Source organism: Penicillium roqueforti (assembly GCF_015533775.1).
Source record: "Penicillium roqueforti strain LCP96 04111 chromosome Unknown scaffold_23, whole genome shotgun sequence".
NCBI classification, from domain to species: Eukaryota; Fungi; Ascomycota; class Eurotiomycetes; order Eurotiales; family Aspergillaceae; genus Penicillium; species Penicillium roqueforti.
In genome coordinates this window covers 1-106,093 of record NW_024067587.1, presented here as the reverse complement: position 1 = coordinate 106,093, position 106,093 = coordinate 1, and the positions used below count along the sequence as shown (strand labels likewise).

Here is a 106,093-nt window from a genome sequence, read left to right as displayed (position 1 = left end):
AAATTCCCAATAGGTATTTTGCGGTGGGGAGTACCGGGCTCGCTGGCCCCCCCCCCCCCCCCCGGTGTCTCTTTCAAAAGCAAAAAAAAAATGCATGATGCTCCGCGCTAATAGCTGAAGACTTAGGGGAATTAAGGGAAAGAGAAATCGATATCATAGAGAGTAGCATTCCCAATGAACGACGTCCTCTCCGACCATCTCTGTCCATATTAAATATTTAGTACCACCTGAGAAGTATAAAAATGTAGTTGATTGTTTGATCTTCCTCTTCTTACTATTGGGCTTATTAGGCCAACTCGCATTCGATCAAGCTCTCGACACTGTCCAGCGGCGTCCAGATTTTAGCAATTCTGAGCCCAACCGGCTCAATAATTTGTGCCACTGCTGTTCAGTCCGCTCCTTAGCAGCAAGATCCACCATCATTATTAGGTCCAGAGAAGTAGCCTGCCAGTGGGCCCCAGTATTGGGAACAACGTTCTCATTGATCAGCAACTTGCTGTATCCGGGTGTCATGGCGGCGACCAATTGTGACAAGATTTTCTGGCATATCTCGTCGTTCCAGTCGTGCAGGACGGAGTGCAAGAAATATACTCGCGCGCCTTTGGATATGTCAGCTACTAGCTAACGCTCTATGTGTGTCAATCCACTCACCCTTGATGGGCTGTTCTTGGTAGAAGTCGTGGGCCATGGGCTTAATTGCCGGGTTCAGCGACTTGATATCATTCAAAACATGCGGTTGGTCTTGCAGGATCAATCTGCCCGGTGTGTTTGGCCACTTCGATACGAACTCGTCTAGATCGTGCCCTTTGTTTCCCCCAACGTCCACAATGAATACGTCTTCCTCGCCGGTCTTTGCTCCCTCAATGAGAGTTTGTACTGGGTAGAAATTTCCATCCATCCAGCTAGGTCTACCTTGGTGGTAGGCCGACATGAGATTGTTGAACTGAGCGCCGAGTTCAGGATAGTCGGGGTTCTTGCCGTTGAGGAATTCGAAGAAGGGATACTCGGTTTTGAACCCTAGAGTAAACGGACAGTCTGTACCATTGGTGGGACTTCGATAATTGTTTTTCTTGAGCCAGGTGGGCAGCACATTGATTGCTGGAAGGGTGCATCCATTACTGCCAGCGGAAATCAAATCAGTACACCAATATGGACGGGAGAACGCCTAGAGGTGGAACTACTTACATGCACGGCCAAGCATCATTGTACCGCTTAATAGCCAACGTGGTAGTTAGCCCGTTGCGGCCATACTCATCCATACCAGTTTCGACAAAGACACCCATTGTGGCGAGATGCTTCATGATACGACCTTTGAAATTATAAGCGTCATAATTATTTGACTTGGAAGTTATCACTGACCGAGAAGTTCGGGTTCCGCACCTGTTATTGCTGCGAGCTCTGCTACCGTTTTAGGCTTGTCAGTCTGCGCTAATATGCAGAAGATCCCCAGATCGATGCAGGTTTCAATGCCGGCAAACGCTGTGGGCTATTACGCATAAACAATCGAATAAGCATCCTTGGTTCCTGAACTAAGATCTCCGTTCTGACGTACCTGGGCCCAGCAGTATCGTAGCATGGTTTCCTGTGGCGTTTCCATTGCCTGTACGAGAGACCGGGCTGTCTCTAGCAGCTTCAGGCGCGCATCGGCGTTGCCCTTTCTGTAAGCCTGGGAATGAGATTCAATTTCCTTTTGCAAATGCACCAGTTTCTCGGGAGCGCTGGGTGTAGTGGCAACTTGGGGATGAATAGCAGGTCTGTTTGATAAACCGATGACTGTCATTTTGAACGTTGTCCGTGAACTTGGAACAAACACCTTGCACCGAGAGCAAATGGCAACATTAGAACGGAAGTATGAACTATCCCCAGCATCTGGCTAGATGAGGGGAATTGCTGTCTAAGAGCGATCATTTGTGACAAAAGTCCCGATAGCTAGGTATCTCATACTTAGATAAAAATGAGTCAACCTGCTGTGGGCCAATGCTATAAGAGGTTATCGCATTGTTATTGTTTATTGTATTCTTCATTTATTCGGCCTGAAAAATAATGGAGCCAGTCCAACTAAACCACTTATAGATGAGTGAACAGGGATTATCCCGTGTCTACTATTTAGTGTATGCGGGTCTACGATATAGGACGAAAACTTGTTCAATAGACTGGGATCCGCACACTAAACCCACTTGCAGTTACTGGATGGAGGCTTCGCAGGACCATGATGCATGTCGCTAATGCATTTTGCCCCGTAATTTACGCCAGAGCAGGCCAATTGAATCTTGTCAAGATTCTACTATAGTCACCCTCGGTTTCAATGCTGATGCAGATAGGGCAACAAAGGCCCAAGTGGCCAACTATTCTTGTACCTATATCAAAAGTGAGGGTGAATGACCGAATTTCTTGTCGGAGGTGATTTGGCTCTCCAATTGGACCACGGGAGCTATACCACTCCCTTCTATCAGTGAGTCGTCCGTGTCTACTGTCCACTTAAAGTTGGGTAGAAATATTGACGGGCCTTGTAATACATAACAAATATCATTATTCTTGTTTAGGACGGCGAGATGGCACGTAAGTTGCGTCGCGCCGAAACTGAGAACGTCGAGCTAGTCACTGGGAACCAAGGCGAGATGGTTCCAGACAATATACGCAAGAAGATTGACTATCTAGCGTCAAATGGCCACATCTTATCCGCGCTTTCCACTATCATGTCTTCACCGCGAGACTCAGCGTCTTTAGCAGTCTGTATCCATTCATCATACGCTGCGCGATGAACAGCCCTCGCAGCATCCTATGCATCGTTCAGGATCCATCCGTGAGAATCTGTATCAAGTGTGTTTTTTAGCCATAATTTTAGTTCTTAAACGGACTCAAAATCTTCGTAGTCTCGAGCATGCTGCTTTAATTCCGCTTCTACGGGAGAATACGGATATGAGCCTTCTAGGCCCAGTTTTTTCCAGCTAGTAAAAAGTTCAATCAATTCTTGGCGGACAGCAGCAGCGGAGTCGCTCTATATTATTTGGCTGTAGTGAAAGAGTCGGAAAGGAGTTGGGTCAAGTAATCTTACAGGGCGGAGTTTAGGAGTAAGGCCTGTTATGATTGTATTATATATCTGGTAGTAGATGGAATTATCTCTTAGTTCTCTTTCCTACTGCTTAGAAAGTTTAGGGTCATCTTGATCGTTCTCGGATGAATCTTTATTAGGAATAACTGGAAGTATAGCAAAATCGGGTATCTTATTGGTATAGATAAACGCGGGCTCGACGCTTATTGATTGCTAATCTATTAGGCTATTAATAATAGTTGGTTCGTTGGCTGAGACGAAGATATTCCTCTTATAGAAGTCTGGGTAGAGAAGAGCTCGTTTTCCCCTAGATTCCGGTTCTAGAAGACCGGTCTGCAATATGGCCCTATAAAGAAGACCTGTTCGAAGGGAACCTTAGATTTAGAGTCTAGAGGTATATCTGCGAAGTATAGACTCCTATAAGCTAGGAAGTCCAGAGAAGCTATCTTTCTTAATGTTAATGAAAGCGCTTTAGTATACAGTATATACTGTTCTGTATTCATTATAGGCTATACTTGGTATAGTTATATACCCGCTATATGCTCCTAGATGATATATTCAGTCCCAGTCGGATTAGAAGGATTATCGTTCTAGTCGAGAATTTTCGGGATAGGAAGTGAGATCTTAGACTATACTATAAGAGATATAATGCAGTAAGTATATCAGCTATATCCTGGTATACTAATAAGCCTTACAATAAGTTATTATTACAACTTCGGAGTTAGTTGTTAGCCCTAGCGGACTAGTAATACTCGTGGGTATCCTTACTATAATGCAAGGTCCATTGTCCATTATTAAAAGAAAAACTCGACTGAATCCACCTTCGCGCTTCTTATATTTGATAATTTTAGTTGCTCCTAGGCATATGCGAATGGCCCGCTCACATAGCGCTGAGAAGTCAAACGCAATATAGCGCGAGTCTCACTCGAGGTTATCCCGATTGAGCCATCTTCTACCAGTGTACGAATGCGGATCATCGCCTTTCAAAGTCCCTAAACAATTGCAGGGAATTCAGGTTACTACTAACGAAGAGTCGGCTGTTGCGAATCTGTTCCTGGGGATGAGCTGCGGGGCCTGGGATGGGGCACAGGGGCGTTGGTTTTGTTTCCTATGTCAGATAATGGTCGAATGGAGTAATGGAGGCAATGCCGAGTGATTGACGAGGGAAAACCGAACCGTCGCCAGACTCGGAGCATATTGGCTAGCTGGTCTTTCTTTTCTTGGGTTCAAGGTTGGATGCTATTCAAATCTACACCGCCTGGCACGCGCCTGTATGACGCGATCTTAAAGCCGATGCTATAACGTCGCTGTGACACGTTGTCTTGTTATTCTCAACCCTGGATGAGTATGATCGGATATAGAAAAACTAAAGGCAAGTTCCATTTGGATAACCTTGAGAAATCAATTGCCGCTGGTCATATCTTAGCATCATCCGCCACAAGAATTCGGATACATTTCACAAACCACTTTTAGATCTGATCTCCTTTCGTGCTCAGAGCGAGAACCTCTGTACAAAGCTTATTCAAAGCTCGTATGAATTTATGGAGGCTGGAAGATTGTCCCCCACTCGATTGGGGCACATGGAGAGGCACGAGTTTTCATTGCGGTATACTCCATACTTGAGTGGTCGTCCTCGCAGATCTAGATCTTCAAGAGCCTAGGCTCCCAAAACAAGGAACCCAAAGCCAGCTCTAACAATTCATTTTCAGTAAGTGTCCCACACAGGGACTTTAGGACCAAATAGACCGAAGGATCTTGAATTTGCACACTCCAATTACCTACGCATATCTCTCCTCAGTCCGACCTCGGGAGATCCTCGGGGCGGTTACAATGAGTCACCGTCTAGTAGACGGCGTCTACGGTACCGCGACTTATCCACCGCGCATCTACGGGCCGCCAGCCTCGGTCCTCGGCATAGTACCAAAGGGCCACGAGTGGATCATTGAGCAAATCCCTTCGGTGGATGGCGAGAATAAAAGTAAAACGGTTCAATTATATCATTGCTCTATTTTAAGAGTGAAACAGCAAAAAAGGAGTTGAACGCGCGCGAACGGAGTACGATCGTTCGGGGCATATTGAAGCCCATCGATACTCAGTATCTGATTTTCTCATGATTACAGCAAGTGTGGCCAAACCGAGGCGGCTGGCGGCGCCACCCATTGTCCGGTTTGAGACGGGATAATCACTCGTTCGACTAATAACTGTACACGTTGAAGAATATCATTGGGTAATTGTAAGATTTTGACCGCTCAACTGGCAAAACTGAGAACTCGTCGGGTCATAAAGAATCACGAGAACAGGCCAAGAGACACTGAAGAGGTATGGACTCCCAAAACGCCGAAGATTGACAAGAACGAATATAACAAAACAAGTTTGTAATTACTCGCACCAAAGTCAGCATCGTAATTTCAGCATATCATTGATGATGGGATCATGTTGACCAGACAATGTCACAATGGCACTCTCGCCACATTACAAATATCGGTAGAGTGACAGTGAGGACTCTCCACCTTGGAAATTTTCCGTCACTTATACAAACGGAATTAATTCACACCTTTTAAGAACTCCCCTGTTCATGCTTAAGGGTATACTCCGTCGTGACCCGAATAGCCATGGGGTCATGCTGTCCATCACTAACTCCCAGGCCCTGATTTCCCTCAAGAATATACTCCTCACTTTCCGCCCCGGAAGCGCGTCTCGCCTTATTTGCATTCAGGACACTGTCCAGCTCAAACCCGCCACTCTTCCGAGACCGCGACGAAACAAACGTCTTCGTCTTCCCGGAAGTTCCATTGCACGCATCACTGTTGTAGTAGTGGCTCTTAGAGTTCTTGCGGTTCGTCGAGCCCAGCCAGCGCGTGTTGCGGAAGAGCGGTTTGATGCCGGGTAGGGAGACGACGATGGCTGCGACGAAGCATTCGCGGTCTGCCCAGCCAAGTGCTGTGCCGAGGTTTGTGATCGATGAAAGTGAGTAGTAGGCGCGTAGAATCGTGCAGATCATAATGAAGACTCCCGAGGAGAACATCACAACCAGGATTATTTTGCGTTCGATTGGGATTTGAAGTTTGGCGAGGATTGGGATTGGGATGAGGAGTATGCAGGTGTCGGATCTGTTTATCATAGTGTTAGTATGGGGTTCTGGGCTCTGGGGCCTTTTGGAGGTGACTTGCACTACGTTGAAGACGGCGATGACAATGTAAAGAGGTCCGCGGAGAGTGCAGTTGTCTGTTTCGGTTAGTTGGCTGTCGGGTGAATAACTATCGAGACTTGCCTCCTGCGTAGGGTTTGATTTGCCAATTTCGCTCAACTGGCCTGCAGATACAGACATGCGTCAAGAGGCAAATCAACCAGGTAATCAGGCAAAATGCTGCAGTTGCTGTAACTAGGTGACGGTGCCAGGTTCCGTGTCTGTGAAGTCTTAGATATGCTCAATAGACCGTTGATGGGTGACAAGTTGACATACGTGAGTTTCCAGTAAAGACATAGAAGAACACCCTTTAGACACCAAATATAGCAGATGTACCATATCCAGTTCATGAAAGCCAGCTTCGATCCGAGGATCATATCAGATATTTTGCTGTCTGGGACAAGCATAGCTGTTTGCTCGTCTAGTCCGATGTTGTTTCCATACACCCCTATCTCAACGTTAGCTGTGTTGTAAGGGGTAATTATCGTTGGTATTTACCCAGCAGATAGATGATAGCAGTCATCGTGGTCCAAAATAGCTGCCATGACACTGTTAAAACAAACCTAGTGAAGCTTGGGGAAACTGAACATACCATGCCAGCAACAGCAAAAGCATCATCCAGCTGGAGCCCGCGAAGGCCTCCTATATTTAGTCGGGCAAATAGCCGGACTAAGAGGAAGAGCATGCCAATTCCATATTCAGTGAAAGTCTCGACTGTCAAGGCATCGGCGGACATGGTGAAAATTCAAAACAATGACAATGTCCGTTCGTGACAAAAGCAATCTTGGATGCCTTGACAATAAGATATAACACTATGGAGAAAGGATCTCCCGATATTAATTTCAATTGATCAGAAACGGTGCGATCAGACTGGATCTATCACCTCCAGCTTCTTACTACAACATAAGCCTCGCTAGGTATCTTCGCTCCGATCTACTTCAAGATCAGGCCAAAGGTCTATGAAACACATCCGTTGTAGGATCAGTCTCTCTGCTGTTCAGTTCACCAAACTCGAGGGATTTGTCGCTAGCATAAGGTATCGTCGGCAAGTGATAGATAATCTCGCTGCTTATAATCACTCTGATGTCGCGGTGATTAGGGACACTACTACTCTGTACAACATGCCGATATTTTCCGCAATCGTGTGGCACATTCCTAAAAAAGATTTGACAGGGATTTGTGCAAGGATTTTAGCAAGGATTTTAGATTTTTCTGACAGTAATACCCTTGTCTAAGTCTAAGATGGCACCAAATTTACTGCAGGTGTAATGGGACGGGAACTACGGAGTACGGAGTATTGCCCCGCGACAAAGGACTGAGTTGTGGATTCAAGGACTTCGATTGTCCCGATTTCAAGAATAGAGATCCAAAGGATAGCCGTGCATCTGGGGCATATCTGATTTACTCCAAGTCAAGTATTGAACAGCTTATACCTCATCTCTCAAATATGAAGAATCCAACGAGGGGAGCTGTCAAAAAACCGAATGTTACCTGACAAATAATAGGGCTGATCTTTTCAGGAGCCCGGACATTGCCCGGACTGACTCCGTGAGAGATTATTAGCTCAAGAAATAATTAGAGCTGTGGAGATTGATGGCAAAGACAATCACAACCCGGTACGGATTCATTGCTACACAGCCATCCGAAGAACCTACGAATGATATAAGAGTTCTCCCAAGTAGCTTGATTTGAAACTCATGGAAATCAAGAAATCTCTGGGAAATGACCAAAGTCGCATTAATCACAGGAGGAGGTGTGATGAGCCCCCGCATAAAACTCACGAATGCAAAAAGAGGCTAAACTTAACTAAATACACAGCCAGTGGAATGGGCCTGGCCGTGGCCAACGCTCTATCCCTACGCGAAGACTGGGAAATCCACATCCTCGACATCAACTCGGAGCGAGGAGCCCATACAGCAAAAGAACTACCCCGGACAATATTCCATCACGCCAATGTGACCAAATACAGCGACCTTGCAGCCGCGTTTCAGGACATGTTCCAGCGGCATAGCAAGCTGGACTTTGTATTCGCAAACGCAGGTGTCATTGAACGCACCAACTTCTACTCCACGTCACAAGCAGAGAACAGCAGGGATGTGTGTCCACCGCCGGAGCCGGACCTGCTCTCGATCGACGCTGATTTGAAGGGTGTCATCTTCACGGCTTACCTGGCCCAGCATTATTTCCATCACTCGTCTCACAGAGGCCGAGACTCGAGCTTGGTTATGACTGCTAGCTGTGGTGGGTTGTATCCGTCTTTCTATTCGCCGCTGTACTCTGCGGCCAAATGTGAGTTCTCCACCTAATTTGTACAGTATCCATGTACTCCGTATCCCCGCGTACTATTGTACCGTCATATGATATCGATGTGATCTGTTGGCTGCGATCTCATATCATCTACAATGTTATTTCTTATTCTGCTGAAACGACCGAAACTAACACAATACAGTCGGCGTAGTAGGATTCATGCGATCGATATCGCGACACTTCCACGCAAGCGGAATCCGCGTCAACGCCATCTGCCCAGGAATCGTACGCACTAATCTAGTCGACTCGACGGGCTGGGACAGTTTTCCGCCTGGTCGGTTCATCGATGTGGAAACGATCGCCCGGCTAGTGCTCCAGCTCGTGGATGGTGGTGAACCCGCGGGCCGGGGACTGACTGATACACCCGGCAGGCATCTGCCCCTGGAGGAGTTGTACGGAGTTGCAGTGGAGATCTCGGATAGCGGGTTTTATTTCCGGGATCAGCATGTCTTTTGTGATTATGGTATGCGTGAGGTGATGGAGGCGACGGTGGTCGAAAACCAAGTGGGTGCTGTTCTCAATTGTTAGATGGCGGAACTGGTTCCGTATGGAGATATAATATATCATGTCGTATGTTGCAAGATCATCGGTACCACTTAGGCAAAATTGGTTAGCCTTGTAAGTTGTTATTGGTGCTGGTGTTTAGATCTCTGCGATAATTACATAATTATCCCCGTTACGATGTTGGAGTCTTCGGGCTTGTCTGTCATCTTTCTTTTGAGCTTCCTATTTTGGAGATTCATTATGACAGAACAAAATAGGCCAAGTTTCAATGAAATACAGTCAGAAAAGGGGAAATTCTACAGAAATGGCCCCCAACGAGAAACACGAACAGAAAAATACACGGGAAATACTCCACTTATACTTGCAGGGGTTTAAGCGAGTCATCGATTTGGAACCTCCTTTGCGGATTTATTTCTCGATCACATGGACCAATCAAGTAGTGAACGCGAGATTGAACTCGATCGACTCTCGTCCAGTTTATGTTTTCTAACCATAAATGGCATGGACGGGCCGTCCGGGACGAGCGCCACTTCCTTGAAGGGTCACTTTTACAGGGGCCAAGTCACGAGCAGAGCGTTGAAGCGGGAAAAAACACGGGCCAGTACCGATGAGAGTGGATTTCGATTTCTCAGGGCAAGAGCGGCAGCACCATTTACGAGCTCTCACTCAGATATTACATGTGATAGATCACATTTTCCGCCGTTGGAGACCCACGCGGAAGAGAAGACCCCTGTTGCCGCGGACAAGACGAATGCGACAATACGGAGTCGAACAAAGCTATTATTGGCTCGCTTGGGCTTTGAGCTTGGGGGTGAAGATCGTCGCAGACCGTGCTAGTGGTGGAGCCTATCTGTACTTTTTTATGACGCTTGGCCCGTTAGGGCAGTAGTACTCCGTGGGTCGGGCTAGAATAGATGAAATGCACTGTATTATTTCCTACAGGTAACTCTTCCGATATGCTCACGGAATAGCATCCGGAAGCCCAGAGTCTTCCCCGTGCATGATACGAAACAGTGGCTCCCAGACCGTGACAGCCCGCTTGGTGATATGGCCATTTCCAGGTTCAGGCATCTGGTAGTAGATCAGCTTGTCGGCTGAACACTCTAACAGCTGACCCGACAGGCCGGTCGAGTCTTCTAGGAAGGTTTCGTAGCCTTTGAGAATGGTCTGCACAGAGGTGAGACTAATTTCAAAGTGATGTCAGTGTTCTGCAATGTTCAAGAGCAACACAAAATCTTACCATTCAGGCGTGACAGCGGCAATCATCTCGGGTGGCACAATAGGCGTGCTCACAATCCCCGGCATGACACAATTGATGAAAATATTCTCCTTTTGCTTCAGCAATGGGGCAACACCCCGTATAAAGTGGTTTACCGCAGCCTTGGAGCCACAATATACCGGATACGACTCGTGGGGAAAGATCGCGCCAATACTACCCGTGACAACAATACGACCACCAGGCTGCGGGTTATGGCGCATGAAATGGATTGCCAGCTGGGTCCCATACACAACGCCTTTGTAGTTGATATCCACGACAGACAGGTCCGGTGCCGGCGGGATGTTGTCGATGCTGTTGGTCTTCGCGTCGTAGATGTAGATAGAAGATGTATCGACAATACCGGCATTGGCACATAAAGCATCAATACGCCCCCAGAGGTGATACACTTTGCTGAATACACTCGCGTATTCTTCGTAGTTGGAGACATCAGCGGCGAAGAAATGCGCTCTGTCTTGCGGTAGGTCTTTTAGGAGGGCTTCACCGGCCTCCTGGCGCCGACCTACACAAGCAACCTTCCATCCTTTTGTGCAGAGGTCCTTGGCGAGATCAACTCCCATTCCAGACTGTACGGATCTTTGTCAGTGACTGATAGCGGGTCCTGTGTAGTTGGTTTCGTACTGACAGTGGCCCCTGCGACAATAGCAACCCGTGTTTCAATATGTGAACCCATCATACGAGCTGAGATGCGATAACGTTTGAGAGTTAATGAGGAAAGAATAACTTTTATCGAGGATAAAAGAAACGAAAGTCTACCGGATCATAGTGTACGACTTAATGCTCGGGGGTTTTTCCTCATACTGTAGTGGATCCTAAGCCGTTGGGAAGCCCCTCTCCTCTTCATATAACTAAAGTATGGTTGAAGTTAATTGTTAAAATTGTTTATATTTCCTTTCCCCCCTTTTCCACCCATTGCATTATTGTATTGCAGCATGGCTGTGGACTCAGAAAAGGGTTCGGTGCAGGCTGGTTCTCCAACGGAGACACCAAGCTCACCTTCGATTTCCAATGAAATAACTGAGCCAGTTGTCACTTTAAAGACATGGATTGTCTCTTCGGTATGCATATGACAAGTCTACTATGGTGTGCATGCTAATCGCGCATAGATTCTTTCTTGCGGTTATGGCCTTTCTTTCTGGCCTATTCCCGTTGTTGCGGCAATTGGCAGCATGGTCTCTGCTGACATGGGTGATCCGACTGGATATATCTGGTTTATCCCAGTGTGTAAAGATGATTCAAACGATCCAATGGAAAGTACTAATCCAATTACAGGCTTGGACTATCTCGATCACCTGCGCTTTCTTGATCTTGTATGTTTATAAGATATATCTTCAAAGTCCAAAACTAATTAGATTTCACAGTGGCCCGAATACTGATCTTTTAGGTCGGCGTTGGTTCTTGGTGTTGGGCAATCTGGTAATTCGATCATTGCAACCAAATACATGGCGCGTCTAAACATTCCTTTAGGTATGCTTCGTCGGTCATATTGTGGTAGCATCAGCAAAGAACACCAACCAAATCATTGCCGGGCTCGTTATATCTGGTTTCGGCGGTGCAAACTGTCAGGTATGAGCCCGATTATACCCATCTCTCCTCAAGTGGACCAGCTAAAAGATCATTCATCATATAGATGGCTGCATTCGCGCTGCCAGAACTCCTCCCCAATAAATGGCGACACATCGGAGTCGTGATCGCCGATTTCACAGTCTATATAGCCGTCATTGTCGCACCAGTAACAGCCCGCTACGGCTACGAGCTTGGAACCTGGGCCTGGAACTTCTGGGGCGTGGCCATCTTCCAAGGTCTATCATTCCTCGGCCTGTTATTCCTCTACCACCCGCCCAAGCACCCGTAAGCAAGCTTCCAAGCCTAAATCCAGTGAAACCAACCAAACTAACCACACACCCAGCCTCGGCATCCCGTACAAAGAAGCCTTCAAATCCCTCGACTACCTAGGCGCCTTCCTCTTCATCGGCGGCGCAGTCCCCTTCCTAATGGGCATTGTCTGGGCCGGCGTGTACGACTCAAACGACGTCCACGTCGTTGCCCCCCTCGTCGTCGGCGCGGCTGTGCTCATCTGCTTCGCGCTGTGGGAATCCTTTGGCAAGCTGAAATACCCGCTGACGCCCACCTATATCTTCGCTAGCTCGTGGGGCCGCGACTTCACTGCGCCTGTCATTGCGCTCGGCGTCGTCAATATGTTCTACTACTCGTCTAGCATCCTGTGGCCGCAGATGATCACAGTGTTCTACACGAATGGCGGCGCGGACTGGAAGTACTCTGTCATTCTGTCGTTGCCGCAGGGATTCGCTATTTTCTTCGGTGCTATCCTTCTCACCTGCTTTGGTAGTAAGCTGCGGCATTGGCACTGGCAGCTTACCGGGTCGGTGTTTGTTATGGTTGTTTTTGGCTCGTTGCTTGGTATTGTTACGCCGACTAATAAGGGGACTATGATTGCTTTCATCTTCCTCTCTCAGGCTGGGTTTGGGTGGGCTCTTTATTTGAGTATTGCGATTACGCAGATGGGTGTTGAGCATAAGAATCTCGGTGTTAGTGGTGGTATATCGGGGTGCATTCGCTTTGCTGCTGGAGCTGGTACGTTTTGACTTTATTACTCTGTCGTGTTGGATCATGCTAATCCTCGCCTTTAGTTGCGACCTCAATCTACCAAACAGTCTACAGTAACACTCTGGCGAAATATACGGCTATATATGTCCCTTCCGCTGCGATCTCCGCAGGACTGCCGGAGTCGAAGGTCGCAGACTTATTGGCTGTGGTATCTCAAGGTGCCGCGGCAATGAAATCATATAGTCCTGCCGTGGTGACAGCAGCAGAGGCGGCTCTTAGTCAGGCCTACTGTAAAGCGATGTTGTAAGCACACATACTCACATATCTCTTACCCGCACTCTTCGCAGGAAACAGTAGGAAAGAATTGTTTCTAATGGTTTCTTCCAGTGTTGTGGCTATGGTATCGATGGCGTTTGGCATCCTGGGTCTTGCTGCTTGTCTATGCTGCAAGGATGTCGATTCAAAGATGACCAACAAAGTGAGTGACGTCATTTTCTACTCGGGGATATATCACCGAGAAACTAATGGGCTTCTTTTCTTTAGATCGAGGTGTATCTTGAGAACACAGATCTTTCGGAGCGAAACAAGTATCATTAGATTCAACTGTTTGAGCGCTAATATGCTAGTGAAATAATGTGCCGTCTAGCAAAACAACTCAGCATAGCTTTTGAGACAAATGCATTCAGCCCACCATATTAAGGAGAGGTCAGAGGGCAATTTAACACCATTACTTGATAAAAGCAATCCCTTCGTTTTTTTATCTTCGTTCAAAGAGATCCAGTTACATTGATTGCTGCTAGACAAAAGACTAGAGATCATGGCTAAAAGATACACCTACGGCATAAAATTGATATTTGTGTCATCCAGTCTGATTCATTCTCTACTTCTCGGAGCCATTTGAACACCATCATCCCTAGATCGAATAGTGTACGATCTTCACAAGAGGGCAGCAAAGTGGTGATGTCTTTCGCCAGGCAATTGATGATTGGCGACCATATCGGGATTTGGGTTTCTGTATGCGGGTAACATCGAGCCCTCGACCCAGTCCAGGAACCCCAATCAGGATGGGAAAACGATTAAAGAAGGATCACGGGCAGCAAGAGGAGTGCATCCATTTCGATGGCATTCGCGACGGGGTAGATTCCATTAGCAAGAACGGATTCCTGGTCATACTCATACGGCATTGCCTACTCGCGTTGTGTGCGACGTCAACCAGAAATAAGCTCATTGGGTTGAACCAAGAGCTTTTCACACTGGGTAGTGCAGAGACGAAAGAATAGATCCACGGTGGGACGGCCGCCTTCCATGGGGGAAAGGCGCTGGCTGTTGTGTCAAGTGAAGATATGGAATATGGACCTCAGTCCAGATAGTGGCAGCATTCATTACCAGTTGACGTCGCTGAGCTGGAGCTTGCGGGAACGGAAGGCGGACCGGTTCGCGCCGGCCTTGTCCATCCGCTGGCTGGCGGGGGTGCGCTTTTCTTGGGTTGCTGCTTTGGTATGTCTCAGTTGGGGCTTATTCGGGTTAACTAGGGGATACTGCTCACTCTCGGTGGGTTCGGGTTCGGTCGACGCCTCGTAATTCAGGACCAGGTTCTTGATGCGCTGCTGTTCTTCCCGATCGGCTTGTTGCTGGCTCCGCATGGCAATAGCAAAGGTCGAGTCCGACGGGAGATCAATGGTGCGGGTCTAGATATGATTAGCAATCGGCATAATATTGCGAACGCGGATGGAAAATACTACCTGTTGCTTGTTTCCTTTCTTTGTCATCAGGGAAAAGGCCATTGTCTTAGGCGCAACTGGTTCTGCCGGTACTGGCTCAGGGCTAGACTCGCTGGGCATGTTTTCCCGGGGACGTTTCATGGGAAGAGGGATATCAAAGACAGTCTTGCGTTCAAACCGTCTCGAGTCCATGCTTTCGGCCATCATTTTTTCGAATTCTCGATCAAATTCAGCCTCGGTTACTGGGTCGCGCTCCTCTTCCTGTCTGGTGACAACGATTTGTTCGTCCTCGGACTCGCTATCGCTGTCGTCATTGGCCTCCGGGTTGGGTCCAGACACCTTCAACGGGTTAAACGGGTTAATGGGTCGTACTTCATGTAGATGAGATGGGGGACCTACTTCGGCCTCATCGCTGGATTCCTGGTCCTCGTCTATTTCGGGAATAGCATCCTCCTCAAGATCCTCGTCAGAAGAGCTGCTCTCTGCGTCTTCTTCGTCGGCTTCGACGGGTCTCTCGGAATCCTGTACGTTGTAGTTCAAGGCAACAGCTTCGCTGAAAATCCGGGTCGCTTCTTCACCCTCGGTAGCAAGCTTCCACTGCGGGCGAATAGAGTGGTATGTATCCTGGACAAGGAAGTCGACATCCATGGGCAACGGATCCTTGGTAAATAAGTAGTATTGCAAGAAGGCAAGGAAGAAATCCAATTTCTTCTTGGCAGAGCCACGGTCAAAGCAGTGGCCACACGTGTCAAGAAGGGTGCATGCCAGGCGCAAGCGGAAGTAGTCGTCTGGCAAGTCTAGCATACTGATCTTTCCACGGGCCGGAGTCCCACCCTCATGGCCAAAGGTGATAATGCGGTACAGGGTATCGAATATCACCGGGGAATCAATCATCTTGTAGTTGTAGAGCTCACCTAGATATTTGATTTCTGCAATACGCTTCTGGTTAAATTTGAAGTCATTCTGCTCGAGGCCAAGCGTGACCTGCTCCAGGACATTGTCGACGATTCCGATCACGAAATCCTGGTGGTACCGGTACAAAGCACTGACAAGAATTGCCAGAAGGTGAATGCTGCCATATTTCACTTTCACCGGTTTGCTGAACACACGTTCTAGGATCTCAACGACCTCTTGCTCCTCCCAGTGAAGTTTGCGGATGGATTTCAAGATCTTGGTGTAATTCCGCTTGTTCATATCCAGGTAGATTAGTCGGCGGATGTACTGCTCCATGGGGGTACGTTCCTTCTGCTGGATCGCTGGGCGCGGTGGGGGGTCAACATAGTAGATGGCATTTTCGATAACCATCCGCTCCTGCTGGGCCAGATGTTGCACGGTCTTCTTGCGACTCAAGGTCTCGAGGAAAGAAGCCATCCGGGGTGACGATTCGGGATTGCGCAGGAGATAACGGCCGCAATTCTCCAGCAAATGGCCGATGATTTCAATGTTCATGCGCGAAAATTCGTCAAGCGAAACCTTGAAACAATGGAAGATAATATGCTCCGGAACGACACCGAACTTGGTCAGTTCAGCTAGGTAGCGAACATTGCTCATGCGTACTTGACCGAGGAATTCCTTGGACTTTCGCCGCTGCAGACTTCGAAATTCTTCATCGAGGTACGTGGTCAGTCCCTGTGGAATATCTGGCAGGTATTGTCCAAGCGTTGCTACCAGGCGAGAATACAGTGGCAAAAGATCGATGCGACCCTTGGGGATGTCCGACACAGCTTTGATAAGCCTGTTTCGTGATGCTTTGGAGTTGACCCAGCAGAAATCCAGGGCAAACTGGTCGACTTGATCTTTGGTTTGCAATTCGGGGAGCTTGGCAAGAAGGGAGTCCACCTGAGCACCCACAGTCTTGCTGGCAATGGCAGTTGACTGGTCATCAGCCTCCGCAGCGGCCTTCTCGTCCGAAGGCTCTCCAGAATCGGCGGTTTCACCATCTGGCTTCTTTTTACCAGACTCCTCGCCTTCACTCTTCTTCTTTTTGCCATCCTCGAGTAAAACCGCAGGTACCTTGCCCTTCAGATCGACCAGATTCTCATAGAAACGTCTTTCCTCCTCGTCTTCCCAAATCCCAGCGCCTTCACCTTGGCCTCGTAAGTAATCAGTAGTCTTCACAAGGCCAATACCACCACTGGCAGAAGCATCGGTGGGTTCCTTCTCGGCTAGATCAGGCATGTCGGTTCCCAAAGCCTCACAGAGCACCTGCGTATTGGCCACGAGCTTTTCCAGGACCTTGGACTGCTTCTCAAAATTGGCCTGGCGGTCCTCGAAGATCTCACCACTCTTCACGTACGCTTCGGCATTACGGCGGTTTTGCTGTGCCAGCGCTCTCTGGTCTCGAACCACGTGAGCCTTCACATCCTCAAGGTACCGGTTCAAGATATTTCTGAACCGCTGCTGGATTTTTTCTGGAGTCAGGGGCAAATCGGTCTCCGAGGACCCATTGGTCTCCGTAGTCTGCGCCTCTGCGCCAGAGATTGTAGTAGCGCCATCCGCCTCAACGGTTTTCCTGCCATCTTCAGCAAGCTTCGAGCCGACGATATCCCAGCTAAAGCTCTTCACAAACAAGACAGCAAGGGGCAGGTTTGTATGATCACGGTCATGACCGAGCAATTCCTTCAGAACCTCCAATGGGAACGGGTCAGCCTGTTTGTCCTGGTCCTTCGCGCCCGCGGCGGGGGTCTTGGCCTTCAGCGGCGTATCGGACGGTTTGTTCCCAATCCCAACTGCTCCCTCCTTGCCCTTCGCACCCAGTTCCTCAGGTCGCTCGACGTCATCGAGAGTCTTCAGCACATTGACCAGCCAAAGCTCCGTAACCACGCGGAGAAGAACGCGGTGTCGAGACAGGCGGTCTTTCTCTTCGCGTTCACGAATCTCCTGACTGAGCGCTTTGAGCTGCGCTTTATCCGGTGTACTCAGTCCGCGGCCGAGCAGCCAGCCGATCTGTCGTGTGAATTCCCAAGGCCCAAAACGCTGGTGAAGCGCGCTCACAACCTCGACTCCAGCGGCAATTTCACCGGGGGATTTGAGCTTGCAGAGTCCTTCGTAGCAGGCGGAAATGATCTCGGAAAGGTATTTGTGGAGCGAGAGGGAACGGATGTCGGCGAGGAAAGTAGAAAGGGCGGAGGCACTGATGCCGGTGCGTAGACGTTTGATGAATGCGGTGTTCTTCTTGAGCGCGGAGTCAAGGGACTTGCTAGTGGGGAATACATCTAGTTGCAAGTGGTTAGCATCATCTCGAAGGTGGGCTGCAATGGCATTTCGTCATAAAGGGAGTCAGATGGGATTTTACCAGATTCGCCTGCCCAGGCTCGCTCGTTCAGGTCGCGAAGCTCCCCTGCAATAAAAACGCGACATGTCAGTCAATATCTCCAAGGTGAGGTGTGGTAGCCCGTACTTTTACGTTGGCGATCCATGGCTACAAGCTCAATCGTGGGGTCCTTTCTGAATGTCCGAGAGGAAAGCGCATAAGTGACGTGAATGCCACATTGGGGTAAAAGGAGATAATAAGAGAACAGCACCAAGCTCAAAGCTTTGAAGTGAAGCGAAGCCGGTCGAAGGTCTAAAAGTCCAAAGGTCTAAAGGCGGAGAGCGGAGGTGAAGGCGGACTTTTATTTGCTTATCCACCACTTGTGCGATAACTTCTTGTACCTACTTCACCTAGTTACTTTCATCTCTTAACCCCTTTCTCGTTTCTCGTGTGTGTTCTTTGAATTCAAATTTCAAGTTTGAGTCCGAGTTCAATTTCAATTTCGCCTTCAACGCCTTTTGTGATTCGCAATTTACAAGTCTATCAATTCATTGTCCCAAACCTCCCACTTCGCCAGGTCCCACCATGAGTTATAATGCATCAAAAGGACGATCATCGCAGCACTAAATGCTGTTTCGGGCTATTTTGATCCCCACTATGCGCCTCTGTGAACCCGGTTTCCCTTCCCTTTTGCGGCCCTTGCAATCGTTTCTGCAGCTGGTGTTTGCGGTCCTCGTTGCTCCAGCTATGTTGGCGAGCTAAAGCCGGCTTCCAGCACTTCTCACATAGTTCCTCTGTGGTGGGACCCGGTGACCCGGTAGTGTTTGAAGGACTATGGCTCTGAGCGAAAGGGAGAATGATGATTTGTTCTTTGCTGGCTGGGACTTTGCCGTGGTTATCATTGTGATTGTTTGATGCCATTTCGAGTGTGGATAAGAGTAATATGTAGTAGAATTGGACGTAGATGGTTGCCAGTGGCTGGTTTGAAGCTAGCTTGTGGTATAGAGGAGAATAGTGTGTGGTGGAGAAACTAGTCTTCGTCTTCAGTATATTCCCAGCTTATCTGCTTGTCCTTTTATATTTCTTCGGTGCGGGGTATTTAAAGTCTAATTGTCGTGTGGTCGGATCATACGGTATTCGGCAATGGTGATCCATACGTCCATGGGGATCAAGGACCTGTCACAACAATCAGGTATTTGATATGGGCGAAAGTGGTGACGTGCGGGTGGCGACGATATCGGGTGGGAGTGGAACTGACATGGCAGTTGTACAAAGGAACACCAATTCCCTCTCGCACAATAGCAATATACCAAGAATTGGAAGTCTTGGCAGTGATAGTATACGTACTCGTACATGAGCCTGTATTTGCCGTATTACCGGGGATCTAGGCGAGTCGAATGCTTGATGATTGCGGTGATTGATTGTAATGCTATATTCTCAACCGGACTTCATTCCAGCTGCCAAGACATAACAACTATCTACGGACAGTATCAAGGTAATTGTTCGAACAGATATATTGAAATTGACGAGCTAACATACAGTCGTGAGTACGTTCAACCATTGGAAAGCAAACGGACAAATGGCAAAACCAACAAGGCAAAAGCAAAGGTAGGATACATATAGTCGAAGAGCACGTGACTTGAACAGTTCCTTCTGGCAGGGTCAAGCTGGTGAAGCATCTCTCCAAACAGACATCTGTGACACATGAGAGCCGGTATCAGGACAACTGATATCAAGGCAAAAAAAAAAAAAAAAAGGCCAATGATGGCCAAAGGTAACATGACGCGTTGAGAAACCAACTTCGGGATATCCAAGGCCCAAAACGATATAGACGCGCTTTTGGGAGACCAGAGTATCGTACAGGTTGATGGTATAACAAGGAGATAAGTCCAAAAAACAGGGGGGGGAAATGGCATACAAGAAAAAAACAAGGCAAGAAAAACAACAAGGATGTTGATAATAATGAATTAAAATCAGGGTATGCCTCACGCCACGCTATGCGAGTCCCCCCAGCAGCCAGGGAGACCAAGAATCACTGGAAATATGTACTGAGAACATCCATCCGACGGTGGAAAGACATAGGAACTTTTTCGGTCAATGATTCATTTGGGCTTGCGCCAGAAGTATTGCTAGACACAAGTCAGCGGGGTTCGGGTACATGAATAGATGTATAGATATGGAGGTACTCACCTTGTGCTGCTTCCGACAGTTGCGCAGGCCTGGTTTCCGAAGATCATCCACCACAGCAGATCGTCGCATCGTATCATCATCCTCATCGGGAACGTAGTAATATTCACTCTCAAGTGGCTTGCCGGCGGCATCCTTGCCTTCACGGGCAACTCTGCCAATAAACTTGGTCGATTCGAGAATATTGCGGATATCAGACCGGGACAGGCCGGTGGGGTACTCGTGTCCGGACTTCCAGTACGCGGGAGGGAGATTGTTCACAATAGTGGAGAAGGGCGTGGAGGACAGTCGGGAGAACGCAAGTTGATTGGCAGCATGGTTGCGAACTCGCTCGGACCGTTCGTCGGTATACTGGGGTTTAGCCTCGGTCGACTCTACTTCCCTATCCTCTTGGACCGTAGCTGGCTGTCTAGGGGACCGGGTAGGTTGGAGAGGTTGGGCAGGAAGCAGGTTGCGAGGAGAACGAGTGGTCTGAACGGGGGAATCACCCGCCCGGAAAGAAGCCATACGAGGAAGAAGGTTCTCTCCGAATGGTCCAAAGGAGTGAATGATAGGATCATTCTCTTCGTCATTGTCGGAGAACTCTTCGGATCTACTCAGTTCACTCAACTCGCTCGCCCGCGAGGTGTGAAGCATAGCGGTAGCACGACGGGCACTCTGGGATATCACTCCAGTGACGGTGTTGTGACGCTTCAATGGAGAGGGCTCATCCTCATACACCACTACTGCAGCACGGGAACGAGAAGGTGTGAAGATTGGCGAGGATGGGGGGATGGCATGCTGGACAGCAGGCGAAGGGGAGACGGGCGATGCCAGACGCTGACGATCCAAGAGCGGACTTTCCTGCGGCTCTCGTCGGGATTGACGCCGCTGAGTTGGGGTTGCTTCATCACTGGTTTGTTCCGAGTCGGTAGAAGGGCAATCCCTTCGTTCGCTGCGAGGCCATTGCACCAGAACACGAGCCTCGTGGACATCTATCATGATATCTGCATCTTTAATGTCCGAGGTGAAGGTCTTTCCTTTGGCCAAGTCATATTTCCTCCCTTGGCAGTGAATCTTTATCCCATTCCATCCCATGCACACGATCTCAACCCTATCCCGATCGAATGGATTCGGAGCCGGCTTATATGTAGCCTTGACATGAACACGAGAGATCATACGACTAGCAGCAAGTTGGTGATGGCATGAGACACTGGACCTTCCCATCAGAATAGGCTCCCCATTCTCCAACAACATTATCGCAGGCACAGCAGACAAAGGCGAGCGTTCCAGGGCAGCGGAGAAGGACCGTGACAGAGAAGGTCGGGAGGCAGCGACGCCACGAGGAGGCGAAGAGGACATGATATGGGTCGACGAGGTCGGGACCGGAGTGGGATACGTCGAGACATCTGGTTCGCGTGCTACACGCTTTTGAGGCCTAGGAAGGGAGGGCGACGAGCTCGGCTCAAAGGCAGGCAGCAGGGCTGCAGGACGTTTCACGCCCAAGATCGAGCCAACTCGACTCTTCAATGGAGAGGACTCCATAGTAGAAAGGTGGGATGAAGTCGAACGAGCACTCCTACTCACGAAAAATAAAAAAAAACCTGAGTCGAGGTCGAGGACCCGCGTCTCCGTGTTATACAAACACAGAGAGGAACCTGGGGAATTTTAAAGGAAAGAAAGACAGCAAGGCCTCCCCTAGAGAAACAGGTGTGGTGGGAGTAAAGGAAGTAGTCAAGGAGTAAGGAGGAGAAGCATTGAAGAAAAAGGTCGAAAGGTGTGTGGTGGTGGAATGCCCTGGGGCGGAGGGTCTCGTCCACCCTGCGCGGAAATGCACGCTTACAGTCCGAGACGCGTTCGATAGGCGCCAACCACGCTCCACTGCAGGCTCGCGATTTCAATTGCTGTCTTTGTGTATTGTACAGCGAATGACTCGTAAATAGAGTGCCGAAAACGTGAAAAAGCGCGAATTAAACGTTTGTTTCCTCTTAACTTTTGCTGTCAACTCTATACACTGCAACGCGTCCGCGTCTCAAAACACGTGACCCCACGCGAGACAGTAAACCAGGTTTATTGTGTCAGGAATGGTATTCATGACCTCAAAATTGTTCTTATTTACCCTGTAGCCCCTCGGACGATTTCGAAAAAGCGAGTGCAACTTATATTCCCTCTTACATAGTACGCCTATTCAAGTATCAGGAGTCAATGGTGAAATTTAAGCAGTTTCTCTAGACTCGTACATAGCTAATACCAAGTACTAGGGTATACTCCGTACGGAGCAGAATTCATACAATTCCCAGCAGAAAATGCAAGCCCCCTAATTCCCCCTAACCCCCCACTTACTATACGGAATTGATCACTGGTTACCTCGTCGCGTCTCCCAGCCATTGCCCGACCACCTCGGTATCATTCTAGCTCGAGCTTTGGTCATTCCAACCGATTTTCCTTCCAAGGGCATATGAGCGAACGTCCAGCCTGATCAATTACGGGAAAAAATCACGAACGCCCTATTTTTTGCACTGAGTTTTTTGTTGACAAGTGCTGGTGGGGCCTCGGGTAGTTTGATTTTTTGGTATATTTTCTGGTATAGTTCACTTGACCGGTCTTGTACGAAACCGAGCATGAGGAAAGATTTTCTTGGATGATTTGCGTATCTCAATGACTACATGTCAGCTGTGGAGTTCTGCCTCTCGCGAAACCGATCCCCTTGCCTAATACATATATGGGTCTAACGCATGTGGGCTGTCTGACGGACGGTTATATCAAACGGTACAGTGGAAATCCACAACCAGAGGTATTACATAAAGACCGACATAACTAAGCTTCTACGTTGTACTCAAGTTCTATAGTGTAATATTACTTGTTGGATTGAACTTTTGGCCCGCTTACCTCCCCGAGCTGCGGAATGGTATTCTTCGCTTGGGTCCTGTATAGATATATATATCACCCTTTTATTCCAACTTGGTCATTTTTGCCTTTCTAGTGATCCCAAAGCCGGCACTCGATCACCTCAATCAGCTTTCATATGGTGTTTCTTTGGAATCACAGTGTCGCTCCCGTCCAACTAGGTCTGTTCAGGCTCTTATCATTCAAAGTTTCCAAAATCAAACCATGAACTCTAGTATATGGGTCTTTCGAAAGAATACTGCATCGATCTCAAATATCTAAAAGATACCTGCCGTAGCTCCCATATGAGCTCGAGCTCTAGCTGTGACGGTTGGTTGGGTAGCGGGAGGCAGAGTTTTCTTCTCCTCGATATAAATGGGATATAAATCACTCCAGCACAAAGCCACTTCTTAGCAAGCATCGTTGCCGAAATCAACTAGAGCCGAAGGTTGGCTGTCGGACTGCGCGCCCTCTGCAATATAAACCATATGATGTCAGTAATCGACAGAGACACCAAGTGACTCCACCTATCGCACTGGTAGCATATAGGCTATAGCTCAGAAACTCTGGAGGTTATCCATGTTAACTGACCGTTGACAAGAAGATTAGCTCATCCATTATCGAGGAAAGGTAGCGTCTATATGACGAGAGATCTTGGAATATGACTTGTCAGGGAAGTAGTCAAATAGGGAGACCATGCCTTGGTTGGGACGGTCCTAGAGAATTTTGCTAAATGCGTCGTCATGCAGGCGCGCCGCATCGCTCATCGTGAAGCATATACTAGCTAACTAGGTAGGTGCATACTTCCTGAAAGCTTTTGGTTTTGTTTGAAACTCAAAGGAACGATCGAGGTGGGGTCATAGATTTGGCGTTTCATCATGTATGCGACATGTCACATATCCTAAGCGCTTGCCGCCACATTAATAATTAGCTTGTCCCTCACATTGTGGGGAGGTATTACAAATATGAAAATACTTAAGTTCATATGTCACACATGGTTCACTGGCAGGTTATGCAACGTGAATCTTAAGAAAGGTCTACATTGACTGTCGTTGGAATATGTAGCTAGCTCTGGTGCATACTTGATTACGCATACTTGATTATGGAAGAGGAAATAAAGATGTGGAATATCATTCGAAGGATAGTTAGGTAGAGGAAGATATCTGACTCAAGACAGGCAGTGCACATCTGCTAGACTAGATCACTCAAGAGCGGCTAGCCGATGACCGACTGTTACAGAACCAGCTGTGTGCCATAATTTCCCCCGTTGAATCAACACATACACTCGAACCTTTCATTTCAAGCAAGGCACAGGATAAACCAAGTCACCAAGAGTCAAAAGAGAACATCGGGATTCGGGAAGGAAGATCCAACCTCTAGTCACCAGGACAAAGGTGAAAGGAAAGGGAACGAGGGATAGATTTGAAATCAAGAACTGATTGGTACTTGAAAATAAAGAAGGAAATCTAACCGTCAAATAAAAAGGATATCGCTCCCATGAATGTGCCTGACCTGGGGGGTAAATGTGGTCATAAGAAATAAACAAAAAAGGTGCAACGAGCATTGGATTTCGGGCCCAGTCACACGTAAAACAAAATAAAACTTAAGATACACAGAAAAAAAAATAATGATCCTTCGAATAAGAAGCCGTGAATATAGACAGATACACATAGGGAAGTGAGATGAGAGCGGTGGCTCTGCTCGCCCTAGTGCATGGGAAGCTCATCGAATTTCGCTTGGCGGGGTAAGGACTGCCGCCGACCAAAAAGCGCTTGCGACATTTAGTCGTAGAAGACGTAATAGGCCTTGCCGGAGGTGACACCGACCTGGGAGATATCGTTAGTATGGAAATTTGTACACCGGGGGGTTTCGGAAAACTTACTGTGCAGCCGCTGTTGCCGCTGATCAGACCGTTGGAGTCATAGAACTTGCCATCCTCGTAACGGCACTCATCACTGAGGTCGTCACCCTCAAGCTTAACGTTGAAGTCGAGAGCCTTGGTGGTGGTAGGGGTGTTGGGGAAGATCGACAGGAACTTTCCGGAGGAGGTGTAACCGACACCCAGGTTAATGGGAGCCCAGTTACCGATGGACTCAGTGCCGTCACCCCACTGGCAACCCTTCTCAGTAGACACACCCTTGGGGTTGACATAGTACTGGGCGGAGGTGACCTTGCCCTCCCAGAGGAAGTAGTCCTCACCGTCGGGGCAAGTCAGGTCGTGAACAACACCGGGAACGGCGGAGAGAGGAACGGTCTCAGACTCGGTACCGGGGTAGTCAGTACGGCAAACGGCAACGTTGTCGGACATCTGGTTCTTGACGTGGACACCGCCAACACCAGGGATGCAAAGCTGCTTGTAGTTGTCGTTGGTGAGGTAGAGCTTGTTGTCACTCTTACATTGGAGACCACCAACGGACTGGCCGGTGCTACCCTGGACGCTAGGCCACTGGGACTTTTGGTATCCAGGTGGGCAAGCGTACGAGCACATGGCACCGTGGTGGCATTCGTCACCAGTAACGGCAGTCACAATGTCGCTAATCACCTCGTCAAGGAAAGTGACATACTGGATACCGGAGTAACCACCAAGACCCAGGTAGTCAAGGGCGATAGCACCGTAATCCGAAGGGAAGTCACCACAGTCAATCTCTCCATCAGGGAAGTCGGCGGTGAGGCCGGTGGCACCAGAGCTGGAAGAGCTGGAAGAGCTGCTGGTAGCAGCAGCGGCTGTGGTGGAGCTAGAGGTGGCCACGGCTGAGCTTGTCGAGCTGGCGAGGATGATGACAGCCGAGGTCTCTTGGAGGATGGCAGGGGCAACAGTAGCGGTTGTTGTAGGGGCGGACGTGGAGCTCGACGCGGAAGTCGACGTAGGTGCGGCAGAGCTGCTAGATGGGCAAGCAGCAGCCACGGCAGAGTCCAGCCACTCAAACTCATGGTTTGCGAGACCAGCACAGGCTTCCTCGATACTGATCGATTGAGGGTCGCTCGAACTGGACGGGTCCATTACAACAAAATCATACACAACTGGACCGGCGGCCGAAGCCTCGGTCTCAGCAGCGCGCTTGTGGACGTGACCGTGACCATGGCCGTGAGCGGCCGCGAGGCCAGCCGTCGCCAGCGCAGCAACGGTGTTCTGGAACTTCATTGTAGTGGTAGTGCGAAACTGTTGATCATAATGTGTTAGTTGAGTCAAAATCCATGTGAAGTTCTTCGTGTTCAATGATTCCCCTTGGTGTAAAGCGGCTTGGACGTGATTCAGTCCCTGCAGCCATATATCGCGTTTGTTGTGTTTCGAATCGTCTGTATAGTTCCCAACCGACGCTCAAAAACAACAACAACAACAATCCACACCACACCACATTGCGAAAGCTATTGCACCATATAGAGATAAACGGGAAATAGCACATACATCACTTCAAAGGTAGTCGCGCGTTTGTCGGAGTCGAGTAAAGAACAGCGGTTTTCAAATGAATGTGGAGAGAACGAATCCCTCGGGTGTGAGAAAACTTCAAGAAAGGAGGGCTGTGGTTGGAAAGACTGGGGAAGAAGAAGTCAGGGAGAGACAAAAAGGAGGGGGGGCGATTCGGTTTATGTCCAAATAGCGTTAGCGTGATAGTCACGGGAAAAGGGGCAGGTACGGGATACAGCTTCAATATACAACTGTCTCACACTGCCTACCTTGGTAGTGGACCCTGGACGGAGTCTGGATGCTACTTGTTCGCTTGGCAGATACCATTTAATCTTTCTAGGGGTTCATTCTATATACGGAGCACTTCTACCGAGTCAGTCTCTCTTTCTTCATCTGGGGAGTTCTATAACGGCATGATCCATGGGCGAGGCAGTTCCTCTTTTTTGTTTACCTTTGGTCCCTGCGGCTTGGCGCCAAAGCGAGATTAAAACTGCCAGGGGCAGCCAATCAGAGGCACGTATTGCACTTTTCTGGGCCCCATAATTCAGGTACACCAATCAGTATTCAGTTGGTCTGCCGAGATTCCTTGCGTATCCATGGGTACCAGAAGCATTTGATGATGTTCTTCATTTTACTTATTATTATGTCTGCTTTGTTCAATTCTTGAAAACAACATCATTCCAACACGCTATTGAAGTTACTTCCCCCTTATAACGTTACAGCTCTTTGCTGTTGCATCCTAGGTAATCATTGCAGGGAGACGCTTGAATAAGACTTTCACCCCCTGGCAGCCGGACAACCTGACCGATCTACTTCCGCCCAGCTTTTCCAAGACTTACAGTGCGGTGTGCGTAGCCAGCAAGGGGATTTCCCCTGATGATGCTAGCGTTTGCCGGTTTTATTATTCCACTTTAACTGGACACACATTCTAGCCTAGTACCAATAATACCAAGTTTAATAACATACCAGATCTGACCTGCTCAATGCGTCGCAAATAAGATTCAAATATCAGCCCACGACCCAAGTACTATACAAATAAATACCTAGAGAGCCAGGAGGTCTAGAAAACGGATTATTCATATCGTTGGTCCGCTGTACTTCATGAGTAGACTTTCACCTATAATCATAGCCCGCAGTGATGACGACTCCGCGCATGAACTGCCTAAATTCACGCACTTCTCCATACTCCTCTAGCAGTCGAGAGTTGCTCCGCCCATCCACTTTTTCGATAATCGGCCAGCCAGTGGAACAATGATAGGCGAGTTACGGAGTAGAAGCCGACCGACTTGTCAATCCGCCGCAATCTTTATTCTACTGTTTGGACGGCACGGCCTGGTCCGCGTCATAGCACGCTCTAGCAGACCTCTAGAATTGAATCGAAATTACACTAAAGAAATTACACTAAATGTATTGCATCAATAACTACGCGGAAAACCGACAGCTTGTTCTCCATACAATAAGTTCGGCTGAGGCGGGTGAGCATCTGATTAAGATATTGCCTTTGTCTTTGACGTACTCCGTACTCGATTCACAATTGCTACATGTATCCAAGTAAGCAACCAGAGCCAACACCATCACACCTGCCTTTTCGGGTCCAAATATTCAGCTCCACCGTCCTCCGATCATTCCGATTCTTTCATCTTTGTTTTCAGCTGGTGCCTGCTCCAAAAATTGTAACCTCCGTCAACCCAACCCCTGTTTCTTTGTTTGTGCTTGAAAGCATGTTCAGGTATCATACGTTGTATAACTATGATACGAAGATGTTTACGCAGCTCTCTGGGTTATGTACGTATGGAGAATATTATAGCTATTTCGACAAATATCATACCGTTCTGCTAACATTCAAGCAATTTTATATATTAAAAACGGGGCTTTCTACAATTTGGCTTCTCGGGGACCACCGTTCGTATCAGAATTAATTTAATTTTTGTAATTATAGGCTCCATTTTCAATTCCATTATTGCGGCTTACAGAGTACTAATGTGGAGCTGCAATGGATGGACTCTCACTAGTAGTACGGAGTACCCAACATTCATTCCTAATCGTGTGGGTTTTCAATATCTGTTGTAGTTACAGCATATAATATAGCATAGAAGTACGGAGTACGAACCTCGGTAATAATCTGGCATCCCACGGTCACTCCCGACGTTTGGTCTTACAATATATGATATATTGTGGATGTGGAGTTTCGCTACGCTTACTTCTGTGTCTTCCGACGTGCGGCATGCAATTTCCCATACTCAGTCACCTCCCCATCGCTGCACATTCAAAACATCCGGCTTGTTTGGATGCTAAAATAGGGTCAAGATGCCTATCAACATATATTAAAACAACGGTTTGATCTACACAGAGATCCAACACAGTTGTCTATAAATAGTTATCCAAGCCACGATGGACTTGGCGATCGATTCTCGTGAGATCCCTTTAGTATCTGGAGAAGCGAGGGATTTTTCCAGGGTGTATAGTATTTTTAGATAATTCGGAGAAGCCTAAACCTGGGATAATCTTCGAGTTTATTCCAGCTGCACATCTGGTTACTTGAAACACGTCCATCAGCCGCTTCGTACCCTTGCATACATCAAACCCTGCTTCCAAAAGGGAATTAAGCCAATCATTCATACCCAGAGACATAGTGAACAAGATTAAGGCTCCGTAGAATCCCATGACCTCTGTATATATGTGAGCTGTGGCTGGAGAGCTACCTATATTATGTACAAGTCGCGTCATTTGATTCCACCTCGCTTTTACTCCCATAGATGATACAATATGCTCTCCGCACGGAATCCTGATGTCACTATAGTAAAGTCAGAACCGAAAATCACGCGTAAGTCCTCAAATTACTTAGGTAGGGGTGGTAAGTAGATGTTGCAAACTACTATGTCATACTCGAGTCGGCGAATAGTACATCGGCGGACTTTGGGCATAGACTATCTCGACGGTGGCCACGGTCATCCTACTCTATGTCACTTTTCTCTTTATCTCTTAGACATGGATATCATTTACGAGTCCTATGAGTCTTCGAAATATACTATCACGATTTCCGTATGGGATATCTAACGAGCGAGGTTAACCTGTCTTCGATGCACATGCCAATCGAGATTCGCACTTAGTAGATGACAGATAGGTGCAGAATTGTTCATCGAGCGTCATATTTCGCCCAATGTGCCTCCACTGAGGCTAGTGATAGATAAAAATTGGTTGCCAGACTTGATTTGAATGCTATGCGGATAACCGATAACAGCGGTGCGATAAGGCCTCAGGCGCCAACTGGGGTCTGCCAAGCACGGATGAACTGCCACCGCCTTCCGAATTTTTTTGAGTCCCGATATGATTGCGAAAAAATTGGAGATGTTCATCGAGTCTACAACTTGCTAAAATGGGCTCCTCTACTACTCAACTCACCTCTAAGGTGACCTCGGGCTCCCCTTACCAACTTGACAAGCCCCAGGTTAGTACCAATAACTCCCCAGAGTCAATTTCGCAAAGTACTTATCTTATTTCAATTAGGTCCTCAAAGCTTCCACCGCGCTGTTGAAGCACATCAAGTCTTCTCAACAGGAACAGGAGAAGACCAACACCAAGAAGACCCTGATTGGCGACGATGACTCCGATGGCGAGGACAGTGCGACCAAGAACGAAGCCATCTGGCTCGTTCTCACCACCAAGCAGCATGTAGTGGATAAGAACCGACTGAAGCCCGGAAAAATCAGCATCCCTCACTCTCTCAACACATCTCCCTCGCTCAGTATCTGTTTGATCACTGCCGACCCCCAGCGTGGCGTTAAGGATATTATTGCGGACCCATCCTTCCCCCAGGGCCTTTCCTCCCGCATCGAGAAGGTTATTGGTTTCTCTAAATTGAAGGCCCGCTACCAGAGCTTTGAGAGCCGTCGCCAATTGTTCGCCGAGCACGATGTCTTCCTGGCTGATGACCGTATCGCTATGCGCCTGGTGCAGACCCTCGGAAAGATCTTCTACAAGTCTAGCAAGCGCCCAATTCCCATTCGTATCGCTGAGATCGAGAAGGCGGATGGCAAGCGGGTCAAGAAGGACACTAAGAAGAACAACTCTTCCTCCAAGGAAGAGAAGAACGCCTCTTTCGCCTCTCCTCTTATTGTCGCCAAGGAGATCGAGCGTACCCTGAGCTGTGCCGCCGTGCAGCTCGCACCATCCACCACCGCCGCCGTTCGGGTCGGTTCGTCCAAGTTCACAGCCGAGCAACTATCTGAGAATATTGCCGCTGTTGTCAACGGTCTAACCGATAAGTTTGTCGCAAAGGGCTGGAGAAACATCAAGGCTCTTCACATCAAGGGTGCCAACACTATGGCCCTGCCTATCTGGCTCGCTGATGAGTTGTGGGTGGAGGATGCCAACGTGCTGGAAGCTGCGCCTGAGACTGAAGCTATCAAGGACTCCAAGAAGCGCAAGTCCGCTGGAGATGGCAAGCTGCTCGAGGAGAAGAAGACCAAGAAGACCAAGCCCGCAGAGGATGAGGAGGAGGCTGCATCCGTGGCTGCGCGGAAAGAGAAACTCCAGCAACTCAAGGCTCAGGCGCTCGAGGACGGTGACATAAGCAAGCCCGTCGCAACGAAGGTTGGCGGCAAGAAGAAGAAGAAGTCAACTTCATGATGGTTATAGCTCTTAATGTTCTCTGCATGTAAAGGTATTTCTGGCGTACAAAATATCACGTATCTATTGTTCCAACAATTTATCTTATACCAGTAATTGAAATCAATCTAACAGTAGGAATACTAAAGCATCGACATACAACATAACAGAGGAATAGGTCTAGCCTTTTTTTATCGCCGTCGCATGCGTCATTTCGAAGAACGATCGGGCTATATGGCCGCCGCCGCATTAACCGAGTCCGACCTCGGGGAGCCAGTCTTGGCACGCCGACGATAGCCACCCAAATTAACATTTACCGCGAATCACCGAGCTTTAATCTTGCTCTTCTTCTTATGTCTGGAAGATCAACGCAAAATCATTCTACCAAGTTGTCATTATGATTCCAATCGCTAGGCACTCTGTCCTGCGGGCTGCCCGCGCTCAGCTCCAACCCACCCGGAAGCTTAGCCTGCCCACTTCTTCGGCGCTTGCCCGCCTCCTCTCGACCCTCGCCGTCCTCGAGCAGCGCAATGGAAAGCTGGAATCTTCGTCTTTTTCCGCAGTCGCGGCTGCACTGAAGCTCGGTGGCTCAGTAACGGGCTTCGTTGCTGGCTCTGGTGTGAAGGCCACCTCCGCTGCCGAGGCTGCTAAGATCAAGGGTGTTGAGAAGGTGCTGGCCGTGGACAACGACGCATACGAGAAGGTAAATACTCTAGCAGCCTCTGAAATCAATTTCGGTAGAAGGAGCTTTGGCTAACAATTGGATTTCTTGCATCATAGGGCCTCGCCGAGAACTATGCCTCTCTTCTTGTCGAGAACATCAAGAAGGGCGAATTCACCCACGTCATTGCAGGCCACTCTGCCTTTGGAAAGAGCGTGTTGCCCCGCGTGGCTGCCCTCTTGGATGTGCAGCAAATCTCGGACATCACCGGTATCGAGAGCGAGGACAGTATGTGACAAGAGAAAGAAGTTTGACATGTGATCCGGCAACTGACCATAATCCAGCTTTCGTCCGCCCCATCTACGCCGGTAACGCGATTCTGACCGTCCAGTCAACCGACAAGATCAAGGTGATCACAGTGCGAGGCACCGCCTTCCAGGACGTCGAGGTTGAGGGCGGCTCCGCCGAGGTCGTCGACGGAGTGGACCCCAACGTTCCCGCGCTCACCGAGTGGGTGTCCGAGGAATTGGCCAAGTCAGAACGCCCGGAGCTCGCCACAGCCACACGTGTTGTGTCTGGAGGCCGTGGCTTGAAGTCCAAGGAGGAGTTTGACCGCCTCATGCTTCCGCTGGCGGATTCCCTCGGCGCTGCTGTTGGTGCTTCGCGTGCTGCTGTTGACAGTGGCTTCGCCGATAACAGTCTGCAGGTTGGCCAGACTGGTAAGAACGTTGCTCCTCAGCTCTACCTCTGTGCCGGTATCTCCGGTGCTATCCAGCACTTGGCTGGTATGAAGGACAGCAAGGTCATTGCTGCTATCAACAAAGATCCCGAGGCTCCTATCTTCCAGGTTGCTGATGTTGGCCTCGTCGGTGACTTGTTTGACAAGGTACCCGAGCTGACCGAGAAGCTCAAGAGCGCCTAAGTTGGTCGCGCGAATTTCTCTTATGTATCACGACCTATCGAGTAGGTTGGTACCTTTTTTATCTGTTAAATGATCGTACAGTATACCATTTACTAGAGGATGGAACCAAGATTGGTTGGCCAAATTTCCATCATTTTTGTTCTGATTTTAGTGAAACAATTCAATGCTTTAAACTTTACGCTGAACCTTGAAAAGAATCTAGTCACAAATAAATCATTGTTTGAGTATTGGGTACACTTGTAGATACAATATAAGTCTTGACTGTAAAAGGACTTTGCGGCCAAAACGGGACTAGCGCGTTCTGCACGCGTCGCGCGTCTATCAGAGGGGGATTACATCGGAGACCATTCAACGACATGAAATGTCCGAACGCTTGAATGCTTCCCTCCTCGCCATCGTTCCTATCCTCGTTTGACCCCGCCGTTTACCTCCACTCGGAAGGACCTGGCAACACAAACCCACCGTCTGAATCATTCTCCGACGATCTCGAGGCAATTCACCTGCACCGCCGCGATCAGACCCGCAACGGAATCGTGATTCAACATCGAGCGTGGAATCTATCTGACGTGTTTCGTAGCGAAGACGACATACAACCCGGTTCGCAATCTCAAACCCGCATTGCCTGGAGTCGTGGCACTGACAACCACATAGTAGATACGCCGACGAAGAACGTTACAACCCCGAGACCATTTTCTCGCACTCCTACTCGAAATCTGTCTTTTATGCCATCCTCGCCGCCGGTTTCGAGAATGCCGTTCATAGCGTCTCCGGGCGCGCTTACACCCACATCTGGCAATGCGACCAACGATTCGCAGAAGAGGAAAGTCACAAATTCAGAGGGAGGTGTGCAGCTGACAGAGCCGAAGCGCCAGCGCATAGTTGGAGGCTTCGTTGATGATGACGACGAGGACGAAGACGACCTCGCTGCTTTCCGGGACGAGCAGATGAAGAATCAATATGACCTGCCCGAGCACTTTATTCAAGAGCCTCCGGCGGAACTCCCTAGTATACTGGCACCGCTGCCGACATCTACTAAATTGAATGCTACAATTAGCTCTTCCAGGATACCACTACACCTGACACCCCGGCCTGCTCCAATGGCTCCCAAGAGATTCCAGATCAAGACTTGTGCCGGCAAGGCCCATACTGTCCCGCAAAGGAAGGCCCAGGCCCCCGTTTCGTATAAACAAATGATCGCCAATCGGTCCCAGACAGAACCAGGAAAGGCGACGAAGAGCTATTATGGTATCGACATCCACAAGTTGCTAGACGATGCCGCCAAGGACAAAAAGCCCGTGAACAAAGTCCCTCAACCACAAGTCCAGCAAACCATCGAAGCGAACAACATGAGCTCAAAGCAGAAGAAATTAGACTCTGCAATGTGGACAGAGAAATATCGTGCTCGTAAATTCACCGATCTCATTGGGGATGAACGCACACACCGAGCAGTCCTACGCTGGCTCAAGGGGTGGGAGTCAATTGTATTCCCTGGTCTAGCCAAGTCTCGACCGAAGAAGCCTGCCCGGGAGGATGAAGAAGAGTACATCCACAGGAAGGTTCTCTTATTAAGTGGCCCTCCAGGACTTGGAAAAACGACATTGGCCCACGTATGTGCTAGGCAGGCTGGCTTTGAAGTGCTTGAAATCAATGCAAGTGATGATCGCAGCAGGGATGTGGTTAAAGGCCGCATTCGCGATGCATTGGGAACCGAGAACGTCAAAGGTATGAACGTGGAGGTTGGTGATAAAAAGGTCCGCCGTGCCGGTAAACCCGTATGTGTCGTGGTGGACGAAGTCGACGGTGTCACTGGTGGTTCTGGAAGTGGTGGTGAGGGCGGCTTCATGAAGGCCCTCATCGACCTTGTTTTGCTTGACCAACGGAACGCAAAATGGTCTTCGGAGGGCAATAATGGCAAGAAGCGCAAGGGTGACAACTTCCGATTTATGCGGCCGTTGATTTTGGTTTGCAATGACCTCTATCACAGCAGTCTCCGGCCTCTTAGGGCATCGTCCATTGCAGAGATGATCACTGTCCGTCAAGCACCACTGGAGAATGTTGTCCAACGAGTCAAGTTCATCTTCGGACGCGAGGGCATCCCCTGCGACAGTGATGGGGCTCGAAGGCTCTGTGAAGCAGCCTGGGGTATGGCGAGCAAAAAAAATCGCAGTGGCAAAACTCAGGGGTCTGCTGAGGGCGATATTCGTAGCGTGCTTGTTGCCGCAGAATTTGTGGCACACAAGCTTCGAAACGAGTCGTCGCCATCATCACTCAGGCTCACGAGGAACTGGCTGGAGACTCGAGTTCTCAATGCATCGACCGAGGGTAGCGCATTCTTCAAAGAGTTAAGTCGTGGGGGTGTTCGTGAGATTGTGAACCGTGTGTTTACAGAGGGGGCTGGCTTCTCTGATGCTCCTGTTGGCATGAGTTTCCAAGATCGCTTTGATGCCACCAACAGCCGTATTCCTGTCGGTGTGGCAGATCTGCGAAAACGACACGCAATCAACCGATTGCGAGAAATGGTCGATTCCAGCGGTGATCATGACCGCTGTGTATCGGACTGTTTCGCTTCGTATCCCACCCAGCAATACCAGGATGATAATTATTTTTCCAAACCCAACGCCGCCCACGACTGGCTTCATTTCCATGACTCGATCAGTTCGAAAGTTCATTCATCTCAAGAGTGGGAACTGATTCCATACCTCAGCCAGTCGGTTGTCGCATTCCATCATCTATTTGCTACAGCTACTGGCAGAACCACCGACGACGATAAAAACGATGATGACGAGGAAGCTGAAGAGCCCCATCCTTTCTCAGGACCCAGAGCTGACTTTGCTGCTTTCGAAGCACAAAAGCAAAACCGCGCGGCCATGACTGCATTCCACGCCTCGTTTTCGGCACCTATGGCTCGCATTTTCCGATCGAATGAAAGTATAATCACAGATCTGGTCCCTTACTTGATCCGCATGCTATCACCAGACGTTAAGCCGGTCATCATCCGTGGAAACGGTGAGCAGAGAAGCACCGCCACCGTCCGCAAAGAGTCCGAACGTGCGCTTGTCCAGTCTACCGTGCGTGTCATGACCGGGATGGGCGTGACTTTTGAAAAAGTCCGAGTGGAACATGAGGGAAGCCACGGTGGATGGGCGTACAGAATGGAACCGTGAGTGGGATTTCAAATCTTCCGTGAGACATACAAAGCTAATATATCCTCAAACAGACCAATCGACTCACTTGTAGTCTTCTCAAAGATCAAGGGTAGCACCATCGAGGCTTCGGGTGGCACAGCGCCAGTGCGGTATGCTGTCCGCCAAGTGCTAGACCAAGAGTATCGCAAGGCAACGACGCGCAAGCAGTCTGATGCCATGGGCGCGTCTAGACTCGGCACCAGGGGTCCCAGGAACTCCGCTGAGACGGCCGCAGCCAAAGCAATCAGAGAAGCAGCCGTGAAACGGGATTTCTTTGGTCGGCTGGTTGAGCAGCCTGCGCCACAGCCTAATGATCTAGACGACAGCTGGGCTGATGAGTCGTCCAAGGCTGGGCGGAAAGTCTGGGTTACTTTCCACGAAGGCTTCTCGAACGCGGTCCGCAAACCCATATCTATGGCAGAGCTGATGGCTGGGTTGTAATATACATATGCATTGAGTTCCGAGTTGCCTTCTTTGAGCGTTTGTCATCGTATGCTGGAGTTTTTCCCATACATTTGTTGCCTACCTTCCATAATGATTACTGTTTTTACGAGTTATTGAATACCAAGCACCACCACATTACCCGATAAATATTTGAATTGCTTTACTTGAATGAGAACATAATTTGAGAGAAAGAACTTTTAACATAGAGATATTCCTCTATTTCAACAAGACATTTGAACACCAAGCAAACCAGCCAAACAGCCCAGATTATGATCGTTGAACATCACCATAAGGACAGACAAATCAAAAGACAAATCAAAAGACAAATGCAAATCACAAATTATTAAACATAGTATGTGGTATCCAAATCATTCCATCGTGAGGCGAAGGGGCGAACACGTGCACCCATGAATCGACGCAGTATAGCATCGAAAAAATCCAACAAACCAAGCACCAAAACAGACAACGGGAAAGAAGAAAAGAGCCCGGAAGCATCTACTCGAGGTATAGCGAGTGGACCGAGCGGGTGTGATCATAATCGGCGCAGAAGTAGATGCATCCATCCACTGGTTCGAAACCACTTAGCGCAGGCTGAGGTAGCTGGCAAGGGCCTCGTTGTGTATCTTCTTCTTCTCAACCTCTATGGCATTATTGTTGGGTACAGAGCTCTGGGACTTCGAGCCGAGCGAGTACCACTTGTGGCTCTTGGTTGATGCGTCTGATGCATTGAGGGTTGTCGCTGTGGAGACGGTCGAGTGGGTTGAGGCTGCGCTCGATGTAGTCTTGCAAGACGCTTTGGTGGATTTGGTGAACATTTTGTGTGTGGTTTTGGGGGATTTTGGAGGATTGCTTGAGAATTTCTTGACAGCGAAGGTAAGACGTAAACGAAAAGTAAACGAGTATGAGTTGGTTCGGTGTTTATAGTTAGCGAGCAATGTGTGATGATGATGCTGATTTTCAGACCTCAAGGCTTAATGCTTTGCAATGGATTGGATTGGGAAGTTTCTTTTTACGGAGATATCATTGAGTCTTTATATAGAGCTTGGGTGATTCATTTACTCCGTGTCAGGCTGCCATTCCGAGAAGAAAGAAAATCTCAAAATGCTGACGCCCCACCACCTCAGTCATAGTATGAATACATCGAGTCTAGAAGCTTTTGCACTGTCAAAGGCTGGTAGGACAACCTAAGAAAGACGTCAGTAGTCACAGCCGCCTCACGTGTGGAGCCGCTAATGATCGGAGTAAGAGTCGGAGTTCGATTTTTACTGGCGAGCGGACTACACGAGGGTAAGACTGGTGTGGAAAACCAAAATATTGGATGAATAAGTCGGTCAGAATTATCCAATGGGATTTCTGAGCGTGAAGGCCAAGAATATCTGATAAATGAAGCTGCTTGTTCTCTGGGGCATGTGTATCTATCCTCTAGACCCAAACGACGACACCGCACAGTGCGGAGTCCTAATTCGGTAATTAATTCGCACACCTTTTGATATGTAACTCGTGAAGGCTTCCAATTTTAGAAGGATCTTGCGAAAGGGCGCAGTCAATTTTCAGTGATTGTGCGGCTTTGCATCTTACTAGTATCCACGTGTTAGACCGAGCTAGCGCAGCTAACCATATTCCTATTTCGGAGTTGAGGTCTGGATCTTATCCGAAGGAATCTTAGATAATTCTAGACAATCTAACTAGGCCCACAGGGTTGCATGTTATTTCAGTTATACTACTCGGTACATAGAAGGCACTCCATAATGTGCAAGGGTAGCTTTCCGCTGAATAACGGCCTGTTTTAGACCCTTTAGTGACTATAAATTGCATAGATGAATACAACATAATATGTTTGAGAATGAATGCCTAGCTGCCAAGGCGTTACGATATAGTTACGAAGTGGCTTAGGATGACTCAAAGAGCGGGGTTGTTTACGGCTTCGTAACTTTAAAAGGATGAGGCCTTTGAAGATTTGAAATCAGAGTACAAAGGATATAATGGGATGATTCGGACGATTACAACCGCGGGCATTAGGAGTTAGCACGATACAGGGATGTGCTGGTTTTAGGTAGTCCGATGTAGTCCGAACATGTAGATCTTTATTCCGATGCTAAATTTTTAGCTCACCCAATGTCCTCCGCGGCCGTCAGCTGAGCAAATGTTATTAATCCGAGTTCCGAGAGCTCAGCGAACGTCAGACATCAGCGAATATCGGGATTCTTTTTTAATATAGTATAACAGCTTCTGACCTAATGACTAATTATTACATAAAGGATAATATTGTAAATAATGATCACGGGGTCTCTATGAACGTCTATTATAAGCTATGAAGACATCCTAGTGTGAAGAGAGATCTCGACATTCGCTAAGACCCCTCTGAGCAGATAGATGGTCGAAAAGCGGATTAACACGGATTAATATATTTTCCTTCACGCTAAATTAGCGGTCCCATTTCAACATTCGATCAGCTGTAAGCCCCTTCCAAAGGTTTGATTTGAAATGGAATTCGATAGAGTTAGTCTGATCGATGAGGCTTCCAACCTTATAATTTGATCAGAGCCGGGAAATTTAGAGCGTTAGAGATCTTTCTGCCATCCGATCTAATTAATATACTCTCGCAATACCGCGATTTCCGTTAGCTATGAGCTCGGAATCGCTTCATTTTTGATATCTTTATATTTCCCTTCATTATCCTCTCAGTATTTATACCAATTGCTCCCGAATTGATCCCGGTTATGGGTGAGTAATAAAAGACTTAACCCTAAACCGAAATAATAATTATAGACTGTGTCAGCGTGTCTTCCTCTGATGGGAGCTGTAGCTGGAATGAAGTGCCAATATACGATTGGATATGTCTTGATACATATTGATAGGATTTTTTTGAATAGACAGATAGGTATTAATGACATTCCAACGTTCCAAAATTGAAACTCAATGTAAGAGATCAAACATACGGCTTTAGGTCGGTCCATGTCGCGGTGTTTCCGATCCTTCTTCTCAGAGCGGTTCTTTTCGCATTCCTTTATGAACTAACCGGGATATCCCTCCTTGGATATTTCTCCTTGGCGTTCATTCTTTTGTGTAAGATGCTTGGGCGCACGGATACCTATAACCATGGCTACAAGCTGTGAGTCGTCCTAGATGATCTCCCTGATCCTGTGGCGAAACTTTGGATGGTCTGCTATAGCCCGAAAAACTTGGATGTTCAACGAATTGGCCGAAAGAAACACGCGTAACACGCGTAAGGAGGAGAATGGTGAAATCTTGCTAAGGGATTGGCACATTAAGCGCAAATATTTGACATCTTTGTTTAACAGAAAGGACACAATGGATGAAATTATATTAGGGGGAAACGCAGAAACCACGGGCATTGTGTTACTATTCCGGACGAGGGGACTGGTGACTCGGAAGTATGTAGGTATATCAGGGTTGAAAGGTGCGAAGTTACAAAGATGTCAAAATGGTGAAAACTTCAAAGCCAAGTGCCCCAGGCCCAGGATCAATTTCCTGATTTGAACTGATTTGAACATGCAACTAGTTAACTACCTAGGTAGGATGAAGATAACTAAATTAGTCATCATTAGTCATCACCTGGGCAGGTGACCTCGGGATAGAGACACCCGGACGTTCGACTTGGCAACATCACACCGGTTCTCGTCGGTTAACGCGAAGGATTTCAACTGCCTCGCAATGACGTCGAACCTTTGGACCATTTGTCAGCTTCAGGTTCCACAGTGCCGTATGTACAACGTACGTTGTAGGACAATGAATAATCGACATTGTGGGGTGGTGAGGGGGATGGAAGCTTGATTTAAGAGTCCCAGTCCTGATCTGATTCCTTTTCCTTTACTTCTTTATTTCCCACCTTACAATCCAAATAAATACCTCACCAAAACCAACAATGTCACTCAAGCCTATCACCGTCTACGGGCATGCCACGGGCCCCAATCCCTGGAAAGTGATCATGATCCTGGAAGAGCTGGATATCCCCTACATCCACAAGTTCATAAACTTCGCAGATATGAAGAAAGAGCCATTCGAGTCCATCAATCCCAACGGACGCGTCCCCGCGATTGAAGACCCCAATACAGACACCACCCTTTGGGAATCCGGCGCGATTCTCGAATACTTGGTTGACACATACGACAAGCAAAACACCATCAGCTTTGCCACCGGCTCCAAGGACTACTACCTCGCCAAGCAATGGCTTCACTTCCAGGTGTCCGGTCAAGGCCCATACTTCGGCCAGGCTGTTTGGTTTAGCCGCTACCACCCAGAGAAGGTGCAAAGCGCAATCGACCGCTATGTCAGCGAAATCCGCCGTGTTTCTGGCGTGCTCAACCGGGCCCTCCAGGGGAAGCAGTATCTCGTCGGTGACAAGTTCTCATATGTCGATGCTGCTTTTGTTCCTTGGTATCAGATTACTGGCCGGTTTGGGATTGATATGGGGAAGGAGTTCCCCAATGTCGCTGCTTGGTTGAAACTGGTGCAGGAACGTCCTGCTATTGCTAAAACGGTTCAGGACCGGGCCGAGGCCTCCGCGCAGCAGTAGACGAATTCAACATGAGGAGGATATTTGAGAGTGGATAGAAAGAAATGAAATAGAAATTCACAGGAATGCGTCGGCGCTCATGCGGCCTCTGTCCTTGACAACGTGAGACTTTAATAATCTGGTCCGAAATGATAGCGTTACGTGTAGGAACATACCATTCTCTGCGCTAGTACGTCCCCAGATAGCCTGCCATGTCGTGTGTCGCGCGCGAAAAGAGGGCGCTGAGAGATGAGAACAAAACATGCTAAGATTTGTGCCTTCTCTCGGGATATTTCAAGATCCCCACGGCCCCTCGATTTGCCAATTCTACAGTGCTGGATAAATTCAGATTCTTGAACGACCACTCGAAGACTCCCGATTGTTGACTGATAGCTCGGCAGCTACATCCGAGCCGGATAATCAATACTGGCCATATTTTGGAAGCAAAGAGCAGATCCCAGGATGGCTACGTGATAATGATATATTTTGGAAGTCCACCTGATGCCCACATATTCTTACAAACGATCCTTGCGTATATGGCGCTGTTTACACATGGAAACAATGAATATATGGACCCATCTTCTGGGCTCGGTGGCCTTTATTGCTGTAAGTTTCACTCCGAATCATTCCGTTTCGATTCTGAAAGACCTGAATTTCACCCACGGCGATATATTTGCTTTTGGATCATTCCTGACCTCGGCAACCTGTTTTGATTCCACACGCTAAAGCCTAAGAAGCCACTCTTACAATATCCACCATCTCTGGGGCAAAATGCCGTTGCTTTGGTGGCTGCAGATGACTACCTTCGGCTGCACAAAATCTGCCAAGTCACTTCGCAGCGCACTTCTATTGACTACTAGCCGGTACCTGAATCAAATAATTCACTAAAAGGCGCTAGCATAGTATGGTTTGGGGGTTCGAGATTTTAAGCTTAGCCTAGATATACAGAGAGTTAGAGAATAAAACAGGCTTTTTGCTCAGTTAACGGCTATACACTGAAAATAAAAGGAATTTCCCTAATATAATCACTGTAGAATGCAGAAATATGAGAGACATCTAAGAGGTCACAGACAATACAGCCATATGTCTTTTCCTTCAAATATTGCCTTGTTTGATGACTCGCAGAGGCCGTGAAAAGAGGATACCAGTCATACCATTAATATTGCGGTCAAAATAGACCTCGGGAGTGACTGATTCTTCCAAGGTACCCAGGGTACTTCTTCTCCATCTCAACCATGGAACGTACAATCCGTCTCCAACCACGGCTCACGACACTGACCACATTATATTGATCTATAAGGAACAACGCTTCTTAGACGTCAGATGGTATGGTCATTGAAAGAAACGTCCACCTCAAGCAACAGCTTGGATACTTGCTGCTGGGAAAGCGACCTTGGCCCATATTGATGCAGCCATCGAACAACAGCCCGTGATAGTATATAACTATGTCATGTGAAGGCATGCTAGTTCTACAAAACGCCATTACTCTCCGTTTACAATTTACGAGCAGAAGGCTTCACTTGCAAAAGAAAAATGAGCACAACTCCTTCTGCTGCGGGGAGGCCTCAGTGGTGTTGCATAATCCTTCCTTTTTACTGTTACTGTTACACTCGCTTCTTTTATCTCACAGGCGAAATACATTAGGTAAGATCGGCGCAGAATGGCTCATGTCAATTTCTTCGGTCTTTGCTAGGATATTCACTCTTCTGCAAATCTCCGCTGTCTGAATGTTCGGTAATTCCCGAGTTTTACTTGCATACGTCTGATTGTTTGCCAATCCCTTCATCTATCACAGACAACCCCAATCTATTATTTCATATCATATTAATTGCAGATTAGAGATTGAAGACCCTGAGATAGCCGTTTGAGCCATTTCTTCAGCGCCGGTGGTCTCCGGTGGCCCTGGCATGTTAGCGCCGACCCCGCAATTTCGTTCACGAATCATACTTTGTAGGAGATCACCGTGTTCTTATCTCCTGACAACCTCTTGCATAGATCTTCTTTTTTGGCTGTAACATCGGCTGGCTTCATGGCAACGGGACTCGCAGCAAGTGGAAACCGCCGGCACTCGAGACTATATAATGTAGTTGGGTTTTCGCTGACCTTCATAAACAAACACCCCGCGACCCACTTTGGTCTGTGACCCCTTTGAAGTTTTCCAACAATGGTGTCTCTATTCAGGATTGCTTTCGTCACCTTCGGGGTGATTCATGGCGCAAATGCGTGGGGCGTACTAGGCCACGCGACTGTTGCCTATGTGGCACAACATTACATTTCTTCTGAAGCCGCATCATGGTAATTCCTCCGAAAGAGCTTCCAGATAAAGACAGTATCCAATGCTAATCTATTTGAAGGGCACAAGAAATTCTCAATGATACTTCCAGCTCATACCTAGCAAACATTGCTTCTTGGGCAGATCAATACCGCCTCAAAGATGACGGCAAATGGTCAGCCCCTTTGCACTACATTGATGCCATGGATGACCCGCCAACAAGCTGCAACGTGGACTACGAGCGCGACTGTGGAGCTGAAGGCTGCTCGATCTCTGCCATTGCCAACTATACCCAGCGTGCAGGGGATAGCAAACTCACTACTGCCAATACCGCCGAAGCTCTCAGATTCCTCGTGCACTTCCTTGGCGATCTCACGCAGCCATTGCACGACGAGAACTACGAGGTTGGCGGAAATGGCATCAGTGTCACTTTCAACAACTACTCTGACAACCTTCATTCGGACTGGGATACATACATGCCTGTACAGCTGATTGGCGGTAGTTCGCTCGCCGATGCGCAGGGATGGGCCGACAGCCTGGTCGATGAAATCACTTCCGGCACCTACAAAAAGCAAGCAGCGAGCTGGATCAAAGGCGATACCATCAGTGATACTATCACCACTGCCACTCGATGGGCATCGGATGCCAATTCTTTTGTCTGTACTGTTGTCATGCCGGATGGAGCCGCTGCCTTGCAGACTGGCGATCTATACCCGACATACTACAACTCCGCCATCGGCACGATCGAGCTCCAGATTGCTAAAGGCGGCTACCGACTAGCCAATTGGCTCAACATGATTTACAAGCAGAATGTTGCTGCTAAGAATACGCCAGGGAAATTCGGCAAAGGGCACCGACAGCCTGAATTTGTCCGCGAGCCTCACCATGAGCCTAATAAGATGAGCCGCGCAAATCTAGCTAGAGCTGCTATGGGAGGATCTTGCTGCAAATCAGAAGGACGTGAGCATAGCCATTGATTTAATGGCATTTGTAGATGTTGTGGATTCAGCTGTCTGAAGCCAGCCATCCTTGTTAGGACCATTGTTGATATAATATTCCTAGCTACATAGACATCATGCCTTTTCTTTCTCGCTATCCATTAATTTTCCTTTTATCTGCTATAAAAACATACAACAGCACGTCTAAGGTGGTTGTCGCCTGCGTCCACGGTTCGGGCACGGGTGGCTCGCCGCTCTATCTAGGGCAATTAGGGCGGATTATCCCCGTTGCGATGTTTGAGTCATCAGGCTTATCTGTCATCTTTCTTTTCAGCTTGGAATGAGCCTATTTTGGAGATTCATTATGATGAGAACAAAAATAGGCCAAGTTTCAATGAAGTACAGCAAGTTACATTTACCTATTCTGATCAAAAAAAGCTGTAATATCATCTTTCCCCTCTGCTTTCCACTCTCCAGCCCCGCTTAGCAAGATGTGTACTAAGCAAGACTTAGGTTCACGGATAACTTGTGTGCGCTATTATATATACTGGTCTTTGGGCTGAGCGGAAGAGACGTGCGCACCGGCATATTCTTTACACCAAATTCTATACATTTCGCTTCCCGGTTTAATATTCAAAGGTTATTAGTTAACGTAGTCTACAGCCGAGCCGGCTATACCAGCCGACATCACATAATAAGTGCGATGAATTACAACATGATATCTCAACAACGGTGGCCTATAATAGACTTTTGTTTCAGCCTAATGGGTTTATACGAAGTCCAGCCTTTTTTTTAAGAGAACTCTAGAAATCTAATAATTCAGTGATTATATTTTTAGCTTTTAGCCCTGTATTTTCAAACACGATAAGCTTTTTACTGATCTTACAATTATACTTTTTCACCCAAACTAGTTAGATTGTGTCTCACTAGTCTATAATACGCTTTCGTTCCAGACCGACATAAACTTTCAAGAGTAAGACAATTAAACAGACCAATGAGATATGATTCTACTTATTCCGAAAGGCGATTGTGTGCACGCTTCAGACACATTACTGTCTGGTGGGACATAATCTAGACGTAAATGAGCGCGAAAGCAGCGCCGAGTACAGCCATGGCTCCCTTGGGGCCGCTGAGCTGAGATGATGCAGCATCAGTCGAGGGTACAGCGGAGGCGGAGGCACTGGTGGATGAAGAGTCGGAAGAGGAAGTGGTGGAGGCTGCGATGAAAAAGTTGTATTAGTATGATTGCCTTGTAAAATTGTGCGGAGATGCATCATGCCTGAAGAAGACGAAGGATCAGTCGACGACGTGGATGTCGAAGACACCAAGGATGTAAGGGTGGGGGTGACGGATGTAAAAGTGGTCGTCGCGGAAGAAGAAGTGGTGGTGGTGGTAGTGGAAGAAGAAGAAGTGGTAGTAGACGTAGAAGAAGAAGACGTGGAAGTAGACGTAGACGACGTGGAAGAAGACGTGGAAGAAGTAGAAGAAGAGGTGGAAGAAGACAAGGATGTAGTACCATCATCTGAAGCGCCCTTCTTGACAGTAAAGGTGTCACTGACGGCGAGCTGGCCCCCAGAATCAATTATCTGGATCTCGTAGTCATCTCTAAGGCATGGCAGAATGGTATTAGTGTTGTTCTTCTCTGCTCACCCACCCTATCTTCTACATACCCGTTGGAAATGCTAGGGTTAGGCTGGGTCGTGTATTCGCCCTCAGAGGTCTTGACGTTATCCGCCAATTTGGTCTGGAAGGAGCCATCCTTCGATCTCAGGATGATGCTGATTACCGAAGGGTCACTAGAACCGCTAGTGAATTTGATAGTTTTGGCAGTGGAGAAATCCCACACCGAGTCTGACGAGGGAGCGGTGACGGTGATGGCCAAAGCCGATGAGAGGAGGCTCAGAGCGGTGATGATGAATGAGTAGCGCATTTTGATTGACTGGAATTTCTGAATTGCTTGATGGCGAGCTGATGGGAATGTCCACTATTTCTTAGGATAAGACTATATAGGAACTAGATTGTTCGAAGATCTATATACAGAAATCAGTAACTTTCAGCCGAAGCCCAGCGCATTGAGAATACGAGATAGTAATCCAAACCTTGCATAGAAGCTGAATATGATATGAACATGCGCTGAGCCTCTTGTGGAGACACTGAAAAATTCAGGGGTCATTCTGGTGACCACGTATATTGTAGGGTAGCAACGAATGGGCATTGCTAAGATCATCACTGCACCAGCGACCCGTCCTGTTGTGTTGAGGGTCCATCCAAGTAAGCATTGCACCTTATCTTTCCAATCAAGTCTCCAGCACGCATCGTCCTTGCTAATAAAGGGTTAAACTTAGGCGACCAGCATGTCAGCGCTAATTTAGCGTTTGGGGGTGCAGCAGATACGGAGTATACCGACAGGGCTCGGAAATCGAGGTTATCATAATGGAGATCTATTTTCGTTGTATTGTATCGTCACTTACAGCCGAGAATGAATACCGGTCATGACTGGTAATATTCACCAGATGAGATTGGTAGGTATGCCGTCTTACTCTGCTGCGCCCAATGTTCAAAAGCGATTGTCGGAATTCAGCTCCAAGTACGGAGTTTCTATGTTGGACCTTACTGTGCGTAGCCAGACGAGAAGCGGTAGAGTTGAGATTCCTAATTAGGGCAAGTTGCCCGAATGAGGGTGGGTGCCTCAGGCCACTATCTCCATTCTAAGGTTCTACTCAACACATCTCCTATGTTCCATGGTAATTCACGAGGTAATATGAAAGCAATAGAATTAATTATACGGAGGATCTAGTCTATAGTAAAACCACTGCATAAACCATCAAACAACGTCAACAAACAAAATCAAAAACTAATTCGGACAGGAAACATAATCAAAGCGGTAGGAATGGCGGTCTAGAGATAGATGGAAACGAAGGAGGTGGTCAATGCGACCGTGACTATCATCTCCCACGACAAGCTGAATAACGAAACCCCAGCGCCGGTGGAAGCCTTTGGACTTGCTGCGGAGGTTGTCGATGTTCGGGTGTGATCTCCACAAATATTGCTGCTTCGGTTCAGGCTTTCAGTAGGATAATACACCCGAGGCCCTCCATCCGAGCTGAGGTCCACATTGAGATTTCCGCTTGAATCGGTCACATATGTTTTGCAAGACAAGAGCTCGCTCACATTCTGTCCGGATGAAAATCCTGTGCCGTCGGAGCCAAGCGTGATTTTCGTGGTAGCTTTGCGGGATGGCTTGGCTCCCAGGTTGGACACGACGCTCACAACCTGGTTACCGGCAAATCCCTTGCGCATGGCCAAAATGTTTGTTGAATTGTAGATCGGCAATGAGAGGTATGATAGATAGTCGACCCCTGACTTCGGGGCGACCGTAGACTTTTCTCCGTCACCGCTTGCATATGATCTAATGCGATTCAACGATTGGACTAGCGAAGGTAGGGAGGTCGAGTGCATTGAGTATTTGGTAAGCCATAGGGCCTCCCGGTTGACAGGATTGAATCCACCTGACAGGTGCTGTTCCTCCCCGTAGTAGACTGTGTTGCGTTTATTAGTATCGTTGGCTTTCGTTTCTGTTCGAGGGGGCACAACATACGGATGGGGATACCGTCAGCGAGCATGCTGATTGTGAGAATGTTGCGAGCCAGCTAATCGGGAGCGACAAAGTCAATGCGTGCTGACAAAATACCCGATGCACTCGACTTACCGATATGTCTGAAGTATACGAGCCAAAGCGAGCGACATCCTGATTCGATGTGAAAGTTCCCAGGGGCAGTACGTCCTCGCACTGTTTCCTGACGTAATCTATAGACTGTACGATTCTGTTCAGGTCTCCGTCGGTCGTGTTGAAAGCCTCTGTGAGGATATAATACCTAAAAGTGTCAACACGCCCTCCGTTCATTTTGATGAGCTACTCACAACGGATAATTCAAAAGTCCGGGTAGACCGGGCTGTAGAGAACAGTAACCGGATGCGTCTCTTGTGGCGCCTTCGCCCATAGTAAAAACACCGGCCGACTTGGTGAAATTGGAGAAGAAGACGGGGGGAATGTTCAAGACACTGTCGATTCGCAGGCCATCAACTACAAAGAATAACTGTTATTAAATTCCTTGGAGACATAGGAGACACATAGACATACTGGAGTAGTTGGAAACCAACTGCGAAATCCAGGTGCCCAGCATCTGCTGGACTTCCTGATCCTCGTTTCGCAGATCTGGAAGCGATATGGTCGTGTCTCCCATCCAGCACTGATAAAGGCTTAGCAATGCTCTCACAAATGCTATGACAGACTTACATCCAGAACACAGGTACTGTTTACGGGGTCCTCAGAAAGTAGCTTGTAGTCGTGGAAATACTTCTGATCATTGAATGGATTGAACTTGCTGTAGTCGATAGTGGAGGCATTTCCAGCCCAGGCCATGTCACCAACGACAATATCCAGCATCAAGTACTATTTTATATGTCAGTTTTGGGAGTAGACATGGCAGCCGGCGACTCACCATGCCACGCGCGTGCAATGCCGCGGATAACGCTTCGAGGTCATCGGAAGTGCCAAAATGGGAGTTGATGGAATAAAGGTCGTTTGGCCAATACCCATGGTATGCTATCATCCATCAATCGTTAGTTCTCTATATCCGTTCACAGGCAATATGACCATACCTGAGAGATCCGCCGTGCGAGTTGACTCCTGGCTCTGCACTGGAGAGATCCAGACCGCATCGAACCCGAGTTCCTGAATGTAATCCAGCTTATTGATGATGCCCTGCAAGCTCCCTCCACAATACTCTCCCAGAGCTGCAACACAAGGAGCGATGGTTGAATTATCGGATCGAGCGAAGCGATCGGTGACCACTTGGTAAACGGACCGACCGAGCCATTGGTCTCGGGATGCCGCATGTACTGTCCCAATGGCGGCGACCACCAAAACCTTCCACCACCACATTGTCAGTGGCGTTTGCATGACAGGTCAAAGGTGAATCAAATGACGGATGGATTCAGAGACAATGAAAAGGCTACATATGTACTTAAATTTATTGACAATGCCATATAGGCTGAAAATTATTTACGGTGAGGTACGTGTATCTTGTACCGTATGTGTAATACATATCTTAACGATCTGTATTATGTCGGCCCGATCGGCAAGCTTTGCTGATCCTTGAAAATCCCGCGAACTCATCGGGCACATATTGCTTCCGAGGGACGGAGTGGCCGTGAAGGAAAGCCAAAAAAAAAAAAGCAATAATACGAGACAACAGCAATAAGCCACCTTATCGTCATATCCACCCTTTCTTATAGGTCAGTCCTGTACCAGGTATGACGTGTTCTATCATATATTAGGCGGGATACCCGATCTGGCATAATATACACTTTATGATCTTCGGCACGACTGGTCTAGAAAACTCGTATAGCTTTGCAGCAAACACGTATATCATTCTCCACATAAGCAAGCTATCGAGCAAAGACCCACTTCGTATATTGGGTTCAGGGCTGTGGACCACTCCGAAGATCCTATACCGATGCATGTCAGCTTGCGATCTATTGTCCAGAGTTATGACCGCTCAATCGCTTAGCGTGAGTATGGATATGCTTTACTGTGGATTGAGGCTGTATAGCAAGGCTGGATCATGTCTCCAGTGGTTCGCCTAATTCCTGCGTCTATGCTGATTAGTATTGAATCAATTATTGCATTGGCCTGGACATCTCCGGAGTTTTCATTATCTTTCACATGCTTCTCTTGCGCATATGTGCCCTATGAATCGTTCACTATCTTTCCTTCTATGAGTTATCGCATTCTTCTTGGTATGCACCCTGTGGTTTTTTGACTGCAGTCGAGGCTCGAACAGCGTGTTCTGTGAATATCACCATAGTGGCATTCACTGTGCGGAATGGAGTTGCTCACTTCCATCACTCAATACCTTGCCATTGTTGCAATATATATACGCATTGTACAATCATTGCCATATCTTCCAGAGGAAGCAGACTGGAATCTCAATCAAAATCAGACAGCGACACATCCCCTCGACTACTCGGGTCGGTGGGATGACCACACATACAACCCCTCGCCAGAGAATTGGCGATTCCCGTTTTACACGATATTTCTCGACAGATTTGTAAATGGCGATCCGAGTAACGATAATGCAAATGGCACACAGTGGGAACACATCTTGACCTCTAACGAGTTCCGCCATGGCGGCGACGTTCTTGGGTTGGTTGATACGTTTGATTATCTTCAGGGGATGGGGATCAAGGTGCGCTTTTTTGCTTCCGGAAGATTGGACGTGGAAAATATATTAACCATATCCAGGGCGTCTACCTCGCTGGAACACCGTATATCAACTTTCCCTGGGCCGCGGATGGATACTCCCCGCTGGACCTGACCCTGCTGGACCACCACTTTGGTACAATTGAAGATTGGCGCACAATGATATCTGAGGCACATCGACGGGGAATTTATGTTCTTTTTGATAATACCTTTGCAACGTATGTGGGATCTATCTGCGCAACCTCCGATGTCGTCTGCTGATTTTGCATAGAATGGGCGATCTTATCGGCTTCCAGGGTTTCTTGAACAAGTCCGCGCCGATCAATCCCAACGAGTATGACTCTGTATGGAAGTATGACCGTCGATACTGGGACTTTCAGCCTGGAAATGAAGTTGAGAGTGAATGTCCCTGGGAGTATCCTCGGTTCTGGAATGACGACGGGACCGGTTTGACCACCACAACCCTTGGTCCTTCATGTCGGGATAGTGAATTTGATCAGGTAACATTCCCTTTCTTTCGACATTGAACATGACTGACCCCTACAGTATGGAGAAGTTGCCGCCTTTGGTAACTACACCGAATGGGAAGGACAAATCTCCAAGTTCGCATTTGTTCAGGATCGTCTACGCGGATGGCGGCCGGACGTGCTAGCCAAGATCAAACACTTTTCTTGTCTGACCATCACCATGCTTGATATCGACGGATTTCGCGTTGACAAAGCTCTACAAGTTACCCTTGACTCTCTTGGAGAATGGTCCGAGTATATGCGAGATTGCGCCAAGCAGGTGGGAAAGGACAATTTCTACATCCCCGGAGAGATTGTGGGAGGAAACTCTTATGGCTCGCTTTATATCGGTCGCGGTCACCAGACAAATCAAACCATCTCCAATCTGACGGAAGCTTTTATGATGACGAACAAGACAAATAAGTCAGATGAGGATCTCTTCTTGAGACCCGCGGAGAGGTCCGCATTGGATGGGGCGGCGTTCCACTACACGTTATATCGTGGTCTGAGCCGGTTTCTAGGGTTAGTTTCTTCCTTTCACCACTTTCAGTTTACTCAAGCTAACATCGTCCCGTTCAGTCTGGACGGCACCTTCACTGCCGAAGGTGACCCGCCCGTCAACTTTGTGGATACCTGGAATGGTCTTGTGGAGACCAACGATATGGTCAACACGAACACCGGTAAGTTCGATCCTCGTCACCTGTTTGGTGTCACGAATCAGGATGTCTTCAGGTGGCCAGGGATCAAAAACGGGACCCACAAGCAGAATTTGGGTCTGTACATCGCTTCGTTGCTCATGCCGGGAATCCCCATCCTCTCCTGGGGCGAGGAACAGGATTTCTACGTCCTGGAAAACCAGGCTGACAACTATGTCTTCGGTCGTGGACCCATGTCATCTGCTCAGGCATGGCAGCTACACGGATGCTACAAACTGGGATCATCGAAATACGTTGATTTCCCGCTCGACCGCTCCCTGACCGGATGTAAAGATGATTCCGTCAGTCTCGATCACCGCGATCCTTCACACCCAGTACGAGGCCTAATCAAGATGATGTTTGAGATGCGTCAAAATTATCCCGCTCTGAATGATGGCTGGTACCTTCAGCAATTGTCCAACCAGACGTTCGACATCTACCTTCCAGGTAGTGGTGGAACACCGACAGAGACGGGGATGTGGAGTGTCATGAGATCGCGCTTTGCGGATGCGCAGAATTTCGATGGCCAAGGCCAGGGGAACCAGAGCGTTTGGCTGGTGTATTCTAATGACAACAAAACAGTCGAACACAAATTCAATTGCAGCAGTAAGGATGCTTTGATCTCGCCATTCCCCGCGGGAACAAGGGTCAAAAATCTTTTCCCGCCGTTTGAGGAATTGACGCTGGCCAACAGTTCGACTAGGCTTGGGTATGATTGCTATTCTGAGATTGATTGCTGTTACTGACAATGAGCAGATTCGAAGGGTCTAAAGTTCCCAACGGGTGTTATCCCAACCTTACTATGCCGGCCTGGGGTTTCAAAGCCTTTGTCCCGAAGGATAACTTCGTCCAGCCTTCCCCGTATGTAACCCGCTTCTCCCCAGGGCATGACGCTCGGCTTGTGCCCCAGGGAAAAAGTGGGGATACAGTTCGCATTGGCTTCGAATTCTCTCAGGAGATGGACTGCGTGGATATCACGAACTCGCTAACGATAACGTCAAAAGCGCTTAACGACGAGAGCCCACAACTTGACACTACCTCGGTCTCTTGTAAACCAATTACAGAGACTGATGTTGTGACATGGCCCGGGGCACTCACTAGCGTTTTCAGCTACGAAGTAGATTTGGGCAATGTCTTCCCAGGGGTTCACAGAGTCACACTTACCAATGTGACTACAGCAGATGGAAATCAATCCACAGGTGTGAGTAAATTCCTCGCTATACAGATTAAGAAAGTCTCAATACTAATTGAGGCAGTCCGTTGACCACTTTCTTTTCCGTATCGGAGAGATAAACAATCCGATGGTCTGGCCACAGTTGGCCAACTACAGTAGAACGCTATTGTTCGACAACCCGTCGTCTGAAACTGAACCCTTATCAGTAATGCCACAGGCCCCTGGTGCAGACATGTGGCGTTACTCGCTGGATTTTGGAGCTACATTCAGTAACTGGATGACATACACCGGCTTCAACACTTCGATCCCCGGCAAAAACTGGTCCGGCACTGCGAAGCAGGCCTGGGAAGGAGAACACATCCTTGCCCAATACTGGAGCAAGTTGACCGGAAGTAGCGCTCACTGGCAACATGGAGACACGCAATGGGCATACAAGCCCCCACGTCGCTTCCCAAACCTCTTCATCGAAGGCGAGTTCAACCAGTTCGGATATGACGCTGGCTATTCCAACAAAATGGCTCTCAGCAACGTAAGTGGCCAGTGGGAAATCCACTTCATGGCTGAATGGCCCGTGCAAGTTGCATTCAACGCCTGGGGGTTGAACGAAGACGGCTTGCCCGATCAGACACAGGTATTTGGGGACATTGACGGAGACAATGTCCTGGATCAGGTCCCTCCAGTCACGCTTCTGAGCAATGTGTTCAACGTTACAATTCCACCCCCTTCGCCCTATCTTTCCTTCAAGCTATCGGTGGGTGACGGCGATCTTAGGGTCTACGCTACGCCTACTGGATCCAGGTGGGTTCAGCTGGCCATCTTTATTGTGCTAGCAATTGTGCCTGTCGCTACCGCTCTCGGCGCGGTTTTTGTTTATCTGAAGGCCTTTTACCAGGTCAAATTCAATCAAGTCGGTGTGACCGAGAAAAGATCAAGTTTCGCTCCGCTGGTGAGTCCACTGGTGAGCGTCTTTCAAAAGGTGGCTCATCGATCTACGAACCCCGGACTTGCCCTCACCAATGTGGGCCCGTTTCCATCTGAAAATGGAGGCGTCGTTGGTGCCACGGTAAACACCTGCCGACGAACCGTGCTCATTGCAACAATGGAATACGATATTGAAGATTGGGGCATTAAGATCAAGATCGGTGGGCTCGGTGTGATGGCCCAGCTGATGGGAAAACATCTAGCCCACCAGGACCTCATCTGGGTGGTCCCTTGTGTTGGAGGAGTTGACTACCCTAGGGACGACCCTCGTGAGCCGATGGTAATCACCGTTCTTGGGAATAACTACCAAGTGGATGTCCAGTATCATCAGCTGCAAAACATCACGTACGTCTTGTTAGATGCGCCTGTGTTCCGAGCTCAATCCAAATCAGAGCCGTACCCTGCCCGCATGGATGATCTGGATTCGGCTATATTCTATTCTGCTTGGAATCAATGTATTGCCGAGGCCATCAAGAGATTTCCGGCTATCGACCTCTATCATATCAATGATTACCATGGCGCTGCTGCCCCTCTCTATCTTCTACCTCACACAATCCCATGCTGCCTATCTCTGCATAACGCCGAATTTCAAGGACTCTGGCCGATGCAAACTCCACAACAAAATCAAGAGGTTTGCAGTGTCTATAACCTTGACCATGCATTGGTAAAGAAGTATGTCCAATTCGGAGAGGTGTTCAACCTTCTACATGGAGCTTCCAACTATCTGAAAATCCACCAGAACGGATTCGGCGCTGTCGGTGTCTCCAAGAAATATGGCAAGCGATCGTACGCCAGATATCCTATTTTCTGGGGTCTCAAGAACATTGGAGCGCTTCCAAACCCCGATCCATCTGACATCGCCGAGTGGGATCAAAACGCAAACAACAACCCCGAAGACGTTATTATTGACGCTGAGTTTGAAGCCAGTCGTGCCGCACTCAAGAAACAAGCACAAGAATGGGCAGGGCTTAAAGTTGACCCAGAGGCCGAGCTGTTTGTGTTTGTCGGTCGTTGGTCTATGCAAAAGGGCGTTGATCTGATTGCAGACATCTTCCCCTCCATTTTAGACGCCCACCCAAAGGTTCAGTTGATGTGCATTGGTCCAGTAATTGATCTCTATGGAAGATTTGCTGCGTTGAAATTGAATCGACTCATAGATCTCTATCCTGGGCGAGTCTTTTCCAGACCAGAGTTCACTGCACTACCGCCCTTCATTTTCAGTGGTGCAGAATTTGCCTTGATTCCTTCGCGCGATGAACCGTTCGGTTTGGTGGCCGTGGAATTCGGACGGAAAGGAGCTTTGGGCGTGGGATCACGGTAAGACTTACCTGGCTTGAATCTACCAACAGTGCTAACTTATGTTCCTTTTTTAGTGTTGGTGGCCTTGGGCAGATGCCAGGATGGTGGTTCACAATGTGAGTTTCCTTCTCTCTCTCTCTCTCTCTCTCTCTCTCTCTCTCTCTCTCTATGTTCAAACTAACACATTCTAGCGAGTCTATGACAACCAAACATCTTATTCAGCAGTTCAAGATGGCCATCAATGACGCTCTGAAATCGTCGCAGGAGACACGAGCTCTCATGCGTGCACGATCCGGCAAGCAGCGTTTCCCCGTAGCACAGTGGGTTGAGGATCTGGAAACGCTACAAACCACCTCAATCAAAAAGCACGCCAAGTACTCTAAGCGCCACGATCGTGGTTCATGGAGATTTTCCCGTGGCAGCACTCTTGTCCCAGAAAGCATCCCTAAAGTCTCGCCGAGCTCAGACAACAGCCGCGAACAGAGCAGATCACGCGGCTCCACCGTATCTGTCCCACCGAGTAGGCCGATTACGACTGAGATGAGACTGTCTGGACCTCGACCAGGCCTTGACTATGTTCCCTCGCCGACAACTCCGTCTTTCAGTCTTAACATGTCCGACAACGAGCCTGATTCTGACGCCGACCCAAGACGCAGACCTTTGTCCTCCAACCATCTCACAGACTCGCGAGTCGTTTACACCTCGGTAAGCGATGGAGAAGATCTCGAGCCTATTTCCGGGGACGGCAATGATCGTCTATCGCCATTTAGGACACCTACCGTTTATTTTGCTCGATCCGGTGCCAGCACACCAGCTCTCAGTGCAGGATCAGAAGACGGTGTGCTGGGCCGAAGAGATGCAAGGGCGTCTATGATGAGTCTGGTCAGCGTGGATGATATAACAAAGGAGAAACAACACTACAATCTCCAGAAAGTTGATCCATTTTTCACGGATGTGAATAACGAGTACGCGGAGAAGTTTGAGAAGAAGCTTGCAGGCCTGAATGGCAAGAATTCCGAAGACCAGCTCTGCATCGAGGAGTTTCTCGAGAAGAGTGAAAAAGACTGGTTCAATCGATACCGCGACGTCAAGCTGGGCAAGTCCCCCTTGCCATCTCCTGCTCCCTCTGTCTTTCGTTTCAAGGTTCATGAAATCGGTCGCTCAGAGACCCCGCCAATTAATGGTCCAGGTGCAAGGCCCAATACTGGGCAATTCCTTCTCCCAAATGACTATGTTCCCCCCACGGGTGTGAAGCGTTTCATGTTGATGAAGCTGGGTGATTGGCCTGTGTACTCCATCTTCCTCGCTATTGTAAGTTGAAACCCTACCAAAAACCTTCATCATAGCCATTGACAGTATTATTCAGGGCCAAATTCTCGCCTTGAATTCGTACCAGATCACACTCCTGAACGGTGAGATTGGAGAGACGGCCGAGAAGCTATACATTCTGGCATCCATCTATCTTGCCTCTTCTATCATATGGTGGATGGTCTTCCGTCTAGTCCCCTCAGTCTACGTGTTGACGATTCCTTTCCTTGTACGTTCAAGTTCCTCTATCCAGCTTACGGGGTTGCAAGCTAACTAGCCGCAGATATACGGGCTCGCCTTTCTATTTGTCGGTCTTACCGGTCACATCCAAAACGGCACAAGTCAAACATGGCTACAAAATGTGGGAGTCGGCTTGTATTCGTTTGCGTCTTCGAGTGGTTCGATTTTCTTCGCCCTCAACTTTGGAGACGAAGGTATGCACCAACTCTTCTAGGAAATATGGAACTTATCTGACTTTCTTGTTCAGGTGGAGCGCCTCTGAGGTCTTGGATTTACAGGGCCACTGTCATCCAGGGCACCCAGCAATTGTTCATCAGTTTCCTTTGGTACTGGGGTAGCTGGATGGCAACTCTCAATCAAAAAGGTAGTGAGCAATTCAGCCTTGCCATGACCGATCCAGGTGCTTTGCTCGGAATCGGACTCGGACTCGCCTGTTTTATGTGGCTGTTGGGAGCCCTGATCTTCTTTGGACTTCCTACATATTACCGACAAGCACCAGGTCAAGTGCCGACATTCTACCTATCGCTCTTCCGTCGTCGCATTATTCTTGTATGTCTCTTCCAGTCCCCCCTCAAGCTAATCTTGATTCTGACGCTATATTTTGCAGTGGTTTTTCTACATGGTGTTTATATCGAACTACTGGCTGTCGGCACCGTACGGACGGAACTGGCTCTATCTCTGGTCCAGCAAGCATGCACAGGTGTGGCATATCGTGCTCCTTGTTCTCCTCTTTTTCATCTTTGTCTGGGCGGCAGCTCTCTGGGTCTTTCACGTCTTTTCCAAGAGACACGCCTGGTTTATCCCGATCTTTGCTGTCGGTCTTGGTGCTCCTCGATGGGCCCAGATCCTGTGGGCGACCTCCAACATAGCCACATACATCCCCTGGGCCGGTGGTCCCGTAGCCGGAGCTATCCTTGGTAGAGCGCTATGGCTCTGGCTAGGAGTTTTGGATTCCCTTCAGGGTGTCGGTAAGTTCCTTCTCGCGGCGAATAAAACGTAACAAAAACTGACTTACGCCAATACAGGGTTTGGAATGATCCTCCTCGTCACAATGACTCGATTCCATGTCACCTTCACACTTCTAGCCGCGCAGGTGGTCGGTTCCGTTGCGACTATCCTCGCCCGCGCGACAGCACCGGATAAGTTAGGCCCTGGTGATGTCTTCCCTGATTTCTCGGCTGGGGTCGCAGCCGGCTTGGAAAAGGCAGACTTCTGGGTGTGCCTGCTCTTCATGCTGTCCATCAATGTGCTCTGCATCTTCTTCTATCGCAAGGAACAACTTGCGAAACCTTGACTGGCGTTTTCTTTTCTTTTTTTCTGCTTTGCATCCACTCAACATTGTGAGGCGTAGATATCGTGATCAGAGGATTAATTATACTATAATCGGTTGCATTTGCTAGGGCGCGATAGACCTTGTAAAGGTCGGCCCTTGTTTTGGATATGTACATAATACAAGTCAGGTATCCAAATTTAATGTTCATATTCATATTCATTTGGTGCTTAATAGGCATCGATGCTTCTAGTCCCAAATTAAATTCATTAATCAATACCTTGAAGTGGTTTCCCTTGGTTGGACTTCCCTTATTCTGTCAAGCGGGCGTGTCCCGATCGCGCGAAAATCAACAATATGGAACGGTACAGCCTACGCCGGTTTAGGACTAGTCCGGGGAAATGACTTTTCCGAGCCGGTACTCCGTATATATTAGTCATCTGTTATTCCCGCTTCTTTTATTCCGATCGCTTATTCCAATGGTCCTTCTTATGGGCCCTATGCAAATAATATTACATAAGATTCAATAAGTAGGATAGTCATGCAAAGTTTAGGCTTTAGGCCCATTTGCCCACTTTAATGGGCCGAGTCGACTTTGGGTCTGCGGGAGACCTTTGATTAGTGCTCTTGCCAATATCCGGGCCATACCCATCTGCCTTGCGATAAATTATGACATAACAGTCATGTCCACAATAGTTGGCAAGCGCAAGCGTGCAAGGAAGGCATGCATACCTTGCCACCAGCGCAAGCGAAAATGCAATGGGGAGTACCCTTGCGGCACGTGCACCACCTATGAATATAACTGCAGATACGCCGACGATGACACCACCAACACTGCGGGTAAAAACGACCATACTCCACTCCTGGACAAGCGCATCATTAATGACGGCGGGAGTACTATGGCGATCGGTGTCACCGCCGAATCGCGCAGCCCGGACAGCCAATCCCATGGAGCGAGAGCTGCCGGAGCTGACAGTTCATCGTCAAAGAGTTCTGCCGTCGGGGCCGGCATCTTCGACGAGCAGAAGTCCAGATACACTGGAGCATCGGCAGCCATGGCCTTCCCGCACATCCTGGGGGTGGCTTTTGGCGCCGACAGCCCTCCAAAGATCAACTCGTTCGCGTACAACTTTGGGATCCGCCCCGAAGAGGCTTCCAACGCGTATGGCTTCCTAGGGAAACTAATTTCAGAAGAAAATCTCGCCTTCTACTCAAATGTGTACTTCTCTGCAATGGGCCCTATCGGCGACTGCTTGGACCCAAGAATTTATGCCCAGCGATGTCGCGATTATTATCGTAGCTCCGGCAGCAACGCGGTCGCCTTCAGCGCCGTAGCCGCTGGTGTCGCTGCTTGCGGGTCGTTCCTCTCCACAACCAGGTACCCGGGGGAGTCTGATCTACTGCAGTACGCTAAAGCTATTCTCGATGATCCTGGATCTATACGCATGGTAAGCATCGACCATATCGTCGCGTGGAGCATGCGGTTATTTTATCTAAGGGCCACAGCCCGCCCTAGTAATGCTTGGGTCGCATCATGTACTCTTATGCACCTTTGTGAAGTGGTTGGGTTACACAAAGAAGAGAATATTAAAAGGATGGCGTCTGCTGCCGGTGCTGCTGTTGTTGGGCATGATGCGGACCGGCTAAGGCGAATTTTCTGGATCTCATGGGCCGCACATCACATGCTGTCGTATGAGTACGATCGTTCGGCTGTAACATTTGGGACCGTGACTTGTCAGCCCATCATCTCCATTCCGGGGTCCGTTGCCGACCAGTTCGTGCAAATAGTCCAGATCATCCCATCGCCTAACTCGCCGTTCCAGCTCGAAAGTCAGCCTCCAACTCCGAGGGAGGAGTTGTTCCAGCGTCTCACGGCATTGAGTAAACTCTGTTTCACTCATCCGTTCCTAGTGGTGACGAAGGCGGACCTTGCGTTTTGTTTCTATCGACGCATTTATCAGCTCAAGACAGGCGTGACAGACGAGATAATTCAACACGTCATTGATAGCGGTAACGACGCAGTGAGAGCGGCTGAGAAGCTAGCCAACCAGGGTCGTCTGTTGTGGAACGTCATAGGCAGCGTCTTCCAGTATGTCTGTGTCTTGTTGGCCATCGACACGCCGGCCTCCTCCGCTCACATCCCTGCCGCGTTCAAAGGGTTGGAGAATCTTGCCAGGGCAACAGACACAGGATCGACCCGTCAGGCATTGTCAATAGCACGGCATCTTCTCAGTCTCAATATAGCAAAGAAGCGAAAAGAGCTTCTGCAGCTTGAAGCTGTGGAGTCGGGCTACGAACCCTTCCAGGCGCAGCCGGAACCCGATGCCAACGCTGCTTTTACGGACATTGGCTGGGGTATGGACTGGGATCAGCTTCTCATCGAGCCATATCTATCTATTTTCGGACCCGACATCCAGCTGTAGTAGCGCAAAGGGGCATTGTGAAATAATCCACTCAGCGGCGATTCAACTCATTAAACCATGGCGTGGCATTCTATAATGGTCTAGGATGAAATTCAGTGTTACATTTATGTAAAATTGCCATTGAAGACATCTAAACAAATTCTTCCTGCGTTTCGCTCTTTTCCTGCTCCGCCCTTTCTGGCGTCATGGACTAATGCCGCTCCACAAAACAGAAAAGCAGAGCCACAGCTAAACCCAGGCCAGAGAGACCGACACCGATATACAATACGCCGCGATATCTTTATAGGACATCCTTCCCATTATTATTGACCTGCCCCTCGACCGTGCCGGCAAACTGTCGACTTTGTGCTTTGGATCATATGCCAACGAGCGGCTACGGAGTATATTTATTCGATTCGTGCTCCGTGAGGCTAGAGGCTGAGCCCCTGCACAAATCAATAAAGCTCCTCTTTCTCCACATCGTGATCAACTGGATCATCTAGGCCGTAGGTATGCACGGAGGTCTGTTAGTCGGGAGTGGACTCAACGCCGCTTCAATGTTGGTGCAGCGGAGCGGGTCTAACTATGGCCCCCAATGTGCGGCTGCTGCGGCCGAGATGTGCGGGATGACCATCCTTAACCCCGACGGTATCTCCCTCATTATGGGGCTTGGCATTTTAACAAGTACCTTTGGCGCTAATCGCCGCAGTTGCCGCGGCTATTCCGGAGCGGCCCAGAACTTACCACAGTGCAGCTGCGACGGTGACGGTCATGCGCGTGTTGCGACTCATAGTGGGTTGATCTGGCCTACGGGTTCGGGGGCGCAAGTATCTCTGCGCGAATCAAGTTCGAAGGTCTGGCCACATCAATCCCGATATGCGAGCTGCCCGGAGGATAAATAGCTGCGCGGAATTAGCGTTTCGGAATTATCCAATCCGATCGTTGTAACTAGGCTGAGATGGAGAGAATGGCAACAAAGTTTGGCTCTGCGGCGATTTCGAGACTGGGCCTGAAGTGTATAAATGGACAGGTATTCTCTGCTCCATGGAAGATTTGCCAGACACCCAGGAGCTCAAACGGCAACAGCTACAAGAGCTACCATACTTCGGACACCACTTTTGACCACAATCACAACAATCGATACACATTGAATCCCCAATTCAAAAGAAGATTTTCAACAAGAGCAAAAATGCCTGAGTACGCCAAGAACCAGCCAGCCGGCTTCAAAAATGCCATTGAGAGAGTCGCCATTGTCGGTGTAGGTGTATCCCTCCAGCAGCAGCCATGCACAAAAATTAACAAACGTCCTTAGGCCGGAGGCACTGTTGGATCCCACCTCGTTGCCGCTCTCCTTAAAACCGGAAAACACACGGTTACGGCTCTCTCCCGCAGAGATAGTAGCAACAAACTCCCCGAGGGCGTCCTCGTCGCCCCAGTTGACTATTCCAACGAGGCCACTATTGTCGCTGCCCTCAAGGGCCAGGAATTCTTCATCATCACAGTATCCCCCACTGCGCCCCGCGACACCCACAGCAAGCTCGTCCGGGCGGCCGCCAAGGCTGGTGTTCCCTACATCATGCCTAACGGGTACGCTGGCGACATTGAACACACTAAACTCGGAGAGGATATCATGCTCGGTCCCGTTGCTCAGGCTGCCAGGGACGAGATTGAGAGCCTCGGTATGAAGTGGATCACCGTGTGCTGTGGGTTCTGGTACGATTACAGCTTAGCGGGGGGTGAGGCGCGCTTCGGGTTCGACTTTGACAAGCGGTCTCTGACGATCTATGATGACGGCACCACCAAGAACTCGGTATCGACCTTGTCGCAGGTTGGGCGCGCTGTGGCCAAAGTGCTGAGTTTCAAGGTGCTTCCTGAGGACCAAAACGACAAGAGCCTTACTGTGTCGCGATGGCTTAATAAACCTGTGTATATTAAGAGCTTCGTGATCAACCAGACCGAGATGTTTGAGAGCGTCAAGCGCGTCACAGGCACTAGTGACGCTGACTGGACTATCACTCATGAGGATAGTAAGAAGCGATACGCAGATGGACTGACAATGGTCAAGACTGGTAACATGGCTGGCTTTGGTAAGCTGCTTTACGCAAGGGCATTTTTCCCAGATGATCCGGGTGATTGCTCGGCCAAGGCACAGAATGAGCTGCTTGGTCTGCCGGAGGAGAGCCTGGATGAGGCTACTCGAGCTGGGGTTGATATGGTCAAGGAACTTCAGCTTCGTGTTGAGCGTATGGCGTCATAGAAAATAGCATCTGCAGGGGGATACCATTGCAATGCAAACTTGACATGAATAGAATAGAAAAGGGACGGAGAATGAAAATGACCCTGATAAATTTAGGGGATTGTTATACCCCCTGGTTTAATTCTACTTTACAGACTCCGTAGTCAAAAAGCCCCTACATTTTGATCATAAAAAACGTGTATTTCATCTCATACCTACATGTTTGAATCCCTTGATGATGATGGAGCAGTTTTTGGAGCAGATTTTGAAGTAATTGTTGAAGTAGTTGGTGTGATAAAAGTAACTTGATTTTGTTGATGGTTTATATACAAATTGTGGGTATCTACCGTCCTCAAGTTGGTAGGGAGTTCAATACTAAGCCGGTGTGGAGGGCGGTATGCTGAATCAGGCAGTTGGGGGGGGGGGGGCGAATTAGCAATTAGGGGGGTCCCTTTAACAGTCCCCTAACTATAAAATCACCCTGAGGCATAAATAGCAACGCAGACACCTTCAACCACCTTCTCTTCTTCCCATCCCATGGCAATTCCGAAGCCAAGAGGTGAACTCATGGAGCGAAGATCAATATGAGCTTCGTCAATTTGCTGTACACAATCTGCTTATTACTGCCGACCGATTTAAAGTGGGACAGTATCCAGCCAGCATCATCTCAATTTGCATATCGGTGAGGCTATCACGATTCACCGGGTAGCATCGGCTTCCGGGGCCTCTTCAGTTAAGAGAATCTCTTGTTTACTTTTTCCTCTTCTCTATCTCTCTGCCATCTCAGATACTCATCACATGGGTTTCACCAAATGATCAACCCAGGATGACTCTTCCAACTTCCTCCTACAATCCTATCATCTTTTTACGGCAAGTCTTCTGGTGGAGGCATAGACCCGTACCCATTTGAGGGTTCATGAAGCGGGTAAATGAAAGAAAACCCAACTGTAAGTGCAGTGTCGTCTATTACCAGTCTCTTTTGACTACGGAGTTTTACAATACTAATGATGATACTCTGTATAGGGCAGATGATCTCGTGGCGATACGGAATAAGTGGCTCGCTGCGCTACATACCGCAAGCTCTTGCAGGTCAAGATCTACGGAACCAACAATGATTTAAAACGATCATTAACCACGATTTTAGGTCTCGAGATATTCATCACGAGAGAGTCTATGTGAAGCTTGGTGGCATTGAGATCACCAATCTTTCACATTTGATACACTTCGAGCCGGCTGAATACAAAGCAATTGTCGACGATGATCTGGTAGATCCCGATGGTGAAATACAGGTCTTACTTGAAGTCAAGGCTAGGCATCTGGTATCGACTTCATCAAGAGAAGTCCTGATGCAACAGGGGCTTGAAATGCTGGCATGGGTTGCTGAAACTCTGGGCATTGAAGGGTCAGAGGGACCAAGAGTCCCACTGAGCGACTCACCAATCAAGAGGTAGGTTTTATCATGATCATTATACTAATGCTTAAGAAACATCGCTAATCAGTTGCCTATAGATGGGTGATGTTAGCCCAATACGCGACAAGCGTATATTTCATCGTCGCTGATCTCCGTGAAGGGTACATTGAGTACTCGATGACAGGCGAGCGCTCAGAGAACCCCCTTGACAAGAAGGCATTTCTCAAAATGGAGATATTGGGACCTTTCAGCATCTATTCTGCGGAAGAGATGCGGATGTTCGGGTTTCTTGTTGTCGTCCTGACAGTTGTCCAGCACCGGGATTGGAAGAAGGGTAAGGAGGTTTAGATAGTAAATGAAAAGCATATTCTTCCTCACATAGACTCCCGGACTCCCTGATATGTGCGAGTAAACCCTCTTTGGAAAAAAACCATCAGCTAGCATACACGCTTCCGCAGTCGAGGCAAGAAATGCATCGGCTCCTGGGAGACTCCCGCAGATAAAGCTGTCTACGTATAAATGTTTGAGAACAGAACAGAATAGGAGAAGCCGGGGAATATATTGTAGCGAGAGCAAGGAAGGGAACTAAAACGCGAAGACGTAGTAGACACCACGAGCAGACTTCTACTTTGTGTCGCGTGAACGGCAGTTCAGCCCTTCTCAAGCAGCAACTTGGGATCTCCGACGGAAGTTTTGGATATGAGCGTGCTCTTCGCTGAAAAGGTCCGGGCGATATTCAAATGCTCTATGTAGGCTAGTCCGTTTCAACCTTGAAACAAAGTATCTGCGTTCTGATGACACTTCCATGACCTAACTCGGAGAGCATCATCTCTTACTATATATCATGCTGTTGGGGGTTACTTGCGCACCGCTATGCAAGCGTTAGAAATCCCCCTTATTGAAATATTATATATACAGCCATGACACGCCTTGGACAAGAAAAACGAACATGGGGCTAGCTGAAGTAGTCCAAGGCGGTGTGCCCAACTATTTAGGGCACATCTGGTGGCAGCTGAAGCCTGAGACAGGTGGATGCCGTGCAAAAGTCCGCCCACTCTTAAGTCAGATGCCGCTCTAGTTTGTCCAATAGAAATTCGTCCATCGCTGATTTCACTGAACTTGTCCACCTTTGCGAAAATCATCGTGAGAGCTTGAATCGAGATCTCTAGATTGCTCAAGTATACAAAGTATGGAGTTAATAGAGGAATTAAGAATCGAAAGTCCACGCCAGGAACAATAATAAGCACCGAAGGGACCGTGGACCCCTAAGATTGTGAAGCTCCACAGTGACGTCAATGGATTTTCCTTGTTAATTTCCTTTTTCAAGGGCGTCGAACGCCATTTTAGGGGTTTAAATAGATCGAATGGCGCAGCATTTAATTTCCGAGCCTTTTCCTGCTATTATATAAACACCCCCAGGTCGTTTCTGCCGACGGTTGAGTGGTTTATTTAGGGTTGATCTAGAATTGTCCTACCTTTTACAATCTATACAATGAGGTACATTCTGGCACATGCCCTCGTACAGGCCTCACTTCTCTCAATTACCTCCGCCTCCCCGGCTCCAACTGCTTTCGCCAATATCGCTCCACCCGATCCCGTCGTTACACCTTCCCCGGTCGAGCATATCCCTTCTCCCATTGTTGGCCGAAACATCTTGAGCGACGTTGATTCTGATATCAAAAATGTCCTTTCGGGGCTTGGGTCTGATCTACCTACATGGGTCGCATCTGGAGTGCCCAACTTCTTCCAGGGGTTCCCGACTAAAGACGCAGTTGCGAGCTCCCTCGGATTGGACAGCTCAGACTTGGCGGCATTACCAACCAATGTGTTGAACATCGACCCTTATGCGAACTGGACCAAGTCGGGCTGGAACGTTCGCTTCCACGGAAACGTTTACAAGCAGCCGAACACATCTGTCTCCAAGTTGAACGATTTAGCCGATATCTTCCTCGTCAACACTAAAATCGCGGACCTTCCTCAATCCCAGCAGGTCCAGGCACGAAATCTGACTGCCGAGATCTTTGTCGTGCAGCAGCCACATGTTGCGGTGAACAAGATCCACATCAAGCCTGCGGTTAGTCAGGGATCCAGCGGACAGCCAGGCGGCGGCGGATCATCCAACACATCAGGCGGTACACAAGACATCACCCTACCTTACAACACAACAGCCGAAGGTGACTTCGACACCTTTGTGCAGATTGAAAGCAATGGTCTTACTGCGGGAAATGAAACCTCGGCAATTCAGAGACTGGACACTCATGTCGAGGGCGCAAGTATCGGAAATGCTACCGCCTATCTTGTGCCTCCAACCGGACTCACCGTGATTTCTGACATTGACGATATTCTGCGTGTCACTAAGATTTACGAACCGGCGCAAGGACTACTCAATTCGTTCGCTCGTCCATTCACGGCTTGGCAGAACATGCCGGATATTTACCGCAACTGGTCCATCAGCCTCCCCGATACGCATTTCCACTATCTTGTAAGGCTCCTCTGGCTCCCCTTTTCTTAATAAAAATACTAATAGTCATTCCAGACCACCACCCCCGAGCAAGTTACTAGAAACTACATGCAGTTCATCTACACCACCTACCCCGGCGGCTCCTTCGACACCCGTCCGCTCAACTTTAGCGACGTGTCTGCCACTCTGTCGATCCGCATGTTCTTATTGCAAAAGATTTTCGAAACCTTCCCGGAGCGCAAATTCGTCCTGGTCGCAGACACCAGCAACAGCGACGTCATGCGCGATTACCCGAAACTGGCCACCGAATTCCCGTCACAAGTCCAATGTATTTTCCTTCGCAACACTTCGGCAACCGATTCGGGCGACAAGTTCCCCTACGACACGTCCGGATTCAAGGGCCTCAAGCAGTCAAAGTATATGTTCTTCGTGAACGCGGATGACCTCACCAACCTGGACATCGCAAACGGACACTGTTACAATCAGTCGGTTGCACAGAACCTGACGTTCAGCTACCAGGGATTGCCATTTGGACTGGGGGATACTCCAACTGCTGTCAACGCGTCAGCGAATCAAACTGGAGCGGCTAGCGGACTCTTAACCAAGGAGTCGGCTGGTGCGCAGGGCTTCATGACATTGATCGCAGCGATGTTTACGGCCGCCTTTATGGTTTTATAGAATCTTCTAGTTACGAGTGCTATGAACTAAATGGACAATTTGATACAAGTCTTTATTTTTTTTAATCCCATATATTTCAGCGGATCGCAGACAGCAGCTAGCTCTTCCAGCGTCGCAACTCCAGCCAAAGAAGGAATCTCCTCAAGAACCTCAAGCAGACTCCGATTTCGGTCGAGGGCAGACTTACAAGCCTCATAAACGAGATCATGAGCGCCTTGTCGTCCCAAATGCGGTGCCAGTCCCATAATCACAGCATCACCGACAATCAACCCCTTGGTGGAATACAGATTGCGTTTCATCGAGTCAACCTTAACCACCAATCCCCCGAGGGCGAAATTCGTCTGGTGCAAAGCGCCCACCGCAGTCACGAAAACATCGGGAATAGCCACCCATTCCAAATACCACGGTCCAGATGCACGCTCAAAGATAACCATTCTATCTAATCCGAGAGACGCATTGGCACGCAACCAGACCACCTCACTGGAGATAGGATTACGCTTCCGGGGCATCGTAGACTAAGCATTTCTGTGAGGTACGAAGGGCTCCGAGACCTCGTCGAACTCATTGGAAGACATGATCATTACGTCCAATGCAACTTTCCCCAATGTGCCACCCACCAGAGCCAGGAAGTTGAGGATCTCCACTATGTTGTCCCGCGCAACATGCCAAGTGATATCAGGATTCTTTAGCCCAAGCTCAGCGGCAAGCTGCTTACGAACCCGGAGCCCTGTATCATCTGCACCAAATACAGCGATCGTACCCGCTGCACCGCCGAACTGGACAAGAAGACACCGCTGCTCGATCTCCTCGATGTAGATAGCTCCGCTGCTGTAGATCGATGAATACATCATATTTACTTCCCCTGAGTTATCAGTATCACAAGCATAGTCTTTTACTAGGCCTTCTCGGCCAAAACGTCATCAATACCATATGAAATTTTCAGAAAAAATGGGGAAAACGTGATTGGATAGCCAAATTCTACATGACCTGTTTGGAAGGCTTATTCTTACGTTCCTCTCTAGTCTCTCTTCCAGATATGATGACCGAATAATATAACTATTTTACCTTCCTGGAAGATGGTCTCTCGTACGGGGAATTCCACCGAGAAGGGTTTGTATACATTTTGGTCTTCATAAACCTGTTACTAATAGTCTTCTAGGATTCCCCATGGCGGATGGGTAGTAGACCGGTTAGTTAATGGGGGTATCTTATATGTCTCAAATGCTAACTTGCAGTACAGTAATCACCACTGCCGATATTTCCCCGACTTTGAATGTGAAAATACCGAGAAGCGAATTTCCTCTAGATTTACTGAGCTGCCATGAGCACAAGGGCCACCAGCGCTCAATAGTCGGGTTCTGAAACCAGGAGAAATGTGGCGATAAACGGCCTTCCTCGATGGAGCTCTTTGCGATTGCTGCATTAACCCACGAAGAAATGGCCCGGGTTGATAAAAGGTTGTATAAGAATCTGTTGGACGAGTGCTACTTTACTTTCCCGGTTTGTTTTTCCTTCTTGGGTATCGTTAGTCTTTTACTGATATATCTTAGCATTTAGTATTTCTGATGGACAAATTTGGCGGATGCCGTATGTTGCAATCTTATTTTAATGGCAAGCTTCATGTTCAATTCTCGGAGATCCTAGATCTAGGACATATGATTGCCGTGCCTGCTTACCGGCAAAAATACTTTGATATGGTTGACAGAAAAGACTTTCTGGAGAAGTTGAACCTGCTTCTAAAGTGGGCATGGCCCATTCCACAAGGAAACACCGTTGCAAATGTTCCAAGGAATTATGGCAATTGATTTGCTGAGATGATTTTGCTTGATATTCTGGTTTGCTTATCTTCAAGGTTAATGTTGCTGCTCTCAGAAAATGAACACCCTGTTAAGAATTCTTCTCTCTTGATGGCGTTCACATTACACCTGTTACCTTAGTATACGGAGGCTTATAGCCTCCATGGGTGACTTATTTACTATCGGCTGATACTACTTTTTCGCTTTCTCTCTGCCTTCAATTGATATACATATTACTCATGGATAATAGCCGCAGATCCACTAAGCCATGGAATGGTATTTAGCTTTGCCAATTAATTGATACTAAGATGTAGATACAAGGCCGAAGCAAAAACAAGATGGCCCGGAAATGGTATCTGGGTGCGGGCCATCATCGCAATGAGCTTCCCGATCATGTTTCACATGCAATGATATGAAGCTAATCTCTCTCTTTATACTGCCGAGCAGCATAACGAACATATTGAGGAGCAACAATGCGTCGGAATGCCTTTCCATATCGAAGGAAGACAACGAAGACCATCAGGATAGCAATTGCAATCACCAAAATAGTGATGAAGGTATTTTTGAGACCAACCTTCGCCACCCAGGGTGATAACGCGAAGATAAACGCCGTGCTGAAACTATTGCGCGTGAGTGTTACACCCACTAGTGCATCTCCAACAATCTGAATTGGTGTTAGAATATGCTCTGAAAGAATCATGGGTTCAGAATGGACTTACATCTTTGTACGAGTCAGTTAAGTAGGTGATGGTGAGAGTGTTGATAGGGGTGACACCGATGTTATATAATGCCAGTCCGACGGCAATGACAGGCCATGGCCGGTTGTCATTCAGCCCGATAGCAAATAGAAGTGCGCCTGCGATTATAAATGGGAGAAAGGGAATCATACACCAGAGACGCATCTCGGGGTCGAAGATGCCGTTTCGCCGGCGAGAGAGAAATAGAATCCACCAATCACTCAGTGGGCCAACAATGAGCGCACCGATAGAGACGCCAATCATTCTCGGTAGGCTCATGAGGCCAACCTCATAGGAAGAGAAGTTATAGGGAGCCTTGGGCAGATAGGCCGACATAGTAGTTGACATGACATCTCCCAGAGCCACCAAGATGCCATAAACAAGTGCCGTCCATGCGATGGCTGGAATAGTCGTGAGAACAATGAGAGGTTGATACATGTGGCGAAAGAAGGACTCGTTCTTGGTATTGGATGAAGAAGTGGTGGTTGTTAAGGCTAGTCTTTGCCAATACGTCTTCATGGGAATATTCGGGTTGATTGTGACAGCAGTGATGTTGGGTTCATCTGCTTTGATCGAGCTGAGATCTGCGAATCCTTGCTCCGCATATATTTCCTTCATTCTGGCGGACGAAAGCTTCTCCAAATCGTCTTTGTTGCGGTCTTCTTCTTGAGGGTTCGGTGCAATGGACCGGTCTTCGTTCGTGGTATCCAGCTGCACATCTGGAGTGGCGGGAGAAGCCGGCGGGCAATACTTGGTCTCTTCGTATCCGAAGCCGACAACAAACATTGTCACACCGAAGATGATAGTATTCAGCCACCAGATCCACCTCCAACCCAGACCACTGGCAACAAACCCGGCAATTAGAATACCCAGGTAGCTAGAGAGAAGCCACGTCCAGACATAGAGAGCATTCATTCTTCCTCGTTGGTGCACGAAGAAAAGATCCGCAATGGTCATTTGCACGATGACCTCTGCCAGACTCCCGAAGAAGCATTGTATGACGTTGATCGCCATGAGGTCTCCCACGGTTTGCATCTTAGCAGACCAAATGCAGACTCCGAATTGAACGATCGTGCTGAACAGATACAAGGGTCGACGTCCAAACTTGAGCGCAAATGGAATCAGAATGACGGAGCCGACTCCTAAAGCAGCACAGCCAGCAGCATAGCTGTCATTTAATATCTCGCTGGTGAAACCGAGCTCTGTCTCCATGGGTCCCCATGTTGGTGTATTGGCGTTGATAAACTCGGCGACCATAGCGACATAGAAGCAGACTAGTCCCATGTTCAAACATTTCCGCCATGGGGCCCAATTGAGGGGATCGTTGGGATCGTCGGATGGTCGTGGTTGTAGAATAATAGTTTTTCCATCGGATGCAGTTGCATCTGCAAGGTGTAATGTACCGGGAGGCCACATGGAATTGTTGCCAGTACCGCTATTCGGAAGCGTCGAAGACATATTGAGATCGAAGATGATAGACCGCAGAACTGGATGAGTTGTGAGGTCTGAAGGGTGCACATATGTTTGCCGGAATCAAAAGTTGGGCATTCTTGGAATATAAGAAGTCGGGTGTTGGACAGTGGCCATGGATGAGGCCAGAGAGCAGACCTTCTATAGCAGACAGAATCTACATTACTCAATTACTCATTTGTGAGGTTATCACACAAATCCTTATCTGTTTGAAGTGGAGTGCTATAAACCAGTCCAATTGGTGGAATGTTCCGGGAGTGGCAGGGTTAAACGTGTGAACTAAGATGGCTGTGGAGCAAAAACGAGGGTTTCCCCTTTTAATTGGCGTAAAGTCCCGGTTCACCCCACTGGAGAAGTCGATTAAGTGAATTAAGATAGCCGTGGAGCGAAAAAGTGGTGGAAAGTCCCAGTTATCGCAGAGAACAAAATGCGGAGTGGCGAATGAGGGCCCACCAACTCAACCGTTCTGTATGTAGTCAGATGTAACTTTCCGAGCAAGACAAGGCGGCTTATCGCTTGACTCGGAATGCTAACGCGCCATGTGTCAGTTCAATGGCGAGACAGGAGACAGGTGGGGGGAGAGCGGGGGGAAGCGGACACGTATAAATTTATTTCGAATCTCCAAAAATTCATCGCTCACATCTACTAGATACCGTTCGGATCTGCATTGGGTTGTTCGTTTATTTTCTTCGGATAACCGACAAAATGGGACAAGATGCATTCGAAAACTTTGGTTTTCCGAAACGGACCAACTATTCCATTTCGCACTGGCTACAATCGGTGCAGGGCGATCCTCTTCTGGATCATCGAACAACACCAGAGTTGCCTGCGTCTGCAGACATAGTGATCATCGGATCTGGCGTGAGTGTCTTCCGATGTTCCTGTAACTTGTCGGAAGGGTTGCTAAGAGCTGAAATAGATGTCTGGGACAATAATCGCCAAAAACATCGTGGAAACCTGGCCCGAAAAGAAAGTGGTCGTTATTGAGGCCCGACTATTCTGCTCCGGTGCTACTGGTAGAAATGCTGGTCACTGCAAGCCTGACCAGTGGCGAGGCTTCATAGGCTATGAGAAACAATTTGGTACTCAGCAGGCCCTGAAGGTATCAAATTATCAAATTCTCCGGTTATGCCTCCATATACGCTAACGTAGACCTGCAGATTCTGCAAAACGAACAACAGACATGGTCCGAAGTCGTACAATACATAAAGGAGAACAGTGTCGAATGCGAACATTGGAGTGGTGATACACTGGATGTTCCAGTTACCCCCCAGGCCGCGGAGAATGCAAAGAAGATCTTTGAGCGCTACAAGGCGGCGGGCGGCAACGTTGACCACATCAAGGTTACAAACGACCCTAAAAAAGCAGCAGAGGTTCGCAAAAGCGATGCATCTTCAATTGACCCGGCTGACAGGAATCCAGATATCGCAAATCAAAACCGCACAAGCATGTTATGCGTGGCCGGCATCGACGCTACACCCCTGGAAACTTGCGGCGCACGTTATGCGTGACAATATCAAGAAAGGGGTGAACCTCCAAACAAAGACTCAAGCCACCAGTGTCGTCCATTCTGGGGAAGATCAACACAAGTGGGTCGTCAAAACCGAACGAGGCGATATCAAGTGTTCCGAAGTTGTCCATGCAACCAATGCTTATAGTTCTGCACTCGAACCGTCTCTGCGGGGGCTCATCACGCCATGTCCTCACATTTGCAACAAGGTTATTCCACCCAAGGCTGATGCAGGCTTTGAAGGCTTCAAGGGCTCTTATGGTGTTCTACTCCCCCAAGACGCCCTGATCACCATCAATCCTCGTTTTAATGGAGGCGGTGGGGTTCTTTTCGGCGGCAGCAACCCAGGTCAAGATGAGTTTATGGAGTGGCTAGAGAAAAACCCGCATCGGTACATTGACGATGGTCTGACTGGATTTGACTCGGTCACGAAGGCTATCCAGGAATTCGCAGTAGAAGGATTCGAAGGATGGCCCTCCGATGCCCTGAAGCAGGGGGAGACTTATAAGGAGGCCTGGAGCGGCATCCTTGGACTTGTAAGTGCTTCGCTTGATATGAAAATCAAATATGGGCTAATATTAGATCAGAGCGAAGACGGCCTGCCTTTCGTCGGACAATTACCTGCACTTCCAGGCCAGTGGATTTGTGCTGGGCACCACGGACAGTAAGTCCATACATGTCTCCCACGCTGCCAGAATGGCTGTGAACCATGCTACGCTGACACTTACAACTCATTAGTGGCATGGCACGTATCTTTACCGTAGCATCCGGCTTGGTCAAGTTGATGAATGGAAGCTCTTGGACTGATACGCGGCTGCCCGAGGTTTTCCAAATCACGGCGGCAAGAACCGAACGGCTGAAAGAGCGCGTGAAGATATCACCTGTTCGTGCTCGTATCTGAGTCTCCAAGCAAAATATTGGGAGTGTGGTATGGCAAGGTCGAGTTTAGTGTTAGTATGTATTTTTGACTGGTACGTTCCCATGGGGCTTGGACTTGCTAGGACCGTGTAAAAAAATTCTTCATATGATATAGAATTCCATACCTCCTAGATATCTGCGCACAATAATGCTCTACCAAAAACTTCCGCCATTTGTATTATTTGCTCTGATACGCCCGAGGTGCGGCACATTTACGTCATAGTCCAAGAATGATGACACATCATCAGGTGATTTCATCCCAAACTGCACGTGACCCATACAAATCCCCACAAGTTCTGTTGAGATTCAGTTAACTAACTAATTAACTACTAAAAATACCATTTCTTGTATAAGAAGGATAAAGAAGAAACCCCTACATTAAATAATTTCCTAATCCGCACATTGCGGGCACAAGTCACGTTACTTAACCTTGTAATCTCCCAACTCCACCTACAATTGGGGAAAGCGTAGAAATCACGGCAATGCGGGGATTTATAAGAATCAGTGGAATGGGACTAGTTCACTCGTTACCAATCACTTATTTGGGTGTTTTTTGTTTCCATTTCGGATTTTCCTTTGGCAAATTGATGAGCCAATCAGAAGACTTGGTTCCATCAATCTTGCGAGTGATAAGCTCTGAAAATGTACTGGGAAAAGAGTCTCCGTGCTATCTCTCATCATTCTCACTACGTCCAGCCTTGCTCCCAGAACGTGACCACACTGCAATATCGAGGCCGATTGAAAAATTGATGGGCTATTTTCCATTGTATTCTGCTTCATGTTTCAACCTGGACATAATAAGAGACAGTCATCCCGAGGCACTCCATCGGGAAGCAGGACACCGCTCGCGTGCGTGAAATGCAAAGAAAAGAAATTGAAGGTAGGATTAAAAACCTCAAGTTAAGCTCAGTCTCCTAATCCAATAATAAAGTGTGACAATAGGGTCTCAGGATGTATTAACTGTCTCCGTGCTGGATCTGGTCGGTATTTCTTTTGCCACTCGGCTTCTTCCATTGATGTGCGGGTTTGTGATGTTAATCTGACACCGAATGACAGTCTGTCTCGTGGAAGATCCAGTAACGAGGGCATATCGGCCGCGAAACTACATTGAAACCTTAGAGAAACGGGTGGCATTTCTCGAGAGTCTTCTGAGGCAATGTCGTCCAGATCTTGCCAATAACGACCCGCTCAGACAATATACACTTCCACCAGAAGTTCAGCCAAATTCAGTTCCCCTAGCGCAACACATCGAGACACCTGATCAACGGCACGGTGATCAATCAACCTCATCCAGAGCCAAAAGTGATGTCGAGGAAGATGACGGTGTTGACAAGCTGTCATCAAAGGTCGGCCTACTAAGCCTCAATGCAGCTGGAGCAGAGCCTCAATATTTGGGGTCATCTTCGATTTTTGCTTTCTCACGCCTGATCAACTCATCCCTTCGCCAAGTGGTTTCCTCTGACTTTCCCACGGCTAACGTGCTTGATTGGACTGAGAACCGCTCTTCCGTGCTACCATCACCGTGCTTATTGCCTGCTTACGAATCGGCTGTCAAACTTAGCGACATTTATTTCCAGAATGTTAATACACATTACCCCTTCTTACACGAGCCGACCTTTAGGGCGTGGGAGTCGATGCTACTGAATGAGTCGACGGAATTGGGAATTCTTCTTCCCAATTCTGTCTCGCTGTTTTTCTTGAATATGGTAAGAGAGACACGGCCTCATGCTCATTGAAATCATACTCACAGTGCTAGGTGTATGCTGTTGGCGCTTTGCTTTTACCCAGTCTCGGATTCTCAGCAGAGGTAAGCAGACATTTCGATTGACTTACGGAAAGCTGACTGGCTCTTAGCGTTTATACACGTCAGCACTAATGTATATCGATGATATCCTGGCCTATGATAATCTAGAAGCAATACAAGCCATCCTGTGCTGCGCAATTTACTCACTTAGGTCATCCACTGGTACTTCGCACTGGTATGGACAGCATGAATACGGGGAAATGATGTTTCGCTGATGGCATATAGGAAACTCGCTGGTCTAGCACTCCGTCAGTGTATTGATCTGGGTTATCATCGGAATACAAAGCACCTTGCAGCGCCTAAAGATCTACTTCAGGTAGAGTTACGTAAGAGGGTATTCTGGTGTGCCTATGTCATTGAGACTCAAGCTGCCGTCATGCTGGGCCGACCTCTTGGTATCCCTTACCAGGAGGTCGATGTTGAAGTATGTTTGAAATTACTAGCCCAAAGACACGCATTACGTGTTGTTCTAATGTACTCTTGTGTAGTATCCGATTGACATCGATGATTCATGCATCAATGAAACTGGTCTTGTGGGCACGCCACGGAGCTCCCCAACTGATGCACCAACCAATATGACGAGAGCGATCCATACATTTCGAATTCGACGTCTTTTGAATCGAATTCACACTTATATTTACTCAAAAGCCGACCCACGCTACTCAAGAAAGCACGACCAGCAGACTGATGTGAAGAATATACGTGCCGAGATCGAGAAGTGGCGCTCCGAAATTCCACCCACAGCTTTTCACCCCGGTGAAGAGCTTGTCTTGTTTACGACTGCAGATTGGTATGATCTGGAATACAACTATACGATCCTACAGCTTTACCGAGCCCAAATCGTCGATCACCGGGTGGAGACTACAGATGAGGTTTTCCTTGATTGTCTGGGCGCTGCAGAGAACATTTGCCGAAGCTATCGGCATCACTTTTTAGGAAAGCCAACGAGATGTACCTGGGCAGCACTTCACGAGCTTTTCCTTGCAGGATTGACATATCTTCACTGCCTTTGGACATCACCTGCCGCACGACAGGCAGCTGGCCACGGGCAAGCAAGCAGCACATGCAATGACTGCACAATCGCTTTAGTGGTCATGGCTGAACGATGGGATGTTGCTGCACCCTTCCGTGAGATATTTGTGGCGCTCGCTAGCCGAACAATGTTGATGATGAGTGTCAAGGCGGATGAAAATGTATCTAAAAATGTGGCTTCGGCTGATTCCGGTAATTGGGCTGAAGAGGACTTGACGGAGTGGATGAGAATTGTGGCCGATGCCGGTGTGCTTGAGGGCTTTAACGGACTTTTGACTGGTTTACCCAGCGAATGACTCTACCTTCAGTCTATGCTTCCGAAGGACATGAGCCTCATTTTGTATGGTTGCTGGAATTTAACTACAGCCCAAGTTATCAAATAGGTTTATGCGAAATGGTCATAATGATATCTCTAAAATACGGATTGTTGTGACGCCCCCAAACAGAGACACGACGATGCAATAACCACTATGTGACATGAAACATTTCGAAAGTTGTTTGGAAACGCGCAGATTCTTCGCTGTGATTGACATGTGATCATCTGCCTCAACTGAACGTCCCATTAGCAGGCCCAAAATACCCGACAGCTGGCATCGACTTGTATGGTACACCCTGGGCGTCGGCAGTATTCAAGTACACGTTATTCCCCCACCAGTCAGGGAAAGTGGCACCAGGGTACGAGATGCAAAAGAAAATAACAATGCCACTGAGGGCAAGACCTGTATCAAGGGCAGCTGCCAAGATATAATTGTACTTGGTCCACCAAGCAAAGAATCGGCGTTTAATAAAGTGATTGAAGGCAAAGTTGACCAGTGCCCAGCTGGAATAGTTAATTCCGGTCGCTAAAAAGCATTTAGTTAGCTTTTGAAATAAAGAGGCACTGGCAAGTTGCGGGACATACCAGGTGGGACGTTGTAAGTTCCGACGAAAATGAGAGGCCAGTTAATATACTTCCAAAACTGGCGTCTAGTATAACGGTAGAGGAGGAAAGTCACAACTGGAGCGACAGCACCGATCCAGAAGAAGTGCAACAGAGGGGAATAGATCTTGCCCACGGAGTAAAGCCGACGGGGCCCAACAAGACCCCAAATAACAGATGAAGAATAGACAGTCCGACCATTTGGACAGGAAAACCCATCCGTCTGGCCAGATTCGCAAATATCCGAAATATTACCAAGCATCCAAAGTGTAACGCCGGCCTGTGTGAGTGCGCCCAGGATAGTTGCCACAAACTGCGCTACAAAGCAGGTACGTGGCGGCACTTTCAGATAATGAGCCAATTTCATATCCATGGAGAAGTAAACACCCTGTCCCACGACATCCGTGGAAATGATCTTGAAAATCATATTGGCGAGTGGCTTTCCTTCGAACATATATCCACCAATGAACTCGGCCAGAACATTCAGCTGATTCGCATCCACGTTCGTAATGCCCTGTACGATACCGCAGGGAACCATGTATACAACCGGGATGATCAAGGCTAGAAAGACTCCGTAAACGGGAAGCTTAGTCTCATAGACTTCGACCATCGCGATGGACATTGCCATGATAACCACGATAATGCCAGCGTACCAGTACCACGGGGTCCGCCGGTACGAGGCACGGATGAGCCGAGCATGAATATCGAGCTTATTCCGGCCTTTGAGAGCAGCCCACAGGTCGCGACTATGCCAGAGGGCGATGTGCGAGAGGACTGAGGTTATGGCAGCAAATGAAAGTCCGTATACAAAGGCAAACGTTGCGCTCAGGTATGGAGGCGAGTACTTTTGGTAAGCCACTGTATCTAGAGTATTATCCGCAGAAATGACTCGAGCCGTGTCGTAGATGGCGCCCGTGTTATCGTACACGTCGGCTGTCATGAGTGGGAGATAAGCTGTGAACCAGGTATTGGTGTAGTAAAGGGCGGGTGTGACAATCCAGTAGAAGAACGCGAAGCCAGCAAAGACATTCAACGCAGCCCATGATGGTGATAGGAGCGGGTTGGTGTTGTAGGCAATCTGGCTCCAGTCGAAGGTAATTGGACTTAGACCGAGACCTGTCTGCATGCCGAAGAGATGGTTGACGATGACGTTCTTCGGTGCGATCCAGCAGACCCAGGTGAAATAGGATAACGCAGTGAATATAAGACCGGGGAAAAAATACCAGACAAAGGCACCGGTCATAACGTACATGAAGAATCGGAGACGGGTTATGCGCCATCCATCTGCGATCGAGTTCGCTCGCGAATGCAACGTTTCTAGCATAGCACAGTTGGATAATACACCTGGCCAGACGATGCGAGCCGGCTCGACGAGCCATGGAGCTGCGAGACCCGCGACGCCAAACCCAAGAAGTTGTGCGACGAGAACAATGAGCACGTAGAAGCCGGGCTTGAGATTGAAATTGTAGAAGTTCTTGCTGGCAGCCTGGATAATGTTTGTCGCGTCCGCTGAAGCATACCCGAAGGACACATTGCTCATAATCACGATAAGCGCGTGCTCTTTGATATTAAACGACCTGTCTGGGTTGACAACGAATGTGCCCAAAGGCCCGAGTCGGATGGATGTGAGAGGAAGAGTTTTGGCCAGGAACACCCCGATCGGATAGGCAAGTAGCTCTGCTACTAGGGCCACAATATGAACCGACGGATAGCGCAGCGAAAAGAACTGATTGATACCAGATCCGAGCATAGTGAAAACAATGCCTAGGAGCCACATCCGCACCGTATTGACTGGCATGCTAGGGTCATCCGTCTCGGGGACGACAGCCCTAACTGTGGTCACTGTTAGTCAATCGACATATATATCAACAGTGAGCTGGGTACTCACCTTCAGGGAATGGAGAGCGGTGCGACTCATAGCTGAACTCTTCATTTGTATTCTCGGAGTCCTTTTCCAGATTGATTTGGTCTGAGTGGCCTTCGACTACCTCTTCGTCGACTCCGACGAGAGCGGGTTTGATTGTGTCGGAATCTAACTTTTTGGAATACATGGTAGAAAAGTTTGCGCAGTCTCAGCGCTTTTGCGAAAGAAAACAAATGGAATACAGTGAGACACGGCGCCTTTTCTAGGCTGATTAAATTGGCCATGGCGGGGACGAATTTAGTCCGACGCGTACTGAGGGGAAACAGAGATAAGGCATTCTGACGGTTGGCTTTCCGGTGGAGAGAGTGGGTTTAGCTTAACTTGACTTACCTTAGCTTCAGATAGTGGACTGACCCCTCAAAAACTGTCCTATGAACAAAGCCACTAGTGGTTAGCCTACATTAGTTTGCTTTCAAGTTGCCGACGAAAGATAGCGATGGCAAGCGAGATAAGAAGATGACCAGGATTGAGTCTGTGGCCGAGCGCAAAGCCCTAGAGAGGCTTAGTCCGAGACAAGGCTCGAGAACTAGAAAGTAAACCGGTTTATGGCAAAGACTCCAGGCCGGCAGTGTTATCATTCAGTAATTCTTGTGCAACGAAGCACATGTTTTTTACCCTTTCTTTACCATGCAATGGACATTCAACCTCGTATCCAGAGGTTTCGGAGTCCGACTAGGACTCCAAACATGATACGCCAAGCTTCAGCCGCGGGCCAAGTCCAATCAAGCTTTGCACTGAGTAAGCTCCGTTCAAAGGCACCAAAGCCAATTGACGACCTCAAATTCATTTTCTTCTGTATGAATATTCCCTTGCGGCAACTCGAGACACCATTGTAGTGTGTCTCGACATATCAGATCCATCCTTTGAGGAAGGATATCGACAGCACACTTCACAATGATATCCCAATTACTCCTCGCTATGGCAGATTAAACAAAACTGCTGATTTGGCCTCGATAAAAGCTGTTATTTATATCTGGTCTCGTCCCATCTGCGATTTATCTATAGTTAATTATGAGTTTTTACTCCGTGGTGTACGTTGTAGTACGCATTGGGTGATTCTGGCCATGAAGTCACTACATGGCTATGTACAAATGCTATGAGTCTAGTGTTCAAAGGCCATTAATTGTACTCAATGGTGTATCACCAAGGCTCGGCTGAGCGGCCTATGCGGTCTTCGTACTGGCGATTTGCTCGCCAGGTCACCAGGTCGCCCGTATTGGTAATCACTGGTAGGGGTTTACTAGTGATTACCAGTAGGGCATAGGGTTACCTCGACCTAGTAACCTGATGAGGTGAATTCTTCTAAATGCCTTATTGCAGAGCAAAGCGAAGCAATTATAAATCAGAGGTCGTACGTCCGTACATGTCAGGTGGCCAAATACTTAAAGCATTGGTAGTTAGAATCAGTCGCTTTGCTCTGCAACGACTATCTCGGCGGCCGCAGGCCGACGAGATCACTGGCAATTCCCCTCAATCAAGGCCGGTGTTGCTTACGGCCGACATTATGTGAAAGGACCCACAATCGCGTCAGCATCTGCATCGGTATCACGTACGCGACTCATCGGGAGCTAACATATAATCATCTTTGATTTAGTTATCACACTCTGCTCTCATGATACCTAGTTGCTATTACGTGAAATAGTAATGGAAATCATCTCTATGGGGTTTACTCATGGCAACCTGCGGTAAGAGCTTGAAAACCTATTAAAGAGCGGCCTAATCCCAGCTTAGCACAAGAAAAACATCAACGAACGTTGACTCCATATTGTCCCATCCCCCTTGAACAAAGCCGTCCCAGAAAACCATGGCGCAATTCGGATTCCACACTACCTCTGATCAGGCTGCAGAAGCTCTAAATGCGTCGATTCGCAACAAGACTAGTAAGTTTCAGACTAAATTGTGAGCCCCGGAGTTTGTTGCTGAGAAACTACTCTCTCGGTCATTATTACCGGTGTCAGCCCCGGAAGTCTCGGTGCAGATACCGCGCGCGCCCTGGTGGCTCACCAACCAGCGCAGCTGATCCTTGCGAGCCAAAGCGAGAAGATTTGTGATGTTATCGCCTCTCTGGACATACCGTCTGAGATAGTCGTCCGAGCACTCTGCCTGGACCTCTCATCCCTTGAAACAGTTCGCGTTGCGGCGGCGCAGGTGTCGGAATGGGTAGCTTCTATTGATGTCCTGATCTGCTCCGCTGGTATCATGGCGACTTCGACCTACCAGACTTCCATGGACGGCTTCGAGCTGCAGTTTGCAGTCAACCACCTGGGCCACTTCCTCTTCGCCAACCTACTTATTGAAAAGCTTATGGCTGCGCCCGGTGGTCCAACAGTGGTGAACTATACCAGCGAGGCGCACTCGCGCGCGCAAATGGATTTCTTGGACGACCTGTCTTATGGCAGTCATGGCGGTAATTACAACAAGTGGCTAGCTTACAGCAATTCCAAGGCCTACAACATTCTTTTCTCGGTGGGTTTGGTCCAGAGGTTTGGCGTGCAAGGCCTCCGATCCTTCGGTGTTGACCCGGGTATCATCGTGACGACTTCGTTGACGCGTAGTGTCCCACCAGAGGACTTCATCGCTCTAGGTGAGATGCGTACCCGTATGAAGTATTCATTGGTACTGGCGGCGCTTAGGTGTTCTTGGTTAGGCTAGGTTGATTAACAGGGCAAACTGAGCTCCGCCATAAAAACAAAGACTTCGGCAGAAGGGTCATCGTCTGCGATCATTGCTGCCTTTGACAAGTCACTTACTAGTAAGTGGGATTGATATCTATGGTGTTATCCGTGACAGTGGGAAGAAGATTACTAATATTTTGATGAAGATGAAAAAGGATATTTCGTCGCCGATGGCATTCTTTCTAATAGTGGCCTAAACCATGATGCCGTGGACCCAGATATGGCGAATAAGCTATGGGAATTAAGCGAGAAGTTGACAGGACTGGTATCAGAATGAGGGTGATGGATGGTTCATCATCACGTGGCAACGATAGCCCGTCCTGATGTATCATGGGTACTGTACAAGAAATGCAAGTTTGCACTGAGCTATTACTCGTCAGAGGAACGGACAAAGTATCGATATAAAATGCCGGTCTTGTACGCATGTTGAATAAATCCCTGTTAAACGCTTAGTAGTTACCGTAGGGTGTGACGGTTGTAGAAGAACTACGTTATAAATACTTTCAAGAAAATTGAAAAATCAATTCATGTGGGCTTTTTTATAGTACTGATTTTTTACTGACCTCCTAAGATAATTGATACTGAATCTCTGTCTGCCAGCTGCCAGGTCTGTGCTTGTCGAAAATTGCAGTAATTGCTGAAAGGTCTCAATTGAATTTATTGAAATATCGCCCTTCTAAGTTCTGGGTATTAGATAGATATTTAAACCAAACCGACACCGAAGATATCATCATGACTGTGGCCTAGGGCGTTTTCTTACTCTAGAAGAGTTTCTCGGAGGATATCTTCTGCCTCTCTATATCGTCCGTTCACATAGAGGCAGTATCCAGTCTCAGACTTGTACTCGAGTTCTTATTCTTGTTGTATCACTGTAGCCTTTCCTCGGGCTACGTCTACCAGCTCTGTTAGGGAAGTTGAAATAGGTATATCGTGAATAACAGCCTCCACCACTCGTAAGGAAGCTTTTGCAGTGCCGATATAATCAATTGAAACCACCAAGAGAAGCTCCTTCGCATAGGCTGCCGCTACCGCCGCCGTATAGCCTTGCCATTCCTTACTCTTGTGTGAATCGGCGTAGTCATAGATACCCCGAATGACCAGATATGGAAAGTCATTCATAAGTCCTGCCGCCTCCATTTCCATATAATATATCCCTAAGTCCTGAGCCAGCTGATCTCGTTACTTGCCACCTTTCACGACTTGATTAGCAGATCCAATTAGCCTGTAATAGACGACTGGTTCTGTATGTTCTCGTGAGGGTCATAGACATAGTTTAGATCGATCGCAATTCACACATGTATCGCACGCGATATATTAGTGGAGGCTTCGCTGGCAGAAACACCACCTCTGTACCCACAATGCCCAACGGTCAATCACGTACTGTACCGATGGCGGAATACTTTATCATAGTTTTCATCCGGTAAAGCTTGGTCCATCTTCTTAGGACATAAGTGGATGAGGAAGTCGGGTTTCGTTACCTTTTTTGTGTCGTAGATGACGTCCGAAGCCATGGTGGGGATACTGAATGTTAGGTTTGGTTGCAATGCTTAGCCAGCTAGCCGAGCAACCCATGGTTTCCTTTCCCATTACTTTCTCTACCTAGCTTGCTGGAGGATTGATTCATTCGCGATTTACATGCCGTCTACTACTCGAAAGATTTGCATAGTCTTCGTTTTAATGACGACAGTGAAAGAATCGTATGCTGAATCGGCTGTGCTTGCTCCCGGGAAGCGTTGTGTAGGGTCCGTACTTGACGGTTTCTATCGTATAACACGAAGTGTCTTTGGAGATCTTTCTTCGCTATGTGCTCCATTGACTTGACTGTCCATGTGGTGCTTATGTCGTACTTATGGAGTGAGGCGAGACCAGATTATTAGCAAAGAGAAGGCACCAGGTCCAATGAGAAATAAGGGTCCGGAATGATATTCCGTCAGATATGCGCTAAGAATTGTGGGCAACCGCATGCATCTGGTAACAGACTACCCATGCCCATTGTTAACGAAAATTTATCCAACTGATCTCTGACAGCATAGATACTTAAACTCGGGTCTTTTTGATCTCGAGAAAGGAGTGATTGATTCGTATTAGTTTTGAGAGCCTGAACTCCTGCAAAAAGACGCCATGGGTCTTCCTGGTGCTTATCATCAAAGTCTGCCATCAGAATAGGATTGGTTTTCCTATTTAGATGGGACTTAAGCAACGTCATTAGCTGGTCGAGCAGTGCGACAGCAGAGTTAATTCCATCGCGAGTTCCCTGTACCAGGGTTGTTGCATAAGTGGATGGAATCACTCCAACAAAGGACGCTGGGGGATCCGTTTCCATGAGCATGCCATGAAACTGAACAAGACTTTCTCTTGATTTGAGAATACAGCTCACCAGGCCGTTGAGAATGGATCGATCGACATCTGTGTCCGAAGTCGTAAAGTATTTTGTCATTGCATAGTAGCCAGGGCATTTGGCTACTTCGTTAAATGCGTAGTCCATCGTCTGACCTAGGAGACTACTTTCCTGCCACCGGTCTTCTGCCCTGGCAATCTCTTGGATCGCTGATACGCACGTCCACTCCGAACCACCTAGAAAACAGGGCTCCGCATGGATAAAGGCATCTGCGACTAGGTAAGGCCGCCAAGAAATGAGAAGAGTGCGACCCATGCCATGTGTATGTGCTGAAGGGCCACGGGCGCAGAACAGGTGGCGGATGCCATGTGAATGAATGATCCATGAGCGATCACTACTACCATCTAGAACCTCATAGCCCCCTAGCAAAATCGCAGCTGCAAGTGTTTCATCTGCTAGTGCGGCCCGTGTATGTAGGAGAGAGGCCAGATGGTTTACACCCCGACCATACATATGACGAGCGCACATTATGGCTTCTTTATTGCCTCGTGCCGCCCCCATGCGCAAACAGGTTAAGGCGCGGAGTGCCCAGATCAGTGCCTGGGGAAATGTGGACCACCTGCCTCGTATAAACTTCATCCAATTCATCTCCACGCGGGAGTTGAAGGAAGCGAGGTAACTTGGAAAATGGTAGTCCAACCATACTTCGAATGATTCCTGCGTTTGGACATTGATCGCCTCGTAGGCCAAATTTGGAGCAAAGGCTTCGTCCATTGTTGGTCGACCGTGTTTTAGGGTGATATATCGCGTCTGGTCCTTGAATTTGTGACCACGATCATAGCCTGGGCATTCCGAACCCCAGTTAATACACCGCAGACATTCCGGACGAGTTTTATCGCACTATGTATCCTTTAGTTCATGTTACCGGCTTTATTTTGAGATCGCCTCTTGCAGAAAAAAACGGATGAGAGGTCCGGAATGACATGGTACCGCAATATATCAGCACTAACCTTGACCTTGCGGCTTATACACTGCAAACATCCTTTACTATGAGGGACGCCCGGCATTCTTGTTCTATCTGGTTGTCCCAGAGTGCACAAGATAGCTAGGAACTAAAGGGTTAATAGTATGAAATTCTACCTCCAATTGGTATATGAGATGGGAATAAGGGGCTTTCGCTACACCGCTCCGGCAGAAAATATTAAAAGCTCCCGAAGTCCACCTTGAGGATTTAATTGTTATTTTGTTCTAATTTCTCAGAGGTCACATAATCCCATAGTAGTAGATGAGCATCTCCTTTCCTCCCGTCTCTCTTTCATGGTTCAACACACAACGGTTATGAGCCCGGGGAGCTCGTCATTGATCTGATCTTACAATCGGTCAATATCCTCGGTTCTGTGTGGATCTCTCTATACAGGGGTCTGGTTGTAGTAGGCCGTGGTGTCCCCGTCTCGTTATTATATGGAGAAGGCAGAGCCATAATCGAGCGAATGAGTGATTCTCACCCAGATTCTCACCCAGATTCTCACCCTATCTATATCACACAGTCATTTGCAATCTACCTATAATTCTCTCCCACACATTATCTAATACATACGACCATAGGGTGTGGAAAACAGGGCTTCCCGTCCGCTCAGCCGTACTTAAGCCAGTAGATAATACGCCATTAAGTAAATATGACGATTATTGTGGCAAGTAAGCTTGGTGGGGAAGATGATGATATTATGAACCCCTTGTTGGGGGTGCTAACTAGCTAACTATGACTAAGCTGTGACAATAAATGTGGCAAGTAAGCTTGGTGGGGAAGATGATGATATTATGAACCCCTTGTTGGGGGTGCTAACTAGCTAACTATGACTAAGCTGTGACAATATGCCGGGTCTCAAAAAATCTCGGCCTCCGGCTGAGAAAAAAAGGAAATTTCAATAAAAAATAAGAATAAAAAATGATAAGAAAACGAAAAACGCCGTCAGTTATCGTAGGCCCAGGGCGGAGTATAGATGTCCGAGGGCGTGAATTCACGCCTGGGGTCGTACAGTGGCCCCTCGGTGGCCGCTTTGAGAGGAGCTTTACAGTGGTTACTACATTCTTTATCGCCTAGTAGTAACGGGCTCCCTAGTTAGGCTTAGTCGTTAGGAGTAGCGCTTTATTAAAGTTAGTAGGGGCGGTGGAATAGGTTTTCCTAGTATCTAATGGCTTAGCGCTAAATATCCGGGAAACTACTAAGTATATTCGAGATTATCATAAGGGTACTAGTAGTAACGGCTTCGGTCTTCTTAGTTAGAGCGGCCTCTTAGAGTTATAGCTAGTAATATCTAGCTATATATTCGTATAACCTTTTTAAATCCTTGATCTTTAGCTATACCTAGTCTATACACTCTATTATACCTTTATAGGGAAGGATGAAATTATAGAGGATCTTTTCCTTAGTATTAGCTTAGTATAGTTAGCTTTATATAGCTAGTAATTAGCTCTAAGGTTTAGGAATATCTAGTAAAGAGAATAGAGTAGAAGAGCTGATACTAATTATATCGCTAGGTTAGTCCTATATAGTAGGCTAATATTCTTACTAAGTACTATAACTAAACTAAGTTAAACGATTTATATTCTAATATAAGTATTAAACTGGGTCTATAATCTTTATCTTTTTTAGGTCTATTTAGGAGAAAGTAAAAGATAGCACTTTAGCTAAGTATAAAGGAGACTATATAGAGAATTCTTAGAAAAAACTATAGGAAGGTCTTAGTCCTTATAGGAGTATAGCGATATAGTAGTAATTATCTAAACTAATATCTAGTATCTTTAAGTTTATTTTAGCTTTCTAAAGTATAGTATACTAACTGTAGTGGTTATATAATTAATATACTATAGAATAGGGGTATAGAAATTTAGCTTATTCTTTAGTATAGTAGGCTTAGAATACCGCTATTAGGTTAGTAACTATATCCTCTACGAAAGGATAACCTAAGATAATAGATCTAATTATAAAAACCGGGTTTTCGATTTTAAGCTTTAAATCTACCTTTAGGACTATTAGGTAGCTATATTTTATAGCTATATAAAGGCTAATAAATATATAGTAATATTTCTAGATTAGTATATATAGGAAACTATAGAAGTCGATTTATAGGCTAGGGTCCTATAGTATCCTGCTAGTATATAGTTTACTATTAGTATCCTAGATAGTATAGAACTTAGTATACTTCTTCTAAGATAGTTCCTTTATTACTATATAAATAAGCTTATTACTTAGTAGAATGTTACGGTTATTAGGTAGTACTAGCCTTCCTTTTAGGTTGTGCTTATATCTTATATATAAGGGTAACTAAGCGATATCTTATAGAGATAGTCTACTACCTATAATAACTAGGACCCAGTTACTAGTCTAGATTAGCCTATCTAGTTCTAGTTTAGTATAAGCGGTATTATAAGATTATATTATATAGGAATCGTCGAACGTATATCCTAGAAGGCAAAGTATATTAGTCGCTCCCTACAATAGACTAAGGTATAGGAGTGCCTTTCTTTTCGGTATAATAAGTATCGAGTAATAAGTAATAGTCGAATAAGAGTTAGAAACTTAAATTAGAGTAAAAGTAGGAGTTAGAAGTAAGAGTTAAGTAATATAAGGTAGTAAGAATAGATAGTAATAAAAGTAAAAGGAAAGTAAAAATAAAGTAAGGAAAATGTAGTACTTAGGAGCTTACTAGGGGTATACCCTAATACTCCTTAAAGTCTTTAATAGCCTTATTATATCTAATATAGTCCTCTTCCTATACCTAACAGTTATCCCTAGCTAATTAGCCTTTCTAGTAGATTAGATACTTAGTAATTTAATACCTAGTACTATTGTAATAGGGTTAACTAGGTATATTAATAATATACTTAGTAAGAATACAGTCGATCTTATAGATAATATCTTTAGGGAAACGCTTATTTATAATTAGATAGTATTTATTATCTAGTTAGTGCTCCTAGGGGTTATTACTATCTAGGGTAGGTTCTAGGTATATAATACTAATAACTAGGTAGATTCTTAACTTAGTTAGAATATTTAAACGATAAGTAAGCTTCCTAATATATTTAAGTACTTTAAAATACCCGATATAATACTATTATAGTTACCTTAGTAAAATTTAGTTTAATAGTATATTATATCTATATCCTAGTTTAAGATAGACTTTATTACTAATATTAAAAAAAATCTGCCTATAATAGTAGTTATATTAGTATTTTATATATATAGTAGCCTAAGCGGTAGAATACTTAGTATCTATATATATAGTAATATTAGGAACTATAGCTTAGTATAAAAGTAACTAAGGGTAGTATAGTTCGATACTATATAAGAGTTTATAAGGTAAGTAACCTATTATTATACTAATTAAGCTATTTAGTATAGCTTAGAGGGTAGGTAATAGGTTTAGCTAATCTTTATTAGGGTAAGTAGCGATTATATACTATATAGTAACTTTAGCTATCTAGTTAGTATATTCTAACTAACTGTTAGTTTATAAGTAATAGGTAGTAGTAAAAAATAACTTAGTATAGATAAGGTCGAAAAGTACTTTCTAGAGGCCTTATATAAACTTAGGGTTATAATTACTAATAATTATTATAGGAATCCTCTAATTAGCTATCTATTAGAAAGAGAGAGTACCTAGTACCTAATCTTTACTATCCTAGTCTATATAGTTAGGTATTATTCCTATTAATTTAGTAAACTTATTAGTTATAGTTATAGCTATATTATATCTATTAGTTAAAATAGGTATTACAATAATTAGATCTAAAGTAATAGTATAAAAGGGTATTAGTAAGGTAATAATCGGTTAGAAAGAACTATATAGGTAATAATAGCGGATCCTATACTCTAAATAGATAGGGTAATATTTAATATATTACTTTAGGAACTTAGTACCTTTATAGAATATAATACTACGAAGCTTATACTAAGCTTTATCGAAACCCTAGTATATCTACTTATTATAAACTAAGTTAAAAATTTCCTAAGTTATAGATTAGGGTAGATATAGACTTTCCTTACTATTAGAATTTATAAAAATAATTAAGCTATTCTCTAGGTAGTAGGGTAACTTCTTAACTTAGGGATCCTACTAGGTATTAACGCTTTCTAGAGTATCGATTAGGGCTAACTAGTAAGTATCTAACTAATATCCTTATAAGATATAATCCTTAGTATTATTATTTAGTTAGAATACTAATACTATAAGGAGGTATACTATAGGTTAGTCTACTATAGGTTATTTAAATATATATAGCGCTAGGATATCCTTAAGATTATCTTATATACTAGGGACTAATAGGTCTATATATAGTAGGTAGGAAAGAATATTAGTAATCTTATTAGTTTTTTCTAGTCTATAGAAGATATATAGGTAAAACTATTAGATAAACTAGGATATATAGATTAGGTAAAGATTTTAGTATTCTAAAGAAATAGAACTTAAGTTTATTACTTTAGTAATACCTATAGTACTACTATAGTTAGTATATACTATAGCTAGAAGGTTACTAGGATAGGCCTCTATTAAGTAGTATACCTTATAGAGAGTCTAGTAGAGGGTAGAAACCTTAAGCTTAGTAGGCTAGTAATTCTTTTCTATATCTATAAGAAGTTAGCTAAGGAATATAATCGGCTAGATCTCTATAATAGGGAGTAGTTTTAAAATATCCTTATAAGTAAATATTATCTTTATATAATAGATTATAGTATTATACCTTATTTCCTTTAAACTATTAGTATTAATATAGAGCTAGTATATAGGATTATAGTATACTAGCTATTTAGGTTTATAGAACTTAGCCTAAAGTAGACGAAAACTCTTAAGCTTAGCTTAGGAGGGTTTATTAAGAATAGCTTATATACTCTATACTTAATACTAAGGGCCTTTAATTAGGCTCCCTTTTAGTAAGTTTATCTTATAGACTTAGAGTGGTTCTAATTTCTATATATAGCTTTTAATATAATAGCGAAGATTACCTATTATTCTAAGGTATATTTCTAGCTACTTATATATATATAGAAAAACTAGTAAGGTTATTACCTTTACCTTTTTAGTAGTTATTAATATACTTATAGAGTTAATATCCTTACCTAGTAGGGTTAAACTTAGAAACCTAATATATACTTTCTTTAGGTCTAGAGTAATATTAAATTCCTCTAGTTTTATAAATAGTAGGTAGAGTTTAGTAATATACTTATTAAGTATATTACCGACTACGAAGATATTATTAATATAGGTTTAATATTATTCTTGAAATATATAGAGTATATTATCTATCTAGTATTATATATAGGCGATAGAGTTTAAATTACCTATAATAATAATATAGAGAACTTTTTAACTATAGTATAATATAATAGCTTAGTAGCTATAATAGTTAGGGTAAATATACTATTAATAGAAGAATTTTACTATATTTATAATTATAATAAAATGCTTACCTTTTACTAAAGTAATAATCTTATCTTATCCTAGTAATAGGTATAGGTCTAGAACTAAGTTCTTATTTATTAGGTAGTTATTAACTATAGTATAATTAATCTATTAAAACTTAGTATTACTCTTATTATCTATATAAGTAACCTATTTCTATATAATAAAAATAGGGTTTATACCCTAGGCTTAGTATTTAGTAAACGATATCTTTCCTTAAGTATATAGAGTATTAAATATATTATCGATAACTTATTAGCTTTCTCTTACCTATCTATAGACTTATAAATACTATAGCTTTAAACTAGGGACTATTAGGAGTTTTATCTATTTATCTTATAGGATATCTATAATACTAGGGTTAGACTAAATATTATATTACTTATAAATATTGTAGAGTACTATAGCTATTTTAGGTATCCTATAGATTATAATACTATTAGGTAGTACTATTTCTAGTAGATATCCTAGCTAAATATAGGCTGTAGATATTAGTAGGACCTTCTATATATCTAGTATAAAAATAGTATTAGGAAGTCTATTAGGAAGTCTATCTAGTAGTTAGGGTAAGTTATTAATAGTAGTTAGATAGGTAGTAATAGAGTTATAAATATCTTAATTAATTAATAGGGAGTAGGACTTAACTACTTAGGACTATAATACTAGAGGTATTACTTTAATAGAAACTTAGTAGGTAGATATAAAGTCTAGTTCTAAAAGTTAGCCTATATAATCCTTCTTCCTAATAACTTATATTTAGTTAATATTATTAATAGTATATATATATATAAAACTAGTGTTAACTATCTATACTAGAATCTTAAACTTACTATTACCTAGCTTAAAAATAAAGTTATAATCCTTTAGTAAAATCGACTTTATAATAATAGGGATCTATACTACCTAGTATAGGGGGACCTTAATTTTAGAAGAAGTATAGACTAGTCTTTTACTTATATAGTATAGTTTTATATAGAGGGTAATAGGAAAAGTTAAGTTTTTATAGGACTTAATAATTACCTAGGAATATAGGAAATTAAGTATAAATCCTTCTAGTCCTAGAATATCTATACTAATAAGAAGCTGGGTATAGAGGTCCTTAATAATATAGGCCTTAATTTATAGCTTTACGGCTATATCTTTATTTAGGAAGTAAACTTAAATTATAATATAGTAGTTAGATAGGTATTAAGAACTAATCCTACTTATAGGAATTAGGCTAATAGGGTACTAGGGGTATTAGAGTAATACTACTAGCTTTAAATCGATTAAAGTTATAATATATCTAGAGTTAAGGTAGTAAGTATTTAGCTTACTAGGGCCTCTAAGTCTAACTATAGTTATTATATATCGCTAGGATTAAAATATATAGCTAGGGATATAGTTAGTTTATCTAACTAAGTAGATAATATAATAAGTAGGATTTATAAAATTAGTAATAGCTTTAGCTAGTATAATAGTAGTAGCTTAAGGCTTATAGCTATTAAGATACTAATATAGTTTAGTATTTAACTTAAAAACCTATAAATAGGATAAATAAGTGACTAAGTACTTACTATCGATTATATATAGCTAGGCCTATACCGGTAGATTAGCCTAGGCTTAAAAACTAGATTAGTAATTGTTATCCTATAGGCTAGTAGGGTTAGCGAAATTTATATTATATAGGTCTTTATCGGTATAAAAGTTATCCTTAAAATCCTATTAATTATTATTATTAATTAGGATATTATCCTAATATTCCTTTAGGCTATTATTATTAGCTTAGGAGTAGTTATTCGACTAATAATAGTTAGTATCTATATCTATATAGTATACCCGCTAAGGTTTATTTTAAATAGTATACTAGGAGTTCCTAGAGCTATTATAGCTAGACTATTAGTAGCTAGGATTATTCTAGATCTACTAAGCTTAAACTCCCTACTATAGATATTATTATCTCTAAAAGGTTTAGGGGCCTTAGTTACTTTATACTAGGTTCTAGGGCTAATACTAATAGGACTAATATTAGGTTCCTATAGCTTAGTATAGGTACTAAGGAGTCTACTAAGCCTAGCTATAGGGCGCTAGAGCCTATTATTATCTATATCTAGCCTAGCTTTAGGGTAGACCTTAATAGTCTTAGGCTAACGAGTAGTTATAGCTATATAGGTACTAAGGGTAGCCTTAGCGCTAGTCTTATTAGTAATATAGGGCTGAATTATCCTATTATAGCCTATTATTTCTAAACCTAATAGTTAACTAACTCTAGCGCTTAGTTACTATATCTTTCTAATCTTAATAGTAGTAGTTAAGGCTATTTATAAAAGTAACTAATAAGATAGTCTTAGTTAACTCTAGGATATTACGATAAAGTATAGGCTCTAGGTTCTAGTAAATTTATAATAACTAGTTAAGAATATCTATTATACCTATAGCTTTATATAGGTATAATATACCTTATATATATTCTCTTAGGGTATAGCCTTAATATATATTATCCTATTTATATATATACTTATTAAGCTAGAGAAAGGCCTTAGTATAGTTAGGTCTAAAATACTATATTATTATAGAAAACTATCTATCTTAGAGTAGAACCTAGTTTATAAGGTATTTTTTATCTATAGTTAGTTCCTACGAATACTATCGGAATATATTACCTTATAGGTAGTTATAGATATTCGCTTAAATAATAGTTTCTAACTTTAGGAGTATTAGGTCTATTATATAATCTATAAATATATATATATTAGAGTAGATATAAAGATTTTAGACTATATCTATTCTATCCTTAAAACTCTTTAAAGGATTAAAAATACTAATTTTAGATACTTTCTATAAGGTATCGGTAGTAGCTAATTAGCCTAAGGAACCTTACTTACCCTAGGGACCTTAGTTACCTTAAGGCCTATAAAGAGTATTAGTATTATTCTAAAGGCTTATTTATATAGCTTTCTTAATAAACTCTATAAACTATACTATATTAAAACTAGGTAATAGTAGGGAAGTAACCAGAGTTAGTATATTACCTATATAACTAGGACCCTAATTTCTATTATTATAGCTAGGACCTAGACCTCTATTATTTACTATTTTTTGTAGGAGGTTAGAGAGTTTAGCTTCCTATAGTAGGCTTAATAGACCTACTATAGGGCTAGTCTTACTATTATAAAAATATAAAGTTAATTATACTTTTAACTATACTAGGGGTCGTTCTAGGATTAGGTATTTAATACTAGCCTTATAAGAGTAGAGGTCTATTTAGTTATCTTTAGTTTATTTAGTTCCTAGAGATTAGACTTCTACCTAGTTATCTTCTACTTATTAGTCTTCTAGAAACTAGACTTCTACTTAGTTAACTTTAGCTTATTAAGACTAGACTTCTGCTTAGTTAACTTTAGCTTATTAGTCTTCCGAAGACTAGACTTCCGCTTAGTTATCTTATAGAAGGTCTATATAGCTATCCTTAGCCTATAGTATAGAATTTTCGTCCTTAGTTTAGAAAAACTTACTATTATAACTATCTAGCTAGGGACTGAAATAAGGCTACCGTTATATAGTAGTAGGCCTATATATATAGTATATAATAGTAGTAGCTTAGGTAGTCGGTTAGTCTAAAATAGGTATCGAAGACTAGGGTATAGAAAGGTATATTATAGTAGTAGGTTAGGCAGTCGGTTAGTCTAATATAGATATTAAAGATTAAGGTATAGAAGCCGGTAAACTAGGAGGCTTACTTATAGTTTACTTAGGTCGGGGTCTCCTAAGTAGATATATAGGCTTACTTAATAGAGGGGTTATAGGACTTAGAATAGTGAGGTAAGACGTTAGACAGAGGAAATCCTTAACGGCTTTATTGAGTATAGACCTATCGTGTCAGGACCCTAGTACTAAGAAGGCTGATGCCTGAGGTATTACACCTGTCAGGGTACGTGGGGAACTGTGGGCTGGGTAGGAGCCGTGTATACTGCCTACACAGCCCCCTTCAATCATGTGACCCACAACCTATATATTATCCTCGCATGGTGCTTCTTTAGAGAAGCAGCTATTAGTTTCTAATATACCACTGCGTATACTACTATCTCTATTTCCCGATCCTCCATTACATACAGTATTCCCTCAGGTATTCCATACCTAGGGGTCTCACAGTTCTAATAGCTCTTAAATACTCGGATTGCCCGATAGAGACTACCCCTCGTTCGCACTAGTTTACATCATGTCGAACCATCGCAATACATGGTCGTAGGGACTCCCTACGATACCATAATCTGACAAACGGGCTTCGACCGAATAAACCCTTCCTCCTGCTGCGAACGGTCCTCCTATAGATACCTCAGAGTCGACGTAGGAAACCACTATACTACTAGACCCGACGCTAACGCAGTACCCTACGAACCCTTCCCCGTTGACACTCGAATAACTAAGGAAATGTATTAAAGAAGCTAAAGCAAGAGAGGAATATTAAAACCTCCTTGTAGAATTAGAGATCCTAGAGTAAGCGAAGCCTCCTACTCTAATGAGTGTAAACGACCGTATCGCACTATAGGTCATTGAGAAATACTGTATTCGTATACTAAGAGAGCCTACGAATGTTAAACCATTCTATGGAAATATAACCTAGGAATACTATACCTTTATTAACTAACTTCAGTTATACTTTAATAAGTACTAGTAATGGTATAATTTCGGCCTATATAAGGTGGAGGCTATAGTCGAATAACTGGACAACTAGAGGAATAACGATTAGTAGTCTTATATAAAAATATTTAAAGAGCCTACTACCTAGCAAGACTTCTAGGATTTCTGCCTATATCTTATGAATAATCTCTAAAATATCTACCGAGACAGTATACTAGAATACAGTACTCTACAGTAGAAATAATATCAATCTATATAGACGTTTGTAATATAGCTCAACGCTATCTATCGTTATCTAAAGTACCTGTATAGTTAATAGCACTAGAAAGAGTACCTCTAGGCTAAAGTAATTGATATAGTTCGTACTAAGTCGTTAAAATGGCCTATAGAACTAGAAATGTATGAAGTATATATTAGATACCTTTCTATAGTAGAAAGTTAAATCCCCAACTGATAGAAATCGCTTTATATGTAGAAAGATAAAAGCGCTAGTGGTAGTAAGAATAACGCTACTAAACCAGATCTAAGCTAAGATACTAGTCTTAGCTCTTATACCTCGTTTATATCAGGTACTAAGAGATATAAGGATAGGTTTAAAGGTAAAGGTAAGGATAAGTAGGGTGATAAACCTGATAAGAAGCGTAAGCGCGATAAATAAAGAATAAATCCTAATGGTATTCCCTATAGTAACTGCTTTAAGTGTGGGAAGCTAGGCCACTACGCAGATACCTGTAAAGAGACTAAAGGGGATTTATAATCAAAAAACTAATTACCCTAGCGCTTATAGTATCGGTAGCGTTAGGGCTAGACAGTATTAAGTGTAAATCGAAACTCACTTTCGCTTATAAAGTTAGTATCGAAACTGACAATAGGGAGTAAACTGCGTAGGCACTAATAGATAGTAGAGCTAAAAAGACCTTTATGAGTTAGAACTGGGTTAAATAGTACCTACCGTATATAGATGTAGGCCCCCCGAAACCTATTATAGCTATAGACGGTTATATAGTCCACTCCTATAGCTCCTATAAGCTAAATAGTGAGCTGCGAGACAGTAGGGGTATAGTATACTAGTACGCACTCCCCTATGAAGTAGTTAAAATAATAGGTTATGACCTGATTATTGGATTCGATTGGCTAGAAGCCGTTAATCCTAATATTGACTGGAAAAACTAGGCATAGTATTATCGCCTATCTAGTAAGAAGATTAAAAAGATAACTGTGGCGGCCTTTATATAAGAGATCCTCTATAGGGCCCTTACGCTTACGGTATATCCTTATCTAATCGCAAAAGGTAGGCCTATCCCACTCTTCGCTACAGTATAGGGTATGGAAAAAGCTTTACCTATCTAGTATAGAGACTAGGCTAACGTCTTTGATCTAAAAGAAGCAGGGAAGTTGCCGGAGAGTAACAAGTATGATCATACTATCGAAATAGAAGTAGGTAAATAAATCCCCTATAAGCTAATTTACCCTCTCTCTGAGATAGAACTTATAGTACTCTAAGATTATATCAAAGAATATATTAAGAAGGGCTGGATTAGGCTATCACAGAGCCTAGTAGGTATACCCATTTTATTTATACCGAAGAAGGATAGAGGGTTGCGTCTATATATGGATTACTAGGGGCTTAATATATTAACTCTTAAGAATTGGTATCCCCTGCCATTGATTGGCGAGACTATAGATCGGCTATCCAGTATAAAGATCTTTATATAACTTAATTTAAAAGACACATACTATTATATCTAAATTTATAAGGGTAACGAATGGAAGACTACGTTCCGGACCCAATATGGTTATTTCAAGTATATAGTCATACCGTTTGGTTTAGCAAACGTACTTACAACTTTCCAGTTATATATTAATAGAGTATTAAGCGATCTACTCAATATTTGCTGTATTATATACCTTAACGATATCCTTATTTATTTATAAACTGAGGAGCAGTATATACACAATATATATAAGGTACTAGATAGACTGTATACATATAAATTATATATAAAGATATCGAAATATGCCTTCTATATAAGGTTAGTGGCTTTCCTTAGTTTCCTAATCATACTAGAGGGTATATCTATAGAACCAGAGAGGATTTGTACTATTATAGAATAGCTAGAACTGCAGTATTTGTATGATATATAATAATTTATTGGGTTCAGGAACTTTTACCGGCAATTTATTGAGAATTACTTATACATCGCCGTACCCCTATCTAAACTAATGAAGGGTACCTCAAAGAAGAAGGGTGCGAATTATTAAAAGCAAGGCTTTGTCTTTATACCTAAAGTATGGGCCACCTTCGAAGAAATGAAGAGGCGCTTCTTAAGTATACCTATGTTATTCTACTTCGACCTAGAAAAACCTATATGAATTGAGCTAGATACTTTAGGATTCGCTATAGCGGTAATTACTATACAGCCAGATCCTAAGGGCCGCTGGTACCCGATTACTTTCTAATCTAGAAAGATGATTGGTGCCGAAACGCACTATAAAACGCACGATTTAGAACTGCTTACAATTATTAAGTCGTTTAAGCATTAGAGATACTATCTTAAGGGTAGTAAATTCCCTATATTAGTGCTGTCTAATCATGCTAACCTGTATTACTTCATAACTACTAAGGAGTTAACTAGGCATTAGGCAAGGTAGATGGAGAAGCTTACTGCATTTGACTTTATCATCGAGTACCGCTTAGGAACCTTGAATCCCGCTAATATGCCTAGTCGCCGACTAGACTATATACCTAAGGAGGGAGAGTTCTTAGAGAACTTACTTTTGCCTACTCTTTAGGAAAAGCTGCAGAAGAGTCTTGGTAATAACGAAGAAGTAGTACAAAGGTCGTATTCTGCCCTGGTATATAGGGTCGCGGTGTTGCTGGACCCAAAATCGTGTATCTCTACAATGGTGGCTAATATGATATTAGGACCTAAATCTAATTGTTTGTACAGTATGGTAGAGGACTGCAATAACGTAGTATATGATGCCTACGATATAAGTATTATAGATAAGTATTACACTACTGGCGATATAGGAATTCTAGACCCCCTAGTACTACGCCTAATGGCTACAAGAGCTTTTTAAGGTGAAATAGTATATACACTAGTGCTAAAGAATTCTATGGTAGAATTGCTCTATATAACATAGGATTGCGATCCAACGTTATAGGATATCTATATAAAAATAGAGAAGGATGGTATTAGTAAATAAAAGCTGAGTAATACACCCTAGGGATTAACGCTAGATGGGCTACTTAGGTTTAATAACTGCGTTTATATCCTAAGAGAGACTGCAATCTTATATGAAATCATAAAGATGTACTATGATGACCCCTAGGGGGACTATTATACTAGTAAACGTACCCTTGAAGCTATCTAGCGTAAGTTCTATTAGTATAGAATTATAAAGGATATAAGGGAGTATATATATAACTGTGTGAGTTATTAACGCAATTCGGTTTATAGGTATAAGCTATATAGATTATTATAGCTGTTACCGGTACCTGAGAGGCCTGGTAAGTGGCTTAGTATGGATTTTATTACCGGAATGCCTCTATCGCGGTAGAATGGTAAGGTATATAACACAGTACTAGTCCTAGTGGATATATTTACGAAGTATACCCTTTATCTTCCTTATATAAAAGAAATTAACACACCTGAGTTAGTAGATTTATTATATGAATGTATGATCCCGATCTTCGGTATACTAGAGAACCTAGTAAGCGATAGGGGCAGCCTTTTTACTAGCTAGTTCTGGTTGACCTTCTGTTTTCTCTTTATAGTTAGACGCCGGTTATCTACTACGTTCTACCCTTAAACTGACGGCTAGACAGAATGCTAAAATCAGGTACTGGAGTATTTCCTTTGGTTATATGTTAACTGGGAGTAAGATGACTAGGTACACTGGCTTCCTATCGCGGCGTTTATATATAATATAATAACTCATAGTGCGACTGGAAAGTCACTATATAAAGCGTTGATAGGGTATAACCCGTCTATTTAAGATAGTGTTAGAGAATACCCTAAAGAGTACTATATAGATACTGCGCAGAGGGTATAAGAAATCTAAGAAATAAGGAGCTTTATAAAAGAGCGACTTACTAAGGCAAAAGAGTCGATAAAGTATTATACAGATAAACACTGTATAGATAAATCGTTTAAGGTTGGTGATTAGGTATATCTTAAGAGTAAGAATATAGAAATAGGTAGGCCAAGCGAGAAACTAGATTACAAAATGCTAGGTCTATTTCTGATCTTTAAGAAGGTCGGTATATAAGCGTATAAGCTATATCTATCCCCCCGTTTCAGATTGCTACACCCAACGCACTATATATCGGTGCTAGAATTACATTATGGTGATATTCTGACCGATAATGACGCTCCTGAACCAATTAAGATTGATAATTAGGTGGAGTACGAGATCGAATGTATCCTATCCTATCGAGGTGAGAAGAATAGGTCCTACTTGGTTAAGTAGTGTGGCTACGATGACGTTAAAGCAACCTGGGAACTGCAGTCTGCGGTCGAGGATACTAAGGCCCTTAATGATTACAAGGCTAGGATGGCCATAGCGGCAAAGATACCAAAGAAGATAAGGACTGAGAACGTACACTCGAAATGTAAGAAGCTTTGATTGTGGATTAAAATTTAGTATTACATTCCCTATGCTTGCTGGAATTTATGCATAGGCGCAGGTAGGGTTGGTACGCCTAACTGGACTCAAATACCAACAAAGCGGTATTAAAAACGCGATGAAGTAGCGAAATAGACTCTATACCTAGGGTATCCTAGGAAGCAGGGGCCAAGTTTATAGGGGTAAATAAAGCGTCGCTGGGCGCGCCTATATTAGGAACCGCGCTTTCCTCTAAAATACTAGTAGGAGTATCGAAGAACTTCTTGACTTCAGAGATTTCTCCTACGTTTTCCGCGATTCCTAGGACCCCAATAACTTCTGTGGCTTCCGCGGCAGTAGCGGCCTTTTTGGCCTTGTTGGCTACACGGGTCAAGCGCTTAACGTTCTGCTCGATAATACGCACTTAGGGTACACGAGCACGCATAGGCGACGCATTGAGAGCAGTGCGGGTAGCAGTCTAAACCTCGGAAGGAAGCTATGCTATTATTAATAACGAATTCCTCCCTACAATGATATAGTTAAACTTACAGGGATGCAACTGTGCTTCACTGAAGAGTAGTAAGTGCATTTGGTATAACCCGTAAGGGTCTTATACTCGTGGTCTAGGTGGCTTTGCAGCTAGAAAAAGCACCGCTAGTAAGGCAACGGCCCCTCGATAGGCTTAGGGGTTTCTAAGCGTGGAGGTGGAGTTATAGGCCTACGGCCTACTAAAAGACGACGTTGTACCTATAGACGTGGAGATTTATCCTCCTTAGAGGAGGACGGCGCAGGACGACGATGTGCCATTACTATTCTACAAACATGGTTAGTATACGAACACGAAAACGAGGCCGTTTTCCGCAAGGAAGGGGCGGATATGACGTTAAATTTTCTCGGTATACTGTGCGGAACGCAATACCACTAAATCTGAAGATGTATCTACTATATTTACCAGCGAATGGTAGTACCCTAACTAGAACGATATTATCTTAATAGAAATTTGATGGAAATACGAATTGGGTATACTTACTAAGTGAGTAAGACGGGGCGTTGAAGAAGAGAAGAAGATGCTGGGGGTAACCTGGGTATATATATACATGGCATTCCCCTTCATCCTAACTGAATTCTCTTACCAGCAAACAACTGCTCAGCCATACCCTCACGTATAGGAGATGCCTGAGTTTATAGGCCAACTGAGATACTGTATTCGTTGGAGACCATGGCTGCCTGATTTCTTAGCGCGGTTATGTAACCACACTGCCACCTCGTTATACACACTGCACCTTTTGTTATACTATACCCTATGTTTTGGAGCATTGACGCTGGATACCTTTCCCTGTGTACCTTTTTGCCCTCATTGCGAGGTTTTTGGACGTATGGGTTTTAATGGACCAAGCTGCTCCCTTGTTTTTCTCCTGTTCCGAGCCTGCGGGGACCGCATGCCACAAGGAGGGGGATATTGTCAGGACCCTAGTACTAAGAAGGCTGATGCCTGAGGTATTGCACCTGTTAGGGTGCGTGGGGAACTGTGGGCTGGGCAGGAGCCGTGTGTGCTGCCTGCACAGCCCCCTTCAATCATGTGACCCACAACCTGTATATTATCCTCGCATGGTGCTTCTTTGGAGAAGCAGCTATTAGTTTCTAATATACCACTGCGTATACTACTATCTCTATTTCCCGATCCTCCATTACATACAGCATTCCCTCAGGCATTCCATACCTAGGGGTCTCACATATCGATAGGCTAGGAAGGTAGAAATAGATCCTCTAAAGATAGAAGGATAATAGAAGTAGATAGTAAGGTTGAGGGATTAGCGGGCCTAGTAGGTAAAGGGGTTAGGATAATAATAATACGGGAAAGTGTATCTATATCGAAATCACCTGACTAGGGGTATGCCTCCTAGCGATAATTGTCGAACTGGATTGTAAGCTGGGTGGCCCGACGAGTACGCTTGTCTATGGATTGTTATAGTAGCGGCTCGGCACTGTGATCGATAGCCTTACTGTAGCGGCTTGGCACTGTGATCGATAGCGTGGTCGACTGCCGATTGTGCTAGGCTTGGTGACCTCTGACCTTGGCACATAGGGGAACCCCTGAGGTGGTCGAACTTGTTAAAACAAACCCGAGAGAGATCCTCTCGGAAGAAAAAAAACTCTGGATAAAACCAGGACGTGCTACCATAAATGTGGCAAGTAAGCTTGGTGGGGAAGATGATGATATTATGAACCCCTTGTTGGGGGTGCTAACTAGCTAACTATGACTAAGCTGTGACAATTATACCACCAATATAGGGTCCTAATTGTAAAATTAGCCACTGATATCCAACGATACATATAGAGATAGTGATAGTCTAAACATACCAATCGCAGGACCACTGACAGATCCAACCATAAAGCAGTCAGCAGCCGTCCCACGCACAGTCTATTAACTCCCGTTAGTGTCACGATTGGCCTTTGCGGGACTCGTACTTTCCCGTTCGGGATTGTACCGTTGGTCGTTCCTTCCTGTTCGAGGGAACTCGTTTGCGCAGACAGTCGTACCTTCCTTCTGGGATAAATGAGGATAGGGCTTTGCCCCCGAAGGGTTATAAAGACCCCATTGTTGTTTTTACATTTGTTTTCTTTTCTTTCCTTCTCCATACTTGATATTCGATTAGCAATGCACTTCTTTTGTTGAAAGGAACCTGGCACGTAACAGTTAGTAACCAGAAGACAATCGGAATCAAACTAATATACCGGTTCAAAGATATCCGCAAGAATAGTCTATCCAGCAACCATAAAGAAGGTACCCGTAAAGCCTCCCAAAATACGTATTGCGATGAATATATACAAATTGATCGCCGCGGCGGTACTAGCCGAGCATGTATAAAGTACAAGGATAGCTGTATTATAGGTATTGCGACGCCCGAATAGGTTGGTGATAGGGCCCCAAATAAAAGACGAGAACCCTATAGCACTTAGTATACATTTATACAGAGATCAGATGAAGGGTAATCTCGGAATAGTATCGGGCCGGGTAGATCAGACGAATTGATCAGGTGATTGTAAACGAAATACAGGGCTTCTCTACATAACTTATGGAGATCACGTGATTGGTGCTGCAGCACTCCCGTCGCAGCACCGCAGCACCGAACCAAGGGCCTGGTGCTGCGGCACTTGTCAAGGCCTACTTAGTAGTATAAACCAAGTAGACAAACCCGGCGGTTATCTATAAGCTTAATATACTATTTATGGAAGACGAAGCCGCCGCTATAGAGTATATCCAGGACTAGAGAAGGAAGATATAAGAAGAATATAGAAGGCTGTTTAATATAATACAGGAGATAGAAAAGAAGGTTTTCGGGATAAAATCCTTCTTCCGGAGGCATCGTCTAGGCCTTTTACCCTGTTAGGGTTACCGAGAGGGTTTTAGCTTAGTTAACTAGGGACGGTCAACTTCTCGCCGGGGGGTATATAGTAAAGACACTTAGAACCCCTATATTTATAACCTTATCTTTCAGGTAGGAAGGACATAAGGCCTAGCTCTTAAGTAAAGTTCTAGAGGGACAGTATTAGAGAATCATCATCACCCCGGAAATGAAAAACGAGTTACGAGATATCTATACAATAGGAGATTATATACTATGGTGTGATCTATATAATCCCTATGCTTACTAGCTCACCGTCCTAGATGGTTGGTATTGTTTTGTCGTTCTCGTCTTACCTGCTTGGCCAGGCTGCCCATCGTGCATATCCCTCTTCACTTGGTATATTAGCTCTAGAGTTAGCCATGGATGTCTTCCATGGTTGGCAATCATTAGTGGATACCTTGGCATATTAGCGCCTTTTCACCCAACTATGATTGGTCCAGGCAATGACACGACCACGGGATGATGGATCCTTTCCACGCCCTGCGGATGATTCCTCTGTGGGTTGGCAGCTTATCTTTCTTTAAATTGGCTCCTGAAACCTTCCTAGGTTTCTTCCAGGTTCCTCCAACATGTTTCTTATGGTGAGCTAAGCATTTTTGAATTTTCTAGCCTTGGAACAGTTCACGGATTCTGTTTCGTCTCCTACGGGAATATTTCCCTACTTTTTCTTTTGATCGCCGTCGACCCTGGCTCTGAGAATCGACGAAGTAATGGGCTCATACTCCCCAACAAAAGAGACTGAAAAGGGGCTTCAAGCTTCGCTAGAGGGGACGACTGACGGTACTCACGTGTCAAATGTTGACTATGGCACGCAACTCCCCCCCATCGATGGCGGAATGAATGCCTGGCTGTTCCTCGCTGCCTGCTTCGTTATGGAGGCTCTCGTCTGGGGATTTGCATTCACGTACGGTGTCTTCCAAGCGTACTACAGCGATATCCCCCAATTCAAGGGCTCCGGCAATATCGCCGTCGTCGGAACCTGCGCTATGGTAAAAATTGAATATCTCATCTTCTAACCCAGCCCGAGCTAACGTACATACTCCAGGGAATCATGTATCTCGACCTCCCTCTTGTCTTTGCCGCCTACCGACAATGGCCCAAATACCAGCGCTTCGGCTGCGGTCTAGGTGTGCTACTAATGTGTGCCGCTCTCGGCCTGAGCTCCCTCGCCACAAATACAAATCACCTTATCATAACTCAAGGAATCTTCTATGCGCTCGGCGGCAGCATCGCCTACGCCCCCTGTATCCTCCTAATGGAAGAGTGGTTCGACCGACGAAAGGGCCTCGCCTTCGGCGTCATGTGGGCCGGCACCGGAATCGGTGGTGTCGTCCTCCCCATCGTCATGGAACAGCTGCTGGGCAAGTACGGGTTCCGGCTTACCTTGCGTGGCTTTGCAGTCGCGTTGTTTATTCTCACTGCGCCGCTGGTCTACTTCGTCAAACCCCGCGTGCCGATCGCAGATAACCTACCCAGTCCGCCACCCCCGAACTTCCGGTTCATGTTTACGTCCACGTTTGCCCTCTTCGAGTTTTGCAATACTATCGAGGCGCTCGGTTTTTTCTTACCATCTATCTACCTCCCAACTTACGTACGTATGCTCGGTGCCTCGACCTCCCTCCAAGCACTGACTGTTATCCTCTTCAACTTGGCCTCCGTTGTCGGCTGCGTGCTTATGGGCGCTATCATCGACAAACTCGACGTGACGCTTTGCATCCTCGTTTCAACTGTTGGATCCTCTATCGGCGTTTTCCTCATCTGGGGCTTCTCTATGTCCCTTGCTCCTCTGTTCCTCTTCTCAATCGTATACGGTCTCTTCGCAGGCTCATACACCAGTACCTGGCCTGGCATTATGCGCGAGATAGTCCGTAACCAGCCTTCCGCCGAATCAAGCATGGTCTTTGCCTGTCTTGCAGCCGGGAGAGGTGTCGGAAATTTGGTTTCCGGGCCCCTTAGTGCGGCTCTTATTAAGGGGATGCCGTGGGAGGGGGACGCAGGGTATGGATATGGGAGTGGATATGGATCCTTGATTGCTTTCACCGGAGTTACAGGCGTTGTGGGTGGGGGAAGTTATGTTGCGAAGCGTATGAAGTGGTTATAGCCTCTGCTAACTCACTATTGTGCCCTACCGACGTGGTGGATATTGGTGGATTATCTGACAATGGCTGATATACGAGCGCCTCTAGCGATATTTTAAATCTTGGAGCCAAAAATACATGTGTTCTTAGATTCTAGGGAGTTGATGACTCGAATAGCAATTTCCAACTTTAACAATCATCCGGCCATATCCGTCGAAACGAAGTGCCATTTCAGGCCAGTTAATCACAGAGATGGAGCGAGACAGATCGCCATTTTGGAGTATCGACATATGTGGTGTTGACCAAAACCTCCATCACCGAAATGGCCTTATCAAAGATATCAATCTTCTTATGGCCTATACTTGTTCCATTTGAAACAAGCTTAAAAGGTACATCCGTGCACTATCGGCATCTCAGCTGTCAACGATCTGCGCATGTACCTGGTATGACCGAATCACTTGGCCATTCATCTGATCCTCCATCAACACAACACGGTCAATCGAGGTGGGTTTGCCGAGCCTGATGGTATACTGGCCCTTTTCATTCGAAGAGTGCATAGCATCACTTACAATAGGCTTGCTATACCACGAGCTGATGAAATCACCTAGTTGCTTTTAACGGGCTGCGTGTTCCTTTGGTATAGCTCCGCTTCGATCAGGGGAAAGATCCAACTCGAGGATACAGTTTCGGCCCATGGTCTTGTGTCTTCTTCCTTTTATGGCGCAAACAAATGCAGAAATAATTACAAGCTGGACAGCACTAAATAAGGAACTAGTATGAACATTGGATTTTTGACCGAATTCTCTACTATAGCAGTAGTCAGTGAATAATATGATGATTGAATAGAGAATTTCTTTTTTTAGAAAAAAACATACAACAGTGAGGATTCGCTGGTGGTCACCCACCCAACTACTAACTCACCGGCGTGTGGCTTAAGTACGGCTGAGCGGACGGGAAGCCCTGTTTTCCACACCCTATGGTCGTATGTATCA

The 106,093-nt window shown here is 46.0% G+C and overlaps 30 protein-coding genes across 30 annotated transcripts; 16 read left to right on the top strand and 14 right to left on the bottom strand.

Moving 5' to 3' along the window:
• Window positions 1-306: 306 nt before the first annotated feature.
• On the bottom strand, window positions 307-1,780 carry LCP9604111_7412 (uncharacterized protein; the record flags this gene model as incomplete). Its single annotated transcript, XM_039075442.1, has 5 exons — window positions 307-599; window positions 652-1,118; window positions 1,186-1,309; window positions 1,360-1,486; window positions 1,553-1,780. The coding sequence occupies 5 exons, from the start codon at window positions 1,778-1,780 to the stop codon at window positions 307-309; spliced, it is 1,239 nt and encodes a 412-aa protein (XP_038926529.1).
• A 3,829-nt stretch (window positions 1,781-5,609) lies between these two features.
• Window positions 5,610-6,975, bottom strand: LCP9604111_7411 (uncharacterized protein; the record flags this gene model as incomplete). The annotated part of the gene is made up of 4 exons (XM_039075441.1): window positions 5,610-6,277; window positions 6,379-6,687; window positions 6,738-6,777; window positions 6,832-6,975. 4 exons carry the CDS (start codon window positions 6,973-6,975, stop codon window positions 5,610-5,612), a joined length of 1,161 nt encoding a protein of 386 aa, XP_038926528.1.
• Window positions 6,976-7,961: 986 nt separating this feature from the next.
• On the top strand, window positions 7,962-9,074 carry LCP9604111_7410 (uncharacterized protein; the record flags this gene model as incomplete). The annotated part of the gene is made up of 3 exons (XM_039075440.1): window positions 7,962-7,992; window positions 8,058-8,528; window positions 8,689-9,074. 3 exons carry the CDS (start codon window positions 7,962-7,964, stop codon window positions 9,072-9,074), a joined length of 888 nt encoding a protein of 295 aa, XP_038926527.1.
• Window positions 9,075-10,010: 936 nt separating this feature from the next.
• Window positions 10,011-11,002, bottom strand: LCP9604111_7409 (SDR family oxidoreductase; the record flags this gene model as incomplete). Its single annotated transcript, XM_039075438.1, has 3 exons — window positions 10,011-10,233; window positions 10,291-10,892; window positions 10,952-11,002. 3 exons carry the CDS (start codon window positions 11,000-11,002, stop codon window positions 10,011-10,013), a joined length of 876 nt encoding a protein of 291 aa, XP_038926526.1.
• A 256-nt stretch (window positions 11,003-11,258) lies between these two features.
• Window positions 11,259-13,491, top strand: LCP9604111_7408 (uncharacterized protein; the record flags this gene model as incomplete). The annotated part of the gene is made up of 10 exons (XM_039075437.1): window positions 11,259-11,384; window positions 11,433-11,546; window positions 11,599-11,636; window positions 11,688-11,742; window positions 11,794-11,892; window positions 11,957-12,177; window positions 12,236-12,921; window positions 12,978-13,197; window positions 13,282-13,372; window positions 13,438-13,491. 10 exons carry the CDS (start codon window positions 11,259-11,261, stop codon window positions 13,489-13,491), a joined length of 1,704 nt encoding a protein of 567 aa, XP_038926525.1.
• A 785-nt stretch (window positions 13,492-14,276) lies between these two features.
• LCP9604111_7407 (regulator of nonsense transcripts 2) lies at window positions 14,277-18,034 on the bottom strand (the record flags this gene model as incomplete). The annotated part of the gene is made up of 6 exons (XM_039075436.1): window positions 14,277-14,386; window positions 14,441-14,582; window positions 14,637-14,954; window positions 15,015-17,830; window positions 17,911-17,955; window positions 18,016-18,034. 6 exons carry the CDS (start codon window positions 18,032-18,034, stop codon window positions 14,277-14,279), a joined length of 3,450 nt encoding a protein of 1,149 aa, XP_038926524.1.
• Window positions 18,035-18,480: 446 nt separating this feature from the next.
• Window positions 18,481-18,789, bottom strand: LCP9604111_7406 (uncharacterized protein; the record flags this gene model as incomplete). The annotated part of the gene is made up of 1 exon (XM_039075435.1): window positions 18,481-18,789. The coding sequence occupies one exon, from the start codon at window positions 18,787-18,789 to the stop codon at window positions 18,481-18,483; it is 309 nt and encodes a 102-aa protein (XP_038926523.1).
• Window positions 18,790-19,970: 1,181 nt separating this feature from the next.
• On the bottom strand, window positions 19,971-21,579 carry fhdA (putative transcription factor Tos4; the record flags this gene model as incomplete). The annotated part of the gene is made up of 2 exons (XM_039075434.1): window positions 19,971-19,997; window positions 20,059-21,579. 2 exons carry the CDS (start codon window positions 21,577-21,579, stop codon window positions 19,971-19,973), a joined length of 1,548 nt encoding a protein of 515 aa, XP_038926522.1.
• A 3,122-nt stretch (window positions 21,580-24,701) lies between these two features.
• sun1 (SUN family protein UTH1) lies at window positions 24,702-27,406 on the bottom strand (the record flags this gene model as incomplete). Its single annotated transcript, XM_039075433.1, has 5 exons — window positions 24,702-24,746; window positions 24,803-26,080; window positions 26,327-26,330; window positions 27,293-27,302; window positions 27,370-27,406. The coding sequence occupies 5 exons, from the start codon at window positions 27,404-27,406 to the stop codon at window positions 24,702-24,704; spliced, it is 1,374 nt and encodes a 457-aa protein (XP_038926521.1).
• A 2,296-nt stretch (window positions 27,407-29,702) lies between these two features.
• LCP9604111_7403 (uncharacterized protein) lies at window positions 29,703-30,955 on the top strand (the record flags this gene model as incomplete). Its single annotated transcript, XM_039075432.1, has 2 exons — window positions 29,703-29,774; window positions 29,834-30,955. 2 exons carry the CDS (start codon window positions 29,703-29,705, stop codon window positions 30,953-30,955), a joined length of 1,194 nt encoding a protein of 397 aa, XP_038926520.1.
• Window positions 30,956-31,331: 376 nt separating this feature from the next.
• On the top strand, window positions 31,332-32,517 carry LCP9604111_7402 (electron transfer flavoprotein subunit alpha/FixB family protein; the record flags this gene model as incomplete). Its single annotated transcript, XM_039075431.1, has 3 exons — window positions 31,332-31,637; window positions 31,715-31,883; window positions 31,940-32,517. The coding sequence occupies 3 exons, from the start codon at window positions 31,332-31,334 to the stop codon at window positions 32,515-32,517; spliced, it is 1,053 nt and encodes a 350-aa protein (XP_038926519.1).
• A 377-nt stretch (window positions 32,518-32,894) lies between these two features.
• On the top strand, window positions 32,895-36,143 carry LCP9604111_7401 (putative sister chromatid cohesion factor (Chl12); the record flags this gene model as incomplete). The annotated part of the gene is made up of 3 exons (XM_039075430.1): window positions 32,895-33,114; window positions 33,169-35,677; window positions 35,735-36,143. The coding sequence occupies 3 exons, from the start codon at window positions 32,895-32,897 to the stop codon at window positions 36,141-36,143; spliced, it is 3,138 nt and encodes a 1,045-aa protein (XP_038926518.1).
• A 584-nt stretch (window positions 36,144-36,727) lies between these two features.
• LCP9604111_7400 (uncharacterized protein) lies at window positions 36,728-36,961 on the bottom strand (the record flags this gene model as incomplete). Its single annotated transcript, XM_039075429.1, has 1 exon — window positions 36,728-36,961. The coding sequence occupies one exon, from the start codon at window positions 36,959-36,961 to the stop codon at window positions 36,728-36,730; it is 234 nt and encodes a 77-aa protein (XP_038926517.1).
• A 3,071-nt stretch (window positions 36,962-40,032) lies between these two features.
• Window positions 40,033-40,683, top strand: LCP9604111_7399 (glutathione S-transferase family protein; the record flags this gene model as incomplete). The annotated part of the gene is made up of 1 exon (XM_039075426.1): window positions 40,033-40,683. The coding sequence occupies one exon, from the start codon at window positions 40,033-40,035 to the stop codon at window positions 40,681-40,683; it is 651 nt and encodes a 216-aa protein (XP_038926516.1).
• A 2,143-nt stretch (window positions 40,684-42,826) lies between these two features.
• On the top strand, window positions 42,827-43,911 carry LCP9604111_7398 (S1/P1 nuclease; the record flags this gene model as incomplete). Its single annotated transcript, XM_039075425.1, has 2 exons — window positions 42,827-42,957; window positions 43,017-43,911. The coding sequence occupies 2 exons, from the start codon at window positions 42,827-42,829 to the stop codon at window positions 43,909-43,911; spliced, it is 1,026 nt and encodes a 341-aa protein (XP_038926515.1).
• A 1,032-nt stretch (window positions 43,912-44,943) lies between these two features.
• On the bottom strand, window positions 44,944-45,802 carry LCP9604111_7397 (GPI anchored serine-threonine rich family protein; the record flags this gene model as incomplete). The annotated part of the gene is made up of 3 exons (XM_039075424.1): window positions 44,944-45,089; window positions 45,152-45,477; window positions 45,543-45,802. The coding sequence occupies 3 exons, from the start codon at window positions 45,800-45,802 to the stop codon at window positions 44,944-44,946; spliced, it is 732 nt and encodes a 243-aa protein (XP_038926514.1).
• A 968-nt stretch (window positions 45,803-46,770) lies between these two features.
• Window positions 46,771-48,835, bottom strand: LCP9604111_7396 (alpha-amylase; the record flags this gene model as incomplete). The annotated part of the gene is made up of 8 exons (XM_039075423.1): window positions 46,771-47,411; window positions 47,471-47,522; window positions 47,582-47,747; window positions 47,794-47,956; window positions 48,014-48,122; window positions 48,170-48,325; window positions 48,375-48,478; window positions 48,535-48,835. 8 exons carry the CDS (start codon window positions 48,833-48,835, stop codon window positions 46,771-46,773), a joined length of 1,692 nt encoding a protein of 563 aa, XP_038926513.1.
• A 925-nt stretch (window positions 48,836-49,760) lies between these two features.
• Window positions 49,761-57,634, top strand: LCP9604111_7395 (CAZyme family GH13; the record flags this gene model as incomplete). Its single annotated transcript, XM_039075422.1, has 14 exons — window positions 49,761-50,123; window positions 50,180-50,355; window positions 50,409-50,637; window positions 50,684-51,165; window positions 51,223-52,047; window positions 52,095-52,539; window positions 52,595-54,810; window positions 54,867-54,908; window positions 54,984-56,103; window positions 56,159-56,329; window positions 56,384-56,534; window positions 56,588-56,889; window positions 56,948-57,308; window positions 57,366-57,634. 14 exons carry the CDS (start codon window positions 49,761-49,763, stop codon window positions 57,632-57,634), a joined length of 7,152 nt encoding a protein of 2,383 aa, XP_038926512.1.
• Window positions 57,635-58,293: 659 nt separating this feature from the next.
• LCP9604111_7394 (putative C6 transcription factor) lies at window positions 58,294-60,033 on the top strand (the record flags this gene model as incomplete). The annotated part of the gene is made up of 1 exon (XM_039075421.1): window positions 58,294-60,033. One exon carries the CDS (start codon window positions 58,294-58,296, stop codon window positions 60,031-60,033), a length of 1,740 nt encoding a protein of 579 aa, XP_038926511.1.
• Window positions 60,034-61,201: 1,168 nt separating this feature from the next.
• LCP9604111_7393 (aromatic alcohol reductase) lies at window positions 61,202-64,007 on the top strand (the record flags this gene model as incomplete). Its single annotated transcript, XM_039075420.1, has 6 exons — window positions 61,202-61,270; window positions 61,325-62,227; window positions 63,185-63,195; window positions 63,272-63,337; window positions 63,393-63,695; window positions 63,758-64,007. The coding sequence occupies 6 exons, from the start codon at window positions 61,202-61,204 to the stop codon at window positions 64,005-64,007; spliced, it is 1,602 nt and encodes a 533-aa protein (XP_038926510.1).
• A 1,144-nt stretch (window positions 64,008-65,151) lies between these two features.
• Window positions 65,152-66,798, top strand: LCP9604111_7392 (phosphatidate phosphatase App1 family protein; the record flags this gene model as incomplete). Its single annotated transcript, XM_039075419.1, has 2 exons — window positions 65,152-66,141; window positions 66,196-66,798. 2 exons carry the CDS (start codon window positions 65,152-65,154, stop codon window positions 66,796-66,798), a joined length of 1,593 nt encoding a protein of 530 aa, XP_038926509.1.
• Window positions 66,799-66,824: 26 nt separating this feature from the next.
• LCP9604111_7391 (uncharacterized protein) lies at window positions 66,825-67,649 on the bottom strand (the record flags this gene model as incomplete). The annotated part of the gene is made up of 2 exons (XM_039075418.1): window positions 66,825-67,313; window positions 67,416-67,649. The coding sequence occupies 2 exons, from the start codon at window positions 67,647-67,649 to the stop codon at window positions 66,825-66,827; spliced, it is 723 nt and encodes a 240-aa protein (XP_038926508.1).
• Window positions 67,650-68,196: 547 nt separating this feature from the next.
• Window positions 68,197-68,603, top strand: LCP9604111_7390 (uncharacterized protein; the record flags this gene model as incomplete). The annotated part of the gene is made up of 2 exons (XM_039075417.1): window positions 68,197-68,298; window positions 68,349-68,603. 2 exons carry the CDS (start codon window positions 68,197-68,199, stop codon window positions 68,601-68,603), a joined length of 357 nt encoding a protein of 118 aa, XP_038926507.1.
• Window positions 68,604-69,012: 409 nt separating this feature from the next.
• On the bottom strand, window positions 69,013-70,789 carry LCP9604111_7389 (uncharacterized protein; the record flags this gene model as incomplete). Its single annotated transcript, XM_039075415.1, has 2 exons — window positions 69,013-69,258; window positions 69,314-70,789. The coding sequence occupies 2 exons, from the start codon at window positions 70,787-70,789 to the stop codon at window positions 69,013-69,015; spliced, it is 1,722 nt and encodes a 573-aa protein (XP_038926506.1).
• Window positions 70,790-71,506: 717 nt separating this feature from the next.
• On the top strand, window positions 71,507-73,212 carry LCP9604111_7388 (NAD(P)/FAD-dependent oxidoreductase; the record flags this gene model as incomplete). The annotated part of the gene is made up of 6 exons (XM_039075414.1): window positions 71,507-71,662; window positions 71,721-71,903; window positions 71,962-72,174; window positions 72,224-72,847; window positions 72,899-72,975; window positions 73,050-73,212. 6 exons carry the CDS (start codon window positions 71,507-71,509, stop codon window positions 73,210-73,212), a joined length of 1,416 nt encoding a protein of 471 aa, XP_038926505.1.
• Window positions 73,213-74,007: 795 nt separating this feature from the next.
• Window positions 74,008-76,361, top strand: LCP9604111_7387 (transcriptional regulator family TF; the record flags this gene model as incomplete). The annotated part of the gene is made up of 7 exons (XM_039075413.1): window positions 74,008-74,109; window positions 74,161-74,209; window positions 74,286-74,935; window positions 74,986-75,036; window positions 75,084-75,208; window positions 75,259-75,457; window positions 75,522-76,361. The coding sequence occupies 7 exons, from the start codon at window positions 74,008-74,010 to the stop codon at window positions 76,359-76,361; spliced, it is 2,016 nt and encodes a 671-aa protein (XP_038926504.1).
• A 250-nt stretch (window positions 76,362-76,611) lies between these two features.
• optD (uncharacterized protein) lies at window positions 76,612-79,035 on the bottom strand (the record flags this gene model as incomplete). Its single annotated transcript, XM_039075412.1, has 3 exons — window positions 76,612-76,907; window positions 76,967-78,817; window positions 78,873-79,035. 3 exons carry the CDS (start codon window positions 79,033-79,035, stop codon window positions 76,612-76,614), a joined length of 2,310 nt encoding a protein of 769 aa, XP_038926503.1.
• A 1,677-nt stretch (window positions 79,036-80,712) lies between these two features.
• On the top strand, window positions 80,713-81,860 carry LCP9604111_7385 (uncharacterized protein; the record flags this gene model as incomplete). Its single annotated transcript, XM_039075411.1, has 3 exons — window positions 80,713-80,807; window positions 80,867-81,492; window positions 81,730-81,860. The coding sequence occupies 3 exons, from the start codon at window positions 80,713-80,715 to the stop codon at window positions 81,858-81,860; spliced, it is 852 nt and encodes a 283-aa protein (XP_038926502.1).
• A 1,653-nt stretch (window positions 81,861-83,513) lies between these two features.
• Window positions 83,514-84,988, bottom strand: LCP9604111_7384 (Zn(II)2Cys6 transcription factor domain-containing protein; the record flags this gene model as incomplete). Its single annotated transcript, XM_039075410.1, has 2 exons — window positions 83,514-84,821; window positions 84,932-84,988. The coding sequence occupies 2 exons, from the start codon at window positions 84,986-84,988 to the stop codon at window positions 83,514-83,516; spliced, it is 1,365 nt and encodes a 454-aa protein (XP_038926501.1).
• An 18,745-nt stretch (window positions 84,989-103,733) lies between these two features.
• LCP9604111_7383 (uncharacterized protein) lies at window positions 103,734-105,124 on the top strand (the record flags this gene model as incomplete). The annotated part of the gene is made up of 2 exons (XM_039075409.1): window positions 103,734-104,012; window positions 104,069-105,124. 2 exons carry the CDS (start codon window positions 103,734-103,736, stop codon window positions 105,122-105,124), a joined length of 1,335 nt encoding a protein of 444 aa, XP_038926500.1.
• Between the last annotated feature and the right edge of the window lie 969 nt (window positions 105,125-106,093).